The sequence below is a fragment of the Podarcis melisellensis genome, assembly GCF_964234715.1.
Source record: "Podarcis melisellensis genome assembly, chromosome: 4".
In the NCBI taxonomy this organism is placed as follows: Eukaryota; Metazoa; Chordata; class Lepidosauria; order Squamata; family Lacertidae; genus Podarcis; species Podarcis melisellensis.
This window is the reverse complement of record NC_138531.1, coordinates 92,715,769-92,859,610: the sequence shown is the minus strand read 5'-3', so window position 1 is coordinate 92,859,610 and position 143,842 is coordinate 92,715,769. Positions and strand designations below refer to the sequence as shown.

At 45.8% G+C, this 143,842-nt stretch overlaps 4 protein-coding genes across 4 annotated transcripts; 1 reads left to right on the top strand and 3 right to left on the bottom strand.

Annotated features, from left to right (window-relative positions):
• Positions 1-23,748: 23,748 nt before the first annotated feature.
• On the bottom strand, positions 23,749-26,627 carry FAM181B (family with sequence similarity 181 member B). The gene has a single exon (XM_081908871.1). It carries the CDS (start codon positions 26,018-26,020, stop codon positions 24,854-24,856), a length of 1,167 nt encoding a protein of 388 aa, XP_081764997.1. The 5' UTR covers positions 26,021-26,627; the 3' UTR covers positions 23,749-24,853.
• Positions 26,628-53,591: 26,964 nt separating this feature from the next.
• On the bottom strand, positions 53,592-81,654 carry PRCP (prolylcarboxypeptidase). Its single transcript, XM_081909944.1, has 9 exons — positions 81,390-81,654; positions 65,906-66,046; positions 64,609-64,710; positions 63,743-63,924; positions 62,472-62,629; positions 60,721-60,893; positions 58,064-58,228; positions 55,739-55,926; positions 53,592-54,981 (listed from the first exon to the last, which is right to left on the bottom strand). The coding sequence occupies exons 1-9, from the start codon at positions 81,546-81,548 to the stop codon at positions 54,777-54,779; spliced, it is 1,473 nt and encodes a 490-aa protein (XP_081766070.1). The 5' UTR covers positions 81,549-81,654; the 3' UTR covers positions 53,592-54,776.
• Positions 81,655-82,013: 359 nt separating this feature from the next.
• On the top strand, positions 82,014-98,543 carry DDIAS (DNA damage induced apoptosis suppressor). The gene is made up of 6 exons (XM_081909640.1): positions 82,014-82,142; positions 87,463-87,597; positions 88,494-88,619; positions 90,242-90,403; positions 92,561-92,678; positions 95,844-98,543. The coding sequence occupies exons 3-6, from the start codon at positions 88,510-88,512 to the stop codon at positions 98,256-98,258; spliced, it is 2,805 nt and encodes a 934-aa protein (XP_081765766.1). The 5' UTR covers positions 82,014-82,142; positions 87,463-87,597; positions 88,494-88,509; the 3' UTR covers positions 98,259-98,543.
• A 3,516-nt stretch (positions 98,544-102,059) lies between these two features.
• Positions 102,060-142,618, bottom strand: RAB30 (RAB30, member RAS oncogene family). Its single transcript, XM_081910182.1, has 5 exons — positions 141,870-142,618; positions 110,589-110,689; positions 107,997-108,080; positions 105,903-106,086; positions 102,060-103,103 (listed from the first exon to the last, which is right to left on the bottom strand). Exons 2-5 carry the CDS (start codon positions 110,679-110,681, stop codon positions 102,853-102,855), a joined length of 612 nt encoding a protein of 203 aa, XP_081766308.1. The 5' UTR covers positions 110,682-110,689; positions 141,870-142,618; the 3' UTR covers positions 102,060-102,852.
• Positions 142,619-143,842: the final 1,224 nt, after the last annotated feature.

Here is a 143,842-nt window from a genome sequence, read left to right as displayed (position 1 = left end):
GTGCCTCCAAGCTTGGAATGTCTGTTTTCTAATTTTATGGGGCCCCTTTAGGCTTATCTTTTATAAACTGGAAGCACGTTGCATGCCAGCAGAAGAACCTTTGCCTTCAAGTGTGCATGGAGCAACAATTCCAGCTAGGGCGGGCAAGATTTGGATTCAAGAGCCAAAGACCTCTTTCTGATGCAGGTCCCCAACTCAGTACCAGGCAACTTGCTCTCAGGTGAGCATTGAGAAGGAATGGTAATGTACACTGCATTAAAATGTTGTTGTTGTTTAGTCGTTTAGTCTTGTCCAACTTGTCGTGACCCCATGGACCAGAGCATGCCAGGCACCCCTGTCCTCCACCGCCTCCCGCAGTTTAGTCAAACTCATGCTGGTAGCTTCGAGAACACTGTCCAACCATCTCGTCCTCTGTCGTCCCCTTCTCCTTGTGCCCTCCATCTTTCCCACATCAGGGTCTTTTCCAGGGAGTCTTCTCTTCTCGTGAGGTGGAGGCTCAGCTTCAGGATCTGTCCTTCCAGTGAGCACTCAGGGCTGATTTCCTTAAGAATGGATCGGTTTGATCTTCTGACAGTCCATGGGACTCTCAAGAGTCTCCTCCAGCACCATAATTCAAAAGCATCAATTCTTCAGCAATCAGCCTTCTTTATGGTCCAGCTCTCACTTCCATACATCACTACTGGGAAAACCATAGCTTTAACTATATGGACCTTTGTTGGCAAGGTGATGTCTCTGCTTTTTAAGATGCTATCCAGGTTCTGCGTTAAAATAGACTTCCCAAAAAATCAAAATTTGAGGCGTGTGTCTTGCATGCAAACTAAGAAAATGTGCATCATCTTTTCCTGAAATACTGTTTAGCCTAATTTAGGTTGCCTTGCAGATGGGCAAGATTACATCCACAACTGTACCTTTAAAGCATGTTCAAGATGCATGATTTCCCCCCAAATATTCCTAGGAAATGTGGTTTACCCCCTCACAGAGTGACAGTACCCTTAGCAAACTACAGTTCCCAAGATTCTTTGCAGGGAAGCCGTGTGCTTTTAAGATGTCATTTAAAGGTACGAAGTTGGGTGTGCCTTTAGGCAGCGGTTCTCAACCTGTGGGTCCCCAGATGTTGTTGGACTACAACTCCCATCATCCCTGAGCTCTGGCCTTGCTAGCTAGGGATGATGGGAGTTGTAGTCCAACAACATCCGGGGATCTACAAGTTGAGAACCGCTGCTTTGGAGGGTCCTCCCCACTGACTTCTGGAAATCACCCAGCAACATTTTTTTAGCGTGTGGGATTATCCACACAACAGCAAGAATATCTTAACATCCTTGAGGGCTAGAAACTTGCTTTAAAAAAATGAAACCTAACAACCAACACCATGTTCAGGACTCCCCACCACCAACAACCTTGCAGTCTGTGAAATTTCAGCATACAGTGGTACCTCGGGTTAAGTACTTAATTCGTTCCCGAGGTCTGCTCTTAACCTGAAACTGTTCTTAACCTGAAGCACCACTTTAGCTAATGGGGCCTCCTGCTGCCACTGCGCCGCCAGAGCACGATTTCTGTTCTCATCCTGAAGCAAAGTTCTTAACCTGAAGCACTATTTCTGGGTTAGCGGAGTCTGTAACCTGAAGCTTATGTAACCTGAGGTACCACTGTACACCCAGCCAGCCCTGGATCTAAGGTCTGAATGGAGGAAGAGCTACAGTTTGAGAGGGAGACATAGATAAATGATTTTTACACCTCTGCACCATGTTAAAGCGTTTCGGTACTGAGATTTCCACACACCCAGAGCATTTTTCACTGACTTCCCTATATCAGCACTCCTGGAATTGGCTCTGTTTCACGTTTCTTTCCTTCTTTCCCAGGAATCGCGGGGCCTCGTCCATCATTCAAGAAGAATAAAACGTCTCCCCTTGCCTCTGTTTACTTGCCTTTTCTACAACCTCGCTTGCATGTTAATCCCCCATAAAGCTCTGGTTGCATAACTTTTCCCAAGGAGAAGTCGATAAGCTCCTCCGGTCCTCATTTATCCACATTAGCCGGCAACTCGGTAGATCTGTAAACAGGAGTATGAATGTACTGAAGAGCATAGGTCACTGGTTCTCAAACGTTTTTCTCTGGGCCACACTTTCAGGATAAAAAAACATTTTTTTATTATTATTGATAAGAAATACACTGGAAAATAAAAAGAAGCAACTGTGCTTGGTTTATAACATAGAGCAGCGGTTCCCAGTTAGCTAAGTACTGCCAACTCCCTGTTTTTCAAAAGCCAAGCCATCTCTATGGTAGTTTTAGTTATGTGACTGGTGTTAATTTTATATATACAGTGGTACCTCGGGTTAAGAACTTAATTCATTCTGGAGGTCCGTTCTTAACCTGAAACTGTTCTTAACCTGAGATACCACTTTAGCTAATGGGGCCTCCTGCTGCCGCCACACAATTTCTGTTCTCATCCTGAGGTAAAGTTCTTAACCCGAGGTCCTATTTCTGGGTTAGCGGAGTCTGTGACCTGAAGCGTCTGTAACCTGAAGCGTCTGTAACCCAAGGTACCACTGTATATTAAATTTTCTGTTTTACAATTTAGAATAGTCATCAAAACAACCTTAAAATATCAATGACTTCCCTTCTTCTCTTTCCATGGTTCATTTTACATAGCATAAATCCCGGCATATTTTATATAAACTAGACCAGGCTTCATCCACTTCGGCCCTCCAGATGTTTTGAGACTACAATTCCCATCATCCCTGACCACCGGTCCTGCTAGCTAGAGATCATGGGAATTGTAGTCTCAAAACATCTGGAGGGCCAAGGCTGAGGACGCCTGAACTAGATCATTCAGTATTCCATTATTACATCCAACAAAACTTATTTACACCATTGGATTTATCTTAATGCTGCCACCATTTTCCATTGTGCACAATTCTCCCCCATTTAGAGTGGTACCTCGGCTTAAGTACTTAATTCGTTCAGGAGGTTCCTTCTTTTTTTTTAATGTATTTTTATTAAAGATTTTCTTGATTTACAAAGGTATGTGCAATGTCTCTCTCTCGTGTTTTTTTTTCCATGTAATACTTTTTTAAAAAACCAAATTGGTTTCATTTGTTGAGACATTAAGAAGAATAGGGGGAAAGAGGTGGAGGGGGGAAAGATGAGTGGGGGTGGGGGTGGGTGGTGATGTTCGGAGGTCCGTTCTTAACCTGAAACTGTTCTTAACCTGAAGCGCCACTTTAGTTAATGGGGCGTCCTGCTGCTGCCGCGCCGCCGGAGCACAATTTCTGTTCTCATCCTGAAGCAAAGTTCTAAACCTGAGGTACTATTTCTGGGTTAGCAGAATCTGTAACCTGAAGCGTATGTAACCTGAAGCGTATGTAACCCAAGGTACCACTGTATTCAATAAATATTTTCCAATCTTCTTTAAATGTATGCAGTGGCGTAGCGTGGGTTGTCAGCACCCGGGGCAAGGCAAGTAATTTGCCCCCGGGGCAAGGCAAGTAATTTGCCCCCTAACCCATGGATTTGCGCCCCCTAACCCTAACCCCCAGATGTTGCGCCCGGTGCGGCCGGCCCCCCCTGCACCCCCCACGCTACGCCACTGAATGTATGTTCTTCTTGTTCTCTTATTCTATAAGTTAGATCTGCAAGCCGTGCATATTCCATCAGTTTAAGCTGCCATTCTTCTTTGGTTGGGACCTCGCTCGTTTTCCAGTGCCACCATACCCTCCAACAGGTCCCAGCACAAAACCAGAACATGTGTCTTCCAGGCTGTGCCTGCGCAAGTCACATGACCCACGCATCCAGCCACGATCTCACGTCTTTTGGGGCACCGTGCTCTCACATGAAAGCATGGCCACCAAAAACGGGATATCCCAAACAGTTGGTGGGCATGTGCTATGGACCTCATGGGATGGTTTACGCAGACCCTTGGGGTCCCCGGACCACCAGTTTGGAACCACTGACACAGAACACAACTACTTTATATTATAATTAAACACAAAACCCCCAAATCTAACAGAATCTCATCACCTACAACTCACATTATTGCCAAAACCTTTTGCCACACCCCTTTTTCTTTTCTCTTTTGCAATTTCAACACATGGAACAACAATACTTTGTGTTTACTTTATATTATAACAGGGGTCATATAACACCTGAACATTTATTTTTTAAAAGTTTTCCCTTATTTTCATTTTCAGCAAGCGTCTATGTGCTGTAGTCCACAGTTTTCCTGGATAACCTATTCCTGGAAAAGTTTTTACCTATAGCCTGAGCCTATTTCACTATGTTTTGACCAAACTGCGGGAGGCAGTGGAGGACAGAGGTGCCTGGTGTTCTCTGGTCCATAGGGTCACGAAGAGTCGGACACGACTAAACGACTAAACAACAACAAATTTCACTATGTATATTTGAACCTGCTCCGGCTCCATGTCCTATTGTAATAACAAATTGTAGTTTTTAGATAATGTATGCGCGCTAGTTTTTAATGATTGCTTCTTCAAACGATCAATAAAATTATTCAGCTGTTGATGGACCCTCAAATACGTCTGCAGGATGCAGCTGGTCTGAAATGAATATGTAAATGTTTTAGCACCATCTGATGGAGACAGGGCAGAACTGCACCATTTTATAAAGCAGATCGGACTAAGATTGCTTCCAGATAACCTGTTTATTCAGCATTCAACCTGATTTGTTTGCACAAAGTTTGTGGAAAGGTTAAACTACATCTGCTGTTTGTTGAGAATTATTTCTGTTTTGTCAAGCAGTTCAAACCCCCCCCCCCCGACTTCCCCGACCGCAAATGCACATTTTCCCATTATTTTCCTTAGAGCAAAAAGTCGATTGGTTTATTGTGCAAGAGTGCCAAATCCGCTTTAATTGTACAGTGGTACCTCAGGTTACATGCACTTCAGGTTACATACGCTACAGGTTACAGACTCTGCTAACCCAGAAATAGTGCTTCAGGTTAAGAACTTTGCTTCAGGATGAGAAGAGAATTCATGATCCGGTGACGCAGCAGCAGGAGGCCCCATTAGCTAAAGTGGTGCTTCAGGTTAAGTACGGACCTCCAGAACGAATTAAGTACCATATTTTTTGCTCTATAAGACTCACTTTTTCCCTCCTAAAAAGTAAGGGGAAATGTGTGTGCGTCTTATGGAGCAAATGCAAGCTGCGTAGCGATCCCAGAAGCCAGAACAGCAAGAGGGATTGCTGCTTTCACTGCGCAGCGATCCCTCTTGCTGTTCTGGCTTCTGAGATTCAGAATATTTTTTTTCTTGTTTTCCTCCTTCAAAAACTAAGTGCGTCTTGTGGTCTGGTGCGTCTTATAGAGCAAAAAATATGGTACTTAACCTGAGGTACCACTGTAAAGAGCTTACAGCCCACCTATTCTCTGCAGCCAGAAGCATCATAGCTAGACACTGGAAGGAGCTGCCGGGAGTGAACATGGGCCACTGGTATCAAATCATATGGGTCTTTTTTTCAGGAGGAACTCACTGGAACTCAGTTCCGGCACCTCTTTGGTGGGTTTCATTGCCATTATAAGAGAACGAGGGAAGTGTTTGTGGTGAGTTCCAGCACCTCTTTTTCTAGAAAAATAGCACTGGGTAAGTTACTTATAGGGATGCAGGTGGCGCTGTGGGTTAAACCACAGAGCCTAGGACTTGCCGATCAGAAGGTCGGCGGTTCGAATCCCTGTGACAGGGTGAGCTCCTGTTGCTCGGTCCCTGCTCCTGCCAACCTAGCAATTTGAAAGCACGTCAAAGTGCAAGTAGATAAATAGGCACCGGTGTGGCGGGAAGGTAAACGGCGTTTCCGTGCGCTGCTCTGGTTCGCCAGAAGCAGCTTAGTCATGCTGGCCACATGACCCGGAAGCTGTACGCCGGTTCCCTCGGCCAATAAAGCGAGATGAGCGCCGCAACCCCAGAGTCAGCCATGACTGGACCTAATGGTCAGGGGTCCCTTTACCTTTTAAGTTACTTATCTCCTTGGTTTGGGGATCACATAACTCCATACCCTCCAACAATTCTCTGATGAAAATAGAGACGTCCCAAGAAAAAGCGGTACATTCCAGGATCAAATCAGAAACTTTGATGGTTTCTATAAATCTGGGGCTGTCCCTGGAAAATAGGGTCACTTGGAGGGTCTGGGCATGGCTTAGACATGCAGTGTAAATATATGCAGCCCTCAGCACAGATCCCCCAGAGAAAGAAGAAGAGTTTGGATTTGATATCCCGCTTTATCGCTACCCTAAGGAGTCTCAAAGCAGCTAACAATCTCCTTTCCCTTCCTCCCCCACAACAAGCACTCTGTGAGGTGAGTGGGGCTGAGAGACTTCAGAGAAGTGTGACTGGCCCAAGGTCACCCACCAGCTGCATGTGGAGGAGCGGAGACGCGAACCCGGCTCACCAGATTACAAGTCCACCACTCTTAACCACTACACCACACTGGCTCAGATCCCCCAGCTAAGAGGAAGTTCAGACACTTTCCCATAGCTCCTGGGTTGTGCATGCACACAGAAAGCCTGATTATGGGATGTGGGAAGGCCTATATTGATGGACGCTTAAGAAAAAGTGTTTCCTGTTCCCAGCAACCTGCTTGATCCAGATAAGAGCTGAATCTTACAGAACAGCTCGTTCCATATCTCTCTCTCTCTCTACACACACACACACACAGAGAGAGAGAGAGAGAGAGAGAGAGAGAGAGAGAGAGGAGAGAGAGAGAGAGAGAGAGAGAGAGAGAGAGAGAGAGAGAGAGAGAGAGAGAGAGAGAGAGAGAGAGAGAGGAGAAACATGGCTCTGCGATTTCGTTCCTTAACAGTTGCGCCCAGCATTATGAATATGGTAATTGTCGCCATCTGGCTTCGTAAATATCACCTGCCAAGAAGGAAGTGTAGCCATTAGCAAAGTCAGGACAATTCATAATCAGCAGTCGGTTTGGGCCTCCTGAGGTGGCGCATGCCAATTAAGGAGAAGTAATTAGACTTTAGTCCAACCGCCCTTTCCCTGGAATTTATTAGAAGGAAAGCCTTTCAGAACAATTTGTCCCAGCACATTTAAAGGGGGGAGAGAGATAATGCAGAGGGGGAGCAAATGGAATGAAGTAAACACAGTTTTAACTTTTAAAGACCACTGGAGCATATTTCACAGCAGAATCGTATCCATCTAGCGCATCTAGCTGCCTCTTCTGATCGTCAGCTGTTCAAAGCAAGCCGGCACCAGAAAGACATTGCAGGTTCTAATACAAGTGAGGAGCCTGCAACAATCAAGATGTTGGCAGACTACAGCTTCCATCAGTCCCAGTCCAAGCTTGGCTGACAGGCAGGGATGATGGGAGTTGTAGTCCAGCAATGCCTGATGGGCAATAGATTCCCCCCCCCTTGGTGTAAAGGGTTCCAAGGTATGGAAGTAGCTCCACTCATCCAGGCTGGCCATTGGCTCATTCAACAAGAAGAACCATAAGGACTTCCTGTTCGGACTGGGATTTTGCCCGGGCCATACTTGTAGATGAGGACCATTTCGGACCTGTTTTCTGGGTTCTGGGGTGCTTTGCAGAAGGAGCAGATCTACTCATGCCATGAACCAACGTTTGGTTTAAGGAGGTCTCGATGGGCATGCGCTAGAGGCTGAGAGATGCTGGCTAAGCATCCTCAAATGCATGGATCGTTCTTCCTAACACAGTAAACTCCAGCACCTCTACATCACTCAAAACAATTGCTAAATGGCTAGAAATATTTCGTCTAGTACATCAGGAATCACAAGACAGAGAAGCCAGTTGGAGAACGCTTCAATCTCCCAGGACATTCAATACAGGATCTCAAAGCAGCTGTCTTATTACAAAAGAATTTCAGAAACAGACTTGAAAGAGAAGTTGCTGAATTACAACTTATCACTAAACTGAAAACTATGGAGAGACCTGGTCTTAATAGAGATGTTGGATTCCTGTCTCATTTCATATGCTAATCATCTGCATACTATCCCTTGCTTTTTCCTGTAGGACTAATTAACAGTCGTCAACAGGTTTACCATACCCATTGAGTCAATCACCCATCTCCTACTACCCTCCTGAGAAAAACCTCACCCCATGCTCCCACTATATACAGTGGTACCTCAGGTTAAATACTTAATTCGTTCCAGAGGTCCATTCTTAACCTGAAACAGTTCTTAACCTGAAGCACCACTTTAGCTAATGGGGCCTCCCACTGCTGCACCACCGGAGCACGATTTCTGTTCTCATCCTGAAGCAAAGTTCTTAACCCAAGGTATTATTTCTGGGTTTGCGGAGTCTGTAACCTGAAGCGTATGTAACCTGAAGCATATGTAACCCGAGGTACCACTGTATAAGGGTCTGGTAACTTCTGTTTCAGTGTATGAAGTGGGCATGCACACGAAAGCTTGGGCCCATAACAAACTTAGTTGGTCTCTAAGGTGCTACTGGGGACGCTGGGTGGCGTGGATGGCGTTGTGGGTTAAACCACTGAGCCTAGGGCTTGCCGATCAGAAGGTCAGTGGTTCGAATCCCCGAGACGGGGTGAGCTCCCATTGCTCAGTCCCTGCTCCTGCCAACCTAACAGTTCGAAAGCACAAAGTGCAAGTAGATAAATAGGTACCACCCCGGCGGGAAGGTAAACGGCATTTCTGTGCGCTGCTCTGGTTCACCAGAAGCGGCTTAGTCATGCTGGCCACATGACCCGGAAGCTCCCTCCGCCAGTAAAGCGAGATGAGCGCCACAACCCCAGAGTCGTCCGCGACTGGACCTAACGGTCAGGGGTCCCTTTACCTTTAAGGTGCTGCTGGACAATTTTTAAATTTTTTTTATATAGAAATATTTATTATGAACAATTCAAGGGACACAAGTTAGGGCTGCCAGCTGAATAAAGATGATCAATTATCTGAATTTTGGCTGATGGATGAGGGGATGGGCCCCTCCTGTTGCTCAGCAACGGGCAGGATGCTTCTCAAGTGGGGCGTTAGAGGGGGAGGAGAGCCAGCAGGACTGGACAGCAAGGGCAACCTCTGACTCCTTTCTGAGTCTTCATTCAGGTTGAGACTCTCAGCCTCTAGCTCTGTTCTGGGAGACCTTGTTCTACCTGGAACAAGCATGCGATACCAGGGTCTTGGGTTCAAGCCCCAAGACTGCGTGAGAGATTCCTGCATTGAAGGTTGGAACAGACAGCCCTTGTGGTTCTGTCCATGTTGATATTTTCACCCCTCCCATTGACAGAATCTCCTGATTTGATGTTTTGAGAAAGAAGGGGCGGAAACTGCTCTTCCACTCCTGACTGACTGCCTGACTCTATATGTGGAGAGAGTCTTATCTATGTAGTGACCAGATGGCTGAGTGGGAGATGTAAAACTCATGCAAGCCAGTACAGTGGTAACTGGGGTTACAGACGCTTCAGGTTACAGACTCTGCTAACCCAGAAATAGTACCTCGAGTTAAGAACTTTGCTTCAGGATGAGAACAGAAATCACGCAGCAGTGGTGCGGCGGCAGCAAGAGGCCCCATTAGCTAAAGTGGTGCTTCAGGTTAAGAACAGTTTCAGGTTAAGAACGGACCTCCAGAACGAATTAAGTTCTTAACCCGAGGAACCACTGTATACAGCTTTGCAAGTCCATTTTCCCTAACAAAAGCATTTCTGTACAGTGGTACCTCAGATTACATACGCTTCAGGTTACATACCTCGGGCTAAGAACTTTGCTTCAGGATGAGAACAGAAATCGTGTGGCAGCAAGAGGCCCCATTAGCTAAAGTGGTGCTTCAGGTTAAGAACAGTTTCAGGTTAAGAACGGACCTCCAGAACGAATTAAGTTCTTAACCCGAGGTATCACTGTAGTTTCTTAGTTTGTAGTAGCTACTAGAAATAAAAGGAGTTATGCTTCACAGCTAGTTTCCGCGTTATTTATACTTTGCTGAGTCTGGCACTCACAATGCACAGTTGTGAGTCCAGGGCACTGAGACCTGCTTTCCAGGATAGGAGGGTCTCCAGTCACCTTGCCCAGTAGGGGCAGAACCAGCTATCAAGTCCAGTCGCTGACATCGGTTGAAAGGCATACTGACATCCCAAACTCTACAGTACTATCATTCCATGAGTCGCTTGACTCCTCTTGATCTCTCAACCCCCTTGCTTCTATCACCTTCCACCTCGTCCCAGTTCTGCAGACTGCTCTTCAGTGTCCCACCATCCGGGATCTAGGGGCGGATCTACACTTGTGGTTTTTAACGTTAAAAGAATGGTTTCGATAACCATATGGGCTCATGAAGTTCTGCTTTTAACAGTCATAATGAGTGAGTAAAAATGTGACACCAGAGGGCGCTGTAGAGCAACCAGTGACTAGCAATAGGGAAGCTTTTAATGTTTAATAGGTTATTGTATTTTAATATTCTGTTGGAAGCCACCCAGAGGGGCTGGAGAAACCCAGCCAGATGGGCGGGGTATAAATAATAAATAATTATTATTATATTATTAGGGATATAACTGTTTTGACGGGGGGGGCAGAGGTAAGAAACCCTTTAATTTACAAGTATGCCCAGCGAAATTTTAGAACAAGGTATCTAATATTGTTCCAATAACGTTAAGGAAGTCAGTGTAGATCCAGCCTAAGTCGTCATCTTCTGTGCCCTCCTGGGGGGGCGGCTCTTAGGCAGCCGACTCCCACCGCTCTTCCTTATCCAGCCAGTCACATGTGGCAGACCGAACTTAAGACTGAAAAAAATGGGGAACAGGGAAAAACCAACATCAACGTATTCTTCCTTGTGCTGTGAATTTTCTCATTCCCTACTCAGTCTGTTGGCGTCATGACCTCGTCATGACAACAGGACACTAGTAGATTGAACTCAGGGGAAGCAGGACTCATCCTGGGGCTGCCATTTGCCTTCTTCATAACATGCAGTTCAAGCCTTAAAACCTCACATTGAATGAATTGTTATTATTTAAAGCTGGAGCTGAAAATAAAGTGGGCTGTAATATTCAGATGTAGCCACATGGTGGCACCAAAGGACTTTGTCCCTAGGCATTCCTGAAGGTGTTCTATTCAAAGTTTTATTTACTCAAAAGTGAGTTCTGCAGAGCAGGACTGCATGTTTGATCTGTGTGTGTGTGTGTGTGTGTGTGTGTGTGTGTGTGTGTGTGTGTGTGTTGTATTCATCCACAGTGAACTGACAACCCAGTCTTTGAGCTGCCCCTTCCTTCCTTTCCTTTGCTTATTAGAAACCGTGCAGCAAGCCTGCATCAAAAGCCCAGTTAGGGAACTGCCAGGAACCATACTGACATAATTGATTTGGTACCTGAATTGATAGAGATGGTTCTAAAACCAGGAAGTTCTCCCATTCAAGCCCCACGGAAGTGAATGGGAGCAGCACTGCAATGGAGTGCGTGGAAAGGAAGCTGATAAGCCGTGAGACAAGAATAAGAGTCAAGCATTGGGTGTTCCAGGCATCAAGTGGGTCTATGGATGTTACGGGATTACAACTCCCATCATCCCCACTGTTATGTACTAAGCTTGGATACTAGAACAATAGGCAAGTAGGATCCTAGAATGCAACAACTGGTTGGCTTGCAGCAGCGGCCCAATCAGGCTCCAGGAGGGAAGCAGAATAAGACAGGACTCATTGTGTAAATAATGTACAGTCATACCTCAGGTTACAGACACTTCATGTTGCGTTTTTTCAGGTTACAGACCACCGAAACCCGGAAGTGCCAGAACAGGTTGCTTCCAGGTTTCGGCAGTCGCACAAGTGTAGAAGTGCTAAATCACGCTTTGCGCACGCACAGAAGTGCCGAATCGCAACCCGCACGTGCGCAGATGCACCACTGCGGGTTGCGAATGTGCATCCTGCACGGATCATGTTCGCAACCCGAGCGTCCACTGTATATAAAAGCCTGAGGTGGGGGGGGAATTCAATCACTGTTTCACAAGCTGCAATAAAGAGCATGAAATCGTTGCAGGACTCTAGGACTCTAGTATATTTCACCCTCCTAGCTGAGCCAATGATCAAGGGTGATGAGAGTTGTAATCCAACAACATCTGGCCACCCAGTTTTGAAGGAGACTGCCTTAGGAGGCCTGAGGAGATGGGATGGTGGAGAAAGGGCCCAATTCGCACACTGAGTGCCTTGAGCATTGAGGATGCTGTCTTGAGTGTCATGGCATTCAGGGGACGTGGGAACTATAGGGACTGAATTTCCCACGGAACAGAGTACCCTGGACACACTGCCAATGTATGGTGACATGCTATGCTCCTCAGCACCCTGGGTCTTCAGGTGATAATAATAATAATAATAATAATAATAATAATAATAATAATAATAATAATAATAATTTATTTATATCCTGCCCATCTAGCTGGGTTTCCCCAGCCACTCCGGGTAGCTCCCAACAGAATTAAAAGCATAATAAAACATCAAACATTTTTTTTTAAAAAAAAAAACCTCTGTAAACTACTTGAAGTCTGATGGGCCCCTCTGGTATTATTTTCAGAACTGGTGGCAGGGTGCTGATGTAATCTGGGTACGGCTAATGCTGCCTTGAAGCCCCTTTACACGGGGTGAGCTCATTCCAAAGTGGAAAGCTTAAAACGAAAAAGCAAGCTGCCAGATTCCTATCGCAGACCCAGCCTTACATGAAAGTGGTTTGGAAGCTGGTGTAGAATGCTGCAGCGTGAATATTGACTTGCTGCATCAATATAAAACCAGTTCTGAAGAGCCCGCGCCGGCCGCCATACCTGCTTTTACAACCATAAATGACTTTAGGATCCAGTTACCTGAAAGATCACCTCGCCCTGAGTGAACCTGCTGAGGCACGAAGATCTGCAAAGGATGTATTCGTTAGTTCGTTGCCAAGTGAGGGTCATATTTCTACAGGGCCTTCCCAGTGGTGGCTCCCTGTCTTTGGAATCTGTCTGGCTCCGCAGTACAGTAGATGCTCGGGTTGCGAACATGATCCATACGGAAGGCACGTTCACAACCCGCAGCATTTGCAACCCACAGTGGCACGTCTTGAGCACGCGCAGGTTGTGATTCTGCGATTCTGCTCATGCACAACCAACCCCCCCAAAACCCGAAAGTAACCCGTTCCAGTACTTCTGGGTTTTGGCGGGTCCAGAACCCGAAAAAACGCAACCTGAAGCATCTGTAACCCAAGGTATGACTGTAGTTAGTTTTCAATGCCATCTAAAATAATCTTACCCCTTTACAGATAGGTAGCCGTGTTGGTCTGCCATAGTCAAAACAAAAAAAATTCCTTCCAGTAGCACCTTAAAGACCAACTAAGTTAGTTCTTGGTATGAGCTTTCGTGTGCATGCTTTCGTGTGTATCTGAAGAAGTGTGCATGCACACGAAAGCTCATACCAAGAACCGACTTAGTTGGTCTTTAAGGTGCTACTGGAAGGAATTTTTTTTGTTTTGACTATGGCAGACCAACACGGCTACCTATCTGTAACTGGAACTATGGAAGGCACGACATTGAGCCGCATGAAATGGAAGTCCATCAACCTCACCAAGAAACTTGCACTGTGTATCTGAAGAAGTGTGCATGCACACGAAAGCTCATACCAAGAACTGACTTAGTTGGTCTTTAAGGTGCTACTGGAAGGATTTTGTTTTGTTTTTCTTACCCCTTTAACCAGACTTTGAATTATGAGGGGTTGTGATGTGTCAAGCTACTATACTAAAGAGAATGACTTACTATACTGATTGATTTTGTGTTGTTTTAATAGGATTTTTTTTTAACCTGGAATTGATTTTATACTTGATGTACCCTTCCATCGGGAAGTGACACAAACAAGCCGCACTCTGATCCAGGAAGGTGGATTTGAGTCACTCTTTCGATCCTACAAAAACAACGTCTAAAGGAGGGAAACAGCTTGTGCCACTGGTTTTAAGTGAACCGCATGGCCCAAGATGCCCATTTTATTTATTTTCATTTTCCTTTGTAAGGACCGATCATCTTTCCAAGCTCAGGATGTTCCCTTTCGTGCTGTCCTTGGAAGGCGACCCATTCAAGGGCTTGTCTTAATCCCACGCTTTGTTGCTGTTCTCTGGCTTTTGTTTTCGCAAGCACTTCATAAGACCACTGACCTTTCCGTCCGGGAAAGGGAATCTTGATAAAATGGCTAATTAATGGCCTGCTTTGGCTCACCCACTGGAGAGATTACGAGAAAACACACAGGGGAAGAGGATGTTAAATGGGATGGCAACAGGGAGGAGGGCAGTATAGAGCCAACTTCTTACTTACCTCCTAAGAACCTTTTACTGGGACGTGGGTGGTGCTGTGGTCTAAACCACAAAGCCTAGGGCTTGCCAATCAGAAGGTCGGCGGTTCGAATCCCCGCGACGGGGTGAGCTCCCATTGTTTGGTCCCTGCTCCTGCCCATCTAGCAGTTCGAAAGCATGTCAAAGTGCAAGTAGATAAATAGGTACCGCTCCGGCAGGAAGGTAAACGGCGTTTCCGTGCGCTGCTCTGGTTTCGCCAGCCTTCCAAACTCTCCTGCCCACACCACCACCCTTCTCATAAGCGCATAAGAAGAGCGTGCTGGATCAGGCCAGTTGCCCATCTAGTCCAGCATCCTGCTTTCACAGTGTCGAGCCAAATTGCCCCAACAGGAAGCCTCCAATCAAGATTTGAGCACAAGACCCCTCTCCCCTTTCCCAGCAACTGGTACTCGGATAATTGCTGCCTCCAACCATGTAAGCAGAGAAAGGTAAAAAGGTCAAGGACTCCTGGACGGTTACGTCCAGTCAAAGGCGATTATGGGGTTGCGGCGCTCATTATTGATTTGTTGCCCTAGCAACTCTCAAACTTTTCATTTTCATGTAGTCAGGGGAGTATTAGATTAGTTTAATTAGTAACATTTAATGCATGGTCACGATTACTCCTATACACATGGTGCACAATTTTGGTTAATAATAATAATAATAATTTATTATTTATACCCCGCCCATCTGGCGGGGTTTTCCCAGCCACTCTGCGCGGCTTCCAACAGAACACCAAAAAACAATAACCTATTAAACATTAAAAGAGTATATGTCAGGGGATCCACCAGACTCCTTAAAATCCCATGTTTCATTTAGAAACCAATGTGTCTAGTGCTCATGAATGCTGAACTAAGTTACTGAAAGCAAGATCAGTCAGAAAAAATCCTGTTTATTTCAATCAAGGGTAAGGGTAGGTAAAGGACCCTTGGATGGTTAAGTCCAGTCAGATGCGACTATGGGGTTGTGGCGCTCATATACCTTTCAGGCCGAGGGAGCCAGAGTTTGTCCACAGACAGCTTTCCGGGTAATGTGGCCAGCAGGACTAAACCGCTTCTGGTGCAATGGGACACCGTGACAGAAACCAGAGCACACAGAAACGCTGTTTACCTTCCTGCCACAGTGGTACCTATTTATCTACTTGCGCTGGTGTGCTTTTGAACAGCTAGGTTAGCAGGAGCTGGGACAGAGCAATGGGAGCTCACCCCATTGCAGGGATTCGAACCGGCAGCTTTCTGATCAGCCAGCCCAAGAGGCTCAGCGCTTTAGATGCAGATGGTTAGTAGTCCCTGATCTCCCTCCCTTCCATGAATTTGTCTCCTCCCCTATCAAAGCTACTTGAGTTTGTGACTATCACTGTCTCCTGTGGGAACAAGTTCCATGGTTTCATTCTGTAGTGTATAAAGTGCTTTCTTTTTTCTTTCTTTTTATCTGTCCTGAACCTTCAAACATCCAACTTCTCCCCCCCCCAGATCATTTTCAAAGGAACAGGAAGGAAATTGAAGGGCGCAAGGTGAATCATTTTGTGCCTGGTTTACAGACCCCCCGAAGCCCATCTATGGACTCCTGCCCCGCCAGGTCCATGTTGCCACCCTCTGAACTTCCCTAGGGTGGGGGACATAGAGAAGGGCCTCAGAAGACAAGGGCAGGGTATGGGTAGGTTCATACGGCTGTGGGGCGTATGGCTCCCTTCCATTGTACTGAAAAACAGCCAATCGTTTCATGGCAAAGCCTGAACAGGAAGATATTCTGAGAAGCTGGAAGGACTGGGTTCTGTCTCCAAACTGTATAGCAACAATGAAAAGCCCCCGCCATCGCTGCCACTTTCCAAAATTGGATTTCAGGAATATGGAAAGCTTTGGGATGGAAAAACAGCCGTCCGTTTTCATGCAAAAGGGTTTGGTACATAAAACAAAACCCTGAGCTGAGCATGTATTCAGACGCATTGCTGCTCCTCTATTCGGGGACCAAACTAGGTGATAAACCCGGTGTCATTTCATGTGTCTTTAAAATAAATTTTAAAACGCTGCCTTGCTGCTTCAAAGTGTGTGAACTACGTAATTTGCCAGCACAAGAGGCAGTGATAGCCACCAACTCGGATGGCCTGAACAGAGGATTGTGGATTTGTGGAGAGCTACTGATGGCTACAGGGACGCGGGTGGCACTGTGGTCTAAACCACAGAGCCTAGGGCTTGCTGATCAGAAGGTCGGCAGTTCGAATCCCCGCGACGGGGTTAGATCCCGTTGCTCGGTCCCTGCTCCTGCCCGCCTAGCAGTTCAAAAGCATGTCAACTGCAAGTAGATAAATAGGTACCGCTCCGGTGGGAAGGTAAATGGCGTTTATGTGCGCTGCTCTGGTTAGCCAGAAGCGGCTTAGTCATGCTGGCCACATGACCCGGAAGCTGTACGCTGGCTCCCTCGGCCAATAAAGCGAGATGAACGCCATAACCCCAGAGTCGGTCACAACTGGACCTAATGGTCAGGGGTCCCTTTGCCTTTACTGATGGCTACCAGTTGCAACAAATCCACTGGCAGAGGTAGTGTGCCTTCAAATGGCTAGTGTGCCCCCTTGGCTGCATGTGGTTGGCCACTGTGAGAACAGGATGCTGGGCCAGATGATGGTCTGACCCATCAGGGATCTTCTTATGTGGGGGAGAGAGAAGTTAAAGAGAGGAAGTTGAAAGCTCCCTTATCCCCATTGCCATTTTGCCAATGAAAATCCCTTCTCCCAAAGCTGTAATTAGAGGGTACCTACTACACACGGTGGGATGCGGGTGGTGCTGTGGGTTAAACCACAGAGCCTAGGACTTGCCAATCAGAATGTCGGCGGTTCGAATCCTCGCGACAGGTGGGGTGAGCTCCCGTTATTCGGTCCCTGCTCCTGCCCGCCTAGGAGTTTGAAAGCACATCAAAGTGCAAGTAGATAAATAGGTACCACTCTGGCAAGAAGGTAAATGGCGTTTCCATGCGCTGCTCTGGTTCGCCAGAAGCAGCTTAGTCATGGCCACATGACCCGGAAGCTGTACGCCGGCTCCCTCAGCCAACAAAGCAAGATGAGCGCCACAACCCCAGAGTCGGCCATGACTAGACCTAATGGTCAGGGGTCCCTTTACCTTTACCTTACTACACACGGTCACATTTTAACCAAACGAGAGGACAATTCAGATGGGCGATCCAGAGATCTCTGTCATTTTGCTTGGTCTCAGATCATTGGTGCTGAATTTGGGCAGAAACATACAATGTGTTGGCATCCGCCTGTCTCAGGAGACAACAGAGGAGTGTGCCTTTGGAGGCGAGTCAAGCTATTAGAAGATCACGGCACCTGCGGTGGCTGTAGAGACCTATATGTGAGGGACATGTTTTGTTGCAGCTGGGGCAAATGAAGGTGTCCGGTTGTGCTGACACAACATGGCGTTTCTTCTCTCTGCACTTCTCCCAGAGGTCATTCCTCCTCTATAAAACCCTCAATATCAAAGAGCCTTTCAGCCCCACTAGATGGCACTGCTGAATCTGGAAAAGATCAAATATTGGTTTATCTTCACCAAAGCATCTAGAACAGGGATGGAAAACCTATGGCTGCCCAGATGTTGGATTCCCAACTCTCATCAACCTCAGCCAGCATGATCAATTATCTGAGATGATGCTGTCTAATTTTAAATTGCTGTTATGGCCTAATCTGTATTGAAATTGTCCTTTGTTTTTTCCGGTGTTATGCTTCGCTGACTAGCTGTACGAGTTAATCTGGTCTGTGACCGTTTAATAAAATTTGATTTGATTTGATTTGATTTGAAGAGATGATGGGGTGTTCAACATCATCTACAGATCCACAAGTTCCATTCTACCCAATCTAGAACCCTGGAGGAACTGAGTAAATATTATATATTGATTACATATTTTGTGGTTTTATATTTTGATTTTGTTCTGAGACCTCGGCGTATAGGGTGGTATATAAATAATTACATTACATTAGAAGACATCTGAAGGCAGCCCTGTTTAGGGAAGCTTTTAATGTTTAATATTCTTTTAATAGTCTGTTGGAAGCTGCCCAGAGTGGCTGGGGAAACCCAGCCAGATAGGCGGGGTATAAATAATAAATTATTATAATTAATTAATTAATTAATTAATTAAATTTAATATGGACTAAGAACTTGCTCCTGGGTTCTGTCACACTCAAGAGCAGAATTTTTTCAGTGGCAACAACTAGGCTGTGAAACCTAGAAGGATTTGGGCCTTCTTAGTCTAGGTGGAAGAGAAAGATAAACAAATAAAAAACAAACCATAGAAGAGATTTATAAAACTATGGACTGTATGGAAAGAGGGAATAAGGAGGTTTTTCCTCTTATTCTGTATCCAAACAGAAATACCCCTGAGGAAGAATTCAAACCATATTGCTCAATACAGCCATCCATCTCTCAAGCACTGTGCGCCATGTAAGTTTTATGACATCTCATAGACTTTAATGAACATAACTTAATCGTCAAATTATATTCTGCACGCAAGAGAACACAACGACATTTGCTTTTACTGCCTTGGAAAGTCTGTGAAAGCAGTCTGACGACTTCCATGCGCGTTGCCATTGACATAGATGGTCCAAGCTTGCTTTTGTCTTGCTGCGCAGAGCAAGACATTCACTTGTCTTGGTATAACTGTTTGCAGTATCTTCCGATACGTTGTTAACAGGGCGAGCCTAAACAGGTATGCTCAGGAGTAGGTTGTACTTAAGCCCTGCAGATATCACTCCCTAGGAAGCGTGTTTAGGGCAGCGTGCGCTAAAGGGTCTACTCGAGAGCAACCCTGCCTGAGGCTCGCGGCCCACGTTTTAGTAGCAATAGGTGTGAGTAGATGCTGTTTCTTTAAATTAGAAGAAAGGATTCGCATTGAAAGGTCCGGCGAAATTCAGGGATGAAAAGAGAGTTACTTGCAAAATCGGAAAGTCACGTACAATTAGTCATGGCTGCCGTCGAAAGAACAGCCCCGTCATAACAGGCTAATGTCAGACACATCTAGCAATTGATCACTGGACTAGGAGTTAGAACAAACACTGCGCCCTAAGGAAAAACATAACCAGGGACTTCTCACATTCAGTAAAAAATAATGCCCAAATGAATTAAATATGTTTCAAAATGCACAGAAACGTCATCAGGATTAAGGAGGTGTAAAGTCAGTGTCATAATTTAGCCACTCTTGGATATGGTTGTATTTTTAGCCCCAACCAGTATAAGCAACATTTACCCAGTACCATTGGAGATGCCATGTACGGTACATTGGTACCTTGGTTCTCAAACGCCGAAAACCCAGAAGTGTTCCAGTTTTCGAACATTTTTCAGAAGCCAAACATCCAATCCGGCTGTCGGCTATTGTTTCCGGGGCACTTGCACCAATCAGTAGTTTTCAAACAGACTACCGGAACGGATTAAGTTTGGCGCTTTTGTTTTTGCTATTTTGCATTTTTGTTTTTGAGGCTTTTCCAATTAATTTGTTTCTGTGACTGTGTGGAACCCAGTTCAGCTACTGATTGATTGATTGATTGATTGATTGATTGATTGTGTGACTGTGGAAATGGATAAAAGCCCCCCATCCAAAGAATGACTATCATCAGTGCAGGTAAGGGGGAAAAAATAATTTTGATTTTTATCATCTACAATACTGTCTTATTTATTTTATAACGCAGCACATTGATTATTGCTTTCATTTTGTGGATCAGTGGTCTTGTTAGATAGTAAAATTCATGTTAAACTGCCGTTTTAGGGGTTGTTTTTGAAAGTCTGGAACGGATTAATCCGTTCTGCATTACTTTCTATGGGAAAGCGCGCCTTGGTTTTGGAACGCTTTGGTTTTAGAATGGACGTCCAGACTGGATTAAGTTTGAGAACCAAGGTACCACTGTAGATGCATCTAACAAGAGATGCAGAGGAGAATTGCAGCATCCCACCATGGAAACATGGACATTCCTGGTTCCCTGCTGATCTTCCGGAGGCATCTTTTAATGCAAGGACACCTCTCTCTGTCTCTCCAGGACAGTCATTGTTGCATAGGACTCGGTGTGCACACCTAGTTAGATGTGTTTCCTGAGTTCTCTTAAGTGCCCCATCAGAAGCGCTCAACGCCTGATACTTCAAGTGAGGGGTCATCCACACAGTGTGACACGCCCCAAGGTCCTCTTTAATGCCCGCTTGCCACATGTCCCACCCTTTTGACCAACGCCCAATTCTCCTTCGATGGCACTTTTGCCAACTCATCACACACTCCCAGGCACGGGGTGGGCCCCGCAAGCATATTTGCTCCTTGACTTTGGAAATTTCTCTTTTAAAAAGTTGCTGGCCACCGTGGGAAGGCGGAGTGGAATACCACAAGATCGGCTTACGGAATGGCTGATGGACTCCATCCTTTCACCAGCATATTCCATTCATCATGCCACTACTAAGAGCACCTCAGACCCATATGAACACTATTTCATGTGCCAATCCAGCGGTTGGCAATTAATTCTGTTCCTTGGGCATCCTCCCTGACCAGATACTTCTCAATTCTCTCAATGCGACGAGAGTACATTTATTTCTCTTTTGCGGGGGAAGCGTTGTGCCAGAAAAAAAAATAATAACAGCCACTGGGCATATTGGTCGTCTTTTCAGTGAAGGCCATTTCTGTTTGCCAAGTCCCATGGCACCAGGTTAACCACGCTGGGCACAATCCAACAGGGAAGTACTCACTGAAACACGTTTTGTAAAAGGACTTCTGTCCCATGCATTTCAATGGAGCGCAATGGCAGGGGTTCCTAGCAGACTGATGTCCCTTAAAGGACCTGGTGTGGGCAGAGGGCTTGGAGTGTCACTAGCAACCTGAATAGTTCAAAGGAACTGGAGCTGGCAGAGTCATCTCTGACTCAAAATGAAGACCTGAATTATGGCTGCTTCAGATGTAAACCGTTTTCTTACAGGCTATAGGAGGAAAGCTAATCGTGCACATTCCACCTGCATGAAAAACGGCCTGGTGTATACACACCTTATGACAGCAATAACAGCCAATCTACACTTTAAGGACAGAATAAGGTAGTAAAATCCTGGCATGTACCACTTCAGCTGGCCCCCGGGGGGGGGGGGAGAGGTGGGCACCTTTGTGGGGGAAGGAAGAACAGCACCCAAATGAAATAAACCAGCACATCAGGGTAAGGAAGAATCTAAACCTCGCTCTTAGGTATTGGTTTGCTCTATGCAGAGAGGGCTTATTGTGGTTTTGTTTCGCGTGGGAAACTTCCAATAGTGGTACCTCTGGTTATGAACTTAATTCGTTCTGGAGGTCTGTTCTTGAGCTGAAACCATTCTTATCTTGAGGCGTGCTTTTGCTAATGGGGCCTCCCAATGTGCGCGCGCCTCCGGTGCGCTATTCCCATTCACACCCTGGGGCAAAGTTCGCAACCAGGAGCAGCTACTTCTGGGTTAGCAGAGCTTGTGACCTGAAGCGCTCGTCACCAGAAGAGTTCCTAACCAGAGGTACCACTGTAATTCTTCACACACCTGCACCCCTGCACTCTGAATTGGTCAAGTCCAGAATTCTACAGCTTTATTCTAGGTCATGTGCAGCCTGAATCTAAGATGTCAAATACAGAGATGAGAGGGGTTTCAGTTTTGTGGGAAGAGTTTATCATTCTTTCCCCTGCGTCATTCCCCCAAAATCTAAAATCAACTCACACAAACCCAGTTAGTGTTGGCCCCCATGGAAAAGAAAATCCAGGTGCAGTTAGGTTAAACCAGGGATGGGTAACGGTGCCTCCCCATGCATTGCTGAACTACAGTTCCCATCAGCCCCTGCCAGAACAGCCAAGAGTCATGGGACGTGTAATTCAGTAACATGTAGAGGCACACAGGTCACCCACCCATTTGAAAGGAAAATAAAATAAGTCAGGAGATTCAGAAAAGGATCTCCCACGTTACCAACAAAGTCTTCCATCCCAAATGCTTACTTTCCCATCCGATCACTCGTACCTACGTTAGCCATGACCGAAAACAGGAAAGAAGCAGCTTTCGTAACCTGGTCGCCTGGAGGAAATCCGTAACTGACTGCAGGCGACCAGACGGGTGGCGTTTTATAGCCCTCCTTCACACGGCAAATGGGTTTCTCCGTGAGTACGCCATGTTGTCTCCCAATGAACCAGTTGAGTGTGGATGAGAGACGTGCATCTGTAAACACACCGGGCCATGCGCCAGGGATCTGGAGCTAGTCAACGCTTTGAGCAAAGCGTCCTCCACACGTCCACAGACCTGCATCTCCCCTTACAATTTATAGCACTACAAATATGTGTGCCACGTGGAAATGCCGGCCAGGCCCTACAGTGGCTTCCAAACTACACTGCAAATATGCAGGAAAAGTGGCGCACCATTTCCACATGTGACAGGGGAGCACACCTTTCTCATGCAGACCCATGTGTTAGGTGTGCCTGTGGGAAGCAACCTGGGTTTTTCCCCACCACTCTCGCTCCAAATATTCAGAGTTAAGTAAGTAGAAATCAAGTCAGCTCAGGAGGGGAGGTATTCTGCATATTCCTGAATAGCACCGGGAGGCTAAGAATGTTATAAATCAGATGTGCTGGACACCAGAGGCTGCTTTATACAGAGTCAGACCATTGGTCCATCTAGGTCAATATTGTCTACTCTGACTGCCAGCAGCTCTCCAGTGTTTGAGACAGGGGTCTGTGCAACCTGGAGATGTTGTGGATTGAACCTGGGTCGTTCTGCATGCCAAGCAGGTGTTCTGCCACCTCAATCCTACATAGGTTTATGCAGAAGTAAGTTCATCAAGACTTACTCCCAGGTAACCGAGCAGAGAACCACAGCCTTAAACTCTTGGGTGGGTTTTCAAGTGAGTTGCAGGTTTCTGTTTTGGCCTTTGGCCAACAGACCTTCCTTTCTGCTAGCAGGGAGCTTTTAAAACATGCAAGACGCTGGGAATCAGGATTTCACACGAGCGAAAACCAAGAGGCATAATAAACAGGGGAAACAAGTACAATTGGCATTTGCATTTCAGAATCTCACAAAAAAAAACCCACCCAAAACCCTTTTGACCAAAGACAATCAGGAGATAGTTAAGAACAGACCCCATATGGCAACAAGCAAGATATGTATGTTAACGCACCAAACAACCTCTAACGTTATTCAGCACTGGCATGCATCTGCCTCTATCAACAGCCCATGAACCAGATGGTGCTTGTGTCAAAACATAACCACCGTATGAGCAGGAGAGCCCTGCTGGATCCGACCAAGGCCTTGCCATCTAGTCCAGCGACCTGCTCTAAGAGTTGGCCAACCAGATGTCTGCAGGAAAGCACTCTCCCTCAATGTGTGATCCTCAACAACTATATAGAGGCCGGTTAGAAGTATGGCAAGACAGGCTTTTGTGCTCAACGGAACTTCCATGGTTTCCAGGGTGAAAATGCGGACACAAAAGTGGTTTCTTTTTGGCAAAGCTGTTGAACTTTTCCGCCCAGACACCATTACTGACTGCCGTGTTCCGACTTCCGGACATATGGCAACCCTAATAGCATCCCACCCAAAGGATCCTGGGAAATGTAGTTTCAAATCCTTGCTAGGGATCCCTCACCAGACTTCCGCTCTCACAGGGGCTCCTTGGGCAAAGACATTGGTTGCTATGCCAATTTAATGAGAGCCAAACTTAACATGGCTAAAAGGCATGTCAGGGATTTGTTTTATTTAATCATAGGGGCATTGGGGGGGGGTCATTGGGACCACAACATGCAGGGCGGCAGTGGGGGGGGGAGTTTAACCCTTCCCACCCTGGCTGTTATTCTGATAAAAAAATCCCGCCCACCCCAATTAGCCTTAGGGGGGATTTTTCCTCCCTCTCTCCAAGTCTCATAGACTAGAATCGTATCGTGGTAGCGTTGGAAGGGACCCCAAGGGGCATCTAGTCCAACCCTATGCAATGCAGGAATCACAGTGAAAGAATCCCTGGCAGAGAGCATTTTCATCAGAATCGTGGGAGGGAAAGGAAGGGTTAAAGATATCTGGTGTCTGTGGTCCCCCTGAGCTGCTTTCTAATGAACATAACAATCTGAGTGGACCCACTGAATTCAACAGCGCTTACTTCTGAGTAGACACAGCTAGGGTTGCACTGTAAGTCCTCCATATGCCCATGGAAGAGGGGGTTAACAACAAAAGACTACAATCCTATGCACCACTTACCTGGGAGTAAGCCTCACTGAACCCTTGGCTTACTTCCAAGTAGACATGCACAGGGTTGGCACCATGCCTCCCAAATGCCAGCTGCTGGGTGGGGGTCACCACACTGAGTTCCCCCCTGGTATCTGGGTGGCATCCACAAAATGTTGGACTGGGTGGGGGGGCCCTGGCCTGATCCTGCTACAGAGCTCTCCTGATGTCCTTTACTGCTAAGGTGTAGATCTGCCCAGGGACTATTAAGCAGGAACTGGAAGTTCTCCAGAGCCATTTCTGCCCTTAACAGACGCCCTTTATTCGAGGCATTCTCTATGGGATCCATTAAACTCCAAAATAAAAAAGCGCCAGTGCCTCTGAAATTTGGGGGATCTGCCAATCCCCACAACCTTCCAACCCCCTTCTCTTTCAGAGCTCAACCTCCCTCCCTCTAAAGGCTGGAATAAGCAGGAACCCCCCTACTGTACCCCGGGGCGTAATCGTAGGGCATGGCCGGCGGCGCAGGCGGGAGCGCGCACTCGGGGAAGAAGGGCGCAAAGGCCGCGGCCGGGACGTGCGCCCCCGCCGCGGCGCCGCTGCTGCTCTCGGGCGCCGCTGCCGGGTCCGAAGGGGCGGCATAGAGGGCGGCGAGGGGCCGCAGGGGGGCGTCGGAGAAGAGCAAGTGGGGCAGCGGGTGCAGGGGCTCGTAGAGAGGCGCCTCCAAGCCCAGATCCGGCGGCTGCAGGCGGCTGCTGGGGAAGACCGGCTGCTCCGGCTCGGCGGGAGGGAGCAGGGCGCCGTAGTCGGGGACGGCCAGCAGGTCGAAGAGCTCCTCCGACGGGACGGGGCCCGCGGCGTCTTTCGGGACGGAGCTCGCCGCGGCCGGCTCGGTGAAGAAGGAAAGGGGCAGGTTGCGGTTGCGGAGAGGCACTTTCTTCCCGCCGGTGGAGGCAGAGGGACCCGGGCCGCCTTCCTTCTCTCCCGACGGCGCGATCGAAGCGGCCCCAACGGCGCGATCGAAGCCCGACGGGCGCACGGAGCCGAAGAGCGCCGCCAGGCTTTTGCTCTGCAGCGCGCTGGCTTCGCGCTTCTGGGGCGCTTTGCAGTGCGCCGCGGCGCCGCCGGGGGGCGAGGCGGTCGCCGACGCCGCGCCATGCGCCGACCCAGCCGGAGTCCTCTTGTTAGCAGGATGTGGCTGCTGCTGGGAGCTCATATTATTACTATTATTACTGTTGTTATTATTATTAGACGCCTCCTGGCTCCCGGGCGTTGCAGCAGCCGTCTGGGCGCCCCCGATCATGCCGGTGCAGCGTTTGATCTGCTTCTGCAAATATTTCCGATGGTTGACTTTGCGCTTGGATTTCACCGGCTTGTCCAAAGCTAGTTTGATGTTGCTGCAAGCCGAGTCGATGAAGCTCAGGAGGTCCCGGGTGGCTTCTTTGAAATCCCCGGGGTCGCCCCCTCCTGCTACTCCGGCTCCTCCGCCTCCTAGCAAGAGGGTCCCCCCGTCCTCGTAGCTCTTTTCCAGGTCGACGAAATCCCCCAGCCCCGCGGCGCCGGGGAAGCAAAACGGGATGAAATGGTGGTGCGGGTGAACCGCCGCCGCTTGCACCGCCATCGCCGTCGAGTGCTTTGGTCCTTTAAAGAAGACGAAAAGCCTTTTCTTCCCAAAATAAAAAAATATGCAGGAGATAAAAAGCAAACACTGCTTGTCCGGCAAACACCCCTCGTGGCTACTTTCGGTACCCGGGAGGAGGAAACGGCCGTCGAGGCCAGCAGCCGGCGCAGCGCGGTGGCATTTTCTCTCTCCCTCTCTGTCCTCCCCCGAGCCTTTTTGTCCAGCCGCAGCCGCGCGCAAAGCAGCCTCCTTGGCTCGATCTCGTTGCCTGGGTCACCGATGCAAACTGGGAAGAGGCTGGACATCAGCTTTTGGCCTCGCTCCGACGGCTCTCCGACGGCATCCTCCCTCCTCCCCGCCCCATCCCGCTTTTACATTTGGCTCCCAGAGGAGGAGGAGGAGGAGGAAGAGGCTGCTGATGCGTCGTGGGAAGGAGGGACCACACCACCTCCCTTTTCAGATGGGGAGGTTAACCCTTTCTTGGGCTTGCCTTTGAAATAAATAAACCCTCCTTTCGCAAGAAGAACCTGGCTGCCGAATCAGGCTGGTGGCACGTCTAAGTTCAGCAGAATTCCAACTGTTGGAAACCGCAGGACGGGAGAGGAAATGCTGCATCTATCCTGTTGACCTCTGTGAGAACAGGATGCCAGACTACATGGGCCATGGGCCTGATCCCGGCAGTTGGGTCTTAGCAACCTGCTCTCACCCTGTGCAGCCAGATAAACCCCAATGCGAAGCAAAACTAGCAGGACCTATGTGCTGTGATTCAGAGATGGTGGTCTTCATGGCTAGTAGCCTTTGATTGCCTTCTCCTCCTTGGACCTGGGATAACTCAGTTGGTAGAGTTTGGGGTCGTGACATTGGGCAAAAGATCCCTGCATTACAGGGGGTTGGACTAATTATTGTTAATATTGTTATTATTATTATTTATATCACACCCATCTGGCTGGGTTTCCCCAGCCATTCTGGGTGACTACCAACAGATTATTAAAAACACGGTAAAACATCAAACATTAAAGCCTTCTATAAACAGGGCTGCCTTCAGATGTCTTCTAAAAGTCAGATAGTTGTTTATTTCCTTGACATCTAATGGAAGGGCATTCCACAGGGTGGGCGCCACTACCCAGAAGGCCCTCTGCCTGGTTCCCTGTAACCTCGCGATGAGGGAACCGCCAGAAGGCCCTCGGCGCTGGACCTCAGTGTCCGGGATGAACGATGGGGTGCAGACGCTCCTTCAGGTATACAGGGCTAATGCTGTTTAGGGCTTTAAAGGTCAGCACCAACACTTTGAATTGTGCTCAGAAACCTACTGGGAGCCAAGGTAGGTCTTTCAGGACTGGTGTGATACGGTACCTCGGCGGCCGCTCCTAGTCACCAGTCTAGCTGCTGCATTCTGGATTAGTTGTAGTTTCCGAGTCACCTTCAAAGGTAGCCCCACGTAGAGCGCATTGCAGTAGTCCAAGGGAAGATAACTAGAGTATGCACCACTCTGGTGAGACAGTCTGCGGGCAGGTAGGGTCTCAGCCTGTGTACCAGATGGAGCTGGTAGACAGCTGCCCTGGACACAGAATTAACCTGTGCCTCCAAGGACAGCTGTGAGTCCAAAGTGACTCCCAGGCTGCACACCTGATCCTTCAGGGGCACAGTTACCCCATTCAGGACCAGCGAGTCCCCCACACCTGCCCACCCCCCAAAACATTGCCTTCATAATTCTATGAATCTGTCTTTAGAGCCATCCAAGTTGGTAGCCATTGCTAATGGATCCCAAATGGAGCTTCTTAATTATGGATCTTCTCAATGTCTCAGCACCCTGGGGGAGAACCACCCACACCACCCTAAATCCCTCGCTGGTGGGAGCATAGGCGTGGCCAGAATTTATCTTAGGGGAGCAGAACCAAGCTATCTGCACCACGATTGGTCAGTTAATGAAGTATTTTATTTATTACTTGGCTACAACCATGGGTGGGAGCGAATCCCATAATTCAACCAGGCGGTGTGTGAAGCAGAAGAGAAGAAGAAGAAGAGTTTGGATTTGATATCCCGCTTTATCACTACCCGAAGGAGTCTCAAAGAGACTAACAATCTCCTTTCACTTCCTCCCCCACAACAAACATTCTGCAAGGTGAGTGGGGCTGAGAGACTTCAAAGAAGTGTGACTGGCCCAAGGTCACCCAGCAGCTGCATGTGGAGGAGCGGGGAAGCGAACCCGGTTCACCAGATTACGAGTCTACCGCTCTTAACCACTACACCACACTGGCTCTCAGCAGTACTTCTTTGGTCCTGAATGATCCAACATTCAGCTTTTTTGTGTGGTCCAGAATTTTATCCACTTTGTCTATATATATATTCTCTATATATATCACCATATATAATTTTGTAAGCTTCCATCATGTCTTTTCCTACTTGACTTTTCCAGCCTGTGTTCCCATTCAAGGCACACTTCCGGTAGCCATAGGCAGTGGGTGGAGCCAGAGGCATGTGGGCGGAGCAACAAATCTGACCTTGAACACTAGGCTACATTCCAGCCACACAGAAGTCAGAGGTTTGCACACATAAACCCCTCCATCCGCCATCCTGGAAAGCAAAAGGCATTATCAGATTTCGAGGGCGCTTTCTAGCCAGGCAGAAGAAGCACCCAAGGAGTGCGAGGGGCAGGGCAGGTGAGGGTTGCAGTGGCCTGGGGCGACACCCAAGGGCCAGACAGAGAGGATCAAAGTGCTCCATCCGGTCCCTGTGTCTGAAAGCCCACAAGCCGGTGTTATATTGTACACTATTGCTTTGCAGTACGTACAGGAAAAGGGGTCTGTAAATAAATGTTTCCTTGTAGGATGTTTTGGGCCACAAACTCCCAGGAGAGCATGGTTCAGAAAGGCGGTCTATATAAACTTTGCAACACCAGCACTACTTGTTGTTGTTGTTGTTGTCTGACTTCATGACCCCATGGACCAGAGCACACCAGGCACTCCTGTCTTCCACTGCCTCCCGCAGTTTGGTCAAACTCATGCTGGTAGCTTCAAGAACACTATCCAACCATCTTGTCCTCTGTTGTCCCCTTCTCCTTGTGCCCTCCATCTTTCCCAACTTCAGGGTCTTCTCCAGGGAGTCTTCTCTTCTCATGAGGTGGCCAAAGTACTGGAGCCTCAGCTTCACGATCTGTCCTTCCAGTGAGCACTGAGGGCTGATTTCCTTCAGAATGGAGAGGTTTGATCTTCTTGCAGTCCATGGGACTCTCAAGAGTCTCCTCCAGCACCATAATTCAAAAGCATCAATTCTTCGGCGATCAGCTTTCTTGATGGTCCAGCTCTCACTTCCATACATCACTACTGGGAAAACCATAGATTTAACTATACGACCAGCAATATTACAACAACCTAAATAAATGCAGTAATTAGGTTGTTGTTGTTACTAATTACCCACCCTTCATCCTAAGGTCCCAGGGTGGGTTGCAACGATCGAAACACCGTTTTAAAAACGGTTTATCCAAACCATCACAGAAATAAGTTGGGTCCTCATATACCGCTTCATATTTCAACAATAAACTCTAATAATTTTATTATCATTTAATAATATGCCAATAATTTCAAACCTCTCCCATGGTGTGTCACATTATATTATTATACGATTGCATATTAATAATTGTATTATTATTAATATTTTTTAAAAAAAGATTTTAAAGATTTTTTTTTAAAAAAAAAACCTTTCCCTCTGAAAAGTGCTTTGCCGTGGAATGGATCATCCATATCTTTTTTTGCTATCGGTGAACCACCCTGGCTTTCCGGTTTGCTGCGGTTATCAGGGTGGAAGGAAAGGGACCTTGCCATGTAGCAAGGAAAAGGCAAATAGATTAGAGTTTTGGCTTTTTGATGAAAGTGGTGTGGGTTTTCTCTCCTCCCCCCCCCCCCCAGCGATGGGAAAATGAGAGGGGCCAAACAGGTGTTCCAAACACACATTCTCATTTCCTGCTTGCGTCTTAATCTGCTCGTCAATCCGGCAAGTCGACTCCTGGCGCATTCTTCCAGCAGTGGGAATTTCTGCCCTTCCCTGACAAGTATTATGGGGAGGCTTTGACATACAGCCTCGCAGGACCTAAATAGGCCGGTCTATTCTTCGCCTTCCCTGAAAGAGAGCTTTGTGCCAAAGCTTCATTAAACTGCACCACACAGGCCTCCAGAAACCCTCCGAGGGGAGGAGGGAGGGGCTCTCAATAATGAACAGTCGATTTAACTGGAAAAGCTGCGAGAGCTGTTAAATTAAAAGGAAATAAACTGTGCTTTGCGCTCGGTGACCTAAAAGGGGAGGGAGGGTCTCTGCGGGCTTTGCAAAAACCGGACAGGAAGTCTGGACTTTGCAAGAACTTGCCATGCTCGCAACCCAGCTCGCGGGAGGCCCCTTCGAAGAAGCTGGCAAAATCCAGAGCTTTGGAGAGTCCGTGGTGTGGTGTCTCATATCGCAGACCAGGCAAATGGGCAGTACGGTGCAGCGGTTAAAGGCCATTGGATGGGGAGTGGGGAAATCCAGGGTTCAAATCTCCAGTTGGAGGAGAACGACAGTCAAAGAAGCAGCCTTTTTAAAAAAAGTAATAATAATAATAATAATTTATTATTTATATCCCGCCCATCTGGCTGGACTACCCCAGCCACTCTGGGCTGCTTCCAACAAAATACAGTGGTACCTCAGGTTACAGACCCTTCAGGTTACAGACTCCGCTAACCCAGAAAGAGTACCTTGTGTTAAGAACTTTGCTTCAGGATGAGAACAGAAATCGCGCGACGGCAGTGGGAAGCCGCATTATAGCTAAAGTGGTGCTTCAGGTTAAGAAGGGTTTCAGGTTAAGTACGGACCTCCAGAACGAATTAAGTACTTAACCTGAGGTACCACTGTACTAGCGGAAGGTGGTGCATTTAAGTTCCACCACTCCTGCCCCTTTACATATAGATAACTGTGTACATAAGATTCATGGGCAACTTGGAGATTTGCTGAAATAATTAATAATAATTATATGCACACTTCATTCCAATATTACATTTTGTACTTAGTCTCTTTCCCATCATCTGATGAAATGCTTTGATAAATGTTGCTACATATGTCCTTGATTTATATAATACTTTTTTTATTTTATTATTTATACCCTACCCAACTGGCTGGGGTTCCCCAGCCATTCTATATATGAAATAAACTCTATGCTCCATAAAAATAAAATATTTTAGCTTTGCCTTAAGTGAATTTAAGTTGGTAAGACCATTCATCTTGCCAAACCCAAAAGATCAATGTCAAAAGTCCTGCAGTTTTCCAGTCTTTAGTTATTACCCAGCAAGCAGCTGTCAGCACAAAAGCTTAAAGTTCCTTACATATTGCATTGTTATTTTGTTCTTCCAGAATTATTGAAAGAGAATGCTGGAACAGTATATACAGTTTGATGCTTGCCATTTCTGCAAATACCATGCTCTAAAACTGATACAGCAGGCCATGACCACCACATAGGTATATATGTACCTTGCAAGTTGCTATTTCTCCAACTCTGAAAGGAGCATGGATGGGTCTGAGAGTGGTGTGAGGAGTGAAAGGTGTTAAGAGATGTAAGAAGGCATTGATTTCCATTCTAACCTGTATTCATCGCATGCAGAGCTGTTTCTGTTCTGCTGCAGTGCTGCTTTCAAAAACCTACATTGTTTATCTCACTGCCCACTGCAGTGGAATTTTACAGAATGAATTAAGTTATTGCTATGTCATTCTACACGAGACAAAATATGTTATTTAATACAAGGGAAACACAGTGCAAATTATGGTGGGTGGAATATAATCCATTACGTATAACAAACTGTTGTGGAAATGGAGAAAACTGAAATTTAAAGAATGGAAAAACGAGGGACTGGAATTGAGAGATTTGCTCATCCCAAGCTCCCCATCAGCAGCCAAGCTCTTCCGGCTAGTGAAACTGTCGAGCCGCGTGTGATTTGCGATAAAGAAACTCTAGATGAGTTTTCAGACAGTTTTTTCTTCTTCAGCCATTTTCTGCAAGAGCTGGCCTATGGACTGCAGAAGTCTTGTAGATCAGAAAAGCTGGAGATCGCCCTTTCGGTGGAAAACCGTAAGTGAGACTGAAACAGAGAACTCTAATCTTTTCTCCCCTCCTTTCTTTTTTCCCTTGAACTGAGAGCAAGAAAAATGCTCATAAGATGGCCCTTTGTGCATGGGAAGAATTTGCGAGTTAGGTGTGTGTGTGTGTGTGTGTGTGTGTGTGTGTGTACGTCTTATACTGTTGCTATGTTCCTTTTTTGTTTTCAAGTCTATGTTTTGTGGTTGGAGGGCAGCCTTTATTATGGGCCTCTTTCAGTGAATTTGGCTATTTGGGTCTGCAGATAATTAGATCACGGCTATCATTTTCACTCTTCTCTCCCCCCCACCCCCAACCACGGGGTTTATTTGCGTCAGAATGTGCCCTCCCTCCTTTCCTGACCCATTTTGCTCCCAAGGAGCTGCAATGCAAACAGGAAATAATACAGTGAAGGGTATCCTATACGATGCATATGGCTTCCACTTTCCAAACAGGGGGTGGTGGATCACATGAGATGTGATAGTCACATGTTCCCCCTTCCCCTGCCTGAAAGTTCTTCCAAGGTGGTAGAGGAGGGGGCAATATGTGCAACTTCCCCTTCCCACAATAAAATAGGAAGCAAGTGCAGGAAAATGGGAGGTTGCAGCCGCTCATGTTGTGCTCTTCACCAGTTTGCAGAAGTTGGTTCATTCTAGGAATGTTAGCAATACCAGGTCCTTGCTATATTCTGAAGCAGACAATATGCCTAACCAAAAAACATGGTTTTTTTAAAGGCAGGAGGCAGTCCAATATGGATTTAGATTTTTAACTCTTTTTTAAGAAACCCCAACTCTATGAAAGACAGTTCCTGGATATTCCAGAATGGCCGAACCACCAGACTGTCCCAAGACATTTTGCTGCCTCAAGGTGGAGCAGCAAATTCTCGTCCTCTGAATCAAAGCACAGTGGTACCTTGGTTCTCAAACTTAATCTGTTCCGGAAGCCCGTTCCAAAACCAAGGCGCACTTTCCCATAGAAAGTAATGCAAAATCGATCAATCCATTCCAGACTTTTAAAAACAACCCCTAAAAGAGCAATTTAACATGAATTTTACTATCTAACGAGACCACTGATTCATAAAATGAAAGCAATAAACAATGTACTGCAGTCACACAAGCAATCAGTAGCTGAACTGGGTTCCACGCAGCCACAAAAACAAAACAATAAAGAGCCACAAAAACGCAAAATAAATAGCAAGAACAGACAGACCTCAGCGTTAACACTCAAATTGGAAGCGTGGCACTCAAAACGGAGCACGTTCGGCTTCCGGAAAAAAGTCCACAAAAGTGTTTGAGTTCCATGTTCGAAACATGTAATAAGTGTTGGAAATGTAAAGAAAAGGAAGGGTCTTTTTTCCATATGTGGTGGGAGTGTAGGAAGGTGAAGGGCTTCTGGGAAATGATATATAACGAGTTGAAAAAGATGTTTAAATATACATTTGTAAAGAAACCAGAAGCTTTTTTGTTAGGAATTACAGGAAGAGAAATTAACAGAAGTGATTACAAACTTTTTCAATATGCAGTGACTGCGGCAAGAATTTTAATGGCCCAAAAATGGAAACAAGAGGAATTACCAACAGTGGAAGAGTGGAGAATGAAACTTATGGACTTTGCAGAATTAGATAAAATGACTGGGAAAACTAGATACCAGATAGATCACAAGTTCACTGAGGACTGGAGAAAGTTTACGATTTATCTGGAAAATATCTGTGATGAACAGACAACGCTAGTCGGTTTTAAAGAGGCTTTGTGATGAGAAAGGGTATTGTAAAAGAAAATGAGATGAAAGGATATTATTAACTGGCAATATATTATAAAGGAAATGCGTAATAAATATAAAACATGAGGATTGTGGGAGGAGCTGGTGGAAGTCAAAAATTTGTAAATTGGCGAATATGGTTATGTTTTAATAATTTGTAAAAGAGAAATTTGTAAAAAAATCTAATAATAATAAAAAAGTGTTTGAGTTCCAAGATGTTTGAGTACCAAGGCGTTTGAGAACCAAGGTACCACTGTACATGTTACTCAAGGATGCTCAAAATGTTTTGCAAATCCAATCCAAGTGCAATACTTTGAAGTTGTGGTCCTGTGCCCATTTACAGAGGATCATACAGAGGCACTACCATGCCATTGATGGCCTCCACAGCTGGATGCTTCTGAATACCAGTTCCTGAAAACCACAGGAGGGGAGAATGTTGTTATGCTTGAATCTTGCTTGTAGGTTTCCAACAGACATCTGACTAGCCACTGGGAAAATGGGATGCTGGCTTAGATGGGGCATGGGCCTGATCCAGCAGACTCGTCTTATGTTCTTGCACTTAAATCCAAAACTGGTCTAAGAGAAGGAAGGTTGGGTGACCCACCCACCCCTCCTTGCATTCAAAGAACGCACAAGGTGACTGAGGGATGGATCAGAAATTCAATGCAGTTTGCGTTTCAAGATAAGCCTGCGGTGAGGCAGGACAGCGCTACGGCGTTTATGCCACGCCGGCTGCGAGGGCATGTTTGCCACCAATGCCCTCTGATCTTGCAAGGCACACGCCCCCCCCCCCAGGAGAGGCCACTGATTGGCAAATTTGGGCTGCACTAGCTGATGGGAAGGGGACGCGGGTGGCGCTGTGGGTTAAACCACAGAGCCTAGGACTTGCCGATCAGAAGGTCGGCGGTTCGAATCCCTGTGACGGGGTGAGCTCCCATTGCTTGGTTCCTGCTCCTGCCAACCTAGCAGTTCAAAAGCACAAAGTACAAGTAGATAAATAGGTACCACACCGGCGGGAAGGTAAACGGTGTTTCCGTGCGCTGCTCTGGTTTGCCAGAAGCGGCATAGTCATGCTGGCCACATGACCCGGAAGCTGTATGCCGGCTCCCTCGGCCAATAAAGAGATGAGCGCTGCAACCCCAAAGTTGGCCATGACTGGACCAGGGGTCCCTTTACCTTTACCTTATATTCTTCTTTAGCTGTATGTTCTGCAAGCAAAAGCTTTCGAATATTTTAACAAGTGTTTGGACATTGTTTTAATTTCAAGGAAAGAGTCAGTATTGCACATGATTTGACTGCAGTTTTGCTACTCAGCCAACATGGTGCTTCTCCCTCCTCATTCCATCCCCAAAACAACCCTGTGAGGTGGGTTAGGCTCAGAGGTAGTAAATGGCCGAAGATCACACCCCATGAGCTACATGGCCAAGAAGGGATTTGAACCCTGTTCTCTCCCGGGTCCAAGCCCGACACTCTAACCACTGCACCACACAAGCTGCTCTGGTTCGCCAGAAGCAGCTTAGTCATGCTGGCCACATGACCCGGAAGCTGTACGCCGGCTCCCTCGGCCAGTAAAGCAAGATGAGCACCGCAACCCCAGAGTTGTCCGCGACTGGACCTAATGGTCAGGGGCCCCTTTACCTTTTACTAGCTGGTGGGAACTTGAGCCAGCTGCCCGGGCGGCCAGGGGAAATTGCCCTATGTGACAGAAAAGTTTGTTTTTGCTGGGCAGGTTGGGTCAACAAGTGTTTTTCTTTTTCTTTTTCCCTGCCAGCAAATGCTTAATGGACGGCAGCTTATGATTGACCGGGGTTCCAGGAGGGGGAGTTGAAAAGGAGAGGTTTTGGGGAGACAGTTTTGGAGGCTGGGATAGGGGTTGGGAGAATAGGTTGGGAGATAGGGAGTGCGAGGAGAGAGAGTTCTGGGTAGAAACATCCACTCTGAGGAATACAGTCATACCTCATGTTATGTTTGCTTCATGATATGTTTTTTCAGGTTACTTCCAGGTTTCTCCGCTCATGCATGCGCAGAAGTGCTAAATTGTGCTTCACGCATGCACACAAGCACCAAATAGCGCCGCGCACCTGTGCAGATACGGTGCTTCAGGTTGTGGGCTTTTCATGTTGTGAACAGGCCTCCAGAACAGATCCCGTTCGCAACCAGAGGTACCACTGTATATCACAAGCTAAAGAAAGAAGTCTGTGAGCTTAGTGTGAAGGACAGTGTGTGGTGTCCTGTAAGAGTAATAGGCCAGGAATTAACTGGGAGGCTAAGGTTGAGCCAGGAGAAGTAGAAGCTGTGAGGATACGGTCTACTTAGGTCTCATTCCAGTCAGGAGGGTAGATATCCTTCTACAAAAAAAGAGAAGACTCCCAAACCAGAGATCCCTTGGGTCTGTTACTTGGAGATCTCTTGGGTCTGTTACCTCAGGAGTAGGGTTGTCAAAGGGGTGTGTTACTGAAAGGAAGTACCACCTTGTTTAAGAACCAAAGTATTAAGCAGCAACAACTGAGAAAAAACTGAAGTGAAATAACATTATAATCTGAAGTATCCTACGTTTTACCCACTTTGCACAATAAACTTCCTTTGTTTAATAAAATATTTCTTGTTTATTTGATCAAATCGTGCCTGAGACTCCAAACCATTAACTTTCCCTCACACAAGTCTCCCACTAGAAAATCTGGGGTAATTTATAGACATTCGTGTCATTGGTGTACTGTGAGGTGGGGGCACCGTATTCAGGTGAAAGCAGGCCCAACGGCATCAGGGGGAAAATTGTTGTTGCACCGTCGCACCCTAATGGCCATGTGCGCTCCGTTCTCACTGCCCGGGAATGGCAAGTGAGCGTGAGATGCCACAATAGGCCATAGCTGTCAACTTTTCCCTTTTCTTGTGAGGAATCCTATTCAGAATAAGGGAATTTCCCTTAAAAAAAAGGAAAATGTTGACAGCTATGCAACAGGCGCCCACCTAGGAAGGGGTAAGCATCAACTTCATCTGCACTTTCCAAGGCAATACACAAACCAAAACACATCCAACTTTCAAAATTTGTGCATCTCTGAATTTTGCAATGCAGTTCTTCAGTCAAGTAGGGTGTACCAAAAAAAAAAAAAAAAAGCTCAGTGGGGCGGAGATGTATTTTGAAATACACATATTGCTGAAAAACAACATGCAAAAAATTATACAGTGGTACCTCGGTTTATGAACAGTCCTGTTTACAAACTATTCGGTTTATGGACTTTACAAAACTGGAAGTAGTGTTCCGGTTTGTGAAAAACTGGAAGTAGTGTTCCGGTTTGTGAACTTTACCTCGGTCTACGAACAGTGGAAGGGCACCAGCGGCGGGAGGCCTCATTATGGAAAGCATGCCTCGGTTTAAGAATGGACTTCAGGAACGGATTAAGTTCATAAACCGCGGTACCACTGTATTAGGAAGCAATGCTCTGCAAAAATGTGTATATGAAGGAAGATTGCATACGAATGTGTATGGTATGAGAAATTTGCACTCAAATGCTGGTGAATTTTCACAATAACTTTTTTCCCCCCCAACAAAGCACAGAATGATGTGGATATGTGAATAACAGAGTTTAAGATTGGGGAAATCAGAGAAAATGATAAAAATGGAAGCAGACAGGTTCATCCATACTCAAGTGACTTTGGGGCTGCTCAGGCAAGCCCTGCCAACATGGTAATGGTCAGAATTCTGACAGGCCCAAGCTCCTTCTCCCGGTGTGTATACGTTGATATAGGTAAACAGCCCTTCTCATGTGCATCAAAACACACGGATGACAGCGGGTGTGATCACGAGGCATATGGCCCAGTTCTCAATGAGACAATAAACCTATGTCTGGACTGTACCATTTCAGAGTTCACATGATGATGGAACACATATCCATGCAAGTTGGGAGTGAAATCTTTGAGATATGCAGTGCTTTAGAACTGTGGGCATGTCTATGATTTTGGTAGGCATTCAATAGTTCATGTCTCCAACATTCTCAAATGCCAAGTTCAACTGCCCAATACAGTCAAATGTTAAATAATAATAATAATTTATTATTTATACCCAACCCATCTGGCTGAGTTTCTCCAGCCACTCTGGGTGGCTTCCAATCAAGTGTTAAAAACAATACAGCATTCAATATTAAAAACTTCCCTAAACAGAGCTGCCTTCAGATGTCTTTTAAAAAGAAGATAGCTGCTTATTTCCTTCACATCTGAAGGGAGGGCGTTCCACAGAGCGAGTGCCACTACCGAGGAGGCCATCCTTCTGGTTCCATGTAACCTCACTTCTCACAATGAGGGAACTGCCATAAGGCCCTCGGTGCTGGACCTCAGTGTCTGGGTAGAACGATGGGGGTGGAGACGCTCCTTCAGGTATACAGGACTGAGGCCGTTTAGGGCTTTAAAGGTCAGCACCAACACTTTGAATTGTGCTCAGAAACGTACTGGGAGCCAATGCAGATCTATTAGATGTCAACTGCTGAAATAAAAAATCCTCATCAGGTGCAAATGCAGGTTATCAAAAATGCTCAGTGAATGCTTGCAAATACTTGACTATTTGGAGAATATCTGGTAAGCATTTGGCGTCAAAATTTACAGAGGGGAATCGCAGGGAAGCAACGTTCATTGTAGGAGCAGAGATTCGAAACCTTAATATTTCCTGCGCCCTTAAAATTCGCTGCCAGACCCTCCACGGTCAAACGCCCTGCATCCATGCTAAAATAGAAACAGTGCCAACTTCATCCATTGACTCGCTACAACTCATTCCAGCTCCCATGCAAGAGACACTGTTGAATAATCCTCGCCTCTCCACTGTGTGGTCTTATTTTGGGTTCTGTCATGCAGACAGTAGCAAGGTCAGACAGGTCATCAGAATGCTAATAAGAAATCTGATTGATGATTGTGTGCCAAAGAAGTGAATGGGATATTTAATTTGACGACTATGTGCCAAAGAAATGAATAGGATATTTAATTAATGTCTCCTGCTCTTTGAGAGAGCGAGTTCCCCTTAATTCCCCGCTGCTCTGTTTTTTACTCCCCCCCCAAAAAAAACCCCACCCATCCCAAAGTTTTCCTAACAACACAGAGAGAACTTCAAAGACAGACATGGCTGGGTTTTTTAAAACTTTGTTGGTTCTCCCTTTGTTTAGAAGAGCAGTCAGGCCCACATCCAAAGCCGAAAAATAAAAGGACATCTTGTTCAATGAGAACTGGGATAGTTTAAAAAAAAAATCCTCTCCACAGTGGGACAATTAACTACTTAAGTTCTGGATTTATAAAGGATGCATGCAGCAAAAAGCTTACTGTTTCCCCCTCGGAAGTGAGGTGCTTTAGCAGCCAGAGTCTTTGGAAGGCAGAAAACGAAAGGCAGGAATCGGGAGCAATTGAATTTACATATTTGCCACTTTTGTGAGGGAGAGGAGGAGCTTGGACTTTCCATTCAAAGTGGTTTGCCAGAGAGTAGTTGGCAACTAAGGATTTTAGACAACGTGGTGCCTTCCAGACGTTGGACTACAACTCCCATCATTCCAGCCATCGTGGCCAAGATGGGACTTGTAGTCCCTGCAACAGCTGGAGGACACCATATTGACTTTCTGTGTGCATGGGGACAGCTAAAGCCACTTCATAAATGGGGCTCACCGATAAATATTATATTTAGGTATTTATTACATTTTTCTGTGTCATGCACAGTTTGTTAAGTATGGTGATTTAATTTACTGAAATTGGGGGTGATTAAATGCATTGCTGTGTATTTAATTCTGGAATGTTCCCCATTAACTCTCATGTGATTGGTTAACTTTGGCCACATGGAAAGTATCTTATTACATTCTCCATTTTGTTTTGTGTGTGAGTGACTTGACTGTAAGGGCTGCATCTCCATGAACACTGAAGAAGAGATCATGTTAGATAACTCTCTCTCTCTCAACATAATAGAGGAGAGGATTGCTAATGTTTCTGTGCCAACATATGTGACAGAAAGAAGTACAGAAGTTGATGTTCTCCCAAAGAAGCGTGAAGGAGAAGTCTGCTGGAAGGAGAAAGTGGAAACTTCTCAGAAGCAGCTGCATGGCCTAGCTGGGTCATGTGCAGAAGGCCGAATGTAAATACTGGAAGGAGAAAAAGATGGGGTTTTGTTTGAATGTTTAAGGAAGAAGCTGTAATCTTCAACTTAGAAAAAACAAGCCCATGCTTGGATAAGCATGCGAATGCAAATACTTTGCATATATTCTTCTTTGCAAGGGACATGGGTGGCGCTGTGGGTTAAACCACAGAGCCTAGGACTTGCCGATTAGAAGGTTGGTGGTTTGAATCCCCGCAATGGGGTGAGCTCCCATTGCTCAGTCCCTGCTCCTGCCAACCTAGCAGTTCGAAAGCATGTCAAAGTGCAAGTAGATAAATAGGTACCGCTCTGGCGGGAAGGTAAACGGTGTTTCCATGCGCTGCTCTGGTTCACCAGTAGCGGCTTAGTCATGCTGGCCACATGACCCGGAAGCTGTACAGCAGCTCCCTTGGCCAATAAAGCAAGATGAGCTCCACAACCCCAGAGTCGGTCACGACTGGACCTAATGGTCAGGGGTCCCTTTACCTTTACCTTATATTCTTCTTTAGCTATATGTTCTGCAAGCAAAAGCTTTCGAATATTTTAACAAGTGTTTGGACAGTGTTTTAAGTTCAAGGAAAGAGTCAGTATTGCACATGATTTGACTGCAGTTTTGCTACTCGGCCAACATGCTTCTTCCCCCTCCTCATTCAGTCCCCAAAACAACCCTGTGAGGTGGGTTAGGCTCAGAGGGAGTAAATGGCACAGGATCACACCCTGTGAGCTTCATAGCCAAGAAGGGATTCGAACCCTGGTCTCTCCCGTGTCCAAGCCCGACACTCTAACCACTGCACCACACAGGCTCTCCTGTGGTGTGTCTTAAGAAACAAAAGCATATTGATGGTGTTCTTTCATTGCAGAAGAAGGCTCTTTTCGGCTTGTCAGCTTGTATTTTGTTGATTGGGCTGTGTGCTCAATCACTATTTGTTGAGGGTCTCTCTTTCTTTTTCTTTTAAAAGAACCTGATTTGGTCTCCACTGTCACCAACAACTATGGTCTCTCCCCCCCCCCCCAGCTCCCACCATACTGAAGGCAGGGGAGACCTTTGGAAGGGTTAATAAACAAACAACTTTAAACAAATGCATTGACCAATAAAGGGGGGGAAGGGGGAGAATGAGGAAAGAAAGTATGGGAACCGAAAAAGAGCGAAGGAGAAAATCTCACATCAAACATAGAGCGCTTAAAGGAAACGGGGAGGAAAAAAGACTGAGAAAAGACCAGCTAGTTAATGCAGGACAGCTAATAAAAGGGGGGAGAACTGACGTTAAGAACACATTTGCATGTCTATTGGGCACTTGGGAAATGCTGATAAAACTGGCTTTATTTTTCAGCAGAATTCAGGAAATCTCACCCACAACATCTGTGCATAGACACAAAAGGGAACATTGGCGTTGTTGCAGCGTTTCAGCTCCGAGACCATCGCACGAGTGACAATGTCAGACTCATGTGTGCGTGTAGATCTGTGCAGCTCTTATCTCTTGATCCTGCCAGCAACGAAAATGGGGACATGGCGGTGGCTCCTATTCCCTTTCCTGGAAGACTGGAGGGCCAAAACACATTGCCAACAAATTATTTCTGAGCCACAGAGCTGGGAACGTGCCTGAAGCTTCGCTCTCCCACACTTCCCCTTGTCTAAAATGGCCACCTTTATTTCGGTAACTACTTTCAATGGCTGAAACAGCCATTTTCATTTTAATGATCTATGGATATTTATATAAAGATAACTACAAACCAAAGCATAGAATTGTAGAGTTGGAAGGGACTCCCAGGGTCTCCTTGTCCAACTCTCTGCCATGCAGGAATCACAGCTAAAGAACCCTGGACACATAACCATCCAACATCTGCATAAAAACCTCCAAGGAAGGAGAGTCCACCACCTTCTGAGGGAGTCCATTCCACTGCTGATCAGCTCTTACCATCAGAAAGTTCTCCATGATGTTTAGTTGGAATCTGCTTTCCTGTAACTTGAATCCATTCATTCGGGTCCTGCCCTCCAAAGCAGGAGAAAACAAGATTGCTCCACCTTCCACGTGGTAGCCCTTCAGATATTTGAAGACGGCTTTCATATCACCTCTCAAATCTACTCCAGGCTGTTGTTGTTTAGTCGTTTAGTCATGTCCGACTCTTCGTGAGCCCATGGACCAGAGCACGCCAGGCACTCCTGTCTTCCACTGCCTCCTGCAGTTTAGTCAAACTCATGCTGGTAGCTTCGAGAACACTATCCAACCATCTCGTCCTCTGTCGTCCCCTTCTCCTTGTGCCCTCCATCGTTCCCAACATAGGGTCTTTTCCAGGGAGTCTTCTCTTCTCATGAGGTGGCCAAAGTATTGGAGCCTCAGCTTCAGGATCTGTCCTTCCAGTGAGCACTCAGGGCTGATTTCCTTCAGAATGGGTCGGTTTGATCTTCTTGCAGTCCATGGGACTCTCAAGAGTTTCTTCCAGCACCATAATTCAAAAGCATCAATTCTTCAGCGATCAGCCTTCTTTATGGTCCAGCTCTCACTTTCATACATCACTACTGGGAAAACCATGGCTTTAACTATACGGACCTTTGTTGGCAAGGTTGTCTCTGCTTTTTAAGATGCTTTCTAGGTTTGTCATTGCTTTTATCCCAGGAAGCAGGCGTCTTTAATTTCGTGACTGCTGTCACCATCTGCAGTGATCATGGAGCCCAAGAAAGTACTTCTCCAGGCTAAACATACCCAATTCCCTCAGCCATTCCTATTCAGGCTTGGTTTCTAGAACCTTGATCATCTTGGTTGCCCTCCTCTGCTCCATTCCATATTTTCTTTTTTAAAAAGGCTTAGTCCCACTGAGGTATTGTATAATCAATTGTATAATCAATGGCTGCTAGCCATGTCTATGTTCTACCTTCCGTGCTGGAGTCAGTATGTCTCTGAATGCCAGATGCTGGAAGCCACCCTGTTCTTGGGCTCAGGTCCTGCTCGTGGACTTGCCATGGGCAGCTGTCTGGCCACTGTGAGAAGAGGATGCTAGACAAGATGAGCCTTTGGTCTGATCCAGCAGGGATCTTGTGTTCTTCGGGCGACTGTAACTGGGGGTTCACCTGACAGAATGTGTCTCCATACGCAGGGCCAGATTTAGGTTTGATGTGGCCCTAAGCTTCTGAAAGTAGTGGGGCCCTTTATATGTCCAGCTGCCCTTTGTAAACAACAAATTGTCGCTGTTTTATGTGTTGAATATACAGTGGTACCTTGGGTTACATATCCTTCAGATTACATACACTTCAGGTTACAGACTCCGCTAACCCAGAAATATTACCTCGGGTTAAGAACTTTGCTTCAGAATGAGAACAGAAATCGTGCTCTGGTGGCGCGGCAGCAGCAGGAGGCCCCATTAACTAAAGTGGTCTTCAGGTTAAGAACAGACCTCCAGAACGAATTAAGTACTTAACCCGAGGTACCACTGTATGCTATATGGACCTTATAGGCATCTAAAGCCATTTGCACATGTTGCCATGCAACCAGTCCATGCAGAATGTAGGCACCCTATATATAGAAAGGAGCAAACCAGTGATATTTTAGGGAGCAGGCTAGCAGGCGGAACCCATTGCTTACATCTTAGGAGCCTACACAACACAAAACACTCTTGCTGTATGTAGGTTTTATTTTATTTGTTTTTCGAAATGTACATCCGGGTATTTTTTCCTTTATATTTTTTTGCGGCCCCCAAGAGAGTGGGGCCCTAAGCTATAGCTTGTTTAGCTTATACGTAAATCCAGCACTGTCCATACAAAAAGAATCCCCTGTGCATATAAGAAGAAAGCATCTCAGGGAAAAGGCTAAGCTAGAAAGCCTTTCCTTTTGACACGCTTATTCTCTACATGCAGGGAATGCATTTATTTTTGCAAGAAACAACCCTAACCTTCACTCTGGCATAGGAGGGTCCAGAATCAGGGTTTTGATTATCTCAGCGAGATCCAGGCCAAAATCTTGGATTAAGATGATGCAAAATTGATACATCTTTGTTTTTTACTAAGTAAGCAGCCATATTTAATTGAACTTTATTATGGTTTGCATGACATGACATTATTCTGATTGGACGGTTTTGCTGAGTGTCTCAAAATGATAATTACCCAAATAAAATTAAATCTGTATTTCTGCTAACAGCATTTTAAATGTATCCTCACAATGGATTTGATGATACTGCAGAATAGGATTCATAACAGGATATGATCTTTATTTATTCCTTTACCCTATCCACCCCCTCCCCCCCCATTGTCTTTAAGTTTGGCACAAATGCGCCATAAAATGAAAACAGACTCCTTTTAAAAAATCTCTTTAATATCTAGCAGTTAGGCACCAATTTGGATTTTGGATGATCTTATTATCTTCAAGATGATCAAACAGAGAAAAATACTGTCTGTGGATGGCTTGTGGGGGAGGCCAAGTTGTGCTGGCGTGATTGCACAGCTCAGTGAGTGCTCTATGATACAAAATTGTGGAGTGTACAGTGTATCTAAATGTGTGACTACTCAGAAACAAGTACTACTGCTTCCAATGCGGCTTACTCCCTAGTAAGGCTGCGTGGGGTGAGAAATTAGATTCTGTCCACATTGAAAGGTGAACCTACGTGAGCCATAGTTTACAAAACAATGTACAAACCTAAACACAACCTTTCTTAGAAATTTTTCACATTTCCAAATATTGCAATGTAGTTCTCCAACCAAGTACAGTGGTACCTCGTGTTAAGAACTTAATTTGTTCTGGAGGTCCGTTCTTAACCTGAAACTGTTCATAACCTGAGGTACCACTTTAGCTAATGGGGCCTCCCGCTGCCACTGCCGCATGATTTCTGTTCTCATCCTGAATCAAAGTTCTTAACCCGAGGTAATATTTCTGGGTTAGTGGAGTCTGTAACCTGAAGCGTCTGTAACGAAGCGTCTTTAACCAGAGGTACCACTGTAATGTGCTCAAAAATGCACATACTAGGATAGGATAAAGCGTGCGCAGAAATGCCTATGTTTGTGAAATTAACATACAAAAATCATCACAGGAAAATTGCTTCGCAAAAGAAAATGTATATATTAGACAAAATCGCATACCAAAATTACAAAAATTTGCACTAAGAATTTCAGTGAGGATAACAACAACAACAACAACTTAATGTGGGAATGTGGAGAACTGAGCATGGGATTGGAAAAAGGAGAAACTGTCCGTTCCTACTCCCAGGTAAGTGTGTGCATGTAGTCTGCTTACTTAGAAGTAAGCCCCACCGAAATCAGCAGGACTTGCTTTTGACTAAACATGCTTTCTGGATCAGGTGGCTGTCAGCAGGATTTAAGCCTTGCCCCTATTTTGGAGAAGGCAAGGGGAAATGAAGGCAGAACAAGAGGCAGGCATGGCAACGGAGAGCTTTTTCTCTCTTTCGAGCCAATTTGCCAGCTTTCTGCTGTGATCACTGCAAAAAGGAGAAGCGGAGATAGGGGCTGGAAGGACACACAACAAAAGCGCCGGTTTCTGGGGAAACGTGGCTCTAGAAGATAACTCGGGCCACAGTTAAAGCAATGGTGGTGGGGTGGGGGGAGCAGTAGGAGAAGTGTCAAAACATTTAAATGACTGGGACATTTCTCCTGGTGCTGGGGGAGAGAAGCCGAGAAGCTTTTTGCCAAGTCCCAGTTGCTCCATTGCTGCCGATCTGGCTGGGAACTGAAGGCAAAGGAAAAAGATAAGCCTCCAGTTATCCTTCCATTTCTTTTGTGCTGGGGGGTGGGGGCCCAGATGCAGCATTGTTAATATTTGTTTTAATCCTGCCTTTCCCCAGAGGCGCCAATAGGTGGGTTTTTTTGGCCCAGTGGATAGGGCCCTCCAACCCACTGGCAAAAGAGGATGCATAAAATCTGCATGTGCTTCTTCTCACATGCAAATCTGTGTCCTCTTTTGCAAGCAGGTAAAGGACCATTAGGTCCTGTCGTGACCCACTCTGGGGTTGTGGCGCTCATCTCGTTTTACTGGCGTACAGCTTCGGGGTCATGTGGCCAGCATGACTAAGACGCTTCTGGAGAACCAGAGCAGTGCACAGAAATGCCGTTTACCTTCCCGCCAGAGCGGTACCTATTTATCTACTTGCACTTTGACATGCTTTCGAACTGCTAGGTTGGCAGGAGCAGGGACCGAGCAACGGGAGCTCACCCTGTCACAGGGATTCGAACCGCCGACCTTCTGATCAGCAAGTCCTAGGCTCTGTGGTTTTCACCCACAGCGCCACCCGCATCCCTCTTTGCAAGCAGAGAGCCCCCCCAAAATAAAGCAATAGTCCCTAATCACACTTGATATAATGCCTGGCAGACAGTCAACAGGTGAACCGTTCCCTGTAATGGTATTTCGATAAGGATTAAGGCTTGACCTACTGAATTTCTGCCTGCAACCCAGCTGCTAATGGCACAAGAGCTCTGGCTTTTCTCTAATGCCAACCCTAAAAGCAAAGTCTAGACTGCAGTCCTAGAGTCTGCAGCAAAGAGACTGACTTCTGAGCGGACATGTATATCATTACAGTAGTACCTCGGGTTAAGTACTTAATTCGTTCTGGAGGTCCGTACTTAGCCTGAAATTGTTCTTAACCTGAAGCACCACTTTAGCTAATGGGGCCTCCTGCTGCTGCCGCACCGCCTGAGCACAATTTCTGTTCTCATCCTGAAGCAAAGTTCTTAACCTGAAGCACTATTTCTGGGTTAGCGGAGTCTGTAACCTGAAGCATATGTAACCTGAAACGTATGTAATCCGAGGTACCACTGTATACCATAACTTTATACAGTGAATTCTTAATTAATGCTAGGTCTTTAGCTCTTGCTTCCAAAGATTTCATATTTTGCACCTGTCATTTGGGAGCGGGGATTCTTTAATACTTATTGTGCGCAGTGGCATTTGCAGAAAATAACTTCAAGGAAGTACCAGATCTCAGCAGAGCCCACCACAAGAAAGATGTGTCCTGGTAGTTGGGGGAAGGCAAGGTAAAACTACAGAAATTCCAAGCAGGAAAAGTGCAAGGAAGGGGGACACCAGAGAAAGCAACAGAGAAGAGGTTGGCTTGTTGTTGTTGTTGTTGTTGTTGTTTTAAAAAGACCATCTCATCCAAGAGGGACTTGGTTTCACCTTTCTGTTTCAAGTGACGCGGTTACATTGCCATGACCGCTTATTCCCATGCTGTGTGTGATAAGAAAAAAAGCAGAAAAGGTTTACATTGCTTGCTGGTTATTAATTTAAAATGATTCTGGGGTGCCAGGAAAACTCTTCGCTCCCACCTCATCTCATCTCCACAGGTGGGTATTGAGGAGATTGCTGGGATGATACATGGACAAGACCAGGACCAATGAGAAAGGGGGCCCATTTGGCCTTCAGCTCAGAAGGGGCCATCAGATTTAGACACTGGCTCATTTTTTGCCGGGGGTGGGGGGTGGGGAGAGAGATTTCATTAGTTTCACAACTTCGTTCCTGCATGCACCAGGCCCAAATGTGACACCCCTCTGCAAATCTAAAGTGAGAGATGTGATGATTTTCTCACTAACCGATAAGAGATTGATCAGAGGAATAATTCACAGATATTAATAGATCGGGTTCTAACGGTTGGGAACATGCAAGGATGGAAGCAGTGGCGTAGCATGGGTTGTCAGCACCCGGGGCAAGGCAAGTAATTTGCGCACCCTAAAGCGTGGATTTGCGCCCCCTAACCTGTGGATTTGCGCCCCCTAACCCTACCCCCCAGATGTTGCGCCCGGTGTGGCCGCCCCCCCCCCGCACCCCCACGCTACGCCACTGGATGGAAGTGACCTGAGACTTTTTGGAATGCTAAGAGGCCAGTCTGGAGCACAAGGGTGGCAGCAGCGTGGGGGCAGGAGGGACAATCGCCCCTCACGACTACAAACAAGAATCTTGCCCCCCCCATTAACGTTTACAGTCATACCTTGGGTTGAATGTGCTTCAGGTTGAGCGCTTTCGGGTTGCGCTTCACGGCAACCCGGAAGTAACAGAGCGCGTTGCGTCTGGGTTTCGCCACTCGTGCATGCGCAGACGCTCAAAATGACGTCATGCACATGCGCGGAAGCGACAAAACGTGACCTGCGCATGCCATCGCGTCTTACATTCTATTCAGGATGCGAACGGGGCTCTGGAACGGATCCCATTCGCATCCCGAGGTACCACTGTACTGTTATTTTTCTTTCGGAGATCTTTGCATGTGAGAAGCACCTAGAAGTATACTTTGCCCCTTCTGCACCCATGCCTATAATTCCTCCTCTCCACTGTTGCCACAGCTGAGCACCTGTTCCTCCATAGTCAGCCCCACACCCTGCAAACACACACACACACACACACACACACACACACACTGATGCAGCTCACACAAAAAAGCCCTATTGGAGAAAATGTTAGGAAAAGCTCTATTTTCCCATCACGCCCTTATTAAACCCTAATTCAAGTTTCCCACTGAATCTGGGCCACTGGTGACCCTTTAGCTCAGTTGCCTGAGTCGGGTTTCTTTTCTCTGCGGTATAAACGCCCTGCTGTTTGTTGATAGTATTAATAATATGAGCAGCAGGAGTCTGTAGACGTTTGGGGCCTAGGCTGCGGGAATTGTTCACGGATGACATCGGGCCACCTCTGTAAATTACTCGGCGACCTGGGATTTCGGCAGGTTACCGCTATAACTCAAGGGCTTTCGGTTATTGCGTTTCCCTCCTGCTGCCTTCCCGCTTATTGGCCTCTTCTCGACATGAGGAGGTGACAGGCCCCGTCGCTTTGGGAGAGAGACCTTGGAAGCGGTGTCTCACAAAGGTCTTGTGCCATTGTTTCGACAAAAGCCTCAAGCACGGAGCTCAGGAAATTAAAGGGAGGGCATGAGACCGAGAGCTGCCGCTTCTCGTGGAAATGGTTTTGCCCGACTCAAAAGGCGAAGGAGGCCAGTCATGCCTGTTCGTTTTTGGAAGAGGTGTGTCTGCATTAGAACGCAAGAAATGCCATCTAGGCCAGCATCTCATTTTCATGGCGGGCAACCAGATGTCTATGGGAAGCAAGAAAGCAGGATTCAAGCAAAAGGGTGCTTTCCCCTTCTGTGGCTTCCAGCAATTGGCATTAAGCATCGCTGCCTGCAAGTGTGGTGGCAGAACATGGCCATTATGGCTAGTAGCCCTAGATAGTTGCAGAGCTGGAAATTCTGGGTATCTCCACCTGGCTTGTGCTGGCCCAATAACCTTTGCTGCCTGAGGTGACACAGTGTAGGAATGAACGCTGGGTTGCAGAGCACACTCCCGCCCATGGGCAGCCTCAGCTGCCTGCACGCGTGACCTTGGGGTGCGGAGCACTCTCTCCCTCACAGATAAAGCCACAGCTGTCTGAACATCTTGCCCTCTGTCTAACCTTTTGGGATCTCAGTAGTCTGCCATGTCCTGTCTGTGACCTTTGTCTCTTTTGTCATACATTGTGCAAGAGGAAAATGACATGGTGGAAACAGGTGCCAAAATAACTTTGCACCACCCCACGATCTTGGGACTGGAAGATGTGTAAAGCTCACAGCCCAAAATGTATCTACCTGGGTTTGCATATTGTGTCAATAAAAGGAGCATCCACAGAGCTGGCCGGCAGCTTGCTTGCTTGCAGCTCACCTGTGCGCAGCTCACCTGCATTACCAACTCCTGCCTCATGTCCTTCACTTCACACAGCAGCAAACATATTGATTACCTGACCTCACCTCCCTGCCGGACAGGGAGCAGCATACTTTCTGGAACTCCTTCCCCACCTGACAACACAGCTGTGCAGTGGCTCCTCCCTTCAGGAAAAGCTGGAGCAAAGCCTTGCCACACTGCCAGGGTGGGGAATCTCCCTGCCCCCTGCCCAGCAGCAAAGTTGGGTGGTAGAACACCTCCTCTCATGCCAACTTGGCAGAAGGGGAGGCATTCCACAGAGCTTTGTTAAAAGTCCCTCTCTGCCCCAGAGGCTGGGGAGACCAGTGGCAAATTTGGGCAGCAGAACATGGGCGATGCCCCTTAGAGAGTGCCGCCTGAGGCAGTCGTCTCATTCTGCCTCATGGGCAGGCCGGCTCCATCTGACTGTAATGCATCCTTGTGTTGTGAATATTCATCTTACTTTCTTGGGTAGCAGATTAAGAGATGTGTGTGAATGCAGAAGAGTCCTGTCTATTGCTCTGTCCCATTTTACTTCTGGGCTTGCATGCAGCCTCAAGACATTTGGCTGAGGGAATGTGGCCCTCAGTCCAGAAAAGGTTGCCCAATGCCCTGACCATTAGGTGCAGTCATGGCTGACTCTGGGGTTGCGGCGATCATTTCGCTCTATAGGCCGAGGGAGCTGTACAGCTTCCGGGTCATGTGGCCAGCATGACTGAGCCGCTTCTGGCGAACCAGAGCAGCGCACGGAAATGCCATTTACCTTCCCACTGGAGCAGTACCTATTTACCTACTTGCACTTTGACGTGCTTTCGAACTGCTAGGTTGGCAGGAGCAGGGACTGAACAACGGGAGCTCACCCCATCGCGGGGATTTGAACCGCCAACCTTCTGATCGGCAAGTCCTAGGCTCTGTGGTTTAACCCACAGCGCCACCCACGTCCCTTTAGCCATAATGATGGCATAAATCGGTGGATCCTGAAGTGGGTGGTACTGCCCCCTGGGGTGGGTGGGATTACCTTGGAGTGCTTAGAGGGAAGTGCAGCAAGCAGAGGACTCTGTAGGTGCAAATGGCTTTGAAAAGCTGGTACCACTGGATCAAGTTCAGCAGTTTTGTTGCATTAATTCAGCTAAATGGTTTTAACTGGATTTTGAATAAACGTGCAACTAATTGTTCCCACTTTGGATTTTATTGTGTTATTATCTCCTAGTGGGTCTTGAAGACAGCTATTCTGAATAATGCTTTTGGTGGGGGGCACAACGGATGAATTTATGGAACTATGGGGGAAATGGCCCCAAAACATCTGGGAACCACTGCTTTGATATATGCAGGTATGTACAGCACTCAGAATATTTTAGGTAATTGGCTGCTGTCTTACATGACACATTCTTGAAGACAAACCCTCTTTCCCATTCAGTATTATGCATTGAATGGGCTGGTAAGGATCTGTTTCTACGATGAAAAAAAATTCAGCAATGCTTAGTTTGTTTTTTCGGTTGTTAGTTTGCTAATTTTGCTAATATTGCTTTGTGGGTTACAAGAGCTGTAATGCTTTGTGAATTTTGCAATATGGCTTTTCTCATAGTTGTGCTGTTTAGCCTATTTGTAAAGTTGTTTTGTTACTGGTGTTTTATGGAAGGTGGTTGTTTTACTGTTGATTTGTTAATGTTATGTTGTGGTGTTCTACTATATTTATAGTATGTAAGCCGCCTTGCGACTCGAGTGAAAAGCGGAAATATAATAATGATGAATTTTATCTAGTTCCAAAACATTTTAGACAAAACAAATGCTCATCTTGCTCCAAGTTCCACTATTTAGCTTTTGTGAGGAGTTGGTTTTGTTTTTTTTAATGCTTTTTAGAGTGCTCCTTAGCTACTTCCAGCAGCTTTGGTGGTTGTGTTTTTCTTTTTCTTTTCTTTAAAAAAAGAGAGGCGTTAGAAAAAGTATTTTAAAAAGCTGCCAGCTACTCATAACCTCTGCAGACTAAGCATTTGCTCCTGTATAGAAAGAGCAACCGCCTCCCAATAGCATTGCCCAGCACATTAGAGAAAAGGATTAAGCCGATACATTCAGCTATTCTAACAGATTTCCTTTACGCCTTCAATACCCCACTCTCACATTCACTTGGATAATCACATTAGTTTTGTCGTTAAGAAAGGAGGGCACACCACCTCCCCTTCTATGGCAAATACCTAAACTGCTTACCCACCACCCAAAGGGGTTGCATAGATTAGGGAAACAAGACAAACGGAAGGGATTTGCCATCCTGCAGCTCCATGTTTCAGGACAGCCCTTTATTTTTTTCACAGCAAGGAGATGGAACTAAAATGTTTTTCCCCCTTTGCAAATGGAAACTGGGGGCTGCTGGGGTGGGAGAGAGGAAGCAACGGAAACCAGAGGGAGACGGTTATGCAGAAGATGGGATGGCATCTGAAAAACAACAGCACCCTCTTCAGTTAGCACCTTGAATAACAAGTTTCTAGGGGGTCACATTTCTGGATCTGCACAAACTAGCGCTGTTGGCAAGAGCTTCCTCCATTCATTCATTCATTCATTCATTCATTTACAATTCCGTTCTAATTAATGATAAAATAAATGGGAAGAGCCTGGTGTTATCCGGCCAATGGTCCAGCTCTCGCAGCGGCCACCCAAACTTGGTTCTAATCCCACCTGCAGCTGCCAAGATGCAAAAAGCTCGCCACTGGAAACATAATTTTACATTACCTCTGGAAGGATGGTGCAGTGAAGTTTGGAATTTGGTGCAACCAGAACGACTCACCCAGTGAAGGCGGCTTGGCAGAAGAGCAATAAAATCCAACAAATATGAGATTATGCGGTGGCTCTTTTTTAGTTATCCTATGCAACCAGAATGTATGAGACATCATCCAGGCTGCCACTTGGCTTTCTGATCTGTTTATCTCAGCCCTAAGCTGCTGTACCTCCTTTTGTTGTGTGGGCCAATATATTTTCTTTTCTCATTGTACCTAGATTCCCTATATCCTTTTTAATGTTTTGTGCATATGCATGTGTTTAGAACCCTCTCTGTGTATAGAGTTCTTCTCTTTATTTATTGCAGAATTATTTGTTCCTTTTTTTATTGTTACTTGCTACATTGAAAACCAATACAAAAATTGATGGTGTGCTTTTTTTTAAGGAATAAGTAGCACCACTGCATTCAGGTCTCCACTGCAGAATGTTGCAGGTGTGCTTGTCCATATTGGGAGCATTTAGAATGGGCTTTATGCTCCTAATAGCAAATCCATGCATGGAAAATTGTTGAGAATGGTGAATGGAACACAATTCAAAGGAAAACATCAGTGTTGCAACCACTCTAGACCCCAGAATATCCCTTCATTTAAAACATCTGCCAGTTTAAGAGGGATAAGGCTTTGTCATATTGCCTCAAGCTGGCCGGTTCACATTAGCAGACAAAAAGTCTCTCTCATACCTACTCTTTTCAGCAGTTTGACGTTGTTTCTTTTGGTCTAAATGTCATATGAAGAAAGAGGAGAGTAGTTGTGTTAGTCTTCAAAGTGCCACAGACTGGGTTTTTCACCCGATACCATGGACTAACTGCAATTATTTTAAGAGGGCATAAGCTTTCATGGGCCAGCACCTACTTTCTCAGATGCATACATGAAGAATCAGACTGGGTGGATAGACAGTCGACTCAACTTCTTACCTATCCAATTACAGGGTCATTAAGCTCAGGAACACAAGATCTTGACTTCAAAACAACCTCAAGATGGCATGTGACTCATGTTAGACTAAAATAAGGAACCATGATTGTTTATAGTTTTGTTTGTTGTAAAATCTGCTATGATTTAAAACTCACTAACACACGCGCACACCTATATAAGCTTTAGTCTACAAAAACTGATACCATAATAAAAACAGTCATTCATATCCCACAGACTCTTTCCTGTTGTTTTTCATGGTGACTAAGACACACTCACGCCCAACTGCAACAAAACAGTTATTATCTCTGTAAAATATGTTGAAGGTTTTATTTTGGTTTAATATTATGAAGGCTCATAGCTTATCTGGCCTTTTTTTTCTTAACAGCTTTGCAATCTGTTGGGCCCGACTGAGGCCTTGCAGTTCATGGTCCAATGAAAAGGTGAAGCCAACCTAAGCCACCCTGTTTAAGGCAGGGTATAAATTCTTAGCAAACAAACACACAAACAAAATTACTGGCAGATAGGAACAAAGCCCCAAAGAATCATGGCAAATGTGGTACAACACAGAGATATGGGGCGGTCCTGTGCTGCAGCAGCTACTACTGTAACTGAGTCTATCAGGTGAGCCTTTCAATATGCCTGGCGCTGTCTGCTGGGGGAATTCCGGGGGGGGGGAACCTTGAGCCCAACAGCGCCCCTGAAAAAGTTTACACCTATGTCATAAACTGTTTAGCTTAACACAAGTGCATTGCTGCATCAGGCCAAGGATCCATCTAGTTCAGCACCCTGTTTTCTAACCACAGCCAGTGAGATGCTTTCATGCCCTGCTTGGGGGCTTCTTGAAAGCACCAACCTCCTGCCATTCTTGTGATTCCCAGCAACAGGAATTCAGATAGAAATTCCATGATCAGGAACTTTGAGCCATAATGCCTTCTAGCCACTGATTTGTCATCTGTGAATTTACACGATACAGCTTTAAACCCAGTGGATATTATAAGTTACTTATGTGCCAGCTTCCCACACACAAGGGATGCTTGTGGAACAAGAAAGGAAAGCCTCTCCCTCCACCCCACCCCCCCACAAAGATACCCTACACTCCCAAGTTTGGGTTCCAGTGCTCAACCAAGAGCAGTGGGAAATTCCTCTAAAGCAGCTTTCTTCCATAAGACATGGTGGAGTGGGCTAAACCTAAACGCCGACAATGCCATTTGAACTCTGCCAAAATTGTGAAGTGCCAGAAGAACATCAAGGAAGAGCCACCAGTCTGGAGCCATACACTGCAAGGTTTAGGTTTGCCACCTCAAAAGATCCTTTGCACAGCCAGACATCTGCTATACAAATAGGATGCTTTGGTTAGGAGAGAAAGAGGAAAGCAGGCATGAAACATTGAGGGAGGAAACACTTGTGTGAAGCCAGCCATCCAGCCAGCAGATCCTCCCTCGGCGTTGACAGGACAAAGCGGAAAACACAAAAACCAGCTCTTTCAGTTACTTTTAACCATTACGACGATAGTTCTGCAACCAGAGTCTCATGTAGTGAACTTCCAAAAGACGGGCTTGCAACACGGAGTCTGGATCATAAGGGCTGTTGGAGCGCAGGTCCAAATGATGAGCACCTTCTGGGATCAATATCGCAACTAGAGTGTCCGTGATATTCCGTGTTACTCCGCCCCCAGACCAGGGGTCGAGCCCACCATTGCTGGAAGGGAAGGGGAGGGGGAGAAATGAACATCTATCTGCATCTTAGGAACATCCCAATTAACAAAAGGTTTGCATCCCATCCCAGCAATCTCTGCAGGTCAATGGAAAGGCTCATTTTGTGTTATCACCCTGGAAACTGGATCAGGGTGTCAACTGTAAAGCAACTGTCAGGGATCCCGAAGGTCACGTGTACGTGTGCGTGCGTGTGTGTGTGTCTCCCCATTACACCAACATGCCCCTGATTATATTGTACATTTGCACCAATTCTACTTGCAAGCCATTGTGGAAAGTAATCTTGGCTGAAAAGTGGGCCATGAATGTAAGATTCCAGCAAAAATTCAAGCTGACACCCGCTGTTTACTTCTGTGCATGCATCTCTAAGACACCCGTTCCCACAAAAGTCATTCCTACTTTTAACAAGCTATGCGAATTGAGTGCAAGGCTGACCACATAAATCTCTTACTCATGCAATTCCAATATGCAATTATGTTATCATCCCCACCACTGGCTTGGTATCAGGTTTGCATCATTTGCTGTCTATTCAAGTACTACTACTTTGCATAAAATGGAAAATGTAGATGAGAGAAGCTGTCTGTTATTAGAGTAGCTTCTGTTGGCGGACAGAGAGTCACAATACAGTCACGGGTGGAATTCTATGCGGCTCCAGAACAGCACCAAACGCCATCAGCTAGTGACAAAGCTCACATTCCAGCCATGCCCACCACTTATGATTGACAGACACACCAACACCTCACCTGAAGATGATGTTGCTGTGAGCACTGATGTTCTTCCCCCCATAGAGAGTGGGGATCCAGTCAGGACGAGGTCTCACCCCCCAGGTTTTGAAGCATTCATCCGAGTAGGTTTTCAAGTCCCAATTTTCGGGCTCAAACATGTCGTTGATGCCATCTGAACACATGGGCATCACCATTTCAGTGCAAGCCTAGAGCAGAAGGGTGAAGAGGAAAACAATGAAATTAGTTTAGAGAAGTAGACTGCCTTTTTTTAAGGGGGGGGGAAATGAACCAACTTATGATCCTCTGTAAAGCAACAGGCAGGTATACATCAAGGTTGCTGTATAAGTAAGGCAGCCGGTCCACTTCTAAAACAATCGAGTTTTCTACTTCAATTTTTTACAGTACAAGTTCACCATAACATGAGGACAATACAAAAGTGTGACTATTCAGCTTTAATTGCTTCATTGTTTTAAACTCCTGAGGCTCAGTGTATATCCGGAATGGTCACTCTTCTTGAAATTGCATTTGAACCCCCCCCCCCCCCGTCCCTGGTGAGTATTTTAAACTTTTTTCTTCCAAGTTGCCCAACTTCACTGTTGTATTCCCTGGACAAATTTCACAAGGCTACAAGAGGTCCAGTTCAACTAGTTTGACCTCAATGTCTAGACATTCTGTCGCAACTTGGCGGCTTTTCACCAACCCTCAGGTGTGTATAACTAAAGCAACTTTCATAATGTGACCCTGTTTTACCTCTGCCTCCTCCAGCAGTTTGGACAGCACACTCTTCTTAAAGAGTGGGGGACGGCACACTCTTCTTAAAGAGCAGGGACCTACCTGGCCTTCTGTGCTCTGTTAAGCGCCAGGCAGACTGATAGCATCACATCATGGATGAAGAACCCTTTCCCACCCAAGAGCTACATTTCTCCATGGAGAATCTTCTGGGAGCTGCATGCCAGAGATGAGTGGGGTCAAAGCAAAAATGTGCTTAGTCCCCCACATACCTGCCACCTGCCCCTGAAGTGAGAGGGTTTCCCCCTTTATCCTAATTGCCATGCTTGGGTAGGGAAGGCCACAGGCTAGGACCAAAGGCTGTGCTAGTTTGCCAACCGTGTTCTGTATAAATAATTGGCACTCTAAATATACCCACCACCCAAAAAGCTACCAGATTACAATTTGTTTTTCGCTAGCCTGCTTGGCTGGCAGAGGAGGGGTGGAAAACACTGCCCCTCCCATTTCTATGCTAGATGTAGAGGAAAGATGGATTGCACCTTCTCTCCATCAATTCTGCCCCTCACAGTTGTGTTTAGGAATAGGCACAAATGGGCAAACCTTTATTCAGAACTGAGTTCTCATCAATGTTCAGTTCAAGGGATATTTTGCCTATTAGATCAGTTTCCTTCAGGAATACTGGGGAGTATGTTGAACCCTCCAACACCTCAACTGTCTTAATTTGGGGCAATGCCTCAAAAAGCATTCTCTATCTCTGTTATATTCCTCCCCATTTGAGGTATCCTAGTAACTATTGCTACTCTGAGGATCAGAATGGAGACTCCATGGTTCTTCAAATCTAATGGGCTTTTTAAAAGGACTCAACCAAAGGTTTACTTTCACACATTTCTGTAATCCCATAATCATGTTGATATTTCTTAATTCTAATAGCTTTTAAATCCTTTAAGAAAACATCCAAAATGTTTTGCATTTTCTCTAACCACTGTGCTTTATCTTGTGATATCTATCAAATTCCAGCTTGGTTTCACAATACTGAGTAGTTTTTATCTGTCTTCCGTTTCCACATTTGAACGTTCAGTGAGGAAGAACATTAAATCCGTAGAATGTATGTTGAGAATAGATGCCCATTTGTATAGAAGCACAATGGCTAATTGAACTCTCAAATGTGAAAATGGAGATGATAGCTAAGGATACTCGGGACAGTGAAACCGAGCTGGAATTTAATTGCATATGACAAGATAAAGCAGAATGGTTAGAAAAAATACAAAAAGAATTGATGTTTACTTAAAAGATATTACAATTTAGACATTTAAATATGATGAATTAGATCACAGAAATGAGTAGATATACCTTTCCCAATGACTCAGGATTAAATGGAACATATTGTAAAAGGACTTAAACGTAGATGGGTCTTTATTGTGTTTCATACCAGGTTAGACCAGTTGCGCCTGTAACCTTATCTTTCCTATTACCTGTGACTTCCTGATCCTATATTTTTAAAATTGTAGCTGCCGGAGATCAAACAAAGGACATTCTGCATTCACATATGGGTCTCAAGCAAAGAGCCCCACTTTGTGCCACAGTTTCACAGAGCAAATGATGCTGCATACATACCTGATAATACCAGCCCTGAATCCCAAGGCTTTTTGTGGCAGTCTGAGTTAAATTAAGACATGAAGCACGTCCCGTGTAGTTATAGTAGACGTCTACTGCCTGTAAGATGTTTTGCAGCAGCAATTTGTCTGGCAGTTTGGGATTCCTCAAGTATTTACAAACTGCCTATAGAAAGACAGAAAAGGGGAAGTTTTTTTTTAAGAGAGAGTGCAAAGAAATCAGCAACAGACTAAACCTGCAGAGAGGAGGGGGTGCGTTTTCTGTAGACTCAGTTTGTCCACTCTGGTTAGTGACAGCAGATAAGCAACCTCTAAACTACAGATCAGCAAATTAACTTTGAATCTTGGCATGGCCAAAACATTTGTTATTCTACCAATAAACAAAATCATTACCACAGATCTGCTGCAAGAGGATTTCCTTCATTATACTTTAATAAAAGCAGGGGTGAGGAAACTGTGGCCCTCAAAATGTTGCTGGACTTCATTTCCCATTATCCCTTGGCCAGGGCTGATGGGAGGTGAAAGCCCAGCAACATCTAGAGAGTCACAGGTTAGCCAACTTTGAGAGTTTAAGCTTACTAACCCCAAATGATTTTCACAGAGGGAAATCATCTACGGTTGAAGGCAGTACGTTACTGAATACAGGTTCCTGGGGATTCTAAATGGGGAGAGAACTGTCATGCTCAGATCCTGCTTGCAAGCTTCCCATAGGTGTGTGGCTGGCCACTGTGAGGGCAGGATGCTAGACCAGATCAAGCAGCCTCTTATGTTCTTAGGTGCAGCTCCTGCTGAGCTGTTTGGTCTCTCCAAGAAGATTCATTCTAGTTTAAGATGGCTTCTTTGCAGCATAACTGTGGATGCTACTGCAAACAGGCCGAGGATAAGGTAACAATCTGTTTTACATTACTTTGAGACACTGATGATCTGGTGGCTTAGTAAGGTGTGAGGGGAGGGGGGGGGGAGTTCCAACAGCTTCAGTATTCAGTTCTTGGCAGGAGCTGGTTCACTGAGCGAAGGGTGAAGGGGTGGGGGGAGTTAATCACTTATTAAGACGACTTCTAGCCTTTTCCAGCCTACTGAGCAGCTTCTCGGCTGGAAGACCAAGGATTCCTGAAAACTCCTTTACTAGCACAGATGTGCCATACGGAAGTTAAAGAGCTGCTTTAAGAGGCGGCAACCTTTTATGAAGGGCAGCGGGGAAAGGGGGTAGGTTTGGGGGAAAGAGGGGAAAGCCTGCACTTCCCCCAGAGGACCAAGGGCCCCATTACAGAGGAGGATTAAGCAGATACATTCAACTGTTCGAACGGATTCTTTCCCCTAAGCTCTCAATACACCTCTAAGTCTCACTCAGGATAATCACATTAGTTTTGTCACTGAAGTCCCGTCCCATCCCATCCCCCCCCCCTCCCGTTTGAAAAGAAAGGAAGGGAGGAAACTGGAACAGCTTATGCCACCCAGAGAGGCTGCATACATTTTTCCCTTTTAAAAAAATGTTTTGCAACAAAAGAGAAGGAAATCTCTTGGTTTTAGGTGTTGGGGAACTGAAGTGCTTTGTCAAAAGGCTCTCAAAGAAAGCCGCCGCCTCCCTAAATGGCGTCTAGCCATAAAAAAAACCCTCTAAAGCAAGCAGTAACAAACAAAACAAACTTGGTTTCAAAGTTTTACCAAACCTGGATTTCCACGTATCTTCCCTCATCTCCCCCCCCCCCCGCCCCCCAATAAAAGACCATTAAACCGTCCCAAAGTCCTAGTCTGGGCTTGAAGAATCTCTGGGATGTGACCATTGCAGCATCTTCCTACCAATCTGTGTCCTCCCTGGACTTTTAGGCACCTGAAGAATCGCCTCTGCCCATAAAAATGTGTTCATGCACTTGGATCTTTAGGGGAGGTTATTGTGTCACTGCTCCACTGGAGGTAGACTTGGCAGGTACAAAGGGCAGGGCCTTCTCGGTAGTGGTACCTGAACTATGACTGCAGGGCCTTCTAGAAGCCTTTTGCCTCTATGTGCCATATTCTAGTATTTTAGCATAGGAAACCCAGCTCACTTAAGAATACACATCCTCTACAATAAAGCTACTGCTTTCAACTACTAGCTTGTAGCTCACTCCTTTTGCTCTTCTGGGGTGTGTGTGTGTGTGTGTGTGTGTGTGTGTGTGTGTGTGTGTGTGGGCAGGGGTGTTCCCCTCTCCCTGCTTAGGTTACATCACATCTTGGCTCTAGAAATTCTGCTAACCCCCTTATTAAAAAAGTATTCATCTCCTCTATCTTCAGGCATCAATTAAAAGCATTTGTTTAGAAACAACTCACAAGGCTGAAAGCCACAATTTATGTCTGATGCCTAATGTGCTGGCTGCTTTTGCACACTGATGTTTTTAACTGAAATTATTTGCTGCCTTGGGAGTACCACTGTGGAGCCAAGAGGCAGAATAAAAATCCATTTAGTGTTCAGTTATTATTGAACTACAACCTCATCAATAAAGGAAAATCATCTGGAGGTTGTGCGATCAACCAAATTATGCTTAGAATTCTCTTATTACGGAATCCTTGGGCATCTTGTGTCACTGCTGTTTATTCATGTTTGACCTCCTAGAGTCTTTAAAAAGTGTTGGCTAAAAGAGGGGATGGGGAGCAAATGAAAAGATGCCTTTGTTCAGTTACCTTAATAGGCCAGGCAGGGAGAGGTTGCAAGAAGTCAGCCTTATATGGGTAGTCAACCATTGCCAAATTAACCCAAGTCTCACTTAGCCATCCTTTGAAAGCAGCAGCATCTGTCACAGTTTTCAGTGGGCTACACAGGCGAAATGTACACGAAAGCCAATGCAAGCCTTCCTCTAGAAAGGAGAAAATACAGAGATTCAGTTAACACATATTAAGCTGCCTTATGCCAAGTCAAACCATTGCTCCCTCTAGTCTAGTTGTTTCTCCTCTCTGGGCAGTGGCTCTTCTTGGGGTCTTTTCCAAGTTCTCCTATCCAGGAGTCTTTTTTAAAAAAACTGGAGATGTTGGCAACTGAACTTCTATACTGAGTGGGAAAACCTTTTTTTAGCTCAAGGGGCAAATTTCCTCACTGCCAACTTCCTGGGGGCTGCACTAATATTGGTGGGTGAGGCCATAGACAAAAAGTGGGCAGGGGAACAAATGCAACGCTTTTTCCAGGAGGTTACATTCAAGCCATACAAAAGTCACACAACACAACCCTCTTCAGGGAAGGAAGAGGCATTACCCGGGTTCAAGGGCACATTTCACCCAGGCAGAAGACCTGAAGAAGGGCATCGAGGAGGGCTAGTGAGGTGAGCTCCGAGTGCTAGATAGAGCAGCCTCTGAACACCTAGCTATGGCTCCTCCCTACTGTCAGTACAAAAAGTGCAGAAAGGAGGCTCTTAACATCTCGGAGCGCCCTGAGAGAGATCCTATGGCCACTTCCAACAGGGATTACACAAGGCATAAATATGTGTGTGAAATGTATTTGGGCAGAATCATGAGCATCTACTGGATACTACCTGTGCCCCAATAGGCTATGGATGACAACTCCCACCAGCCCCAGCATTTGTGCTTCTTAAAGCCAAGCTGGGAAGAAAGTACCGTATTTTTTGCACCACAACACTCACTTTTTTCCTCCTAGAAAGTAAGGGAAAATGTCTGTGCGTGTTATGGAGGAAATGCCTACGGGTGGCATGCCTACGGATTTTCCTCCTCTAAAAACTATGTGCGTGTTATGGTCGGGTGCGTGTTATAGAGCGAAAAATACGGTACCTGGTCATTATAATGTGTGAGGTATGTGTGAAGGAAGGGAATAAAGGAAAGTGCAATCTCTGGAGAGTGAATGAAGTGGTAGCCTGGATGTTGTTTATTAAATCTGTATACCACCCGACACCCATAGGTCTCAGGGTGGTTTCCATCCTAAAAAAGCATGAAATACATAAAACAGTGGTACCTCGGGTTACATATGCTTCAGGTTATAAACACCACTAACCCAGAAATAGTACCTCGGGTTAAGAACTTTGCTTCAGGATGAGAAGAGAAATTGTGCTCCGGCAACAGCAGGAGGCCCCATTAGCTAAAGTGGTGCTTCAGGTTAAGAACAGTTTCAGTTTAAGAACGGACCTCCGGAACGAATTAAGCACTTAACCTGAGGCACCACTGTACCAATTTCTCCAAACTAATAAAAAAAACCCACTTAATGCTGAAAACCCCTTAAATACATTAATCTTACAACAAGGAGGCTGGTCCACACCCTCATTCCACCACCAAAGCACTGCCTCCAAAGGGATGACCCCCTTTGGTGTTGCCCCACAGGTGAAGTCACACCCCCAAGGCAGGCAGGCTTTATAGAACTACTAGGAGCACATCACAGCAGAGATCGAAGGCCTAGAGAAGGCTGTAGATGAGTCTCTTCATGAGCTGCCTACCTGTGGAAGCAAGACGGTCAATGGCTGCCCAGGAGTTCCTGATGCTTTCTGAGCAACAGTTCCCACTCTTTTTGAAATCTTCGGTTACGATACGGTAGAAGCTGCCACAGGGAACCAGGTTATCGAACTGCCAGATGGGGGCTGAAGCTGCAAGAGCTCTGTGAGCCAAGGGGGGAAAAAAGAGGAGATTAATGAATAAGGAGATCTAACTGAGCACTTGTGGCAACAAGAGCTTTTGCCATGGATCCAAACCCTAGCAGTGAGCAACTGAATCATCCCCCAAAGCCATTCAATCTTGGCTTGTTTTTCGTAAGCTTTCCCCCTTCAGTTAATAGCCTTCCTCACAGAGCTGTTGCTTGGTTGTTCTTCAACATGGGGGTTGCAACCCATGACTTGCTTGTGCCAATCTTAAAAGTGAGGACTTGACAGTGGCAACAGCGCTGTTTTTAAAAAAGGAGAAAGGGTAGTGAAGAAAGGTCACGAGACAAAATTAAAATGTGTCTTAAGCTGCAGGATGGAGTTAAAAATAAAAATATTAGATAAATGTGTGGTGAATTTCCAGGCGGGAAAAAGGCTGGAGCTTTTGTTAATTCAGTTCTGCCCTGCTTTCTCAAAAGCAGCCAAGGTGACTTGGGAATAAGCGATGAGGAGTCCAGCGGCAAAGCATATGCGCGCGTTGCCCAGGCGGGTGTGCTCTCGAGGGGGCGGGGCACGCTCCTTAGGGGGGCGGGGCATGTAGGGTGCCCTCCCACGCGCCACAGTTCAGGGTAGGAGAGGGGCAGGGAAGCTGCTGCTCACTCTCCTCCTGCTCTCCGCAGCCGGGTCAGACATGACCCAGCAATGGGGCTGCTGCAGCCGGGTGCACCTCGCCACAGCTGGGGAGGGCTGCTCTCTGCCGTTAGGTCAGAAGAGCAGCTGCCGCGCAGGTGCGAGGTGTGACGCCCACTGGCCTGCCATTTTGTCACCCCCCAGTCATGACACCCCAGGGCAGACCGCACCCACCACACCCCCTTCCTACGCCTCTGGAGGAGTCAAAAAACATTTGCACAGAGAAGCATTATAGAAATTATTGCACATGTAGGCACTGCTCGACTTACAAGCAAACCTATGCAGGTCTGCCCAGAAACAAGTCCCACTGGGTTCAATGTGGATTAACTACCAGGTTAAGTATGTGTTATGTTTGTATGTTAGCGATAGCTGGTTCTCTGAAATATGCAGAATTTCCTATCAGACAAGATCATTTTTTGATACTCTTTTGGTACCGCACTCACCCAATTACTATATGAGGATACTTCATTCGAAACCAGGCAGCAAGCATCCCTCCGTAAGATCCCCCTATGGCAATGACAGGAGTGTCCTGGGTCCCAGGGATAGTATGCTTCAGGTGTTGAATGAGCACTGCAAAATCAGCCAGAGCTTGCTCTGAAGACAGGTAATTCAGATGCTTGGCATCCTGAAACAAGATTGCATGACATTTGCATTTAGCAACAGAAAACTGACTCTTAGTCTTTGCTACCCCAATGCAGGAGGTGAAAATGCTATTCATTTCTCACATGGCTCAACGGAGAGAGCACCGGAAACAATGATGTGGGAGTTCAGCAAAAAGGTACACAAGAATCCACACATGGCAACAGACTTGACTACTCACTGCACAGCAGCTCACATGGTTTCTACTGCAAAGGAACAGGACTGTGTCTGGGATGTTCCGACCCACTTTGGGTAGCACAAGCTCCACCTATATGAACATGTGATACAACTGCACCGCGAAGTTGTGTGTTGTGGGAGGGATTATGCCATAGTAGGGTAAAGCTATGACAGTGGGTGAAACCCTGTCTACTTTTACCAAAGGAACCCTTGCAAATGTCACACGGCAAGACTGTGTCACTTCCAATGTAGCAGGACTATGAGGGAAGACACTGAGTTTTAGCTGTATTTAGCTGGCTACCCTTGCTGAAACAACTCATCCCTATACCTCAAATTTCCATTTTGCAATTGCTCCGGAGCTCTCTATTATTTACATATAAATTACTTATGTTTTTTTCTATTACCGCACCTGTATCTCCCCTTATAGTTGTCCTCTAAAATTCTAATTTCTCTGTTGAACCAATGACTAACCTGAATGCAAGGGGCTACTTACACTGAATGATTTGTTTCCAAAGGGCAGAGACTCTCCATAGTATCGGTGTTCAGCAAATACCAATATGGCATCAAGCTCTTCCGCTATGTTCCACATAAGACCCTGGAAGGAAGTAAAGAGAAAAACCCAGCAGAATTAATGTTGTCTATTTACAAACTGCCAACCACTAAACCATTTAAACATAAGTTTGAGTTATAGAATATCCTATGCATATATAATTACTATAAAGCAAAAGAGTTGTAAGGTTGTATATTCTGAAATTTATCATTCCAATTAATCTACTATATATTTTGTAAAGCTGTTTGTTCACTATGCATTTGGAAATCTCTTAAGATATGATACCCGAATTTTGCATAATGGTTCCTGAGATCAAGGACCAAGCTTCCGCCTATGTTTGGATACACTCAGATGCCCTTTTGAATCAACATGAAAACTGAGCCTTTGAAAACTGTCCTGAATTTAAGCACTGGGGGTTTGGGGGGAGGGGGGCATATTCTCAGAATTCATGAGCAATACCAGGTAGTAGGTTGTTAGTCTCAAATGAAGTTCATATTACTGATTACTCTTCTGTAATGTTAATTTAGGGAGCAAAGAAAACTCAAGAGCAGTCAGGACAAGCAAGTTGGGATCCAGTGGATTTCTGGCTCAGTTAGTTAATTCCCAGCACACCAAGGCTATGCTGGCAAAAGTACCACATCCCAGCTCAGCTGGAAAAATACCAGCCTAACTCCCTTGTCCCAGATCAGCCAGGGTAAGCTCTGCCTGAGCTGAGACCAGTGGACATTATGTTGGCATAAGCCCTGGAAAAAATGGACATTCCAGTGGGGTGGGCAGAACTGGGCAGGGTGCCTTGCAATGGATCCTAACTCCATTCAGATCAGTCACATGACCTGGCAACCAGGGATATATGCTGTCAAAAAGGGTGATATAAGCAAAATTTACGCTGGCATATTTCAAGCAACTTTTGTCAGCTTCCTATAGTTAGGATTGTTCTGTTAGACATTTTCTATTCTACCATTCTGAAACTGATGGAGCAGTATTCCCCTCCCCCCCGTTTTTTGCTTTATACATTTTTGCAGCAGCAAGATTTGTCACCACTTCCAAGTCATCTAGAACAAAGTTCTTTAAATAATACAAATGTAATATTTTTGGCTCCTGGGATTATCCAGTCATTTCCATTATTATACTGCAATCCTGAAATATATGTAGGAAATCAGAATGCCAACCGTCTTCTAAGAGCTGTACAGATAATAAATGACAAGAGAGTTCCTACTTAGAATCCTAGAGTCTCCCTTACCGTATTATTGGCAAACCAAGTGATATCTCCTTCATTGCCAGTATAGAAGAGCATCGACCCGATATTTCTCTTCCAGTGCTGGTCTGCAATGAGGTAGCGTTGCCTGAATGTGCCATCTTCGGAAAAACCAAAGTGGTCGATCTGCAGCAAGAGACAGAAGGGAGCTCATGATATGGAAAGCAGGTAAAACTCATCAATAAGGAATTTCCTAATTTTAGACCATTCTATCTGCAACTCTCCAAGTAATGAGATTCACAAGCTATTTATTTATTACATTTCATACTGCACCTTTCCCCCACAAGGAGCTCAAGGTGGCAGACATAGCTCTCCTTCTCATTTTATCCCGAAAATAACCCTGTGAGGTAGGTTAGGCAGAGTGTGACTGGCCCTAGGTTACCCAGTGAACTTCATGGCTGAGTGGGAATTTGAATCCTGGTCTCCCTGGTCCGAGTCTGACACCGTAACCACTACACCAACTGGCTCATGTGCTATTCAGACATGCAGAACCTATCACAGTAGAAACAGACTCAAGTAAACAAACTCAGCAAAGAAGATTGGGATGGGAGTAAGACAGTAGATGGAGCTGTTGCATAAACTAAAACCTTCTTCCAGTCAAAGCAAAAGATGTGATCTGAAGCTTTGTGCATTTGGACTACTCAGGTGGGAGTCCATATATGTTTCAAGAAAGGCTACAAACAGTAACAGTGCTGAAGAAGTGGCTCACCTTTGAGGCTCCTACTGTTTTTAGTTCTAGGCTATGTTCACATGAGCAAAACTAAACCGTACTAAATACTCAGAGAAGTTATTCAGTACAGTATTAACGCAGCGGTTACACCTAAAGCCAAAATCCTGTATAGTCAAAACACATTGGGTTCAATGGCAGGTGGGGTTGCCAAAGTCTTTTTTCGTGGATGCTCACCCCCTTTCTGCCTATTTGTTTATTTATTTGCCAGGCATGTAAAGCTGATTACACACAAGTTAATTGTGCGCAAGTTGCAGGCTTACTGTGCAGAACAGCAATGGTGCTGCAATGGCAGGACTTCTGAGGCAGGAGTCCAAACCCCTGCTCAAGACAAGGTTTTAAACTGAATCAAGCAATACAGATTGTTTTCTTGGTAAGCAAAGAGCAAACCTAGGTTGCAGAATGTAACACTCCATTTTGTTCATCTATTGAATTTCATTCCCCTGGTGGCTATATTATCCCTCTGTGGAGCATAGCTAATGTTGGAACTTTCATCCCTTGCTTTTTTTCAAAAGCCAGAGCAATTTAGGTGCTGGTGCTGGAACCAAGCGTAAAGGAATATCACTCTATGGACAAAATATAACTAGTACAGATTTCCGATCATGGGGAAAAGCTTTAAGAATTCACACTAGTCCCAAACAAGACATGGTAGAGGGCAACAGGGCATATCCTGTCTATATTATTGTCTCCTTGTAAAAAGAATCAGGGAAGTCACAGGATATCCTCCTGCAGCTTACAAGCCCATATCAACAAGCCAAGCCTTCTTAAATCTCAGTTTTAAACGAAGTATTACTTTTAAAAATATGTAATCAAAGTTTTTTAACATCAAGAAGGGCAGGAGTAGGTACAGTGGCAAAGCTAAACATAGCAATCCTATGCATATTAATTCAGAAGTCTCAACTGTGTTCAATAGGACTACTCCCTAGGAAGCATGTTTAGAGTTGATTCAGCATTTTTACACTGCTGAATCAAATGTCTGTCGGCTCATCATAATTCTCAAAGAATTGATCGAACCCTAGCCCTTGGGAACCTAGAGGGGATCAGGGCACCCACAAACCCGTAACAATACTATGTTTGGGAAAAGACATGTGTGAACGAGAGTTATGGGGAAAGTCGGTCAAGACACTATTACGAAGGTCCAAAGATCCTTATACACAAGACTCATCAAATGTGGATCTACCAAGAAAGCTTGTTCACTGCCTTTCATTCATTGGTCCTAAGGTAAGTTACCTACATAAAATGCAATACATATAGATGCATCTTTACCTGTTAATGGCCTACAGTATTAGTGCAAGATGAATGGGGAGGTTACATTTCAGAGCCTGGAGGAAACCAGATCTCTGGGTATTAACTATATAGACGTTTGCAAGGTTGCTTTATTTGTGTCCGTTCTGCATCACAGCAACAAAATTGGATCAAGTGACACATAGTTCCAGGGCACCCTAAAGGCAAATGTTGTGGCACAAGCTCTCACAGGTACTAGCAAACAAAGAAACAAACCTGAAAGCTATTTGTCAGTTCTTCAAAGTGTCTCAAAACAGCTGGTTCCGTTTGCTACACTAAGATGGTTGCAACTCCTTTGCTAGAATTAGATCAGTGGAGTTTTACCACATGCCAGTTTTTAAAAGCTAAGGAGGAAGAAAGTTAAATTGTGAAAACACGTACAAAAAAGGAAGCCAGCCTGGAAGCAGTTTCACAAAGCATCTTTAGTTCCTGGCCCAGATACTGAAGAAAGATCAACACCTTTGTCACTGTAGTCACATTAAAGTAAAAGCAGGAAGTTTCAAAAAGCAGAAGTGGGGGGCAAGAAGGAAGGATGGAAAAACAGAATATGACTAACTGAAGGGAAGACTTATTCCATTCTGGTGATTGTTCCACATGTAGTTTTTATTCAGAATCTTATTTTGTACAGGCATTCCCCTCACCCCAGGAGAACTTCTGCTTTATCAGTGATGTACTGAAGGTGAAGCTGAGGCTCCAATACTTTGGCCGCCTCATGAGAAGAGAAGACTCCCTGGAAAAGACCCTGATGCTGGGAAAGATGGAGGCCAAAAGGAGAAGAGGACAACAGAGGACGAGATGGTTGGACAGTGTTCTCGAAGCTACCAGCATGAGTTTGACCAAGCTGCGGGAGGCAGTGGAAGACAGGAGTGCCTGGCGTGCTCTGGTCCATGGGGTCACGAAGAGTCGTACACAACTAAACGACTAAACAACAACAACAACTGAGCATCATGAGGAACATGAAACTCATGCAGAGGATTTTCCAAGCTACCACTCCAAATCTTAGCTCACACACCCAGGTGAGGACAATGGTTTACTCAAAGAACTGCAGGAACTCCCCAGCCCAGGCATGCAATGAAGAGGGTGCTCAAGAACATGGGCCAGGCTTGCTTCCTTTCACTGAAGAAATGGAAAAGATCAGTGTTCAGGTATCCACATAAACTACAAACACATACAACCACCCTTCTCTACTATATAAGAACCACCTACGGACAGGAAAGTCCCTACCTCCCCTTAATAACACAAGGAACAACTTACCACCCCTCCCTGGCAGTGCAGTAGAGGGCAAACTTGGAATCAATCCACCCTTGTTGCAGTGACTAAGGAATGCAGAATAACCACGTGGCAGTACCAACCTTCATAGTTAAGCTAACAGAGAAAGGAGTCAGCAAGAGGCTTCAAAGCGCCATGTGAAAAGAATGTTGTGGGGAATAAAACTAGTGTTTCAAAAGATTTAATTGTTTTAGTCAAGGTATGCATGTATTATGCCATGCCCCTCAGCAGTTGTTTCATGACTGGTACCCACAGCAATCTACCAAAATGCCAAGTGTGCCCACTGGCCATAAAAAAGTTGCCAAGCCCTGACGCAAAGTCAGTCACCTTGTTTTATTGCAAAACATGGAGATGGTTCATGCTGGCACCACATATTCTCAGCTGTCAGAGATGCCATTTCAATTGAGTCTCTGACACCCAGTGTGGCTGGATGAGGATATGGCAACAGCTCCCTACAATCCATAATTTGAAAGATGGAAGCAAGCCTTGAGACTGTATGCCCTCCATCTATTCCAATCCTGGCCTAAACCATATATGTTATATTTTAGGACAAAACCTGGTTTGCCAACCCATCAATTTCAGATGTATAAGGGAACTGAGATTTACGTCTGTATACATCTCATGTGAAGTCACAGCTACTGGGGGAAGGGGGGGAATCTGGTCCGAAAGGTAGGTAACATGGGATGAGGCATATAGATTCTTTAGGACCCTTCCCATTTTGAAAACCATGATTTGTCAAGCCTCTGCCTCAGTCAGACAGGATCAGCCCCCTGAGAACCAGATGACCCTCAGGGTCCCTTCCAACTCTACAATTCTATGATTCAATCTTTCAATAAATCCTTGTCTAAAACTAACACATTCATATTTCCTCCTCCCTTTTCACCTTTGGAAATTTTGCTCTACTTCTGTTTTTCCAAAGATAATCTTCAATCTATGTTTTTTTTTGAAGGAGATATTGCATCATGGTGTTTATATTGGATTCAAAATGCAAATTGACTCTTGCTTCCCTCTGCATCTTCCCAATCATAACTTCCCTTTAATACACACTGCCAGCTTAACGTTTGCTTGAAACTTATTCCCAGAATATATATAACCTTAAAACTGACCATAAAATGTAAGCACTTTTATATAGATAGCTGAGTAATTAGATTTTATGGCTTGATTTATTTTCATCAGCAAGCGTGTGCTCCAGACACTCGACACAGTAATTGAAAGTATCAGGTAGCAAGGGATGGGAAAACTGCCCCAAATCCTGGACAGCTACCGCCTCTCAGAGTATGTTATTATCTCATTTCTGGGTGTGAATCTGTGTGCATGACTAAAGTGATCATGCCAGAAGCTGTGGAACAGAAGCAGACTTTCGTCATTATAAGATTGTGGCTCATGGTTTAAGCAGGCTTGGATGCTATAAGCCAGGCTTCCTCAACCTCATCCTTCCAGATGTTTTTGGCCTACAACTCCCATGATCCCTAGCTAGCAGGACCAGTGGTCAGGGATGATGGGAATTGTAGTCTCAAAACATCTGGCGAGCCAAGGTTGAGGAAGCCTGCTATAAGCTTTAAGGGCAGAAAATCCCATGTCTACCTTGACCCCTTCGTGGAACATGAGGAACAAAAGGCTTGGCAAGGCTTCAGCTGAGATCATGTGCCAGGTGAAGAAGATGCAAGACTCATTAGCAGCTGAGTGACCTTCATGAAACTCTTTGTGCCCTGATAAGGCTTGAGAATATGTGACTTCCCCAAAATAATTAAGTAAAACTAAAACACCTTTCTTTTTCTTTTACAGGAGTCTGCCACTGATGTCACTTACCTACATTATTTAATTTTAGTGAGATAAGGTGATGTGAGAAAAAAGTGAATTAGAAGACAGGAAAATTACTTTTGCTAGTTTTATGGTATAATTTTGCTGCTTTATCAGTTCCAATGCTTTGATGAAGTCATGCAGAGCTCTTGGCACACAATCCACTGATAAAGATACCCAGATGGCAGTGGGAAGAGGGAAGTCCAATAGGAACTTCTACAAAGTCCTTTGACCCTACAGGACAATAATAAAGACTCCTATTGTCAAATAAATCCCCCAGTGATTTGTTCACAATACATGACTATTTTTAAACAACTCTTACAATATACCAACTCTTTCCATCCTAAAATTTTGATTAACCAAGGATGTTTTTCAATGAGAGTTTCATACTGGTTTCCGTTTGCTTGGGATCGCTTGTATTTTAATTACAAATGCAGCCATCCCTGCACCTGCCTGATTTTTTTTTTTACTAAATTGGAACTTCGGTTGTCGAACGTAATCCATTCCGGAAGACCGTTTGACTTCCAAAACGTTTGACAACCGAGACACAATTGCTGGTTGACATTTTAAAAAATAAATAAATGGAGAAACGTGCCTAGGAAACCGTTCGGCTTTCGAGGCATGTGCAGAAATGGAAGCATTCACTTCTGGATTGTCGGTGTTTGGCTTCCGAAGTGTTCCAACAACTGAGGTTCCACTGTATATGATTCAGTATTTCATGAAGCACATCACTTAATACTACCAAGGTCAATTATTGCATAGTATTGCAGCACTGGCATCAAGATATTGACTTTAAAGGCTATTATAACCTAAGTGCGGGTGGCGCTGTGGGTTAAACCACAGAGCCTAGGACTTGTCTATCAGAAGGTCAGCAGTTCGAATCACCACGACAGGGTGAGCTCCCGTTGCTCGGTCCCAGCTCCTGTCAACCTAGCAGTTCGAAAGCACATCAAAGTGCAAGTAGATAAATAGGTACTGCTCCAGCAGGAAGGTAAACAGTGTTTCCGTGCGCTGCTCTGGTTCGCCAGAAGCGGCTTAGCCATGCTGGCCACATGACCCGGAAGCTGTACGCCAGCTCCTTCAGCCAATAAAGCGAGATGAGCGCCGCAACCCCAGAGTCGGCCATGACTGGACCTAATGCTCAGGGGTCCCTTTACCTTTACCTATAACCTAAGACCAGATATAGTTATATTAGGCTGCCATTAACATGATCAAGACTGCCTGAGTCTATAGAGGCATTCATTTCATCCAAAGTGGGAGCCTCCTGCCAACCCTAACACGATCATCATTTTTCATAGAAAAATACAGAGGTGCATTCAGAGATAAACAATAGGCCAGGAGCTTGCTAATAAATACATGCTGTTGTTCAGAACAAGAAGTCCAAGTAGATGTTCTCACAGAGGAACACAATGTACACTTCCATACCATGTTCTACAAACAACAAGCTTTATTCAGGTTACAGCTTCTTTACACAGCAGTGTCAAAAGATGCAACCTCACACCATTAATTTCTTCAGAGACCATATGTTTGCCTTCCTCTCCTCAAAATAGGTGTCTGAACTCCTACACCGCTTCCTGTGACAGCCTGGTACACACAAACAGGGTTCAGAAATCCCATTGTTCTAGGCGCATTTTGCAACAGGGAATTTCACTAATGGGAGCTGTTTTTGAGCTCAGAAACTGCTCGTGCTAATGAAATTCCCTGTCGCAAAATGTGCCTAGGACAATGGGAGTTTCAAACACCGGCTAAATTTTGCTTTTGTGCAGTTTGGTTTCAACATGTGACAATGAACATTCAAAAAGTTTACTATCCTTTAAAGTTGTTTTTAGTTCTGCTACCCAAAGAAGCTATTATCCAGTAGGATATATCTACAAGGGCAGCTCTTCTAGAGTCAGATTCATAGGGCAGTTCCAACCAAACTGAAAATGGGTGTCTTCAGGAGTTCCACACTTGGGTGTGGTGGAAAGCCATCATACCATACAAAACTACTAGCCACACCTTTCCATTCTAATGAGTTTTGGGGCTCCACAACATTTAAGCAACATGATACTCCATTGTTAAGAAGGTATTGCTTAGTCAATGTGATATGACAGCCTTCTCTTGGAATGTCAGGTGCTAAATAAGGATAAGATAATAAGGATAGATAATCCTATATTATATAAGCCAGACAGAAACAATCCTAATTCGGTATATGGATATGAAAGCTGACTGAAATAATTCCAGTAAGGAGTTCAGCTCATGTTGAATTAGGGTCAAAGTAGACATGATTAGGGCTGAAATAGACATATGAATCCCTGTATTGGCACCAATGGGTGGCAGGATTTCCTCCCCATTCCAGCTTCAGAGGAGGGCTTCCCTCGGAACTACAGTAGAGGAAAGAACAGCAAAGCTCTCCCTCCATTGCTACTCTTACCCTGTTAATTATCTTTAAATGCTACTTGCTGTTTTGACCCTTTACTTACTAAAATACCACTGCATAAGAGTGGAATGAGCCCAAGTAGAGCTGGGAGGGCACACCTTCCTCTGTAGAGGTTGAAAGTTAAGATACAGTGATGAGGGAGGATATTGTAGTTTCTTTATCTGTTCCTTCTTTCTTTCGTTTCTTTCTTTTCTATATTTCCTGTAGATTAGTTTGTTTCTTTTATTGTATTGTGAAAACTTCAATAAACTTTTTTTCCAAAAGAATAAAAATAAAATACCACTGGTTAAGTTGCCCATATTGTGACTTCTTCACTATTGGGGGGCCATTCCACAAGTTATACAATAACCAGCCCATATGGGCTTGCTTCCAAGCATACATTCAGCAGGAAGTTGCAGTCAACCTTTGCTCTTTTAAGAGATACACTTAAAGGACGTGTTTTCAAAGCACTAGCTTGTCAGTCACATTAGTGACACACTTACGTGTTGAGTGCCCAGACACATGCTTTTGCCCTACAGAGTTTACAGTCGTACCTTCGTTGAACTTAATCCATTCTGGGAGTCCGTTCGGCTCCCGAAACAGTTCAAAAACCAAGGCATGACTTCCGATTGGCTGCAGGAACTTCCTGCACTCAATTGGAAGCTGCCGGGTTTGCAGCATTCGGGAGCCAAAACGTCCAAGTACCAAAGCATTCGAGAACTAAGGTACGACTATATTTCACAATCTTGATCCTTCAAAAGTTTGCTTGGCTCCCCAAAAGTTAACAGATTCTAGCCCTTGTGGCTTTTGGAAAGGCGATTATGTACCTGACTGAACCTCAACTAGAAAGCAATGTAGAGTGATTGCCCAAGACCTGTAATCTTACACAGTATAGCTTGCTTGAAGCTACAGTTGTTTTAAATGAAGGCTTGCATTCTCTGCCCTGTGAGGCACTTATACTAAGATTATGAAGGCTATGTAGTAAAACCCAGTGGTAAGAAGACAGCTCCTTTCTCCACAGGTCTATCCTAGGCAAGCCAAAATGGGACACCATGAAATGCTTGAAAGAAAAGCAATCGAAGAGGACTCACAGGGCAGTTAGAAATTCACAAGTCAGCTGAGCAGATCAAACCACAGGGGAATACCAGGGAAAATATGTTTTTGCGGGGTTGGGGGGGACATCTTCCCACTAGAAATATATTATCATCTTGCATGCCAGTGATGCTGAGGATCATTAGAAGTAATGAAAATTTGGTTATAATAAAAAAATTTATGATCCTGCAATTGTCTGCTGATGCACCAGCTTCATGGGTTCTTAACTAAGGAACACATTATCTTCAGCCGGAAGATTTCTACTTGTCTACTCAGATGGGAGGGAAATGAAAAGAGGGGTAGTTTGCTCTATCTCACTACTAGCAGAAGAGCAGCTGATGGGTATGCAGGAGAGGACTCTTCATTATGAAACCTGGATTTGAGAACGCAATTGAACTTTCTGTGATAGTGCTTCATCAACCAATAGACAAATTTATTTATCTGGGCGTTTAGCTTAGACAATTAAATGGTTTGCTACGTAGCCACATGTAATTTTGGATGTTTACTGTATTGCTTTATTGACGCTGTAACCACCTTCAAAGTGCTTTGGAATGGAAAAGGAAAGATAACATCATTCTAATAAAAATAAGATATTGGACATGGAAGAATGGGGAGTTTGAACGCATGTCCATCCATGTAGCTCATTGGGAAGGCCTGTGTATGTCACTTCCTCAGCTGCAAGAATAAAGTGGGGTGATCTTATGTTAACCACCAATTGTTTAGAGCAGGCTTCCTCAACCTCAGCCCTCCAGATGTTTGAGACTACAATTCCCATCACCCCTGACCACTGGTCCTGCTAGCTAGGGATCATGGGAGTTGTAGGCCAAAAACATCTGGAGGGCCGAGGTTGAGGAAGCCTGGTTTAGAGGGAGAAAAGTGTGGCGCAAGTATCATAGTACAGCTGACAACTAGCAAGAACTCATGTCTGCCAAAGAGAAAGATGATGGGGAAGCTGTGACCTTCCAGATGTTTCAGACTACAACTCCCATCAGTCCCAGTCAGCATGGCTAATGGTCAAGGATCACCTACATCTGAAAAGCCACAGGTTTTCCTCCACTGGGTATAAGGGATCCTGCCATGCCAAGCTTTTTGTGTCAGCATGTGGGGGGGGGGGTTGATGAAGTGGGGGAAAGCACATATCTAAGCCTTTGTTACTGCATTAAGCACTGCAGTGAAGGAAAAAGCTGGAAATTATGAAAAGGAAACTCTTCAATTACAGACATCCTTAAAGAGTCATGTCTGCAGTCTGACCTACAGATTAAGTGCATAAAAATAAAGTTTCACTGAGAAAACACAAACAACTACTTCCACTATTTCCGAGGACTATTGTTCAAAGGCCTATTGTTTCACTCACAGTTTCTTTTGTCCCTCACTATGCAAACATCTGCCAAAAAGGACTCATATGAGCAATGCTGGCTAGCAACCTCTAAGAGACAATCACTTATTTTAAGAATAAGATAGAGAGAATCGGACACCTCTTTCAATTGGTGTATGATGGAGGCAATGACTCTGAAAAGTAAGAGGAGAGTTATGAAATACAATACAGAAATTTTAAAAAGTAATACTCCAGGATATACTCCATTCAGACCTAGCCATTTATGCATGCCCTAGAACAGTGTTCTTCAAGCTTGGCTAAGGGAGCAGGGGATGTTGGGAGTTGCAGTCCAATAACATCCAAGAACTCAAGGATTAAGAGCACTACCTTAGAAACTGTTGCAGCAAAACATTGCAAGGGAAAGCTGGCAACACTAATGTGGCAACATGCTTGCCATTACTATTCTTCTTTTGAAAAATCCACAATGAAATTTCAAGGTTCTTCATGGTTCATGGGTGCAGTTTTTAAGACACTGCACAGTTGAGTCTACAGCATTCTGATGAAGGTGATCTGCGCCATCTGTTTTAACTGCCTGGGAGAATGGAAGACTGCATTTGCACCTGTGCATAATTACTTTCATGTATGAAACCAGGAAAAACACTAATTACACATCCGTCAAAACAAATTGATGGCAAGCGAAACTGCCATGTGCTCTCCTCCCTTCTGCAGGCAGTCCAAGACACCTATTAAATCAATAAGCAATTTGGCTTGCAACATCTTTCCTTCCACCCTAGAGTTATTTTTACTGAGCCACCCAGGGACAAGGCATTGCTACATCTACAGAAACACAAAGATCCATGTTTCTACTTGAAAGGCTTTTTTAGTTTGTTGGGCTATATTACAAGAAGGGTTAGGGTTTTATTATGTTTTTATATCTGCTGGAAGCCACCCAGAGTAGCTGGGGCACCCAGTCAAATCAGCAGAGTACAAATAATAAAATTATTATACGGCTAATTCCACATGATCCAAACAGTTGGCCCTTCTACTTAAAACCTGTAACTTGCCTTTAGCCTTGTTAAAATAGTAAAGCTTTCTCCTAAGCAACCAGACACAAAGGAGGGCATGTTACTGCACCTCTAGGGGAGAAAATGTTGGCCAAGTGCAAGTTGTCAGGAAAGGATAATCTGAACAACTTTGAAAATGCAAAATCCATCCCCCACCCCAGAACACCCTTAAAAACCAAAGGAAAAAATGTATGCAGGTCCCAATCTACTAATAGTAGCTCTGAAAGGTAGAGTAACCCAAGATCACTGTCTGCTTCAGATGTTGTTAATGGAAGAGCCATGCCAACTTCCTGCACTTTTGAAGTAAAGAGCAACCGTCTCCAGACAGCAATCTGGTCTATCCCACCCACTACTGATGAGCTGGTCACATTCTCTTAGTGCATAACAGCCTCCATAATAAATTCCTGCTACTATGCAAGCCCTTCTTGGAGCTATGAGGAAGAGGAACTTCACACAACTGGATTCTGGAGTTGGGAGACTACACACACCTTCAGTGCTCATTTGCAAGGCCAATATGGTTATGTCGTAATACAAAAAGGTTCCCAATATATGCATACACCATCTGAGTGTGTCTGTTCCAAGTCTACATGTGCAGCTTTATTTATTTATTTGTTACATTTCTATACCACCTTTTCTTCCAACGAGCTCAAAGTGGTGTACATGGTTCCCCTCCTCTCCATTTCATATTCACAACAACCCTGTGAGGTAGGTTAGGCTGAGAGATGGTGACTAGCCCAAGGTCACCATGTCTCCCAGGTCAAAGTCCAACACTCTAAGCATTATGCCACACTGGCTCTCAGCCTTGGCATATTTATATGTGATTTACACATTAACTATCTTTAGTCAGGTGATCATCTGGTATTCTGCCAGGCAACTGCCTCCCTTGTGGCACAGCTACAATAGCTTGGGGCTTTGTGCTGCTTCATTCTAAGACAAAAGTACAAGTCGTAATTCAAGCTTTGTCCTGACCCTCTGATCAGTTTGATCACTCCAATCTCAGCACCTCAAACTAGTTAAATAAACAGACTTCCATACTGACAAGAGTCATACCTTAATTATCAGTCATGGGAGAGTTCATTACACTGATTGTCTCAAGGCAAGCAGAATGCATTTAAATACCAAGTTTCAAGTTATGTGCTGTCCCCATGACTTCTCCAAATCACATCCTCATTTTCCGGTGGCATGTGATTTCCACGAAGATAAACATGAAACAGATTCCACATGATCTCTCAACATAAATTATTGAATTTTAGCCCAGGGGAAGGGGCCAAATGTGGCCCACCAGCCCTCCTCATTCAGCTCATGAGAACGTTTTCCCCAAGCCACACCCATGTGCCCAAAACCAGATACATGGGGAAGAGGAAAAAAGTGATCCCCCCCAAAAAAAAATGTTGAAGTGATGCACAGGGTGCTCAATCTTTCTAGGGCAGCATCTTGTCCCACTCTACAGGGAAATTTTGACAAATGAACAGGTTAACCCACCTGTCATTCCCCCCAACTTCATTTTTTCCATGAACTTATTATTTTTGTTTTACAAAATGCATCTGAAGGTGACTTACAAAAAATAGCATATGCATTAAAACCACCACAGAACTAAAAGAGTACAAGATACAAACACATTCCTATTTTTAAAAAGGCACATCCCACCCACTGAGGGCCACGGATAATTAAATATGTAAGACCTGGCAGAAAAGAAAAGCTTTTACCTGGCATCCAAAGTTCACTTAACAGTCACAGCCAATAGCCGGGTTTTATGTTCAAAAGTACTTCACATACATTATAATCTCATCAATCTTTACAAGGCTACTATTGATGAAACTCATGAAATTTTAGTGTTTTTGGCACTGAGTTTTTAATCTCCCCCTCCTATGGATCAACTAACAGTTTACAGCACAATTCTCCGGGACTTTCTTCTAAGCAAGCATGCAACATGTTCAATTGGGTTGCAAGTGTATATAAGAGCAACAACCAGAGGATGTTAGTTAATAGGAAAAGCCCAAGAAACCTGCAAACTAATAATGACAGGATAGGTTAAAATTAGACGAACTCATAGCCAAAAAGTTTTATAAGGCACAATGGTTCTGTTTCTAAACACCAGTTGCTGGGAAAATCAAGGAGAGAGAGTGCTATTGTGCTTACGATATGCCATGTGCATCAAACTGGACACAGTGAAAACAGAATGCCGGACCAGGTAAGCCTGTGGTGTGATCCCTCTTATGTACTTGTCTTTGTAAGTGTTAACTGACTAAGTAGATGGGAGAGACCACAGTTTGCACAAAAGCAGAAGGGCATAAGGCTCCATTAGCAGAGGGTGGCAGTTGTGTCACGGAAAATTGGCTGGGCTAACTGAAGACACCTCCTAGCCAAATAGAAATACCATAGTTAGCTGAAACCCAGTTGCTGGCTTTTGCTTTGGTGCCCTAGTTGTGGGTTTCTGGAGAGCACTTGTCTAATCACTGCTGAAAAACAAAATAACCATGAGTTCATCTAAGTTTTATGTAAGAAAGCAGCAGCCTGGGGCGACAGTTGTGAGAAAGCACATTCTGTCATTCAAACAGGGACCAAGCATCACTGCGAGATTACACCACCAGCTTTCCTGGAAGAACATGATGCACAAGGGTGAAGTCGACGTGGCTCCATTGGCCACCCAAAGATGAAGCAATTGCAAGAAGCTTGCTTCACCCCCTCCCTGCCAGCAATGAAATTTATTAAGCACCTTCCAAACGAAACACTAGTGTCAAGAGTATGTATGCATTTTTCCTCCTCCCTCCAAATCTTTTTCCTCTTACCTACTGTATCTCTTTTTTTAGGACTGTCTACTTGAAGACACGAGCAGTCTTATTACTGATCCTTGAGAGTCACTCTGGGAGTCTTCTTAAAAATGCAAGTACAGTGGTACCTCGGGTTAAGGACTTAATTCGTTCCGGAGGTCTGTTCTTAACCCAAAACTGTTCTTAACCTTAAGCACCACTTTAGCTAATGGAGCCTCCCACTGCCGTGGCTGCGCGATTTCTGTTCTCATCCTGAAGCAAAGTTCTTAACCCGAGGTACTATTTCTGGGTTAGGGGAGTCTGTACACTGAAGCGTCTGTAACCTGAAGCTTATGTAACCCGAGGTACCACTGTACCAGTCCTTTTTAAGTATGTAAGAATACTTGACTTGACACTGGGCCCCTCCAGTTACACTCATCCTGACCTCCTTGCACAAACATTGTCACAGAGATTAGATTATATCCCATTTTCACTGAGTCTTCCATCTTTGCTGACCATATATTCCAATTTGTTTAGGGGGCAATTAGACACTACTGAGCATTCAAACCCATCTCCATCCTGATTTATATGTTTTCCCATGGCTCACTCATTTCAATGCTTGTCACTTTCCAAACTTATTTTTAAACATGGCTCTGTTGCACCAGGGAGGAAGGGACCTTGACCCACCTGAACTGCAGTTATATTGTAAATTCCTATTAATAAATTACCAATAATAAATTTAATAGTTTAATATTTAATTTAACATTAATTTATTGTTAATGGGAAACTTATTAACAAATTATTCAGAAACTATTGTCATTGATTTAATATCAGTTCATTTATTACCAAGAGCAAACTATCAATAAGTTACCAATTATTATTAATGAATGACTATTAATAAGAAAATTATGGCTAGTATTATTACTTTTAAATATATGCATGTAAACTTTAACTATACGGACCTTTGTTGGCAAGGTGATGTCTCTGCTTTTTAAGATGCTGCCTAGGTTTGCCATCGCCTTTCTCCCAAGGAGCAGGCGTCTTTTAATTTTGTGACTGCTATCACCATCTGCAGTGATCATGGAGCCCAAGAAAGAAAAATCTCTCACTGCCTCCATTTCTTCCCCTTCTATTTGCCAGGAGGTGATGGGACCAGTGGCCATGATCTTCGTTTTTTTGATGTTGAGCTTCAGACCATATTTTGCGCTCTCCTCTTTCACCCTCATTAAAAGGTTCTTTAATTCCTCCTCACTTTCTGCCATCAAGGTTGTGTCATGATGTATGGAAGTGAGAGCTAGACCATCAAGAAGGCTGATCGCCGAAGAATTGATGCTTTTGAATTATGGTGCTGGAGGAGATTCTTGAGAGTCCCATGGACTGCAAGACGATCAAACCTATCCATTCTGAAGGAAATCAGCCCTGAGTGCTCACTGGAAGGACAGATCCTGAAGCTGAGGCTCCAAGACTTTGGCCACCTCATGAGAAGAGAAGACTCCCTGGAAAAGACCCTGATGTTGGGAAAGATGGAGGGCACAAGGAGAAGGGGACAACAGAGGAGGACGAGATGGTTGGACAGTGTTCTCGAAGCTACCAGCATGAGTTTGACCAAACTGTGGGAGGCAGTGGAAGACAGGAGTGCCTGACGTGCTCTGGTCCATGGGGTCACAAAGAGTCGGACATGACTAAACGACTAAACAACAACAACTTTTAGGTATATGCCTATCAGCTTTTTCCCCTCCGCTGAGGCGAACCCGCTCTTCCCCGCCTTACCTTCTGGGTGACATAGCAGGTGCGGTAAGTGCGGGAGTCATAGAGGAGGCCGGGGTCGGGGCGGGACGCCGTGTGGAAAGAAGGGGGTCCGGGGACGACGCCGCCCCCTGAAACCAGGCACACAGCCTCCAACAACCCAAGTATCGCCGGAAGCCTCATGATAAGACTACCTCAGCCGCAGCCGCGCACCGCCCTTTTTATAGCTGAGCATCGTGAGGGCGGGGCCAGGGGAACGGAGGGAGCAGGGCGCGAGGCTGCTCCTGGCTCCGCCCATTGCCGGGAGGAAAACCAAAACCAAATCCGTTGGGAGGTGAGGGAAGGAGTAGGAGGAGGGGCGGGAGGTGCCAACTCGCTCTAAACCCCGCCCTCCTCCAAGGCGATTGGCTGGTGGAGGGGTTCCTCCTCATTGAAGAGCGGGAGGTCGGCTGCCGAGGCTTCCCGCGATTGGCTAGCTTGTCAAGACCTGCTGTGGATGCGGGCGCGCGGTTCTGACGGTTGGAAGCCGTGTAGGGCGCCGCCGATTGGTCGGTGGGCGCGGTAGGGCGGGGCGGCCGGGCGGGGCTTGAGCGGCGATTGGCTGCCTTCGGCCGAGGCGGGAAAAACAGACCTTGTTGGCATTGCCGGCGGTGTCTTGGGTCTCGCGCGGGGCTGTCTCTCCCCCTCTCTGATTGGTGCGCGACTCTGATGTCGTCACTTCCTCTGGAGCGTGAGGAGAATGTGTGGTAGGGGCGTGAGGGAAGTTGAAAGTCTGTGGTGAGTGAGGCGCTCCCCCCCCATTTTTCTAACCAATGTCTCTTTTTTTCCTCTTTGTAATCTTCCTTCGTGTCTCTCCCCCCCACTGGCCCCTGCGGCCGAAATTTTGGGTAAAACACGGGTTTTACCAAAATACTATTACCGAAAAATATTATTAAATTTCTGTGCCGCCCTTGGGGTTCACAGGGCGGTTTACACTATAAAAACCTAGACATACATACTGTAATAACAGACAAAAAACAGTTTAGAAATCCATAGATTTAATCCAGTTTCCCAAACGTGCGTCTCTTCCTGTTTTGGGACTACATTTCCCATCATCCCTGACCACTGGTCCTTCTAGCTAGGGATGATGGGAATTGTAGTCCAAAAACAGCTGGAGACCCAAGTTTGGGAAACCCTGGTTGCAAATGCCTGAGAGAAGAGGAATATTTTCTCCTAAATATATACATAATGAAGGCACCAGGTGAGCCTCCCTGGGGAGAGCATTTCCCAAATATGAAGCCACCGCAGAAAGGACCCCATTCTTGTGGTGCCACCCTCTGGACCTCAGGTGGAAGAGGCACGCAAAGAAGGGCCTCGGGATGATTTCAGGCTCCAGGTCAGTTCATATGGAGAGAGGCGATCCTTGAGGTATTGTGCTCCTGAGCCGTTTAAGGCTTTAGAGATCAAAACCAGTGCCAGTGGTTGGACTACTACTGCCATTGTTACTACCATTAATTCAATTTATATACCACCCTTTATTAAAAGACCCCAGGGTGGTATACAACATTAAAAAAAAATACAATGATAAAAACATAAAAAGCATACTGACAGATAATAAAATAGTCATCATCATAACAGTCCTCTTACCTACACTTTCACAGGCCATAGATTATTTAATAGGCATGGGTAAAGAGGAATGCTTTTGCCTGGTGCCTAAAGACATGTAATGAAGGCGCCAGGCCAGGCAAGCCTCTCTGCAGAGAGCATTCTACAATCGGGGAGCCACCACTCTTGTTGCCACCCTTCCTTGTCACTAAAGGTAAAGGTATCCCTGCCCGTACGGGCCAGTCGTGTCCGGCTCTAGGGTTGTGCGCCCATCTCACTTAGAGGCCAGGGGCCAGCGCTGTCCGAATACACTTCTGGGTCACGTGGCCAGCGTGACAAGCTGCATCTGGCGAGCCAGCGCAGCACACGGAACGCCGTTTACCTTCCTGCTAGTAAGCGGTCCCTATTTATCTACTTGCACCCGGGAGTGCTTTCGAACTGCTTGTCACTAGGCAGCTCCCAAACCCCCGCTTTACCATTTTATTCTTTTAATTTTTTTAAAAAAGTTTTTATTTCATTGTGCAACATGCTTCAAAGGAGGACTGTTGCAAACATCTTGAATGCCTTTGCATTATTCACCCATAAGAGCTTTCAGGATACAGTGGTACCTTGGTTTGCATACATCTTGGATTACAAACATGTCAAACGCAGAAGTGTGTGTCCCGGTTTGCAACCTTTTTTTGGATTACGTACAACCCATTTATTTTATTTTTTGGATTACGAACAAATTTTTGGGGGAGGCCCCATTGGCGAAAGCACGCCTTGGGTTACAACCTGTTTTGGTTTACAAACAGACCTCCAGAACAGATTATGGTTGTAAACCAAGGTACCACTGTATTGTGAATGAAAAGGAAAATTGATTATCACACCACACACGGCATACAAAGAAAGAGTATATACTCTACTCAAGGAGAACTCTCCAATAGTCCACCATGAGACTTGGAATGGTAGGAGTCCTTGTTTGTTCTTCCTGTCTCATGTGAGATACAAATGGTCACTGTACCATGTAAAAAAAGAAAAGGGGTTTTGGGCTTCCTTTAGCCACATGGTTTCATTTTGTTTCTTTAATGTATTTGTATTCTGTCATTCTTCCATGATGGCATTCATTATTATTATTTTTCAAAATGTGTAAAATGTAAAGTAACAAAACCAGTAGCTAAATACAGTAAGCCTGGAGTATATGTGAGATTACATTCCAGGCATCATGGCCATTGGGATTTTTTCCTGGATGCCTGCTCTTTTTTCACTCCTTAAAAAAAAAAATTAAATTGCTAAGCAGGCAAAGCAGAATGTACACAAGCTAAATGCGCGTAAGTTGTGAGCTTACTGTACATCAAAACAATTTTACAACCACTGGTGCTTGCTTGCTATTTAAAAGGGCAAAGATTAAGTGGTACTAGTTAAAAACGTATAAAGCACAGCGCTTCCCCCCTTCTTTAATGTGTTACCCTCCAGGCACCCTTTTCCAGATTGACTCCTCTGGCCAAGGAAATCCTGATGTGTACATTCTGCTATGGGTCCCTTGGCTCATTGCAAAGGACTCTGCAGCATGTTTTAAGGCAGGCATCTGGCTTAAAACCCCATGGGTTTTATACACTAGGAAATTTGCAGTATAACTACAGTCGGCACCTGCATTACCACAGACGAAGGATTCCAATAGCTTAAGGCAGACTCTCCAAGTGTCTATTTTCCAGGGACAGAAACCATCCCAGTTTCTGATTTGATCCCAGAATGTCCCTCTGTTCCTTAGAATGTTCCTACTTTCCATCAGGGAAATGGAGGGTATGGTAGGACATCTCTATTTTTGTCAGAGAAATGTTGGAGGGTATGCTAAAGTGCTGCTGTGAAATAACTGGAAATTTGAAACCATTGTACCTCAGCTGAAAATCATGTAGCAATCCACCAGTGCATCCAAATCTATATTCCCTCTGCCTGTGTTTTAAGGTATAGCTGTTGGACCTCACTACATGCTCATTAAAGCATACACAACACCATCTTGTGGTTGTACACACAGTGGAAGTGTACAAGCTTTCTTTCAGGGAACCTCTGACAAACGATGGTTTATTGGAATGTATTGCAAACAATCAACATATTACTGTATTTTTATTTTGAAATGGATTTTGTAGCTTAGGGGCCAGAATGTCTGTTTAGTATGAATGCTTTTTATCCCACACTGACTTGGTGGTTGTGGCAGGTCCCAAAGCTTATTTTTATATTTATATTGCACCTTTCCTCCAAGGAGCTCAGAATGACTGGCATACATCATCTTTTCCTCTTTCCCATAAGTTGAGGAATAGCAACTCGTCAAAAAATACCCAGAGAGCTTCATGGCTGAATAATAATAATAATAATATATTATTATTTATACCCTGCCCATCTGGCTGGGCTTCCCCAGCCAGTCTGGGCGGCTTCCAACCAAATATTAAAATACAGTAATACATCAGACATTAATAGCTTCCCTAAACAGGGAATAAGGATTTGAATCAAGGTCTCTGTGTTCCAAGTTGTGCGCTATTCTGTCCACTCCACCATACTGTCTCTTTAAAACACACAGTATTGAGCACTTTATAAAAATGTAGAAGCCATGTCAGGAAAAAAGAAAAGAGTAATTTCTTGCCGAACATTTTGCTTCTCTGCTGTTCTTGTGTGCACTTTCCTCATAACATCTCCCAATCCACATATTACTTACAAGTCACCCTACCAGTTTATTGAGTGTTAATTAATCCAAAATTACTCAAACACAGCTGGTTGTGCAGTCACAAGCAATAAGGTGCATTAGCACCCTGAGGTAAATTAGGCAGAAATATGATTGCTCCAGAAGTACTAGATTTAAGTTGCTGCACCTGCAAGCTACATCTTAGCAGCTGCTTGCCCCTAGGACTCTCATTAGCTTTATTCCTGTAACGTTAAAATCAGGTTTAATTTTGCTCTTGACCCGAGCTGAAGTGGTATTGGTCCTTTGGTAATCTTTGCAGCTGTACAGTCCAGGGTTAAAGTGTTTGAGTTGCAGCCCTCATTTTTATTGTATTGTATTGATATGTTGCCTTTCATAACAAACCAGGTGCTAGAATGCTAGTATCATCCACAGGGCCCCAGTTGTAAGCAAAATGGGTGAAGGTGATTGTTCATATTAAAACAGGGTTAGACAAAAAAGAAAAAGCTTCCAGCCAGCCTACCCAGACAAATAATTTAGCCATATATATCATTTAGCCATATATATTAGTTCAGTTCAGTCTACGTGCAAATCATTGATAATTATTTTATATAATTTTGTATACTTAGATTTTTTTTTATTAAGCAGCCCATACATTTTCATAAATGAATGAATACATTTATGGAGAATAAGGCTACTAGCCATGATAGCAGCACTGTACATCTTTGAAGACCAGTTTATAAGGAACACAAGTGGGAAGAACGTTGCACTCATGTCCTGCCTGTGGACTTACCATAGGCACCTGGTTCGCCACTGAGAACAGGATTCTGGGCTTGATGGAAATTTGGCCTGGTAAGAACATAAAAAGAACCTCCTGAATCAGGCTAAAGGCCCATGTAGTGCAGTATCCAGATCTCACAGTGACCAACCAGATTTCTGAACGCACTCTTCACCTCTGCCGTTTCCAGCAACTGGTACTCAGAAACTTATAGTCTCTGACAGTGAAGGGAGAATTAAGTAAGTCTGCTTCAAAACTAGAGGGCTGAAATCCGCCTAGTGCTCCAGCAGCTGAAAATCTCATACTTCACTGAGATTTGTATGGGGAACATGTAAATGCAGAAACCAACAAGACAAAACCAAGGAAGGTTCTAGTGCCATTTTAAGAACTAACACTTTTAGCATAGCATTGAATCTCTGATCCTAAACCTCCTCTGCCTTGTGTGATATCTTCAGAAGAAAAGGCTAAGAAGTAAACCCTACACAAATCCAGAATAGAGTTCCTAAGATGGATGACATCTTGTACACCTCCTTCCAGCAACTCCTGTAGCCAAGCTGTTGCCAGACATATTGCTCTGCTTTCCTTTGGACCATATCAGCAAGGCCAATAGGGGATCTTGTCATCTGGGCAGCCAAGGACCTCCATACAGAGAGGTCACTTCAGTGCTGCTAGCACAGTGGTTTGACTTCACCCCCAGAGGCACATTCCATTGTCCATTGATACAGATCTGTGCCAGCAATGTTTTGTGTTCAGAACCCACTTCCACCACGATGCATGAATTAGTCACTTAAGTCTTTTTTTATAAATAAAAAACCAGGAAAAAGGAAAAGAAGGCAGGGAATACAAAATATGTAGAAGCAAGAGTGTGGAAGAGAGATGAGATTGACAAAATAGAGTGGGGAAACTTTCCTGGTAAATGTAAATGTGCAGCACGATTGCTGAAAATTTAGGTTACCCTGAAGAGCAATGAAAGTAGTCAGAAAGTAGATATTAAGGCTAACTGTTATATCTTCCCTAGGTTATTGCTGTACAGAGGCCCTTTCTAACCAAAACTGCTTTTCTTTTGCATTTCTACACTGCAGGTGCTGATCTTGCATTCTGCTCCAGCAAATGAGTCACTAAGGCATTAGCCAGTCCTGTAGATGAGTAAATACATGTGCCAGTTTGTTTTGCCTTCTGCTTTGAAACCCAAGAGCATATCTTGGTGAAATGTTTTGGTTAGTGCTTTCCCAACTTCAGACCCCTGCTCTCCCCAATTCCATAATTTAAAATCGGAACCTTTACTCTTGTATCTGAAAAACGTCCCCATTTTTAAGGAATCCCGATAATAATACCTACCCTCAGAGAAGTATGCTTTCTGTATTCACCTCCTCACTGGAAGGAAGCAAGTTCTGAACGATGAGTTATGCAGAGATGCAACGAATAAGGTTATTGGTGAATGAGTTCACTAGAGAGTTTCGATGGGGAACTCTAGTGTAGCCAGTCCCATCCATGTTTGCTGTCAATGTTGATCAGCCGGCCATTGATGTCAACAAGCTCTCGTTTGCAAAGGAACAATATGGAGCTAACTTTGATTACCCCTTTGTAGCCATGTCCTTACCTGCTTCACACCTCACAGCACATCTTATGCCAGGTGATGGGCCAAATTTGAACCAGTGCTGGATCTAATTAGGCCTATGAGCTGGAAGTTGCCAACCTCTGGCTTTGGCAGTGGAGCTAATTACCTGTTGCACTCCATGGGCCACACTGTAGGATGATCTGTATAAACAGGCCAAGTAGTTTTTAATTTTTATTTCTTACTAAACTTCCACCATGAGATCCCAGGATTACAGCAATAAAAAAATACAATATTAAACTCAGTTTGAAATAAATTATGTTCAAGAGAATATGGTCCTAATATATGTACAAGTGTGTGTGTATCAAGTGTCAAAGGCCAGGGTAAAGTGCAAACAATAAAGTTTTTTGTCAATTAAAATTACAGAGAGTCAGAATTGGTGGCTCCTATCCTACAAATCGCATTGAGTGATGCATGTCTAGGTTAAGAAACATTCACACTGTAGGAATGTGAGCAGACTAGGTATGACTAACAATAAACTATGTCGTCTCTTGGTAGCTAACCCTGGGAGCACATGAATGGCAGACATCTCCTGGCTGCTTCTGTAATTTCTGTCCAGAACTCCAACTTTGTATATCCTTCATGTCAAAACTGCTTTTCCAGGCTACTCCTAGATTTGAAGAGGTAAGTCCACTCCAGAGCACTGATAAATTTGGACTATCATCTAGCACAGCACAAATAGGAAAGCTGTGGCCCTCCGAATGTTGGGCTTCAACTCCCATAAAATCCAGTCATCATAGCTAGTGATCACAGATTATGGGAGTTGTAGTCTAATAACACCTGGGGAGTCACAGTTCAAAAAGTGTGCAATGAATTCTCTAGGCCTGGGGTCAGTTTGAAACAACATTGTTTCGCCACTTGCATGACATTTGGGGCTATATGGCAATGGGTAATTTGCATACAAAATTCACATGAACTTTTATTATTGATTGATTGATTGAATTTATATACCACCCTATACCCGGAGGTCTCAGTCTGCTTTTCATGCGACTGAGGCTTGCTTTGCTGTAGTGGAGACCAGGCCATGGCATTACAGAAGTACAAGACTTCCATCAGCAATTTAAGCATTATGCACCATGTAGTGATAGTTTATCATTTTAAGACATTTATTTATCTGAGATAAATTTATCTGGCCATGTTAAGTAAATGGCAGTTTGTGGGCATTCTCTAAAGTTGGATGGGCATTCTCAGCTGGGGGCTACATTCCAGCCATACAAAAGCCAGAGATGTTCCTTTAAATGGCCACACGCACAACCTTCAAGCAGGCAAGTAAGAGGACTTGTCACAGTTCAAGGACACCTTCCAGACAGGCAAAGCATCCAAGGACACGGAGCAAGGTCAGTGGGGGAGTGTGGCCTTGAGAGAGTAGAATAGAGAAAGTCCTAAGGGCCAGATAGCAGGGCCTTATTTGATCCTCAGGCTTGGAGGTTCGTCACACGGGGCAGCAGAAGGCAAATGCCATAGTTTAAACTGCGGTGAAAAACTTGAGTATTTGGAACTGCAGTTGAAAGATTCGCCACACGGGGGAGCTGCATGGTTCAGCGGTACGTGATAAGTGAAGCCTAGTCCAGAAAAGCTTCTGCTTTAACAAATCTGTTAACATTTACACTCTAAAGTACATCAACATCATTTCCAGTAATCTGTAATTCCTCTAACACAAAATAGATTAATTCTCATTTTTTAATTGTTCACTGAGTAGCCCACCTTTCATTGTGATGCATTGCCAGGTTTAATTCCCCTTTTAGGGCTTAACCTGGAGCAGGGCATAGTTCTGGCCTCTAAAGGGTCAGCTCTCTCTTTTAGAACATACAAAATGACAAAGAGTATATAACTGCAACCAGTTCTGTCCCCCAGGAGGTCACAGAGTGAGTCTCCCATACAGGATTGTTTCCCGCCGCTTCTCACTTATGAAATTAAATTGTCTGTTGCAGATGGGGACTGCCTTTTCCTAACCAGCTCTGTGAGTTCAAATCTGAGCTGAGGTTTGAATCCTCCGCTCAGAACCCGTGAAAGCAGGTTGCTTATGCCATTTTCATTCATTTTTTCCTAAGGCAACAATTCCAAGTACACTTCCTAGGGAGTAAACCTAATGGGACTCAGTGGAACTTGCTTCCGAGCAAATATGCAAAGGATTGTGCTGTTAGATTATTAAGATGACAAGTGATTAAAGACTTAGGTTGGGAAGCTGGTATTCACCTGCAATATTTGTCAGCTTCCAGTAGCTTTTTCATCTGGTCTTTTAACAGGTACAGTTGCCTGAAGTGTGGCTGCTCAGGTGACTCTAGGGAAGCGAACTACAGGTATCGACTCTCACTAGAGGTAGCTGACACTCGTGATGTATTTGAGGTGACAGTATTTGGAAGCTGTTTGGATACTTTTTTTGGAGTGACAGCAAAGGGACTGCAGAGGTAAGGAATGCAACATCATTTCTCTGCTGAAAATGAGTGTTTCCCCCTCCCCCCACCCACCCAGTACATCCCAGACTGCATGTGATGTAATTATGTCTCTAAAAACAGTTGCGGCACATTTTGCTGCTTGGATACCAAGCTGGTATTTATTAATAGGGGCAATTAAATCTGTGCAGCCATGAAATTTGTGGACATTCAGCAAACCCAGCATATTCTAGTGGGGTGGATCCCTGGACAAACCTGGACTCAAATCCCCTCTCAGCTTTCCTTAAAACATTTTTTAAACTGATGTTTGTGTATATAAACATCCATCTGTAAGATGAAAGAAGAGCAAACAGTGACTACATCTTGCCACCTAACCCTGATTTCAGTTTCTAAGAAAAAGGGAGCATGATTGCTTCATGCCCTGCATTTTAAAAAAATGGCAATAATCAGTCTTTGTCCTGAAAATTCAAGCTCTATACTGCATGTGTACCAGTGAGTAACACTGAGGTAAGCTGGAGCAAAGAAAGTACAGCCTAATGTAGCATACTTAAGCTAAACTGTCTTGCAGTATTTGCAGAAGATGAGCCACTGATGAACAAAAATGAAGGGTTCTGATAACAATCAGAGGCCATGAGAAAATGCTTTTGTGTTCTCAAACCTCTATGCTTTATAAGAGAATGATGATTAGGACCAAGGTTTGAAACACTGGTGGGGGCCAAAAATTGTATTTTTAAAAAAGAAGCAAAGTAAAGATTCTCGGGAGCCCTGATTGATGCTAACTAGGCTCTGATAGCAGTCTGTTGTCATATGACTCACTTCTATTTCTGATACTAAGTCAGCCTTTTTAGCCACCTGGGAGCCATTTAAAGCTCTTCTGAGGTCTTTTGGGAACAGCAGGGTGCAAGTGAAAGAAATGATAACCAAAGAATTGACTGAGTTGCTCAAATTCATATGTGGACTTTTGTACCTTATTCCAGTACTCCATTAAAGGTAGCCAGATTATAACAGAAGCAACAACTTGCAGAATTCTCTCTCCATGCAATTCAAAAAGATCCTATTCATATGGGGATAGATATGGTAACATTCCCCCCTTCGCTGGGAGAAGCGCAGGGAGAAGAAACGCCATGGTGCATTTGCAGCAGCACAACCAGACACCGTCATTTGCCCCAGCTGCAACAAAACATGTCTCTCCCACATCGGTCTCTACAGCACAGCAGGCACTGCAACCTTCCAAAAGCTTGAGTTCGCCCCCAAAGGCACAATCCTCCATCGTCTCCCGAGACAGATGGATGCCAACAACAACAGCTCCCTAATTCATAATTTTCAAGCCTTTTTCAGGTTTCAGTGTATTCAGGCTTTTGGTTCATCTTGTCCAGTATTTACGAGTATCTGCTGTAACTGAGAACAGCTCTCAAAGGCCCCAGGTAAAGATCTTTGATAAACCTGGGAGACTGTCCCAAGAAACCTGATACATACAAAGGAGATGGAAGGAAGGAGGGAATCTGTTTCCTTTTTCACGGCAGGCCTGGAAAACTTGAGTTCAGCATCTTCTATTGTACAGTGGTACCTCGGGTTACAGATGCTTCAGGTTACAGATGCTTCAGGTTACAGACTCCTCTAACCCAGAAATAGTACCTCAGGTTAAGAACTTTGCTTCAGGATGAGAACAGAAATCGCAGGGCGGCAGCACGGCAGCAGTGGGAGGCCCCATTAGCTAAAGTGGTACCTCAGGTTAAGAACAGTTTCAGCTTAAGAACAGACCTCCAGAACGAATTAAGTTCTTAACCCGAGGTACCACTGTAGAGGGATTGAGGGAGGCATTAAAATTTGAATACGGTGGATGCTGTCCTTTTCTGATATGCAGGCAGACATTTCCACGTACATTTTCAACTTGCTAATACATGTGCACAAACAATCCTGGGTGTGTTTACTGCGAAGTAAGTCCCACTGTGTTCATTAAGGCTTACTCCCAGGTAAGGTTGCACCCCATAGCACCGTTAGTGATGTCCTGGCTATTTGAATGGAAGTGCATTTTGCTAAATTCTCTCTTGGCAGCTTGCTGCAAAGTGTAACACAGCAATATTATTTTGACACTTGGACCTTACATTCCTTGTAGGTCTCAGAAGCCAAGCAGTATCCAGTCAGTAATTTTTTGTAACACTTTTATTCAAGGTACATTGAAGAACTGAAACAAGAAGCAAGAGAACCAGACAGGGATGCAGTTCCGGGTTTGGTATTTCAAGCAGTTGAAATGTGCTTCCTTGGGAAGAAATTTGTCTTTGGAGTTAAGGTAACTCACCCCCACCCCACCAGCATGTTTTGTTCAAAGAATGCACAACTCATTCTTGGGGGAGATAAGCATCATTTGGGGGGTGTCAGGGAACTGCCATCGGAGCCAGAGGTGGAGGGAAGGCTCCAGAGCGATGCCGGAGAGGGTCCCAGCAGGGAGAGAGGCAGCCCATCTGCTGGGGAAGGAAATCAGCGTAACACCAGTGGTGAAGGGGGGCAGATGGGGGAATTGGAGAGGAGGCTCCAGGAATCTTCACCAGAGACCAGTGGGGAGAGCACGGGTCCTCCGCTGCCCACACCCTCCCTGCGCAGAAGACTTCCACGCAGGGAGAGTAGGAGGAGACTTGGCGTCAAAGAACTTCTTTGCTGGAAGAAGTTCAAGAAATGCCCACTGACGGATTCTGCTAGCGACTGAGACAGCCACAAAGTGAAAGGCTGTCCAGACAGAAAGGGTTCAACCAGGTAACCTAGCCAAGAGTGGTGGCAACTTGCGCACGAGCAACCCCTAGAACCATTACAGGGGGGGTAGATGAAAGCTGCCAAATTTTGTGCATGACTGCCTTATTTCTATATTTCACCCTAACCCACCCCCACCCCTCAGATGCCCTGGAACCTTTTTAGCATCTGGGGCATTCTAGAGGGTGTGGAATAGCTGGCCCAAGAAACTGAATTGTTTGAAATGTAGAAAGAGAAATAACTTGCTTCTGCATTATATCATTGGCAAGCCCTACCCCATCCCCCGCCCAGAAAAAAATAACTCGTCACCAAAATCCACACGCACTCCAAAAAAAGTCTACCTGTTGTGAACGGGGTGAAGAATTGGAGAACATTTTTTCGTTCTGCGCTAGTTACTTCATAATTGGTATTTTAACTAAAATTAAGACACCAAACATAACTAGTATTTCCTACGGCAAAACATTAACATCTGCACCAGGAAATCAGTCTGGCTGCATTTCAAAATTAGAAGAGGAGTGGGAATTTGTGTACAGATCACTTTGCCTCCAAGCAGGAACGTAGAGGCAGTTACCAAGAATGAAGCTTGAATTTCTCGATCCATAAGGTGCGAACTAATAATATATATATGCCTCCAGCGTTCTGACTTTTCCAAGTGATGGCTATGAGACCATCCAGTTCTAACTGCTAAAAGTAAACACGTGCCATCAACAGCTCCTTGAAGCATGTTTGGATATTTTCCCGCTCCCCCTTCAATCAAAGGCACAGCTCCCGGGAGAGATACAAAATCAAATCACTTCAACAATAATCCTACTCTAGGCTTGCTGATTTTATTTTTTTTCATTTTCAATCTCTCTGTTCAACAACCTAGAGTTGGAAATAGGTAGACTGTTTGTGATCAGAGAGAGAGAGATTACTGTCAGTTTGCACAGATATCCTCTGAGTTTGGGCATCTGCCTCCAGACACCTTACATGTGAGGAATTATAATGAGCGGTATTAATGAGAATAAAGCTGCTTATGAGGAAGGGTGTCTTCCTCAGAATATCTATTTTGTGACTGTTAGATTCTAGGAATTCTAGGAACCAAGGCTTCCTTCTCACCGAAGTAAATCTCTGTCTGGGGTACACCACCTGAGGGTGCAGATGCGTGCTCATGTGACTGGGGCGGTCTACATAATTGTTTTCCTAACATGCTAGTTTCCTATATACAGAGACTTTTTAGTATGAGGGAGGAGTCGTTTTGAACTGAATCTGCCCCTTACACTTGTTGTGGTTGAAGAGATTTGGTGCTGGGCTTGCTTTAGTGCCCTCATCAGTTTGCGGTTTGGATTGACCCTCCTTGTATTATAGACAGGAGAGAGTCCTACCTTGTAAACCTAAGCATTTGGATTCAAAACATGGAATCCCCTTACAGCAGGCACACCAATTCCAAAGGGCGTAGGTGTCTTCAGACTCCTCAAAATCTCCAGATGGGGCCGGGCTCCCTCCATGTTAAGGAGCGGTGGAGGCTGAGTGCGGAGTGCTTTTGTGGCTGACTCCTCCTGAGCACAAGAGAGGAAGCTGCTCTGCAACATTGTCGTGCATCGTGCACATAACATCGCAAACATGACATCAGACGCATGTCGCGTGCCAGGTCCCCCTAATAGTGGGCACAAGATGGCACCTCTGCCTCACAGTACGACTTCCAAGTGAATCCAGTCAGCTAGCCTCTCCTGCTATTCTGTGGTTGAAAAGAACTGTCCACTGGTTGTAGTTAGGAGAAAGTGTTTCTGTATAAGCTACCTCTTGGCCCTTGAGTGCTTAACAGATGCTTACTAGATAACTTACAGTATGGAGTTACAGGAACTTGAAATTTCAATCCTGTGTATCTGGGGTTTGGGGGCAAGGGGTTGTTTCCCGTGGTCCCATGGGTGCAACGATCTGTGCAAAATTTGTGATAGAAATTGAAGTTAATGAGAACCTTGTCTGTCTTAAGAAGCAAAAGTTCAATATCAAAGAGTAGCTGTAGGTTCCCAAAGGAGAACAGCAGTGTCTTTCTGCAGATGGTGGTCTTGTCTTAGTTTAGACACCCCTTTTGCTGTTTTTGACAGATTCTTCAACTGCTTGCTAATATGGAAGAGTAGCTTTCGGGCCTTCCTCTTAGCCCTCCTTACCTGAAATCCCAATAGGTTTCACCTGTTCTTGTCTAACTGGCTATGACTGCAACCCCACAGATCTAGCCCAAGTCCTTACTCAATCACAGTCCTGCAAATCCGTTTCCAGTGCAGTCTGTCTACAGCAATAAATATCCTCCTTATTGACATGTGGATACCAAATAAAACTGTAATGTTGTTCCCCAATAACATCACTTTAAAGAAAACCCAGCTGTACCCATGTGTACCTTGCTGATAGACGTGCATATGCAGAACCCAGGTGTACAACTGCCATAGGTGATGATAAAATTGTGGATGTTTGCTTCAGAACTGAAACATTTCGTCTTGGTGCAATTCTGCTGCACTACAACTCTTATCATCCTTGGCTATTGGAAATACTGGCTGGGGCTGATGGGAGTTATAATCCAGCAACATCTAGAGGCCCATAGGTTCCTGATCTAAAGTAATCAGCTTCATGAAAGTGATTGGTCCAGGTAAACCTCTTAAGGTTTTGAGTTATGAAATAGAGTACCTTCTTATAAAGTATGCTAGCTGATAGAGCACCTTCTATTATCTTGCAGGATTCTGATAAGCAGGATGGCACCGGCTCCATGCAAAATGGCTGCCAAATTGACAAGAACTCCAGAGCTCTCACTGCCTGTCAGATGGTTGTACCAAACTCTGGACTTGTGGGCTGCACTGTTATACGATACCTCAAGGAGCTGCAAAGTTCTTACTCCGAGCATAACCATGGGGGCTTCTGGCCTCCTGACTGCTTTGCAGCAGTTGATCAACCAAGCAGAGAACTCAGTGGCCTGCATGGCTCTGGCACCTTGGGTACAGTTCCATCAAGTTGCATAGATGTTCTTTCAAGCCTCTGGCCTCAGTCATTTGGACTGACTTCCTCCTGCGTTTCTTCAGGAACAACCGCTGATCTTGTAGCTCTAAGTACAAGCAAGGCTGCCCAGGATGAGCCAAACTCGGATGATAGTCCAGTTTCTTTGCATAGCCTGTCAGTCTTCAAGCCCCAGGACCGTAACCTGACTGTGAATACGAAAAAAGAACAGAAAGATAAGAAATGTCATTTGCACGATGTCACTGAAAAGAGAGAAGCAGAAGGCTATTCCTTATTAAGAAGAAAAGACTGCAGATCATTGCTGAGCCCCTTAGAATTAGAGGAGAGAGACTCTCCTCTGAGAAAAATTAGCATCCAGTGCAGTGAAGGACTGGAAAAATCATGGACCTCATTCCCACCCCAGACATACAATGGATCTCTTTCCCCCCTTGCTCCATCTTCCAGTCGCATTAGAGCAGGTGGAAACTCTCAAGAAGCTCCATGGCTTTGGGATGAGCTACCGTCATCCGAAAGTTTCAATGAATTCATTGCCAAAATTGAAAATGACAAAGCCATGGTGTTGCCAACAAAAGCTGATGTTTTGGAGCATTTCCCCGGTCAGGAGGCTGATGAATTCCATGGACCTTTTAAGCAGTCGTCTCCCAAGCCAAACCCTAACCCTAACCCTAACCCTTGCCACCAGCTGAATCTTCCATGCTTCATTAGCAACAGATATCACCAAGAAGCCTCTTACACCTCTTTACCCACTGAAGAAAAGGAAAATTTGGGGTGTTGGTCCAACCAGCACCCAGATCTTTCACCTCGGTCCACCCCAACTGGAATTAAACGTTCTCATTCAAAGGGAAGCTGCCTGTCATCCAAGGAAGGAGTTGGCCAAGATGTCAGTATTTGTAAGAGTCTCAATTCCTGCACATCTACCAACAACTGTCTCAAAAGCCCTTGTTTACAAACCAGGAAGACTACCCACTTAAACTGCAAAGGTGATGGTAATTTAGACAAATGGGAAAATAAAGGAAGTGTTAGCGATCAGCTAAACCAAATGGCTGATCTCACAAACACCCAGGAACAGGGTTTCACCCTGGCAACTTGTGAAAAAACAGACCAAGTTTGTGAAAAAGGGAGAGAGTTGCTCTCAGAAGTGCAAAATTATAATTTTAGAGAGGCTGAGGTCAGCGGTTCCGATTGCCCCGAGGGTAGTTACAATGCTTCAGCTGATCTCTTTGATGCTAGTACCAGACAGGCAGATGCCACTGTACGAATGTTCAACTTGGCACCAGCTTTCTCTCCACAGGAGGGCACACTGAACAAGAAGTGTATAAGATCTGAAGCCATGCTGAGTGAGCAAGATGCTAGCTGGAATACTTCTTGGCATGGACTGTCCTTACATAAAATGTTCGCTACACCTCATCAGAAAACAAGCACCCCAGTTGCTGGTTCCATATCTGAGTTTGAGCACAGCCCTGCAGGTACTCCAGGCTTTGTGCCTGATTCCCAATCGACTCCCCTTTCCAGACCTTGTCGACAAGTAAGCCTCCCTAGTGGGAGAGAATCCATTCTTACCAAATTGCCACGGAATAAATTGTCTTGGATCAATGCCAGATGCAAAAGACCCAGGCCTTCCTTGAAAAATTATTTAGCGAAACAGCTTGTCAGCAAGTTCCCGCAATCTAGAAGGTCGAGCGATGCAAATTCTGTTAGCATCAATGCATCTGATCCTCAGCAGCTATCTATCAAAGTAAGTCCAGCCCAGAGGCTGTCTGAAAACGATGATGAGGAATGGATTCCTCCGTCGGATAAAAAATGGATACATCCACTTGCTTTCCAGAACGGAAAAACTTTGAGGAGTGATGCCAGTTGCCAAGTTGCAGAGAAGTCTCCTCTTTCTGAAAACAAAGTAAGGTTTGTGATTCCAAAGTCTAATGTTAGCTTAAGGAAGGTAGAATTCATTCATAAAAGGCAACAGCCGACAGAGACTAGATTTGAGGATGGACCTGTTTCTGAAGATGGTGTTCATCTCAGACATCTCATGAATGAATCCCCCAGCTCCTCTGCTTCTGCAGACGTCAATGGGCCAGGCCCTTCTTCCACGCCTGGCAGCATGCATAACACTGCAGATTGGTCTTCTGAACTCTTCGTGTAATAAAACAGCCAGCTCTCCCACTTGGAGGCCACTTTATCAAATTCATCTGCTTGTACGTAAGTTTCCTTTCAAAACATCCTTTTTGGTCAGCGTTGTGCCTTTTGACATGTTCTCAATTATGAGTAGTTTTCTGAAGTGATTGTGAAATGGGAAAGGGCTGTTTTGAAGAAAAAACCCCCACTATTGTTTGTTATTCCTCTTGACACTTTTAAACAATGAATTATGTCTGTTGGACTGAGCATTAAATAACTATTTGCTAGAAGACAAAATAAAATGTTGCCTCTATCTCTGGGTATTCTTTATCAATAGCTGTGAACTGGTGACTGCTCTATTGCTGTGTAATATAGAGGGCAGCATAAGGGTACAGAGTGCCCGCATGGCACACAAAAGAGAGGTGATTTGGGTAGCCCCTCCAGTGCTTACAGGCAAAATTATGCTAAGCTGCGTTCACTCTGGGGCCCACCTTCAGTGGCTGCTCCACCGGAACCTTTATTTACACCCCTGTGATAGAATCATAGAATTGTAGGGCTGGAAGGGTCCACAGGGTCATCTAGTCCAACCCCAGTCTTTTGCCCCATGTGAGGCTTGAACCCATGATTGCGAGATGAAGAATCTCATGCTCTAAATGCTGCTTGCAGCGAATAGGGCAGAAGATAGGCTTTGCCCTGTTGGGAAGTGTATATGTTCTAGAGGATTGGTGAGTAAGGCTGCCCTTCTGCACCCACTTACATGGAAATAGGTCCCGTGCCATTGAACTCAGATGTACATCTGAACTGACACCTGAAATCAATTCCACAAGATTTTTTCTATGCAACCTGGTCGTGCAAATTAACCTGTGCCACTTCCTGATGCTCTTGGGATACATTCCCTATCATCTCTGAACACTGGCTATGCTTTTGGGGGCCGATGGGAGTTGATAGTCCAACAAGACCTGGAGGCCCACAGATTTCTCATCCTTGTTTGAGAGAATGTAGAGGCATTCCCTTCATTTCTGTCCAAAGGAAGAGGGTTCACAAAATCCTTGTGAGCTGTGCTGTATCTCCCATCAGCACTGCTTCCTCTGAGCGTTAAGAGGAAAAGCACTGCTGGGTTTTGTGTACTTACAGTCATGAATATACAGATTGTTTATTGGGGATGAAATCTAGGATGCCCATTTATAGTATACACAGGTTTCAGGATGACCATGTACAGTATGCACAAGTTTCTGTAGCATGCCACTAACTTGTACAGGATTTTCTGTACAAAATTGGGGGAGGGGGAGAGAAAAACTGCTTTGAACAATCAAAGGGAAACTACTAAAATGGAAATAATTGTAGCTGCTCTGCCCTACCAGAAGAGAGATTTTTGGGCCTTGGTGTGCAGCTGTGGGAAATGAAAGCAACATCTGGAATGCAGCTCTTATAAAAAACCAGGAATATGGAACAATACACCGCTGATTGATCCATCCAATGCGTATGGTTAAAAATGGATGCCTTGACACAATGGGCTACTTGCTTCCAGTTTGCCTTGTGGCATTCCAAAAGCACATCTTTTGGGTATCCAAATGTGTCCAGAAAGCTTTTTTAGTATTCCTGCAAGTACTCTCTCTGACTGTTTGCAGATACTTTTTACCATGGGTTCTGCATGTGTACAGCTCGAGAGAGGCAGTAGAGGAAAAAGAAGAGTTAATAGTGTGTCCAAACTGTGTAGTGATGCATTAGCATGTCAGCTGCAGTGTGTTGTATGATCGCTCTCCACAATCCTCCCAGGGCTGGAAAGGGGTTAGTTTAACCTTATGTTTGGTAGTAAAACTGAATTACTGTGACATGAAATAATGCATGTCTAAAAAGTGTGTCACAGACATGAAAAGTTTTGAAAGCTGAGTTAAGGGCCAAACTGAAGTTTTACCCGGTCAAGTTTAACTTGGTCATGTTCATTAATATAAATAGGTCTACTCTGAGTTGAATACCACCCTATGCATTCCTCATTTCATGGCAACTCCCTTTGTCTGTATGTATTATGTAACTCTCCACATAAAAATAAAAACCCTAGGGGTATATTAGATCATGCCACATATCGTTTGACCCTGTAACATTCTTTTAAAATCTCATCTCTTGTGTGTTTCTGCTGCAGTGATAAAGGAAAATAGGAAATTGCCTTCCATCTAGTTTCTGGCTGGCAGTAGCCATCCAGGGTCTCAACACAGAGGTCTTTTCCATCACTTGCTACCTGCTCTTTCTCACAGGAGATACCACAGAATGAACCTTTTGCCTGTGATTTATCAGAAAACTGCAGTCCACTCCCTTTATTTTGATAAAACCTTGTAGGGGGCAGAGGGAAGACACACACTTTTTAAAATGTTGACTTTATTCTCAAAAAAAGGCTAAAACTTTAGCAGCTTCTTTTTCGATGCAGAAGAGATCGCCTTGCCGGTGATCGGGCACAGCCTCCTAGAAGCACCTCGAGTAAAAGCAAGCCCTCTTTAAACAAAGGGTTGATACACAGAGCGCATCATGTATCCATGCCTTTTCACATGTTCCCCTTTCACCAGGGGAGATGCACCCGTCCAGTCCCCAGCAAACAGTGCCCATTCTTCTTCTGCACATAATTGAACTAATTAATACTAAATACAGAATAACCAGCGAATTAATACTAAAATTACAATCCATTGCAGGTCCATCATGAACCAGACAGTTCGCCCTTCCTTGCAGGGTAAGCGAGTCGACACCAAGATCTGAGGAAAAAAGCTGGCCATCTCTGCCTCTGTGATTCTTCTTCCAGCATCCAATTTGCAGAATCTGGTGCGTTCTTTGAGCATGGCACAAGAGGTGCAGTAACAATGGAGATGAGGGCAGGACACATTTCACACCGCTTCCAACTTTCGTGGTTTGGGACTGAGGGGAATGCCCAAGCCAAGAGTTTTACATACAGATACACATGCGCGCACACAGTTGAGCCCAGGAGAGCGCAGCAGACAAATTAGATGAACTACAATCGCGAGCCTGCAAGCGACTACATTATAAAGGAAGGCTTTTTGACATTGCAATTTGAATTCGCTTCTCAGGAGCTACAGCTTTGCAAGATGGTCGCAGCCTCAGTAAAGATCAGAGCATGCGCTGCCATTTTCTATTTTATTCCTAAAGCATATAAAAACCCTATGAAATTGTGCGCTCGCTTCCCAATGAGAAATACATTTCCACAAATGGATTTGAGTCCAGTATCGTGGCGGCGGCTGCTTCTGCTTTAATTAAAAGCACGCTCAGTATCGATCCTTCTGCAGACTGTACTGCTGTTCTGGACAGCTATTATCAGGACTGATCTTGGGGTTTTACTCCTTTGGTAAGGTCTTCCTCACACTTTCTTTTTTACATTTAGCAGTGCACACCACGAGTGGCATCTGTGCTTAAAGTGAACACATGGATACATTTGGCCAGCCCCCCAAAAATCTCAGAATCCTTGTGTTGTAATATGCCTTTAAACAGACAATTCTATATTGCTGTCCAAATTCTCAAGTTACCCAGCATTCCAATGAACCAGTCCTGGAACAATTTCTGCTAACTCCTGAAATAATTAACTATATTCAAAACACCTTCATCGGGTCACTTCCGTATGATGGAAAGTGGGAACAGAAAGCTCCACTATATGCCAGGATGGTGCAAGATTTTAATTGCAAACTTCAGAACACTTATTTGTTCAGGTCAAGTTCACAGAGGATTTTTAATACTCCTCTTTAATAAGCTAAAACCAACTCTTTCAACCCACAGAAACGGCATCCAGGCAAAATGAGGCCTGTGGTGTATTTGTTTCTACCAGCAAAAAGGGGTTTGTTTGTTTTTACAATTGGTGCTTCCTAGTGAACAGTTCCTGGCTTCTGTACAAAACAGACCGGGCAGTTATGGATCGCATCTAAAATTTCGCCTGGGGGAAAAGTTAGCCGAACTATTAGTACCCAAAGAAGTGAGAGAGCCAATCTCCACTCTTGTTGGTTTCAAAATATTGGCATTTCTATTTTTAACTTCCATGTCGATGAAAGTGTATGGACATGAGAGGCATTAACACTTATTTCCCACCCCCTCCCCCCAAAAGAAACATATTTTCAGGGGCTGTGCCCTAGAAACCAAATGATTTGGGCCATATCTATATACACAGGTCATTGCTTAGCTGGCAGGCCATGACAGCTGCATGATGGCTAATGTGCATTACACTTATTAAAAGGTCGGGGGGGGGGGGGAAATGGTGCAAGAGAGAACTTGCATTACTCTGTAATTCCAAGGAAGTTTCCCTAGTTGCTTCCTGGAAGTGAAACGAAGACCTGGCTTCCGCTTGCCATCAGATACCTAAAGCACCCTTGTGAATCCTCACCACCTCCAGATTACAGGGGAATTACATTTTTATATATATTTGTGTGTGTGTGTATATATCTTAAAAAAATTAAACCAGGTTATATTTCTGCTACGCTGACCCCGCAGGCGAAGTGGCCAGCCTGCCATGCTTCAAGGTTGTGAACCTGACGACATCCGCCAGTCAGATTGGGTTGAGGTGGCAGGAGCGGCCTTTGTCAAGACAGGCCTTGGCGAGAAATAAGAGTCATAACCCTCGGGGGCTCGACTGCTTATCAGTTGAAATTGCAGCAAGTCAAATAGCTGATACTTTTCCCTTCCCCGGGCAATGGGGATTCCACATTGTTCACAAGCGTGTTTTGCCGCGCTTCACTGATCAGCCGGCAAGCCAAGTCGAGAAAGAGTTTTTCCACGTTATCCGATTCTTTAGCCGAAGTCTCCAGATAGTACATGTCTTGGGCTTCGGAAAATTCCTCCGCTCTTTGTTGGGAGACTTCTCTTTTATCCGCTAAATCAATCTTGTTCCCTGCGTAAACAAAGCAGACGGAGATTAGCTTGGCTGCAGGCAGCAGAAGCCAACGAAAACTAAAAACCCCACCCTACAGAGCAGTGGAGGCTGGTCCATTAGGATGAATGGGGCACTGACTCACCAACCCTCAACTACTCCCCACCTTGCTTGCCTTCTCATAACCAGCTCAGGCTGCTGCCTTCCTCCTTAGTCTCAGCCATGGGTTGGCAAACTAAGGCCCAGGGGCCGGATCTCGCCTAATCGCCTTCTAAATCCGACCCACGGACAGTCCAGGAATCAACATGTTTTTACATGAGTAGAATGTGTCCTTTTATTTAAAATGCATCTCTGGGTTATTTGTGGAGCACAGGAATCTGTTCATTTATTTATTTTTCCAAAATATAGTCCGGCACCCACAAGGTCTAAGGGATAGTGGACCAGACCCCTGCTGAAAAAGTTTGCTGACCCCTCTCAGCATCGCCTTTGCAGAACTCAGCAGGAAGGAGGAGGGGCACAAAACCAGAATTTATATCTCCCACTTCCAGATTTGTCATCCACACCCCACGTTCGCAGGTATGGGCCAGTGTGGTGTAGTGGTTAAGAGCGGCAGTCACATAATCTGGGGAACCGGGTTCGTGTCTCCGCTCCTCCACATGCAGCTGCTGGGTGACCTTGGGCCAGTCACACTTCTGTGAAGTCTCTCAGCCCCACTCACCTCACAGAGTGTTTGTTGTGGGGGAGGAAGGGAAAGGAGAATGTTAGCCGCTTTGAGACTCCTGAAGGGGAGTGAAAGGCGGGATATCAAATCCAAACTCTTCTTCTTCTTCTTCTACTGCAACCTAAAGGGGGTGAGCAGCAGCTCTGCACACCTCCCATTTTCTCTCCCTGTCCCTTGTCCGTATTCAAGGGGTAAATGTGTTTCATGCTGTTAGGCTGCAAGCACAAAGCCAATGAGAAGCAGCTGCGGTGCCATTGCAGCTGGCCAGCTGCTCTAACTAAACCCAAAAAGTTGATAACTAGCTCATCTTGGAATGGTAGAACTCTACAGTTGGAAGGATCCCTGAGGGTCAGTTAGTACCACCCTCTGCAATGCAGGAATCTCAACTAAAACATCTGCCTTCTATCATCAAGTCCAATTACCGTATTTTTCGCCCTATAGGACGCACTTTTTCCCCTCCAAAAATGAAGGGGAAATGTGTGTGCGTCCTATGGGGAGAATGCAGGCTTTCGCTGAAGCCTGGAGAGCGAGAGGGGTCGGTGCGCACCGACCCCTCTCGCTCTCCAGGCTTCACGGACCTCTCCGCAAGCAGCGGGAGCGCTCCCGCTGCTTGCGGAGAGTGGCCTGCATGCCGAAGCCTGCGCGCGTTGAGCTCAGCGCGTCCAGGCTTCACGGACCTCTCCGCAAGCAGCGGGAGCCAGCGCTGGGCTCCCACGGCTTGCAGAGAGCTGCCTGTTTGGGGTCGGGGGATGCTCGGGCCTCCCCAGCCCCGCGCCTGGGGGGGGGATTTTCCCCCTTTATTTCCCCCCCAAAAAACTAGGTGCGCCTTATGGGACGGTGCGTCCTATAGGGCAGTGTTTCCCAACCTCGGGCCTCCAGCTGTTTTTGAACTACAATTCCCATCATCCCTGACCACTGGTCTTGCTAGCTAGGGATGATGGGAGTTGTAGGCCAAAAACATCTGGAGGCCCAAGGTTGGGAAACACTGCTATAGGGCGAAAAATACGGTATTTTAAACAGGAAGGAAAGCCTTAAGTTTTGTTGTAGTTTGTTTTTAATAACAAAGTGGTCAATATATCTGTACAATCCCTGGTGCCCATTTTGTACCCCTGTCCCAACACACTTAAATGACTGGAAGAGTTTCCATTTGAAAAGGAGCCAGAGGAGAAGATGCGACCCAGCATGGGGAATTGTCTAGCCAGTAAGCCCTCCTAGGAGCAGTGGGGGGGGGGGTATGTGTGTGTGTGGGAGAACCACATTACTTTTCTGGGTATTCAGAATAAAATTTCAGTGCAAAAAGAGCATGTAGATGCAGCGATGGGTTTCTGAGCTACTAGTGGGGGCTGCAACAAAATATTGCCTTGCAGGATACTCCAGTTCTGGAGACTCCATTTGATCCTCCCTCGCCATTTGCTCCCTCGGTCCTTACAAAGAAAAGCATTCCATGGCCACTGAGCTAATGCATTTCTCATTCAGCTATGTTTTTGGGGAAGCTGTTTCTCCCTTCCCCTTTTGCACTGTTTCCCTAAAGGGTGGTGTGTTTTTTGAGGGGGGTACGGGCAAATCTTGGGGTTTCCCTGAGCCTGCAGATGCTTCCTTCCTGTGCACAGATACTGGTGTTTTACCTGCATAAGCAACGTCAGTCACCTCTGAACACTGGAAATGGGCATGGGGAGCAGGCTGCTCGGTTAAGTTAAGAAAACGCTGCAATTTGTGGGCTTGCCATCATGACATACAAAACTCATAAGAGAGGTGAAGCATGGAAGTCTGGACTCTCTTTCTCCTTCCCTGCTCTCCTTGGAAGTGACCAGCCCTGTCTGCATGCAGCCTCTTTACTACTCCAATAAAATCTGCCAACGGCAATCAACAGCTCTATAAAACTGCTCCGGGAGCCGTTTTGAGACCTTGGGCCTCCATATCCTTGCTAAAAATCGCTGGCGTTAAGCCTAGCGCAGCACATAGCTGTGTCCAAAGAAGGCAGGCCACACATATCTCCCTTCCGCCAATGCTTCCAATGGCCCTGTGCTCCGACTCCCTCTGCCCAACTCTGCCACCCATGGATTTGCTATTAAGGCTCCCTTTGCATCAATGCCTCTTACCCACTAGGACGGTGATGACCTTATTGCTGGCGTACTGCTCTATCTCCCGCAGCCACTCTGGGAGACATCGGAAGGACTCTTCGCAGGTGATGTCATAGGTCAGTATTAATGCATTAGCACTGCGATAGTAACTTTGAGTAATGGACCGAAATCGCTCTTGTCCTGCCGTGTCCCAGATCTGCAGCTTTTTTCCCCATAACAAGGGAGGAAAAATAATTGGGGTGGGTGGGTGGGAAGGAGAAAGCGACTGCATTAGTACAAAATCCTCAATTAGAATGTCTCATTGACCCCAATTTCCTTCCCGAGAATGTCTCAACGTAGGCAATATTTCTTCCGTATGCCACCCGATAAACCCAACCCCGTTTTAAGAATGTCGAAAAGTGCCTTGCTGGATCTGTTTAAAACAAGGTTGTATTACATGTCAAAAGGCCCACAGCTTCACCCTGAATTTTATTAGGAGAAACGGAAGGGATGGATCGCTCTGTCTTAGCTCCTTCCATGATTCGTGATGATATAAACTTCTCTCGTGCCCTGTCTACTTTATGACACAGACACAACCCTTTCTGCATTTTGAGATTTACAACAGGAGGCATGAAGCTGAGATGACTCTTGGGCTGGGGTATATTTGGGGGGTTGTTGAGAGGGGTGCTGTCGCTGTTAATACTATTAATTATTGTATCTTTATTTTAGATCTTCTGAATTTTATGGGGAAATTGTTTAATTTTGGTTGTGTATTTTTGATACTTTATTGTTTATTACTACTTTTCTTGTGTCTGTAATTATGTAATTCTTTTAAAGCCATCTTGAGCATGGTTTCATCTATGGAAAAGCGACATACAAATAAAATTATTATGTATGCATGACATCCCCGTGATTCTCCTTGGAACCAGCCTCATGTGGATACTGCATATGCATGCAAAGTGATGGGGGAATGTAACTGGGCAGGTGGGCAGCCCTTCCGGGACTGGGATAAGGAACGGGCTGCCCACCAGAAAAGGTTCCCTACCCTTGCCCTACAACAACTTAGGGCCCCTCCAGACTGGTAGCTCCCCCCCCCCGGGTGTATTCTGCAACATGTCATTGTATCCAACAATACTGCATTAGTGCTGGATTTATACTGCACAGTCCACATATCACTCTACTCTATTAGTTGCTCTACAACGCTCCCCCAGAAAACTTGCCATACGTCCGTACGGCAATCGGGAAAATGTCTTAAACGTATGGGAGCCCATAAAGCAATTTTGCCCAAAAAGCTCAATGACTTTGGCCCCCTCCCCTCCCAAAAAGCTTAATAACTTTTCTGTCCATAGTTACAGTGTTTTAAATATGGCAACCCTAGAATATAAGATATTTCAGCAGGAAGTTAAGGGACATGCACCAATCTGAAGCAAAGCAGGGTGTCCTTCTGAAAACCTTTGCAGGTGCAAATATTGCTGAAAGTGAGAGCATGTATAATCAACCTAATAGCACAATAGGCACAAATAATATTGAATGCACAATAAAAAGAGTGCCTGGAGGGGCCCTTAGGCAATCTGCACTTGCTATGCTATAGCAACCATTCACAATACCCCTCCCAAAGCCGCCAATATACTTATAGTTGCCAGCTAAGCCCAGTAGTAGAGGCCATTTGTTAGACTCTGGATCGCCAACATTCACCTCCAACATGCAAAGCAAGCGCCAGGAGGGATTTTCAGTAGAGAGAAGCCACAGGTGGGAGAGTGAGATGCTTAACCCCTAGCCTCCCAGCCACTTTCCTCTACAATCTCTTTCTTAGTTGCTTTCTCCCAACTGATTGGGAAACCTGATCTTTGGTTCATAGGAGGTGGGGGGCAGAGGATGAGGCAGAGTGAAAGACAGGGGAAATGAGATCCTTCTATGGGAATCCCCACTGCTGCCACAGGGAAATTCCATATGAAGAGGAAACTCATAGGATGCAGAGTTTTCATACATCACACAACATGGCGCCAATATGAGAATTCCAATCCCAAGATCCCAGGTATTTCCCTGAGTGGTCATATATTTTAACAGAGAAAACTGTTTTTCCTTATGTCAAATCAACTCAAAGTGGAGGAAAAAAACCAAGCAAACCCTTACCTTTACTTTTTCACCATTGATCTCCACTGTCTTAATCATAAAGTCAACGCCAATTGTGGCACCTTGCCCTGGTGGAAAAAGACCCTTGAGAAGGGAAAACAAACATTGTTCATAAAACATTTTCAGCATAAGGAATGTTGGACATTTCACACTGCCGTTGTCCTAGTGGAAGAATCTTGTGAACACCGATCAATGTTCTGACTTGAGGCTCTGTGTCACTACATGCCTCTTCTGAATCTCTTCTTTACGGAAGGCTAGAGGGAAATTTTCAGATTTCCTGCAACAGTAGAATTTTGCTCAAGGCAACAGCCCTGCAGCATAATGGCAATCAATGAGGCACCACCAACAGGTCCAATTCTAGGTTTTTTGCAGGCAAGGAGGCATCATTCAGTGGCTAGGGAACGTGGCCAAGGAATTGACATCTGCAGTTCCGTGCACAGATGATCTCCAGAGTCCCTTGGGGACACTGTCCCCCCTTCGTAAAACGCATGGCCAATACTCTCCTGAGCTGCACACTTTGGATTTTATTTGGCTTTCTCGTACACTGTTTTCCCTCGTCCAACTCAGAGAAACCACTTCACAACCCGCCCCCCAAGCTACTGTTCTGCGGCCGGTTTTTCAGAAGATGGGGGACCAAGTTGTGGAAATCCCATCTGACATGGAGGACCAGCCCAACCGAGCAAAAACATAATAATGTTTGGAAGCTATGAGAGGTAGCTGAAAAGCCCAGTATTTCTCAAAAGTGAAATATGTGCAGATTCTCTCTCACCTCCCCCCAACTTTTTATACAGAAGAGATGTTTGGGTGGTTTTGTTTTCCCTCCGTGTGCGCAGCAAGCAAGATTTATGTTCCTGGAGATGTCTCCCAGAAACCACCAAATCACAGCGAGTTCGGTCAGTCTGCAGTGCTCCCAGCAGAATTTTAAGTCGGCGCTGTTGGAACAGAGCAAGCAAGCAAGCAAAGCACCAGCTGCCTCTTTTGTTAGCTCTGCACCACAGCTTGTTCCTCTTGTTTTGTTGGACACCTCCATCCCTCGGAACACTTAGAGGGAGTGGATAAGCTGGTGTTTTGATTCCCCACCCCCACTTCCCCAGGGGTGGGGGGTCAACTTCGCTCCAGCCCCCATGGCAGGCTGCCCATAGAAAAGAGAATATTTCCAGGCACATTCTTTGAAAGGTCTCCACGGGGAAGAAGTGCTGACTGTTTAAGATGCAGAACTGCCAAGAAACATTCCGTGGGTTACGCAACCGCTCGGCAAGAACTTCCTTTCTGCCAGGCAAATGCAATGTCGCCGCTGACCCTTTCAATGTCTTCTTGCACAGAAAGGGAAGGGGAAAGCCAGTTTTCTGTTATTACTTTCCTTCCACCAAAGTGGCATCACCTGCTCATCTGGGTCTGCATCCTATAGGAAGTCTGCAGCACAACAGAACACAACTCCCCTGCAACTTGGTCATCTAGTCCCACCCACCAGGCCCAGACAGAGGGGGGGCCATATGGGCCACTTGGCCCGGGCCTCCGATTCCAAAGGGGGCCTTAGTCAGCATATTCACAATCGCAATAAATATATTTTCCATTTTGTCTTTATATGCAGATATGGTTAAAGCCTTGAAATAAAATTATTTGTCAGCATAACTTTTGTGAAAATTATTTATATACAGTCATACCTTGGGTTGAATACGCTTCATGTTGGGCATGTTTGAGTTGCGCTCCGCGGCAACCCGGAAGTAACGGAGCGCGTTACTTCCGGGTTTCACTGCTCGCCATGCGCAGACACTCAAAATGACGTCACACGCATGCGCAGAAGCGGCGAAAAGAGACGCGCATGTGCGCAAATGTGCCGTCACCAGTTACGTTTGCTTCTGGATGTGAACGGGGCTCTGGAACGGATCCTGTTCGCATCCCAAGATACCACTGTACTTACTTATTTATAAGACTTCAGCTATCCCCAGGGTAAAAAAGGGGGGGGCACATTATCTACCTGGCCCAGGCCTCTGCCTGGCTCTGCAAGACCCTGCAACCCCCCAGCGATGCAGGAACCACAGCTAAAGAATCTCCATTGGATCCCCATCCATCCTCTGTTTAAAAACCTCCAAGTTCCTGTTTGATGCTGCAATCCTCAAACGAGGTGCAGGGTCCAACAGGATTTCCCCAGCCTGTCTTCACCCATGAGGTTCATCCTGCCCCAAAACCCAGCAGCAGCAGCAGAGACTGCAGTTCAAAGATGGAGAGCCTGCAGCCCTTCAAATGCTGTTGGACTCCAACTCCCATCATCCCTGACAAGAGGCCAATCTGGCTGGGGATGATGGGAGTTGGAGTCCAGAAACATAGGGAGATTGCCAGACTGGCCAGCCTGATACAAGAATAGGGGAACACCCGGAAGGTCACAGGCAAGCCACTCCTGCGTTGGCTAATGCCCTCTCTTACTATATGATGGTACAGTCCTGTCTCATACCAGGAGAAGATGGCAGAGGTTCTCCTGGGACTTAGCTCCTTCCTCCTGCGCACTAACACATATATGAATGTGCTGCGTACACATCTGTCCTGACCTTCTCGTACGCCCAAAGCATCAACAACCCTGAAATGCCACCTTACCTGAGTAAACCGCCGCACTAAGCAGGTCTTCCCCACGCCAGCGTTCCCAATTAAAACTATTTTGAAGAGAAAGTCATAATCTTCCATACTCATTTACACAGCTGCAAGGGAAAGGAAAACAAGGAATTAAAAAAGAAATCCCCCAAGGGCTTCCGTTGCAGCCGGTCTTCTCCAAAGGGCTTTAACTCCCGCTGGTTAAAGGAGCACCAGGTTTCCAGTTAAGCGCCCTGGAATCCACCGGCGACACAGAATCAGAAGCAAAATACATAAAGGAGGGACGTTAGAAGACCCAGTGACTTATTTCATTATTGACGGACTTTGATCCTCCAGGTATTCAAGGCAAAGGTCACTGCGGTATTGGCAATTTCTCACCAGCACACAGAAATCATGGCAGCACATGAACCCAGGAACTACTGTTGCCTGTGATCTGGTAATCTCTAGGTTAGATTACTGCAACGTGTTGTACGTAGGACTGCACCTGAATTTGGCAACCAGGTTGCTCACTGGGCCAAAACGGTTTGAGAATACCACACTAATCTTGGCCTGACTGCACTGGCTGCCAATTAGCTTCCAGGCCCAATTCAAAGTGCTGGTTTTGACCTATAAAGCCTTAAAGGGCTCGGGACTGCAATACCTCAAGGACCGCCTCTCCCCATATAAACCGACCCAGATTGTGTTATCATCCTCTGAGACCCTTCTTTGTGTGTCTCCTCCACATGAGGTCCAGAGGGTGGCAACACGAGAACGGGGTCTTTTCGCTGGTGGCTCCCCAGGGAGGTTCGTCTGTAGCCTTCATTATACACTTTTAGGCTCCAGGTGAAAACGTTCCTCTTCAACATGGCCTTGAGTAAATGACATTCGATGCCCTTTTAAATGTGTTGTGGGAGCAGGGATTGCTGTTTGTTATTGTTCTTATTTTCACTACGAATTTCGTGGTTCCTGTATTGTAATTTTATATTTTGAACTGCCCTGAGATCTGTGGATGAGGGATGGAATGCAAATCTAATAAACAATAATATAGTTCCCTTATACAGCAATCAGAGCAACAGTTCCCAAACTCCTTTGGGCCACCAACCCTTTGGTTTCATGAACCTATCCCCAGTTTCCCCTAGCCTGCAAAAAACATTATTCAGAATAGCAGTCTGAACAACCTGCTAAGGAAGATAACACAATTTTTAAAAAATCAAAACAGTAACAAGCGATTGCACATTTTATTCAAAATCCAATTAAAACTACTAAGTTTAATTAATTCAACAACACTGGTGAACTTGATCCATTTACAACTCCAGCGTCCCCCTAGGTAATCCCCACCCACCCACTTTGAGAACCATTGATTCAGACCATTGGGCCACCTAGCCAGCAATGGCTCCTCAATCTGCCCCAGGTTCTCAGGGAGAGAGAGGTCTTTGATAGCTCTGGTTATGTTGGCCTCCAACTGCCTCAACAGACAATGGAGTCCGCCTCCAGAGGTGAAGTCAAACCACTGCGTTAGCAGCATCTAAGTGATATCCCCGGGGCACAAGCCTGGGCAGTGAGTATGGAGGTCCTGGGCTGCCTGGATGACAAGACCCCCTTCTCAGCCTCACTGATATGATCCAAAGGAAAGCAGAGCAAGATGTTTGGCACCAGCTGGGATGCAGGATTTCCCAGAAGGAGGCATACAAGGGTACCAGAGATCTTTTTACCTAGAGATGCTGGGAGAGAAGGTGGTACGAAGGGCCATATCACACATTTATAAAGGTTCCCATGGATAGATCAGTATTAGAAACTGGAATAGAAAAGCTAGGAGCCAAATGGCTCCTGGGACTGGGTTGTGGGGGCCAAAACAGAAGGTCTAGTTGCCATTTGGGGGGGAGAGAGAGAAAGCCAGCAACACTTTATTTATTATTTTGATAAGCATGAACTAATACGCAGTTCACATAAGTGACTCATTGTTAATATCACATTTTTAACAGAAATTGTTAATACATGGTGTGGCAATCACACAGGGTCCCCGGACGTTTCACCGTCTATTGATCCCTGTGCCACCACTTTATTTCTCGCTGCCACCACCCAGGCCCTACCTGGTACAATACTGAGTCCAGTCAGGGTTAAATTGGAACATAAACCTCTCTTTATTTATTGCAGTTTAACAAGCGTGTGGTTTCATAAATGGTATTGGTCAATTACAATCATAGGGTGCCTATCCAGACCTATAACTTCCGCTACCTGCTCTCCCTCACTAAACCACCACTCAGATATTTACTTGTCTTCCTAGCTCCTAACTGTTCCTGACTCAGCTTATTTCACTACACTAACTCAACCTACCCACAGACTCTATCCCAATTCACTCCCACTCCAACCAACCACCAAACTCCTCCCTTCGCCCCTCCCAGAGCTGGTTTTATAGTCCCTCTGACTCCACCCCCCCCGGGTCCTGACTGGGTAACCTGTTTAACTATTTCACCTCCAGCACTCTCATACGTTAGCGTCACACATGTTTAATGTGTTTACAGCAAAAAATATTGGTACCATGCTTCAGTTTTCAAAACACTCTACTCTCTATTGTTAAAATCCTTAACGTATACTTTGAGGCTTCAAAGCACATACGTTTCAGTAATCCTTGAGTGTCAGCCAGGCGCAAAAAATGGCACCCAGACTTTTTGAGGTGCTCGCAAATGAAGAATCTTTATGTGTGAAATGCGCCTGGCGCCCTGCTAATTTCGAACCCTGGAGTGGATGTGGAAAGCACGTGGTAGCCTCCCTCTGGAGCCAACTTTGTCATCTCAACCTCATCATACGAACATGACTGCAACTGGACTTTGGCTACAGCCAACTCACTTCTTGCATGTTGCTGTTTCTATCCTTCAGTAACAGCGCCACATTACAGATGCAACCCTGTGTCGTGCTCAGTGACCCTTGGGCAGCTCGAGGTATAAAACCTCAGACGGCAGCTCCTGGGTGCCGTTCAACTTTCTTTCTATAATTGCACAGAAGCCACGGGATGGTTTTGGAAGAAGGCCTTCGGTTTCCCTCTTCTAAACACAGGAAGTGAATTCGGTGTTTAAAGCGGTAAGAAGAGCCCTGGTGGCTCAGACTGAAGGTCTATCTAGTCTGCTTCCCACAGCAGCCCCCAACCAGATGCCTCCAGGAAGACCAAAAGCAGGAAGTGATGCAAAGCCCTTTCTCGCTATTCTTCTCCAGCATCTAGTACTTGGAGGCATGCTACCTCTGATTCTGGAAGTAGTATACTGCACAGTCAGCAAGGTATCATGGTTAGAATGTTTGGCTATGACCTGGGAGATTAGGGTTCGAATCCCCACTCAACCATGAAGCTCCCTGGGTGCCCTTGGGCCATCCACTGTCTCTCAGCCTAAACTACCGCATTTTTCGCTCTATAAAACGCACCAGACCGCAAGACGCACCTAGTTTTGGGAGGAGGAAAACAAGAAAAAAAATATTCTAAATCTCAGAAGCCAGAACAGCAAGAGGGATCGCTGCGCAGTGAAAGCAGCAATCCCTCTTGCTGTTTTGGCTTCTGGGATAGCTGTGCAGCCTGCATTCGCTCCATAAGATGCACACACATTTCCCCTTACTTTTTAGGAGGGAAAAAGTGAGTCTTATAGAGCAAAAAATACGGTACCTTGCAGGGTTATTGTGAGAACCACATACACCATCTAGAGCTCCTTATCCTTCACGGATATGTCTTAAATCCCTGTTCAAAGCAGCCCAGAGATGTTCATGCATACCTTGTGGTAGCAAATTCCATATGGGCTGCATGAAGATCACCTCCTTCTTGGTCTATCCCGAACGCCCGCCAACGTTCAGCGTCACTGAACGACCCTGGGCTCTAATATTGTAAAATATATATCTCTCTGTTCGCTTCATCCACTCCGCCCATTATCTTGAATGTTCCGTTTTATTATGTCTACTTGTTTGATTTTATTAGTATTGCAGTCATAACAGCCTCAACCAGAAGCCAACATCACTTTTGACTTTCAGGCTTTACCTGAATATTTTTTATTTAAATGGCAGCAGGCCTTTGTGGCTGCTAATTAGCCAGTCACTTTCATCATCATCATTATTATTATTATTATTATTATTATTATTATTATTATTATTATTATTATTATTTGTTGTACACCAGCCTGATAATTCATGATACAGCAGTAAAGGAATGCTTTCATGAATGAATAAAATAAATAAGAAAGATTATAAATATGTAAACCACTCAGAGTGTTAAAAAAATGGTAAATAAATCTTGTAAAATATCAATATACTGTATAAACCCTCTGTAAACCCTGCCTTAGTCAGCCCAAAACTAGAAAATACCAAATGCCTTTAGTGTTTCCTCTAGGGTAACGGCTCCCAATTAGCTAAACACTGTGGACCCCCTGTTTTTCAAAAGCCAAGTTATGGACCCCCTACTTTTGAAAATCTTGACATCTCTTTGCCAGTTTTTATCATGTGAATGGTGTCACCATACCTTCCAACATTCCCCAGTGCAAAACTGGGCCGTGCTCCCATGCAAGTCACATGACCCATGCGAGATCACAGCCCCCCCAAAACAAGATGTCCCCATTGATGGGGATGTGCCTCCACAGACCACGAATTGGGAGCCATAGCTCTGGGATGATGTGCTCTGACCCCTTGAGAACTTTAAATGGGATGGGGGAGAACCATGCAGACCGCTTTGAGATCTTTGGAGAAAAACATGGAACATAAATGCAATAAATTAAACTGAATTTTGGTTGCTCTTCTCTTCACCTTTTCCAACACTGCATATATTGGAAAAGCGGGAACCAGAATGACACAATATTCCAAATAGGTCAGGACCACAGATGTATAGAAAGACATCACACGGTTCCTGCATACTGGATCAACTTTTTCATTGAGCAATCTACCATGATGCCAAAATCTCTTTCCTGGTCAGACCCCCCATCAATGCCATGTGAAATTAGGGATTTATTTTATTTTACTAAAAACAATCACTTGGAACACAGAACGAATCTCATTTGACATTTCGTGGCCCGTTTGCCCACTTTGGAGAGATCCTTTGGGAGCTCCCTGTGGTCTGCTTGGATCTTCGCAGTTTCATATAATTTAGGGCTATCCACAAACCAAAAAAACCTCACTGCTCTTTCCTGTCTCCACTCCCAGTCCGCTTTAACAAATAAAAACAATAGGGTCTTGCGCACTTGGGAAATGATCTAATTCAGCGTGGTCTGGGATTTCAAAAAATAAACACAGGTAACATTCGTGAGTCCATCAACTATACTGAAGAAGATTCAATCATGCGCGAGGAAAAGCTTTTACAGTGGTACCTCGGGTTAAGTACTTAATTCGTTCTGGAGGTCCGTTCTTAACCTGAAACTGTTCTTAACCTGAAGCACCACTTTAGCTCATGGGGCCTCCTGCTGCCGCTGCGCCACTGGATCACAATTTCTGTTCTCATCCTGAAGCAAAGTTCTTAACCCGAGATACTATTTCTGGGTTAGCGGAGTCTGGAACCTGAAGCGTCTGTAACCTGAAGCATATGTAACCCAAGGTACCACTGCTAGCAGCAGCGCTGTGCCTGAGTTAATCAACTGCAGTAAACAAGATTAAATTAGCAAGGGTGGAGAAGTCCTTAGGGTACAGCAAAATCCCAACCCTTTGAAGCCAAAAGCTGGATTTGCAGGGCATCACATTAGAGATCATTATAGCTTGCAGAAGCCTTAAGAAGGTAAGAAGAGCTTGCTGGATCAGACCAATAGCTCAACCACTCCAGCGTCCTGCTCTCACGGTGGCCAACCAGATGCCCCACCAAAGCCCTCTCTCCTCCTGTGGTTTCCAGCAACTTGCATTCAGAAGCATTACTACCTCCAGCCAAGTGGGCAGAGCACAGCCATCCATGTTTAGTAGCCATTGAGAGCCTTGTCCTCTGTGAATTTGCATTGCATTTAAGCACTAGCCTGGTAGCCAAATGGGACGTGGGTGGCGCTGTGGGTTAAACCACAGAGCCTAGGACTTGCCGATCAGAAGCTTGGCGGTTCGAATCCCTGCAACGGGGTGAGCTCCCCTTGCTCGGTCCCTGCTCCTGCCAACCTAGCAGTTCAAAAGCACGTCAAAGTGCAAGTAGATAGATAGGTACCGCTCTGGCGGGAAGGTAAACGGCGTTTCTATGCGCTGCTCTGGTTCTTCAGAACCAGCTTAGTCATGCTGGCCACATGACCTGGAAGCTGTACGCCGGCTCCCTTGGCCAATAAAGCGAGATGAGTGCCACAACCCCAGAGTCGGCCATGACTGGACCTAATGGTCAGGGGTCCCTTTACCTTTACAGCACTAACTGTCAGCAGATCTCCAGAGTTTCAGGCAGGGATCTCTTCCAGCTTGTTCCTGGAGATGCCGGGGACTGAATCTGAGGTCTTTCTGCATGCAATGTAGATGTTCTACTGCTGAACTACGTCTATTCCCTGGCAGTTCTAAGGCTTGCTTCATCTTCTGAGATGTTTGTTGGGTGGGATGGAAGCTGTATGTTGATCTATATCATAGAATCAGAGTTGGGACATCTAGTCTAACCCCCTGCAATGCAGTTGTCCCATACAGGGATTGAACTTGCAACCTTGGCGTTATCAGCACTGGTAGCCAAAGGTGAACAGGAATGGCATGCAGGCAACAATTTACATCTGATGTGGATGTTACATCAGCTGTGCGTGAGCCTCTTTGCACTTTTTCCCACCCTTCCCCTTGACTGTGCGTGACCGACTTCTCTTCAGCTATTGCATGTGTCAGGGCCACACAGATAAGGATGATCCTTTGTCCCTGTCTGTGCAGACACAGGGGGGAAGGACACCCAGAACAAAAATACTAAGGGGGTGGGGGAGGACTAAGCTGCTTTTATTGGAAGCAGAAGGCAAAGAGCAGCCAAAACACATTCCAAAAAGGAGAAGGGAGGGGGAGAGAGTAAGATGGAAACACCCATCTGCAAAGTCTAAATATTTCTTGGAAATCTTTCTGGCTGCTGCAGATGCATTTCTGGCCTCTGGAATGTGGTGTCAGGGTTGTTACAAACGTTCACAGCTGGCCAGAACAATCAGCTCCCTTGGAAAAGATTGCCAAAGGTCCAGGGCAAATAGAAAACCAACAGACCCTTTGACCCAGCTGGACAATTGCTACAAAGCATACTGATGAAAAGACTGGCTTTTGGGAATACTATAAAAACAGCTTCAGAAAACGGGGGTGGGAGGGCAAGAAAGAGCAAGGCTCCGCCAGCTTTAGATTTCTTCTCCCGTACAAAGCAATGTCTAAGTAAGTTTGGGGACTAGATGAATTCAAGCTATATAAATATCACATGGCCATAAAATTCTGCAATAAGAGCCAAATTATGTGCTGTTCCAGAAATCCATTATTCTGCTATTGCTACCTGTTTGGCTATGCAGAGCACTAGAATCCCACCTATTGAGTCCTGGGGGGTCAGATTCAGCATTCGATTTTCACTAGTTTGTTTTCAGTCGTGAGGACCAGGAACTTGTGCCCTCTCGCTCTCTGTCAAATTCTGTGCTTGCAGAAAAGTGTAAGCATCACTCTCTATTTATGATTGTGTAGGTTTTGTTGCATTTGCAACCCGTGTTTCTCCCAGCAAAGAACCCAAGGCAACGTACATGTTTCTCCCATTCAGTCTCCCATCCAGGCACTGACCCAACCCGGACCTTCTTAGCATCTGCAAGGTGTTCACCTCCTCTGCCTTCAGACCACACCCTGGGATCTTACGCTGCAGAGGTCTCTGCAGTGACTAACCCCATCTCTTCTAGCATTCACCTGGAATGTTGCTGCTGTCAGGAGGCCAGATGTTTGGCTATGAACAGCTGCTGACAGGACACAACAGAGCAGTCCTGCCTCTTCCAAACCACCACCGCAGCTCCGAGGCTCAAGGGTGTCAGAAAAAGCACGTCTCAAAACATTTCCCTGGTTTGGGCAGACTTATTCCAGGATGTTGTCTAGACAAAGGAACTGAATGCCTCCCCTCTCTCTTTGCACTCCAGGCATGTACAGGGAAGGAAGGTGGGCTCCGTCCCTCACCAGGCTACACGCCGGCGTGCAGAATATCTGCCCAGGAACAGGAACGCAAAGAGGAGGAGTCAGAGGGAGCAGCCAAGCTGTCGGTCAGCCAGAGCATGCATGCTGCTTGTGAAGAAAAGCCAGCATCAGAGTATCTCTGATTCCGCTCTGAGGTGGCTGGCTGCAGAAAAGGGAGGAGAGGGGGAAATGTAGAAAATAAAGTTTTCAGGTGTAATAGAGCCTCACTATTTGTGTGAGAGAGGGAAGGGGTCCAGCAGCACTATGGGCATGTGGCTCTTTTTGCTGAGGGTCAACGTCTCTTGCAGAATTGTGGGGGCTTTTTATGGCTACACACTAGCCAGACTTTAACTTTTTTTAACTCATTTATTACATCTCTCCCAACACTTACTCCAAAGAGCTCAGCACAGCACAGCACACAAGGTTCTCCCCAACACACACATGATTTTTTTTTGCCCTTTCTGGGCTCTTTTTAAGGGCTGTTTCTACCATTTTAAAAGTCACTTCTGGGTTTGACGTGATGCACGCATGCATGGGTTGTGCGTCAATTGGATGCACGTAAATGGGGAGTTAGGGACACGGGTGGCGCTGTGGGTTAAACCATGGAGCCTAGGGCTTGACGATCGGAAGGTCGGCGGTTTGAATCCCCGCAACGGGGTGAGCTCCCATTGCTCGGTCCCTGCTCCTGCCACCCTAGCAGTTTGAAAGCACCTCAAAGTGCAAATAGATAAATAGGTACCGCTCCGGTGGGAAGGTAAACGGCATTTCCGTGCACTGCTCTGGTTCGCCAGAAGCGGCTTAATCATGCTGGCCACATGACCCAGAAACTGTACGCCGGCTCCCTCGGCCAGTAAAGTGAGATGAGCGTCGCAACCCCAGAGTCGGCCACGACTAGACCTAATGGTCAGGGGTCTCTTTACCGCTTTAAATGGGGAGATGCCTGTGTAGCAAGCTTGGGGAGAAATGTTCCAGGTTTTGCAGACAGGTAGTGCGTGTGGGTTTCTTCAGCACCTGAATTTCCAAGTGTCGCAAGTGCTTTTGAGGTCTCTGTTTCAGTTCAAAGCCCTGTGGAGAGATGGTGCTTTGGCCGGGACAAGCGCTGAATCTGTGTCCAAAGATTGTCTGCTTCCATTCTTTATTTGGGACCCCTCCAAATCTTCTCCGCACCCCTAGGATGAAGCACTGTGAATGCTCTGCAACACCCTAAGTTAAGCTAATAAAGTATTATTTTGCTGGTGTGAAGACTGAATGACAGATAACATCTGGACGGCAAAATGATGCTACAATTCCATCAGCCTCCAGGATTCCTGATTCTCGCCTGCATCTTCACAAGCATCACTTGCAAAGTTGCTACTCACTTCTTGAAAGGAGAGAAGAAGTGTTGCCAGACCCCTCCTCTGGGAGGCTTGAGACAACCCACAGACGCCTCAGAGGAGCCATTTCCTGAAGCAGCAGAAAACCACAGGAGGAAACCTCTTTTAAACCCCAGAAGGACAATTTAGCCTGGGCACAGAGGGGAAGAGAGAGCCAGGTGAAAGCTAAAACCATCTTGCCCTTTTCACACAGAAAGAGAAGCCAAGAGTGCATTGCTGTCTTAAAGTAAAATGAAAAAAAAAATACTGTGACAGGAGGCACTTCCACAGTCTGATCCACCAGAAAAATGAAAAATGCAAACTGCAAGCCTCAAACTTGGCTTCTGAGCATCATCAGCTCAGGCCTGGTTCCAACCCAAGGCTAAAGGCCAAGTACACATGTCCAGGAAAGGGGGAGGAGTACACGGTCACCACTGACCCACATCTCCTCCCGTACGGTAGTGATTATTTACAGAGCCAACACAGTGCAGTGGTTAGAGTTGGGCATGGGCCAAGGAGAGGCCACATGTCCAACTTTAGAGAGTACTGTCGTCTGTTGGAAGGGATGGCCGGGCTGAGTTTGTATTGGGAGAAACCTAAGAACGAGAAACTTCAATGGGTCCAAAATGGAGCAGCCAGATTCCTGGCTGGGGTTCTGTTTAGAATTCGCATAACCCCCGTTTTGAAACAGCAGCAGTGAAACCCAGCTTGTTCCCGGGGCCAATTCAATATGCTCACATTAGCATTTAAAGCCTTAAACAACTAAGACCCCCAAGTATCTGAAAAAAGCATCTCCTTCCCTATGGACCCTCTTAGACCCTCCTAACCTTGGCATCTGCAGAGAGAGGGCATTCTCTGTGGTAGCCCCAAAGTTGTGGAATTCTGGTTTCGTCACTACACAGCTTTCAGCTGAAGACACTTTATCTTTATTGTGGCCTTTGACACTAGAGATTTATATTATTGCATGCCATCCCAATCTCCAAGCGGTGCAAAATTCCAGGGGTTCCAGGCACTTTTACCCAGGGTTCGTATTTCCATTAGAATAAGGGACAGTAGAGACCGCGGTGTCTTTATGATATACGGTTTATTTACACATATATACAACCTGAGCTTACAATGGAGAGGTTCACCGCATTAGTACCCCAAGAGGGTCTTGATTCACCCATTGCCACAGCCTTGGCTATATATAAACCATCTGTGCAAACTACAGAAACAGTAGGACAAAATACAAAAATGCAATAAAGCATTGTTATATAAAAAGACAGGGCACAGTTTAATAATCAAGGAAACCCATGAAGTTGCATCTTCAAAGATGTCTAAAGTAACTGGTGGTGCTTTACAAAAGGTAGGGGAAAGAGAGTTCAAAGTTGTGCAGAATAAATCATAGAAACTAGTTAAAAATTAAAGCATAATTTATGCAAAAATAAGAGAAATGATGGAAAGTTGCCCAGTTTGCATGATTTATATCCAAGAGGTTATGTCCTTCCCATCGGCCCCACCCCCCGCCATTTTATCCTCACAACAGTCCTGGGAGGTAGACTAGGATAGTCCAAAGTCACCTTGTGAGCTTCACTGTCAAGTCAGGCTTTGAGTTTGGGCACCTGCCTCTTCCTCCTCCTCAGTCGCCCCCAATATACAAGTCTCAGCCTGCTTGCGCAGCCACCCATCCCAGCATTGGCAGGTCCCAAACCTGCAAGGACTGTGGCTCTTCTCTCTTACTGTTTGTTCATCATCTAGCTGTGTTCCTGCACGCCCCCCTCACCTCCTCAAAGAACAACATAGTCCCTTTCTCAAAATGTAGATGCCGTTCTACCTGAGCTCAGGAGCCTTGCCAGAAGCAAGAAGGCAGCCAAGCGGATACAGATGCTGCCTAGATGTGTTCTCTCATAGCCAAGGACATCAGAGATGAGATGTCTGCAACCACCCATTACACGGTCTAGCCATTAACTTAAAACATCGAGATAGCTACTCTCTCTGTAGTCGCCATATCTCCCGACTTGGATCCTAAATGTAGTCTGGCTCTGTGGCTGTCTTTAGCTCTCAAAGGAGAGAGAGATGAAAGGCTTACTGAAAAGTAAACCCAAGATTGCACTGTAAAAGACTGAGGATTGCAGTTATAGCCATCTTCAACCTTTTCAGGCAAAGACCTCATCTTTACCCCTAACATTCAAAAAGGGACCCATTTAAAATTTTAAGCTGTATGTTTGTCTTTCTCCCATCTCTTCCAATCTACTCCCAGAGCTTTTTAACTCATCCTCTGCATCCCTCTCCTTCTGCTACCCCCCTCCTCCTTGGAACAATTTGAAGAAAGTGAGAATGAAAATGGTCCTGGAGCTAGTGGCTTAACCCACCTTGGGTTGGGGGCTGCTGGACCCTGTTATGGGTCACCACCCCACAGCCAAAAAACCATGATCAAGCCTGCAGTGCTGGAAGGAAGAAGCAATTATCTCAATGGACTTGCTTCCACATAAGCACGCAGAGATGTCACAAGTGATAACCAATTACCTTACTTTCTGAAGACATCTGAAGGCAGCCCTGTATCGGGATGTTTTCAATGTGTGATGTCTTCGGAAAGTAATGTAATATAGGTTTGTGCTGCTGAATGCTAGACTTTTAAAGCGGACTACCATAATTTGCAATGCACCAAGGCGTGAATGCAAGAAAACATCTGCATCTTTGTGGACAAGGTAGTGCCAGAACTACTGACATACAAATCTCACTCGCAGTCAATATGCAAAGCATTCTGGGTTGTTTGCAAAGTTTTGTGTGCACACAAAAAGCTGTCTGCCCTTAAGGAGTTTACAATCTTCGGGGAAAACAACAAAGAGCAGAGAGGAACAGGAGGGGCAAGAGTAGCTATGGAAGAGTGCAAGCAAATACAGTCACATTTCACCTTAAATGCTGAATCCACATTCTCCAGCATTGTCTCGCCAGAGTGGTGCATGCTCTGGTTATCTCCCGCTTGGACTACTGCAATGCACTCTACGTGGGGCTACCTTTGAAGGTGACTCGGAAACTACAACTAATCCAAAATGCGGCAGCTAGACTGGTGACTGGGAGCGGCCGCCGAGACCATATAACACCGGTCTTGAAAGTATGTTTCTGAGCACAATTCAAAGTGTTGGTGCTGACCTTTAAAGCCCTAAACGGCCTCGGTCCAGTATACCTGAAGGAGCGTCTCCACCCCCATCATTCTGCCCGGACGCTGAGGTCCAGCGCCGAGGGCCTTCTGGCGGTTCCCTCATTGCGAGAAGCAAAGCTACAGGGAACCAGGCAGAGGGCCTTCTCGGTAGTGGCGCCCACCCTGTGGAACGCCCTTCCAGCAGATGTCAAAGCGATAAACAACTACCTGACATTCAGAAGACATCTTAAGGCAGCCCTGTTCAGGGAAGTTTTTAACGTGTGATATTTTACTGTATTTTTGGTTTTTATGGAAGCCGCCCAGAGTGGCTGGGGAGGCCCAGCCAGATGGGCGGGGTATAAATTATTATTATTATTATTATTATTATTATTATTGGTGGCACAATATAGTGGAAATGCGGAAGACAATTGTATTTCGAGGCGTTAGGTGGCATGTCCCTTTCCCTTTAACATCCCCAGTTTGATTCTTGTGTTTCACACACCTGTCGGGAGTTTCTTGGGTTCTTCTGTGTTGCAAGTGCTGGCTGGAAGCCCGGCTGCAGGTAGTGGGAGACTCTCAGCCGTTCTGTATTAGTTCCATCTCAGGGTCCTGGACTAATCATGAGTAATGCCAGGTGCCCTTGATTACATCAAGGCAGGCTATAAAAGCCATAGGTGGGAAGGGCCCAGGGAGCTTCTGCCCAGATCAAAGGACCTGATGCTGGGAGACCGATGGTCAGGGTCTTTCTCCTGCTGCTCTACCTGGGGCTCCGGGCAGCTGAAGGGGAGATTGGGTAGCCCCTGTCAGGTATGTTTTATTTTATGCTTTGTATGCCAGCTGTTTATTTGTTAATAAAACTGTTTTGGTTCCCCTTCCACCTCCTCATTCCTTTTGTCCTGATATCCTTGGAAAGAACTGCTGTATTTGGCAGCACACATTATGGCAATGCTCTGCTCAGGAACAGAGCTATGGTGGTATGTCAAATCATGTGGTGTAGGACCCCGGGCGCCAGCCCTACCCCAAATGTTCCCACACACATGCCAGCCTGCCCCCTGCACTACCAACCTCCCCAGATTGAGCAGAAAAGTCTGAACGTCACCCAGCATGGTGGGAGTGCTCAGGTACGGAGAGGCTCATAAGTGCATCCAGCCCAATGTGCTTAGAATTCCCCTCCAGGCATTCTTGCTCAACAGGACCTCGCAGCCAACAACTGGAAAGGAGGCTTAATTGTGAGCAGATATGCAGATAAGCAGGGATGCGGGTGGCGCTGTGGGTTGAACCACAGAGCCTAGGGCTTGCCGATCAGAAGGTTGGCGGTTCAAATCCCTGCAACGGGGTGAGCTCCCATTGCTTGGTCCCTGCTCCTGCCAACCTAGCAGTTTGAAAGCACCTCAAAGTGCAAGTAGATAAATAAGTACTGCTCTGGCGGGAAGGTAAACAGTGTTTCCGTGCGCTGCTCTGGTTCGCCAGAAGCGGCTTAGTCCTGCTGGCCACATGACCCGGAAGCTGTACTCCAGCTCCCTTGGCTAGTAAAGCGAGATGAGCACCGCAACCCCAGAATCGGTAACAACTAGACCTAATGGTCAGGGGTCCCTTTACCTTTACCTTATGCAGATAAGCAAAGCCCTCTACACGCACATACATGTTCAAACTGAATGTCTGAAGACAGCAGTGGAGTCAGGCACACATTACTCTCACAGAAGATACTGGCACATGGAATCACGAAGGTCGGAAAGGAGCTTCCAAGTGCACTCAGATGAACATTCTTAGAAGACCCTTTTGGGCCAAGAAGGTTGGGAGTTTGCATGCCGGGCAGGGATGTTAGAAAGGACGATTGCATGTGTGCCCCCACACCCTCTAGACAACCCCCTACCTACTCCCCTACCTACTTTTTAACCCGCCCGTCAATCTTTCACAACAGCCCTGTGAGGAAGGTCAGTTTTATTCCCAGACAGCAGACGAGTAAGAAGGAAGCGAGGCTTGCCTGTGGTGAATGAGTGAAGGAAGGGATTTGTGGTCACTTCCTTTGAATTGAAATAAATGGCTGTATTTTCATTTCAAAGCCAAAGTTCCTTCGTGCACTTGCAATGCAAACAGATACAAAAACGCGGAAGGAAGAATGAGAACAAGAGGGGGCGGGGTGAGAGATTGGGAAGGTGAGAAAAATGGATTTTCCCCTTCTTGCAAGAAATAAAAAATTGATGCCTCGATGGCAAAACCCAGCACATTACCAATCCTGTGGGTGCGAGTTGCATTTTATAGGCAGCAATATAGGGTGGCAGGTGTTAGCTTGGTGTCCTTGGTCTGATTATATAGCTGGCTTCAAAAGGAGCAGACTCGGGCCCTTTAATTAGGATGCATGGTGGAGCTTATTTTCTGCCTCTGCCCAGCGCAGAGCAAGCAAGCCTCCTCAAGCAGGACAACCCCCCTGGGGAATTTTTCTCCGCAGAGCTCTATTAAACGCACAGGTGTTAATGCAACTGCATTCTGGCACACAGGGAACGTGCAGCATTTCATGGCTCACACGCTGCTCTAGGAAGCGGAAATCAAGGCTGGCATCAACATCTCATCCCAGCTCTGCTACAGACCATAAGTTTTAAGGGACTTGGAAGGAGTCCTTCTGATAAAAGTGGGGGGGGGGGGGGACAGGCACTGCCTTGGAGATAGATACCACAATCTCTCTTTGGTAAAAAAAAAGAAAAATGGTTTTGTGGGTTTAAGAATCTGGGTGAGAGAGCCTGCTTTGCTGGTTCAGATACACAGTCCACCTAAACCAGCATTTTGTTTTCAGCTGAGCTACTGGTCACTGTTCCCAACAGCTGTAGGGACAAGTAGGGCCTGCAACAAAATGTTGCAGTGCTCCTGTGCAGCACTCCAGCCAACCAGCTGTGCCTGATATCAGTCCCTTGCACCTTCCTGCAACCTGTAGGGTGCACTGGCACTGATGCCTGCCTTCAGCTTACCTGATGGCAGCAGCAGAAGAAGCACACGGCCATTTTGATTTCCCACAATGCCACGGGCATAGTGTTGCTCTAGGGCATTGTGGGAATTTGAATCCTGCCTGCTGGCCAGATGCTTCTCTTTCCCCTCCTCATGCCCATCGCCTCTGCTGGCAAAATCTGAGAGGCAGGCAGGGCTGCCAAGCTGTCAATGGCCTGACTTCACAACAGCGCATGGTTTGAAATCAGCTGAGCTTAGGGCATAATGGGAAATTTAAACAGAGACCTGCTGCTGCCAGGTGAGGCAAAGGCCAGGCAGCCCAGTAGTGGACACTTTAGCAAGGGGGTTCTGGAAACCTGAAGCTAGACCTCAAGAAACCTGAGAGGAGGCAGAGAGGGACTGTTTGTATCTGTCTCAAGAGACAACGGAGTGTGCCTCTGGGGGTGAAGTTGTATTAGCAGGACCGAAGTGACCTCCCTGGGGTGCAAGCCTGGGCAGTGTGTATGGAGGTCCTGGGCTGCCCAAACGACAAGACCCCCCTCTCGACCTTGGTCCAAAGGAAAGCAGAGCAAGACGTTTGGCACCAGCTTGGCTGTAGGAGTTGCTGGAAGGAGGCGTACAAGATGCCATCCAAGCATCTTATGGACTCCACTGCATTTGTGTAGGGTTTACTCCTTGGTCTGTACTCCTACCAAAGATATCCCACAAGGCAATGGAGGTTTAGGGTCAGAGTTTCCCTTCTCTAAAATGGGCTCCCTTGCCAGGTGGGTGAGCTGCATCTGCCCCCCACTTCCATCTACAGCATGTGCAGAAATGGTCATATATATATATGGAATTTCAACATAAGAATTTATCAAAAATACATCCTCCTTTTCCCTCCTCCTTTTTTTCCTCCCCGCTCCCCAAAGAAAGAAAGGCCCACCCCCAGACTTCCCTCAGCTCCTCTTTCTGACTTCTCAACACATATTGTTCTCTGCATATTATAAAAATGTATAAATCCTTGATTTATCTATCTATATATTGCCAATAAAGAATAAATTGTGAATGTTTATTCAAAACCTGCCAAGGAGTCCAGTTCATTTTGTTGTTTCTTTAAATACTTTGTAAAAGGTTCCCATTCTTCTTTGAAGTCACAGTTGTCCTTGTCACGTAGTTCGTGTGTCAGTTTCGCAAATTCCGCATAGTCCATCACTTTCTCTTCCCACAGTTTGCAGAAACTGTCTTATTGACCATTGGACCCACTACTGATCTCATCTGCTCCATCCACCAAAGCCTGTCTTCACAAGCAAGGGAAGCCCCTAACTCACTAAGGGTTTGAGACCCTTCGGCTACCCTCACCTGGTTTAGCTGGGGTCTAAACCACAGAGCCTAGACTTGCCAATCAGGAGGTTTTGAATAGACATTCTGACTTGCCGATCAGAAGGTCGGCGGTTTGAATCCCCACAACGGGGTGAGCTCCCATTGTTTGGTCCCTGCTTCTGCCAACCTAGCAGTTTGAAAGCTTATCTAGTGCAAGTAGATAAATAGGTACCACTCCAGTGGGAAAGTAAACGGCGTTTCTGTGCACTGCTCTGGTTTCGCCAGAAGCGACTTCATCATGCTGGCCACATGACCTGGAAAAACTGTCTGCGGACAAACGTTGGCTCCCTCGGCCAGTAAAGCGAGATGAGCGCCGCAACCCCAGAGTCGTCTGCGACTGGACTTAACGGACAGGGTTCCTTTACCTTTTTTAGAAGCTGTTCCTGGGGTACGGCCGCTGTCACATGCTGACAGCTTCCAGGAGCCGCAAGAGAGAGCTGTGTGCAGCATGGGGACCCGGCAAACTACCCCAGAAGGAGCACATGTGTCCCCCATCAGGGGTACTGCCCATCCCCTAACACCCCATACATGCCAGGCAAAGAGGGATAAGACATCAATAAATGAATAAAATCTGGCCTCATGCTGAAAGGTGATCCTCAAGGCTCTAAACCTCTTCTTCCTAAATAGTTACACACACACGCTTCTCTTCTTTCTCCTGGATCAGTTAGACTTCATGCAGGACTGCTTGAAATCCAATAGCTACAGCCTGTCCCGGAAAGGAAAAAAAATGGGGGGGGGACCTTCCCCAGATGCACAGAAACATGTAAAAAACTGTCTTGTGCTTTCATGGCATGTGAAAACCCCGAGGCTGAAAAGATTGTGCTGAAATGAGGTTTCAAAGCCGTAATGGGACAATATTGCTGAATAATCAGAAGAGGCTTGCAAGAAGCCACAGTGCTAGAAGCATGTGAATGGAAAACCAATTTTTCTTTTAAAAAAAAATAAAAATAAACCCACACACCAGGCTGCAAGATCCTATTCCTTCTACTAGAAACCAGAGTTATGCTTCCCAAGCTATGCAACACATGAGGGAGAATATTTCTTTTCAGAATTTGTTGGCCTCCCCTTCGGAGGTACCGCTCACAACAAAGTGACCTAAAGTGACTTTACAAACACAACGGTCAACACTAATGCCAACTGCAATACAGATGAAAAATAAAACCTAAGAACCATATCTATACAAATAAAAGACATGTCCCAGGAAACCTGCCCCGGCTCCAGCTGAAGCCCCCTCAAGTCTCCATCTAGGGGGAAAGCAGGATATAAATATACTAGTAACAACCTTGGCAGTAGAAAATCAGGGGGCAAAGGTTCCCCAACAATACCTTGCCAAAAGTGCTTATTATGCGCTGCACATTATTACAAACTGTATTTATGAAAAGTGTTTTAAACGTTTGAATTTTATTTGAGTTATGGAGAGCTGTCTCCAGTCACAGGATAGCTGTTGAAATGAATCAGCAGGACGAACTCACATCCTTTTATTTCAGTGGGTCTGCTTTGAGCTGAATTTACGTTTAGCACAACCCTATGAACGTGCAGTGTTTATCATTCCCATTATTAGCAGAATGTATATCCTGCCTCTGCTCCCAAAGCAGCTCATGTTTTACTAAATCACCATACTGCAAACTGCCTTTTGCGGCCTCTGGAACAATGGGAAGCAAATAAATTTCTTAAATAAATACAGCCCGCTACCCCCACCCCACAAAACAAAACCCTGGAGCTGGGTGCAGCTTGCTGCTTGTTAGCCTTTCTCCCACGTCCTCCCTGCTCCTCAGCCCATTTCTTGATTTCCCTCTTTGTGCTGCAAACACAATCACTCTCCGCTCCCCATCTTTCGTCTGCCGCTCAAGGGGCAGGAGACCGGCCCACCGATATATTCCACACGGAGCGGGACCACGTGACGGCTCCTGCAGCAGCTAAATTGCAACCCCAGAGAACAGAGAATCTAAGATCCGGCCAGAGAGCTGCTACTCCGGCCCCCGCCAGAACCAGGCAGCCCGGCGCACGCCAGGCCTCTCCCAGCTGGCTGCCTCGCGCATCAAAATTGAGAGCTGTCAACTTCCATTGGCAGGATGGGTTTAGGGGGAGAGAAGAAATGGGCAGGATGAGACACATGTAGAATCCCAATTATTTCTGCCACCCCCTGGTTGCTTCTGTTCCTTCAAACCCTTGCCAGGCAAAAACTACCTACTTAACTTATTTTATATCCCCCACCTCCCTCCTGAAAAGGAGTCCAGGAAGGCAAACACACAAACACTGCCCTGGACTCCTTTGGGAGGAAGGGCACGGTATAAATTCAATTATTAAAAACCATTTAAAACAGGGGTAGGCAACCTAAGGCCCGTGGGCCGGATGCGGCCCAATCGCCTTCTCAATCCGGCCCACGGACGGTCCGGGAATCAGCGTGTTTTTACATGAGTAGAATGTGTCCTTTTATTGAAAATGCATCTCTGGGTTATTTGTGGGGCCTGCCTGGTGTTTTTACACGAGTAGAATGTTTGCTTTTATTTAAAATGCATCTCTGGGTTATTTGTGGGGCCTGCCTCACGAGTAGAATGTTTGCTTTTATTTAAAATGCATCTCTGGGTTATTTGTGGGGCATAAGAATTTGTTCATTTATTTTCCCCCCAAAATATAGTCCGACCCACCACATGGTCTGAGGGATGGTGGACCAGCCCACGGCTGAAAAAGGTTGCTGACCCCTGGTTTAAAACATCCAAAAACAATTCCAAGGCAGCTGCAGACTGGGATAAATCTTGACCGAAAAGGCTTGTGGAAAAGAGGAAGGTCTTTAGCGGAGCACCGAAACAGCAACAGAGACGGCGCCTGGCTAATATTCAAGGGGAGCAGAATTTTGAAGGGTAGGTATCTCAACACTAAAGGTCCTCTTGGTAAGATGGTACCTGAGGGAAGCCCTCACCTGCAGGGTGCAGTGATCAATGGGATGAATGAGATGGTCTTTCAGGTATCCTGGTCCCAAACATAGGGCTTTATATGCCAAAGCCAGCACTCTAAACTTAGCCGGGCAGCTAATTGGCAGCCAGACTTCTTCCGATTTTGAGCCTACAAAGCTGTCTCAAACCGTTGGTCCATCTAGCTCTACAATGGCTCTGCATTGATTGTAGCTGTACACGCTCTATAGAAGTGACTAGATTTTTTTATATTAAAAATCATTATACTATCATCATGCGCTTATTTAAACCTGGATCGTGGTGGACAACATCTTCTTAGGTTGACCGATTTCTGACTCCGCCCCCAGGCATTACCAACTGGGGTTTAAGCATTTATATCAGTGCAATGCCGTCATTTGGCTAATTAAAAGGTCACTAAATCATGTGCAAGCTTTCGAGTTCTCCAGAACTCTTCACCAAGAAAAGAGGGGGGAGGACAGATATCTCTTGCGCCATGCAAATATGACACATACCAGCTAGTCTGGTATTAGGCATGCAACCACTAATAAACTTCTCTTCCCCTGCTTTTCCCCCTTTGTTTACTGCCTAGCCTGACGAAGACATAGCTGTCAACGTTCCCTTTTTTTTGCGGGAAATTCCCTTATTCCAGCGCCGTTTCCCGCTGCTATCCCGGATTGTTCGATATCCCGTAGACTGTCCCCGGGACAGGTGAGGCTCCTGATCCATTATTTTCGAGGCTGCTGATCCCTTATTTTCAAATCTGAAAGTTGACAGCTATGCCAAGAGTTCTGGAGAACTCAAAAGCTTGCACATAATTTTGTGAATATTCAGCTGGTCAAAGTATTGCAATAATATGGCCATTTTTCTTTTGGGCCAATCTGGCTTCCTTTGCTTTTTAACTGGGGTTTCCACATCACAAGCTGCCCCTGGCCCAGCCAATGGGGATGGTAAGAGTTGTTAATGACTCAAGGCAAACTGTTCTATCAGGAGAGGGAAGTTTCTTAATGACATCCATTTAGATGGACACTTATCAGATGGCTGGTTCATTAGGAAGTGGATTGGGTCTGATGGGTGCGAGACGGCTCCCTGGGGGCATGTCTATTTCCTGGCCTGTAAGTAATAGGCAAGTTCATGTACCATAACTTGGAGCCAGTTTTCACTGACAGATAGCGGATGTGCCAAAAACAAAAAGTAAACAAAACCAAGTCTTCCATTTGATAAGGTGCCCAGCTGCAGCTCTGCTGTATGTAACAGAGGTGCAGTTAGGCCTCCTGGTTCTTGCTGCCAAAAAAACGTTTCACAGGGCACTCAAGCAATTCATGACAAGGAACCACAACCGTTAAAAGTGTGACCTCCCTCACCTGTTCTGTTTGAAAAAGCACAGCGGGGGGCAACAGCACAGCCTTACTCAACAGATTTGCTCTGCTGAAGCGTGGTCGCAATTGCTGACTGCAAGCAGCACAAAAAGTTTGGGTTCTTTAAAAAGATTATTTAAAAGGAAGAAGCAGCAGGGAGGCCACAGGAACAGCATGGTGGAATGAGAAGAAAATGAATTCAATCTCAAATGCCATCAGGAGGACCCAATACATGCATTTCCCTGTTGCAGATTTAACTGCAATGATGGACCGACTGTGATTATCAGTTAAAAGCAGTTGGCTAGTTCAGATGACAACCATGAGCTAGGTTAAGAACTTTGGGAACTTAAAAAGAAAGGTCACTTGATAGCAGGACAGTCCACATATATATTGGCCTATTCCAGCCTCTTTTTCTTAATGGTGACTGCTCCTGCTCAGAATGTACAGGAAAAAGGTTTTTGGTTCCTGAAATTCATTCTGATTGTGCAGGTAAAATATAACTGATAGAATTATACAGGATGTGGTATTAGTGTGTTAAAACAATCAAGATCCAGTGATCCCCAGGCATGCAGGGATGGTGCCCAGGCATCTTCACTTGGCTGCAAGGGGACGATAGCCAGGGTGCAAAATGCACCTGGCGCGTGGCTAATTTCAAACACTGGCTAATTTCAAACACTGGCGTCAGTGAGCCCTAGGACACCAAACAGCACACCATTTCACAAACTACAGTTCCTGAGACACTCTGGGTACTGTGTCTCGTTCTAGATGCCACATTTTTAGGAGGAGAGTGACAAACTGGAGTGTGTTCAACGGAGGGGTACCAGAATGGTAAGGGGTCTGCAAACCAAGTCTTACAAAGCACAGCTGAAAGAGTACATTTAGCATGGAGAAGATTCAGGAGAGGCGAGATAGCTACCTCCAAATACCTAAAAGGATTCCACATAGAAGAGGAGGCAGATTTGCATTGTTGCTCCAGGGGGCAGGAGTGGAACCAATGGGTGTAAATTTCAGGGAACCACCTCTTCCATTCTAACCTTGCAAAATCTCCTCTTCTTCCTCTTGCTTACCATCCTTGCCCTTTCTGTTTCCAGAGCATGTCAATCTGTTAGCGATGCCAGTGCACAAGAGGAGGTCTCTTTGCAAGGTAAGGAAGAGGCACAACTGCAAGGGGGCTGGCAGGCCATCCCAAACACCTTGACGGGCCTGATCTGGCCCATGGGTTGGAGGTTCCCTACCCCTGACCCACAGGATGGGAGAACTACCAGAAAGACTCTTCCTATTTTGAATGACCAGGGATAGCTCAGTTGGTTAATAACCCCAAGCTTGTTAGGGAGAAATGATGTCTAAAGAAACCGTTAAAGCAAAAAGCTCAGCTATTAGAACTGGAGGCGTTGCTACAAATAAAACTAAAGTGTTCGGTTCGTGTCAACACAGTTGCGCCACTAACTGAACAGCTTATTTACTGCAGGATGAAATTTCATGAAGTGTTGAGAAGGATGAGAGGAAAAAATGAACTCGGCCTTTCCTAAACTAATGCAAAAAATATGGCACTCGGCAAGTACTTTGTCCTTTGTTCTCTGCTTGAGATGATTTCCCAAGGCACTGAACACAACTAATCATAAAGTTCATCATATTTAAAGGCCCCTTGAAAGAAGCAGTGGTTAACCACTGCACCAAGATTTTACACGCATGCCCCACACTAATGGCTCCGCTCGCTGGCACCACCTACCCCTTTGCCCAACCAACGCCCCCTCATACACATCACCCACTCACACACACACACACCATTTCTCTCCTATTGGAGGCAAATTCCATCAGTGACTCACAAACTTGTTACATCCAATTACAGTGCTTCACTTGGAAGTGCCTTTAAACACAGTTCACCAAGTGCAATCAGCTCAAACGGTGTCTGCCGCGTAGGAGCAAAACTGTTGGCATCTTCAGAAACACTGGTGCTGACCTCTAAAGCCCCAAGTCCTTTCAGGACATGTGTGGGGAAGCTTTGGTCCTCCAGATGTTGCTGGACTCCCATCATCCCAAGCCATCGGCCATGCTTGCAGGGGCTGATGGGAACTGTAGCTCAACAACCTCTGGAGATGAAATGTTTAGGCAGGTATATCAAGGACAGATCGCACACATTTTAAACTACCCAGGCCTGGAGGTCAATACGGCCCTTACGACTAGCAATAGGATTTGAAGCAGGTTGTGTATGGACTGCATTTTGGCATTCCTTACAGCAGGTTCTTGAAGACTACTTATCTCCTCTTGAAAACATGACTGTGCTCAGACTTCCCTGATCCCCTGGATTCTGTGCCTCTGCGTTTCCAATGTTCTCCTGCCGTTTTTAATGATTTTATGCTATTTCTATAGTTTATATGTACACTGCTTAGAGTCTTTCCCTCCTAGCATTAAGCAGACCAAATGTTTTCTCAGACAAGTGAATAAATAGGGGTGGGACTATCCTGCTCAGGTCCTCACCAGACAGCCTACGGCCTTCCCTAACCTAGCTGAGCCATAAATACTCCCAGGTCACGGCTGCGGGGTTGCCTGTGCCAATGGCCTATTTTAAGCCATGCCTGTCTGGCTGACCATCTCCGTGCAGCTGCCTCCTGCTCACTTCAGGACACTGCAGCGTAGACCCCAAACCATGAATGTTCTGCATGAACCGCAGGCCAATGCCAGCCCCGTCACCCCAAAATCCAGCAGCTACTCGTGTTAGTTCCTGCTGCTGAAGCCTACAACCCAGTGCTGGCAGTGAGTGACAAAATTAGACCTTACATATAGCTTAACTTTCCTGTTGTGCCACTTGAACAAAACAGGCAATCCGCAACCCCTGTTTCAGTTAAAATTACATAGGAATGTCAACAAGGTACAGTTACTGCAAAGGGATCGTTTCGCCATTTAAATCATTGCACTAAAAGGAGGCAGCACAACAAAGAAGACTCCTTATTCATCAAGAAAGGCCACCGCAGAATCCTCCAGGGTGCTGCTAATTCCCACATTTATTTCCAAACTGCTTGTCTGTTAATTTGCTTACAGTGTGAGTAGTTGATGTGTTAGTCAGGTACAGAAGCCTACAGGGCTAGAATCTCTGGCTTCACAAGCAGGGGCTTATATCAGCCTGGATAGCTTAGTTGGTAAGAGCATGGTGCTGATAACGCCAAGCTTGCAAGTTCAATCCCTGGGACAACTGCATTGCAGGGGGTTAGACTAGATGATCTGTCCCAACTCTATGATTCTATGATATAGATCAACATACAGCTTCCATCCCACCCAAAAACCATCTCAGAAGATGAAGCAAGCCTTAGAACTGCCAGGAACAGACGTAGTTCAGCAGTAGAACATCTACACTGCATGCAGAAAGGCCTCAGATTCTGTCCCCGGCATCTCCAGGAACAAGCTGGAAGAGATCCCTGCCTGAAACTCTGGAGATCTGCTGACAGTTAGTGCTGTAAAGGTAAAGGGACCCCTGACCATTAGGTCCAGTCGTGGCCAACTCTGGGGTTGCGGTGCTCATCTCACTTTATTGGCCGAGGGAGCTGGCGTACAGCTTCCAGGTCATGTGGCCAGCAGGACTAAGCCGCTTCTGGCGAACCAGAGCAGCGCACGGAAACACTGTTTACCTTCCCGCTTGAGCGGTACCTATTTATCTACTTGCACTTTACGTGCTTTTGAACTGCTAGGTTGGCAGGAGCAGGGACCGAGCAACGGGAGCAGGGCCTCCCCGGTCTAAACCTGGCTGGCCAAACAGTTCCATGTCACAAACATTCTAGTTTCACTGAAAGTGAATACAGTCCTGGATCTCCTGGCTGCTTTTTAATCAGGGCTAGCCATCTTATTTTGCACATAAGATGGTAAGAACTGATTTTTTAAAAAACCAACCTTTCATTCCCCAGTCTCAAGACCAAAAATCAATATGCTAGTGCTGTGCAGGAAAGAAGAAAAATAACAAGTTTAGATGTCTAGGCAACTCAATGTTTGGGATATCTTTTAAACGCAAACTATAAACATATTTGCTCTATGACTTACATGTATTATTTGCTGGCTATAATTACATACCCTCCAACATTTATTTGATGAACATAAGGATGTCCTATTTCATAATAATAATAATAATACTCATACCCTGTCCATCTGACTTGGTTGCCCCAGTCAATCTGGGCAGCTTCCAACATGTATTAAACCAAAATAAAACATTAAACATTAAAAAACTTTCCTATACAGATGTCTTCTAAAGGTTGTATGTATAATTACTTATCTCCTTGGCTTGGTGATTGTCTAACACCATACCCTCCAATATTTCTTTGACAAAAATAGGGACGTTCTAAGGAAAAGTGGGACCTTTCGGAATCAAATCAGAAACTGGAACAGCTTCTGTAAATCTGGGACTGTCCTGGGGAAATAGGGACACTTGGAGGGTCTGTAGTTATAGCCCTCTCTACTTTTAGGAAGTGCAAAGGCTCTCACTCCACCCGACCTCTCCCATCCTTTATAACATATTTTTGCTCAAACTCTTTAAAGCAGACATAGGCAAACTCGGCCCTCCAGATGTTTTGGGACTACAACTCCCATCATCCCTAGCTAACAGGACCAGTGGTCAGGGATGATGGGAGTTGTAATCCTAAAACATCTGGAGGGCCGAGTTTGCCTATGCCTGCTTTAAAGGCCCTCCAAAAAGAGCAAATACTGCCATACTAATTATTTAGTGGTAAAAAATAAAAGACTAATAGGCCGTTCCACAAATAATTGAATCAGGCTATCTGTGTCTGGTCTTTGAGATGTCAGGGTGGGCATGCTAGTTTGAATCCCAGTGGGTCAGCTCAACTGACTTCTGAAGCAGCTTCGAAAGGGTCCATTCTGCAAATCGGCTGTCCACTTCAAATCACTGAGACGGTCCTAAGATAAAGGAGATCACCAGCAATCCCATGTCTCTGACCGAGCTCTATGAGCTTGCAATAAACAGCAGGCCCAGATGGAGAAGAACATCTGCAACCCAAAGTGCCATTCAATGGGGCCCAAATGAGCATCCAGAAGTATCTCCACGGCAGCTGCACTTGCAAAAGCTTATTCCCGCACAGGCCCATCTTCTCTACAGAATCTAAGTGGGTGGATTTTCCACTTGGAATAAAGCACTACCTACAGCAACCCAGTGCTTTGCTTAACTTTGCAGTCCAGTCCAATGGCTGTTTGGAACAAACAGGCATTGGACTAGACTGCAAAGCTCAGGAAAGTGCTACAGTGGCTGGGTGACAATTAAAATTAGGTTTGCATGCTTATACTTGGGGTAAATCACATTGAACTTGGTGGGGCCAAAAGTGATTTGCCCCAATTAAGTGTGCACAGAACTGAAACTATGAAGAGTTGTTGTTATTGTTTATAATTTGTATTTTGGATAATGGCATTGTTACCCCACCCATCCCAAACCTTAGGAACAATGGTTAGTAGGGCATTTAAAAATAAAAATAAAAACAGCAACAACAATGAACAAGCCCACAGTAACACAAATGACTTTAACGACTATATGAACAACATATGCTCCAAAAGTGCTATGTTTGGATTTGAGACTCCAACACGCCCTTTTCCCTAAAGTCCTTGCATAGTTTTCTCATAACTCACATATCACCAGTTCACCAAGGAAGCCCCCAGCACAAACTTATCAGGCTGAACTTTCAAAGCTCGTCCTTCTGGGCCAAGGCAAACTGCTCCTAGAAAAACCTCTGCTTTTATAGCCAGCGCAGGAAACTGCATATTTCTTTACCCCCAACTTGCCAAGAAAAAGGGGTGGGGGTGGAGAAGATGAGGAGGGTAAAATAAAAGAAGCAATTCCAGGCAGAAAAGAAATAAAGAAATCTATGGCAAGCAGAAGGGACCTGGGCTGTCGCTGCATTGTTGCTTTCCTTTGACAACAATAAGAAAGGAAGGAAAAGAGATCAGATAAAATATAAATGCAAGGCAGTTGAGCTGAAGAATGTCGATCCCTTGGGAAGGGAACGGCACTCGCAAGATTAAAGAAAATGATATCAAATAGGATGTGCTGCAATATCGTCTTTTGTGGCCATTGTGTCAGTGTTTACAAACGCGTTGATCTCAAGGAACAGGGGGTTTCATTGTTCATCCCGAACTCATGTCATGCAGGGCAATGCGATTCCAATGAAAGTTTGCCAGAGGACAAAACAGTGTCAGTTACACAAGGGAAGCGCAGGAACAAATCTATGCAGTAGCGGCGGAGGAGAGGCAGCTAGCCGGCCATATGGATTCAATTCGAGCCGTTCCCTTCCAGGGAAGGAACTCTGTACAGGAACCAACACAATGACGCCAGGCCTATAATCCACAAACCACTTAAGACAGATCACACTCACACTATCTCTCTCTCTCTCTCTCTCTCTCTCTCTCTCTCTCTCTCACACACACACACACACACACACACACACACACACACAAACACCAGTTGTTCTCCTCTGTATGCTTTTACTTGGACAAGCTGCTGAAATCAGTGGGATTTAACTTGGGATCCCACTTTTCTTCCACATAGTGCTTTCATCAACTGCATTAATTAAAGGCAATGGGGGGAGGGGTCTCTTAATAAAAGCCACAAGCCCCACTGCCTGACTCTTTAGCGGGATCCCATAACACCCTCTCCAAAGGCATTGTAAACCCAGTAGCTTTTGGGGTGGGGCACTGAATAGAAAGTCCTGCTGCTTGTCAATGAGCTTGCTTCCAACCACAGTCCAGAATACACTTAAACCACAGTACTGCAGAATTGGAAGGGACCCTGAGGGTCATCTAGTCCAACCCCCTGCACTGCAGGAATCTTTCACCCAACGTAAGACTCAAACCCACAACCCTGAGATTAAAAGTCTCATAATGAGCTATCCTTATCTGGGAGCAATCCTTTGGTTTATTGGGGATTTTATGCTGACAGAGTATATGCTTGCATAATGGGACGTGGGTGGCGCTGTGGGTTAGGGCGCTGTGGGTTTCTTGCCAACCAGAAAGTCGGCGGTTCGAATCCCCGCGATGGGGTGAGCTCCCGTTGCTCGGTCCCTGCTCCTGCCAACCTAGCAGTTCGAAAGCACACCAAAGTGCAAGTAGATAAATAGGTACCGCTCCGGCGGGAAAGTACCGTAAGCGGCGTTTCTGTGTACTGCTCTGGTTCGCCAGAAGCGGCTTAGTCATGCTGGCCACAAGACCCGGAAGCTGTACGCTGGTTCCCTCGGCCCATAAAGCAAGATGAGCGCCACAACCCCAGAGTCGGTCACGACTGGACCTAATGGTCAGGGGTCCCTTTACCTTTACGGCTCAAACCCACAACCCTGAGATTAAAAGTCTCATGCTGAGCTATCCTTATCTGGGAGCAATCCTTTGGTGTATTTGGGATTTTATGCTGCCAGAGTATATGTTTGCATAAGAAACATATACTCTGGCAACATATAATCCCCCCCCAAAAAAAACTATGATTGCTCTCAAATAAATTGTGAGCGCGCAAGTTAGGCTAAGGGCTCCAGAGCCAGTGTCAAGTTAGGCTAAGGGCTCCAGAGCTGGGCAGCTGGATGTGGGGAGCTGCCATTTTAATTTCCCACATTGCCCATGACTGATGCTACATCAGCAGCACTGTGGGAAATTCAAAATCAGCAGGCCAAATTGCCATGGCTGCCCACCCCTACCAGGGAAGCACTCCAGGTGAGGGGGAAGCTAATGACACATGAGGCGTTCCACCAGAGGGCACTATGCCAAGAGCTCCCTGAAACCTGGAGCCAGTTCTGCAGAATCCCATTGCAGCCAGCGCATCTCAAATGCACTGACGGCTCGATCCGAAGCAGGTTTGTTTGGAAATAAGCCCCTTCGGATTGCACTGGAACAACAGGTGATGGGGCTGATAGAGGTGCTACTCTCCCTGCACGCAGGCTGTAGAAAAGCCCTTCCCTAAGGAACAATGCTGTATGCAGGGAACGTAATGTTTTTAAAGCTCCTTCCCAGTGCATGGAGCATTTATCCGCCTGCAGCGCAGCATATTTCTGCTGGTGGTAGCACAGAATGTGCAGTCAGGAGTTCTTGCAAGTTAGAATAATAAACCCTCACAATCCCTATAATGCAGTGGGGCTGGGACTAAGACACTGATTTGTCATATGTTAAGCTGCTGGGCTGAGCAGACCTAACTCATTCTCCCTTACCCACACACAACTTCATACTGGGGGTGGGGGGAAGGTGACTTCCCTCTTCTAATCTCCTCCCCACACATTGGATTCTCAGTCCTCAAGAAGAGAAAGAGCTGTCACATTTAGTTTTGCAGATTCCCATAGAGTCTGCAAAATTAATATTTGGGGGTGGGGGAGTGAGCGACGATGACCCTTCAACTAAAATTCAGCCTTATCAGAAGCGCAAGTATTGCAACTTGTATGGCTTTTGACAAGGCTGCACTTTATTCATCAGGGTGCCCAAGCATCCGAAACACAGCTGCAAGCTATGCAAACTTGCTAAACTCAGTGATGCTTACTTCCCAAGTTGACATTCAGAGGCTCAGGCTACATAGACCCACCTTTGCAAAACTGAGGATGGTTCCTGAAAAAAATGAAGAGGACCAATAGGAATCTTTCGGACTATTTTAAGACGCCAGTCATCCCAGGAGAAAGAGCAGAACAGCCCAAGTCCTTGCTGTGTCAATGTTTGCTTTTCCCCTCGCCAATCAGGCCTTTCTCCCGACATTCCCAGGGCCTTCCATCTCTCTGAGCATCTTGGCAGCATTAAGAACAGTGAGTGACTGATTCTGGTTGCCAAGAGAATAAAACTGGACCAGTACAGCCGCTTCCCTGACAATTTATGGCTTGCATATGGTCATTTGGAATTTGTCGTTAGTGTGTGGCCAAAGTTTTTACAGAGTTGAAAACACACACACGCACACACACGAACACAGAGAGAGAGATTCCAAGCCTGTTAGCAACCATCATAAAGAAAAGCAAAAACAGGAGTGGGGAATGAGGTGAGGTTTTTTGGGAGGTGGGAATACTCCTTGCAACATATTGGTTATGTAGCAGGATAGGATGCAGGCTTCCTCAGAAACAAGTCCCACCAAGCTGAATCAAACTTACTTCTTAGTAAGCATGCTTAGGATCTCAGCCTTACCATACATGCATGCAAAAGTATATCTTATAGACCAATCCTTTCAAATACTCTTGGTGGAAGCAAGTCCCATTTTATTCAACAGGATAAACTTCCAAGAGAGAGTAGGACTGCGCCCTCCCTATAGGAAATTACAGTGTGATCCTATGCACTTTGCTCAGAAGTAAATTCCACTAAGTCCAAGGGTGCTTAGGACTGCAGCCTAAGCCCATCAAACTCAGTGGAGCTTACTTCTGAGTAAATGCACCCAGGGTGCAGGGTCCTGGAGGACTATTATCTTTTCTCTATTTTAAACACCACTCGCCTACCCCTATGACTATTGCTTATGTCATCTTTTTTTAAAAAAAGGACGAGAGCCATTTCCAATAGTAAACAATTCTGACATTTAAACACACACACATTTCTATCCTCTACTGATCTTGCAAAAAAAAAGGAGGCAGAAAGAGTGATGGGGAAGGAGCTGACTCAAGTCTTCGAAGCTTGTATTAAATCATCTCTTTCGCACCCAGTAATTGTTCAACGTGCCAAAGACTCTCCACCGCAGCCCCCCAAAACACGAACACACCCGGCTATGTTCAGTCAATGCCACAATTAGGTGCTTCAACCGTCCCAGACACTCACACCCCAACATCTGGAAAGGGGAAGAAAGAGGACAGAGGCAGGCAGAGAAACACTGTGATAAGCATTCAGCAAGCAAGCCCGTCTCTGTAGGGATTCCGCACATGTAACCTTTCCTTTCCTTTCCCAAAAAGAAGGGGGGGAAAGACAGGAGGAGGAGGATGGGGAAACACCGGGTTTGCAGACAACTCCAAGGCTTTGTTGCTGGGGCTCATCAATAATCTTCTGAGTTAGGAGGCGGCTCATTATCATTATCACTTTGCTTTGGGCGATGTTGCATCCAAACAGCAGGGAGGGGAGAGAAACCAGGAGACAAAGCGTGTTTCCACCCCCCAACCCTTCCCCACGCCGCCGCCGATGCATACATCCACAACACGTTCCGGATTTTAGACAGACTAGCAAGCTGATAGATATGAAGAAGGGGAAATAATGCTTTAAATAAAATAAAAAAAAAGCATCGCGCAACTCACCTGGTTTGGGACGGCTGCTCCCTGCCCTTTACAAAGAACATAAGCCAAGAGGCCAGGTTGGAAACCAAGTCACTTAATTAGACATGAGCGGGGCAAAGCTTGCGAAGCAGTTCCCTTGGGATGCAAACTGTAGAAGGTCGTGCGTGTGCGCCGCTTCCTCCCCAACCAACCAAGCCACCCACTCCCGCCCCCTTTTCCTTGGGATTCAGTCACTGGTGCTGCTGCTGCTGCTCTGGTTGCTGGAAGCAGCAACAGCAGGGGGAGGGAGGAGGAGGCTGCACACCGATCTGGGTCTGGCACAATGAATTGCAGCGCAGAAGGACCGCCCCGCCCTTCAGCCGCTTTGCAATTACATCATCCTTCTGTGGCTCGGCAGGGGGCGGAGGCGGAGGGGGGGCGGGGAAAAGGAAAGACACAGCCTTCCCATTGGCCCCTCCGGGCAGCCGTCCCTTGGGTCCTTGGGAAACGTAGTCCCGGGGCGCCGTTCCGCCCCGGGCTACTACAGGCGCGTCTGGTCGTTCGCGGCACTACAACTCCCGTGAAGCCCCGCGCGGCGCGGCCTCAGAAAGGAGCTGAGGGAGAAGAGGGAGGGCCTTAAGGCTTCGGGAGCCGAGCTCGCTCGCTCCCTCAGAGCGGCCATATTGGCGGCGGTGATGACGGTGGCGGCGGCGGCAGTGCGGTTCTCGACGGGCGCCCTGCGGAGAGGAGGAGCGGCCCTAAGGAAGCCGGGTTTAAAGTGGCGGTGCGGTGGGAGAGGAGGGGGGTTGGGGAAGCGAGTGGGGGTGGGGTGGGAATAAAGCGAACCGGAGCGGTTGAGGAGAGCTTTTTTCAACCTGAGGTGGGGGGGGGGGGAGAGAAGCGACGGTGGGCGCGAGGAGGTCAAAAGTCCTCAGATGCGTTTGACGATTCTCTCTCCCTCTCCCCTCCCCTTCGTGATAAGTGACGGGCGGGGGCGCGCGCTGGGGGGGGGGGCGTGTTGCCGTGGGAACCCCCGAGGGGAGCGCGGCTGCGCCTTCCCCGCCCCTTCATAGGTGTCCCCAGACCGCAGCGTTCCGCGCTTTGCCGCGGGTGGCGCAGAGCTTAGAACGCTCGTTGCAGGCGTCCCCGGGAGCCCCGCGTTCGGTTCCCGGGCGCGCCTCTCGGGCCGGGTTCCCCTAATGGCCGTTTGAACACCGAAGCAATCGGTTGCTGCGGCGACAGTGCAGAGCGTAAGCCCTGAGCCAGGATTAGTGGCGCCTGCTACTTAGGAAGCTGCCCCAGACACTTGCTTAGGTCCATCTAGCTCAGTGTTGTCTGCACTGGCTGGCAGCGGGCCAGGACTGAGCTCTCAGCCTTTGAATTTAATGGGATTTTACTGTTGAGTTGAGTGGCTTTGTTTGGGGTGGGTGGATTACAGTTTCACTGAGTTTAGGGAATGACTAGGTTTTTATTTCTCTCCCTCTTCCCTAATGCAGCCTACAAACCCTCCCGCTTGCAAAACCATCACACTGCCTGGCAATCCTGCTTTTCGTAAAACTAAGAGAGCTGGTCCTAGTGGCGTGGAGTACTGAGAATCTGTAATATTACAGCGAAGTGGTAGAGCACTTACTTGCGTGCAGAGAGTCCCCAGGTTGAATCCCTAAGGGATCTGCTGCCAGTCAGTGTAGACAGTTCTGAGCTAGAAGGACCAATATTGCAGTTCAGGGTAAGGCAGCTTCCTAATCCAGACAAATTCCCCAATAAAATTGATGAAAGACAGCAGAGTTATAATAGTTTTAACTTTGGGAAATTCCCACACACACACACCCCAAAAAATTCCTACTACAGATGTCCCTTGTTTCCAAGCACTTTGTGGTCTACTCAAGATATACCTTAACAGTGCAACTCTGTACATCTTTACTCAAAAGGTCCCACTGAGTTCAGTGGGGCTTACTTGCAGGTAAGTGGGTGTAGGACAGCAGCTTTAAAAATAATTTTCTCCTTCTTGACAAGAT

Excerpts from the sequence above, each read along its gene's own strand:
- FAM181B (XM_081908871.1), bottom strand. The coding sequence starts at position 26,020 with ATGGCGGTGCAAGCGGCGGCGGTTCACCCGCACCACCATTTCATCCCG.
- PRCP (XM_081909944.1), bottom strand. The coding sequence starts at position 81,548 with ATGAGGCTTCCGGCGATACTTGGGTTGTTGGAGGCTGTGTGCCTGGTT. Across the intron at positions 63,925-64,608 it reads TTGGAAACAAATCATTCAGT|GATGCCAAGCATCTGAATTA; the intron begins GTAAGTAGCCCC and ends ATCTTGTTTCAG. Across the intron at positions 54,982-55,738 it reads CACAGCAACATCATCTTCAG|CAATGGTGGGCTCGACCCCT; the intron begins GTGAGGTGTTGG and ends CTTCCCTTCCAG.
- DDIAS (XM_081909640.1), top strand. The coding sequence starts at position 88,510 with ATGAATGGCAGACATCTCCTGGCTGCTTCTGTAATTTCTGTCCAGAAC. Across the intron at positions 88,620-90,241 it reads CTACTCCTAGATTTGAAGAG|GTACAGTTGCCTGAAGTGTG; the intron begins GTAAGTCCACTC and ends GTCTTTTAACAG. Across the intron at positions 90,404-92,560 it reads ACAGCAAAGGGACTGCAGAG|GTACATTGAAGAACTGAAAC; the intron begins GTAAGGAATGCA and ends CTTTTATTCAAG.
- RAB30 (XM_081910182.1), bottom strand. The coding sequence starts at position 110,681 with ATGAGTATGGAAGATTATGACTTTCTCTTCAAAATAGTTTTAATTGGG. Across the intron at positions 108,081-110,588 it reads TAGTGCGGCGGTTTACTCAG|GGTCTTTTTCCACCAGGGCA; the intron begins GTAAGGTGGCAT and ends TCCCTTCTCAAG. Across the intron at positions 103,104-105,902 it reads GGTCATCACCGTCCTAGTGG|GGAACAAGATTGATTTAGCG; the intron begins GTAAGAGGCATT and ends TTGTTTACGCAG.